General features: G+C 45.0%; 3 protein-coding genes and 1 long non-coding RNA gene across 6 annotated transcripts; 2 read left to right on the top strand and 2 right to left on the bottom strand.

The window, feature by feature from the left end:
• The first annotated feature begins 1,043 nt into the window (after positions 1-1,043).
• Positions 1,044-29,490, top strand: NUP54 (nucleoporin 54). Of its 3 annotated transcripts, XM_084855392.1 has the most exons (13): positions 1,044-1,173; positions 5,841-6,002; positions 9,292-9,375; positions 9,492-9,629; positions 10,988-11,214; positions 11,426-11,613; positions 13,938-14,134; positions 14,818-14,872; positions 19,176-19,269; positions 20,996-21,103; positions 23,137-23,256; positions 24,231-24,341; positions 28,652-29,483. In XM_084855392.1, exons 1-13 carry the CDS (start codon positions 1,119-1,121, stop codon positions 28,778-28,780), a joined length of 1,668 nt encoding a protein of 555 aa, XP_084711518.1. In that variant the 5' UTR covers positions 1,044-1,118; the 3' UTR covers positions 28,781-29,483. The 3 variants fall into 3 exon arrangements, with proteins under 3 accessions (XP_084711518.1, XP_084711515.1, XP_084711516.1); XM_084855389.1 differs by lacking the exon at positions 5,841-6,002 and having other exon boundaries at positions 28,652-29,490; XM_084855390.1 differs by lacking the exons at positions 5,841-6,002; positions 9,292-9,375 and having other exon boundaries at positions 28,652-29,490.
• Positions 29,491-41,908: 12,418 nt separating this feature from the next.
• PPEF2 (protein phosphatase with EF-hand domain 2) lies at positions 41,909-79,214 on the bottom strand. Its single transcript, XM_084859748.1, has 20 exons — positions 79,163-79,214; positions 79,054-79,058; positions 77,557-77,663; positions 75,926-76,025; positions 75,731-75,833; positions 72,750-72,877; positions 71,501-71,558; positions 69,697-69,860; positions 67,377-67,491; positions 65,935-65,981; positions 63,162-63,328; positions 62,480-62,516; positions 62,234-62,383; positions 57,965-58,243; positions 54,568-54,753; positions 53,344-53,486; positions 51,622-51,728; positions 46,168-46,337; positions 44,223-44,310; positions 41,909-42,467 (listed from the first exon to the last, which is right to left on the bottom strand). Exons 1-20 carry the CDS (start codon positions 79,212-79,214, stop codon positions 42,286-42,288), a joined length of 2,388 nt encoding a protein of 795 aa, XP_084715874.1. The 3' UTR covers positions 41,909-42,285.
• Positions 79,215-89,904: 10,690 nt separating this feature from the next.
• NAAA (N-acylethanolamine acid amidase) lies at positions 89,905-108,288 on the bottom strand. The gene is made up of 11 exons (XM_084855388.1): positions 107,963-108,288; positions 105,948-106,109; positions 101,450-101,576; positions 99,381-99,471; positions 97,367-97,443; positions 96,416-96,588; positions 95,524-95,586; positions 94,169-94,235; positions 93,684-93,712; positions 92,381-92,462; positions 89,905-90,994 (listed from the first exon to the last, which is right to left on the bottom strand). Exons 1-10 carry the CDS (start codon positions 108,175-108,177, stop codon positions 92,387-92,389), a joined length of 1,080 nt encoding a protein of 359 aa, XP_084711514.1. The 5' UTR covers positions 108,178-108,288; the 3' UTR covers positions 89,905-90,994; positions 92,381-92,386.
• LOC146343618 (uncharacterized) lies at positions 107,404-109,922 on the top strand. The gene is made up of 3 exons (XR_014791948.1): positions 107,404-107,611; positions 107,894-108,573; positions 108,955-109,922. It is a non-coding gene; the product is annotated as an uncharacterized LOC146343618 (long non-coding RNA).
• The last annotated feature ends 11,974 nt before the right edge of the window (positions 109,923-121,896 follow it).

Here is a 121,896-nt window from a genome sequence, read left to right as displayed (position 1 = left end):
GGTTCATCCCCGCCCATTCCTCCTCTGTTCCTGCTATAAGTAAACACCCTAGCTCAAGTGACTCATGTTGGGTATCAAACCCATGATGTTAGCCTTATGGTGCAGCCCTTTGCTTCTTTACTAAAACATTAGTAAGCTAGGGGCACAATCCTATGCATGTTTAGTCAGCAAAAGCCCTACGACTCCCAGCATTCCCCCGCCAGCACTGTGGAACACGATTGTGCCCTTGCAGGACACAGCCAGAAGTTCCCCTGACGGTGATGTTACAGGGAAAATTCCAGGAAATACATAAAACCCACAACGATACATTTTATTTATTTAGTTATGGAATTATTAATCAGTCGCCTTTCTCCCCGCAGGCAACATAGAAATCAAAACATATTAAACAATGGGGTTGTATCCAATGTTAGTCCTACCTAGAGTAGACCCATTGAAATGAATGGGACTTAAGACTAACGTTGGATACAACCCAATATAATAAATGGGCGCTTCCAGACGAGCTTTTAACGGGAGAAAACACGCATCAGCGCTCCGCGGGTCCTTGCAGGGGCGAGCACGGCCCGCCGGCCCGCCCCCATTGACAACATTTCAGGAGCGTAAGAAGCCAGTCTAGCCATTTGCAGAACTGTCTATGGCCCTCAGACGCGACTCCCTGGCAGTTGACGTCATCAACAAGCGCCACGACGATTAGCTCGCTCGTTCTGCCCAGTTGCCGAGGCAACCAGCGTGCTCGAGCGGCGCTACCCGTTTTAACGTCCGGGTGGGAGGAGGAGCCTTGCCTCGTAGAGATAGAAAACCGAAAGAGTCACACACCATTAAAATCCTATCAAGTACACAATATCAGGTATAAAGTTTAACTAGCGTTCCACTCTACCGTCCAGTGCATAGATGTCGGAGTTTTCACCACCGAGAGGCTGAGGAATAGAGCGACGCTGCTCGGCGTTCAAAGAGTCGTGACCAATTCCATTTTTAATCGGAAACGCAGAGCTGGGCGCTACTCTACCTGATCCTATCTCTACGGCCCAGCCCCAGCTTTTCCCTTCAGGGCTTCAGTTTCTACCCGGAAAGTCGAGCAGTGGCTGGACTTCCCTGGTCCGGGAGCCGCCGCTGGTCGCCTCATGGCTTTCAACTTCGGGGCAGCTGCCGGCGCTGCAGCCGCCCCAAACCCTGCGGGTGAGTGTGCGAGGCAGGCTGCGGAGTCGGGTGCCTTGGCCCGGGTGGGGTGGGGAGGGGAGGAGTTGCGCCTGGTCGCCCTAGCAACTGCGTGGTCGCCTGGTCGCCCTAGCAACTGCGTGGTCGCCTGGTCGCCCTAGCAACCGGTGGTCCCTTCCCAACCCCCAGCTCAGGACAGCAGGGGCTCTCCTGTAGTGATGGGGAGGACGCTGCACCCGTTGAACTTTTGCCCGCCACGCAGCTCTTGAAGGCGCAGCTCCACATTTCCGGCGAGGGTGAGGAGTGAGCCGGCCGATATAATTTATTTATTTCAACCCTAGATGCTCATGAGTAAAAATTAAGAAAAGAGGGTGCAAGCGCACGCATGATGGCGACATGAACAAACTGGGCATACGGTTTTTATAAAATGTTTTCGTGACCATTCGTGTAATTTTTTTCTTATTCCTAAAGGAGTCAGAAAAGTGGCACTCCCTGCTCTGGAGTGAGACAGCGGGCTTCGGGGGGGGGGGGCTTTTCCAACCCTCCTGGCAAATCCCCATTTCCAGTCTGTAGCTGAGCTGGGTCTGTGCTGCCTCCAGGAGGGAGTTTCAGAGCCCCACAGATTCATGTCTTTATCATTAGTCTCTGCCAAGGAGCTTTTTGAAATGTTTATTTCAAAATATATATTTACAACCAGATCGGGAGAAGAGCTGGGGATGGAGGTCATTTTGTCGTTGACCAAGTATTTTGACAAGCCTTAAATTGTACAAAGGCCCATTTCCGTATAACAGAATTTATCGCCATACGACATTTCACCCCTGGAATGTTGCTACTCGCAGAACTTTAAAACCTGGTAACTTCTAAAAAAGTTTGGAATCCAGTGGTCCCTGAGTGGAAGTATGCTTGCACAACTAGGCGTTTTTCCTATTCTTTGTAGCTCCCTATGCTTCCTGACAATCTGCTCTGGAGGATCTCTCAGTCCTCTGAAGCAGACTTTGAGGTGTGCAGTGGGCTACTGTGATGAGAGGGGATCACTTTCCCTCCCCTCCTGGTTCCACCAACAGAAACTGTTCTTCATTGGCAAAACTGTGTTAGATTTCACCCATATTCTATTAGAGAGTTACCATTCCAAAATATGTTTCCAGTATTAAGCTCAAATTTAGTAAGAATGATCAACTGGACACAACTGTGATAAGATTGGCATTGGCATGATCAGGGCCTAATAATACAACCTTCCTCTTGAATTGGTGTGGAAGAGAGTTCAGTTATGTAGTTGCTTTGCTACCACATCAGTATAAAACAGACAGTGGACTGAGCAATGGACACAAGGAGTTGTATATGAATTTTCTTTTGCCAGACAATATTTTAGGAACCTGGTCTTTCTTTCTGTATAATTTGGTAGTGCTTTTGTATTTTACTAGGGTAAGACCACTTAACCATCATTGAATTTCAGGTAAGAAGAGAAGTCACTACAGGAGAAGTCACCACAGATCATATTTTTAGCTCTGTCCATTAGCCAGCACTATCCATCCCTGACTTAGCAGCCAACTGGAACATAGCAATAGTTGTTCCAGCTCAGATTTTTCAATCTCAGTTCCTCATCTTTAAATTGAGACTAGCAATATACTGGTTTTTTTTTTTTCTGAGGATGTTAGATAAAACACTCCATTTTCCCATATTAAGGTAGTTTTTTTGTTTATGGTTCCTTGGTGGGAAGGGGGGCTGACAGTACTACTAAGAATTTGAGATAGTATTATGATGCATTTCCTCGTGACCAATGAATAGTATTTTGAATCTTGGCCTGGGTTCAAATACCAGAAAAGCCTTGGGCTGCCTTTACTGCACAGCAAACCTAGGATGTTTGTGGACCTTAGCATATAACAAAAAGCTCCATTAGAATATAGTGAGAAGTATTTCTGAGTAAACATGCATAGGATTGTACTGCACATTATTTTAGGCCAACAGAGCTTTGAAGTATTAAAGTATTTGCGTTCTAAGTGAAAGTAATATAACAAAGTAAGTTAGCAAAGACAATATCCCTGTACATTTTGAGACCTAGTGTAATACAGTCAGGGCCAGAAATATTGGAACAAGGATAACTGTTGTGGCAGTTGGCCTCTGTACACCACCACATTGAAGTTGAAAGGAAACACACCCAGATGGGAGCGAAGTCAGGACTTTCAGCTGTAATTCAAGGGGTTTGACAAAAGTGGGGCACTAACCATTCAGGAAGGACAGCCAGTGGCATACACCCCCCCTCATCATTGGGGGCTCATAAGTAATGGAACGAATTGCTGACAAGCAGCTGTGTGGCTAGGTGTGGCCTGTTTCCTGGGTGCCCCATGACCAATCAAGCAGATGAAAAGCCTGGAGGTGGTTCAGAGTGTTACATTTGCATTTGGTAGCTGTTCACTGGAACTCCCAACAGGAGGTCCAAAGAGGTGTCCATGAGAGTGAAGGAGGCCATCATTAGGCTGAGGGGGAAAAATAAACCCATCAGAGAGATAGCAAAAACATTGGGAGTGGCCAATACAACAGTTCGGAACATCCTGAAAAAGAAGGAATTAACTGGCAAGATCAGCAACAGCAAAAGGCCTGGCAGACCTCGGAAGACAACTAAAGTGGATGACTGCAGAATTCTGCTCATGGTGAAGAGGAACCCTTTCACAACATCTAGCCAGGTCAAGAACACTCTTGAGGAGGTAGGCATGTCATTGTCAACATCTACAGTCAAGAGACAGCTTTATGAATACAGAGGCTTCACAACAAGGTGCAAACCACTGGTAATGCTCACGAACAGACAGGCCAGATTAGCCTTTGCCAGCAAACACCTAAAAAAGCCTGCCCAGTTCTGGAATAAGATTCTTTGGACTGATGAAACCAAGATGAACTTGTACCAGAATGATGGGAAGAGAAAAGTATGGAGAAGGAAAGGAACAGCTCATGATCCAAAGCATGCCACATCATCTGTCAAACATGGTGGAGGCCGTGTTATGGCATGGGCATGCATGGCTGCCAATGGGACCAGGTCACTGGTGTTTATTGATGACCTGACTGCTGATAAAAGCAGCAGGATGAATTCTGAAGTGTATAGGGCTATACTTTCTGCTCAGATTCAGCCGAATGCTGCCAAACTGATAGGACGCTGCTTCATATTGCAGATGGATAATGACCCAAAACATACAGCAAAAGCTACCCCAGAGTTTCTCAAGGAAAAGTAGTGGGATGTTCTGCAATGGCCAAGTCAGTCACCTGATCTCAACCCAATAGAGCATGCTTTTCACTTACTGAGGACAAGACTGAAGGCAGAAAGACCCACAAACAAGCAGCAGCTGAAGGCAGCTGCAGTCAAGGCCTGGCAAAGCATCTCGAGGGAGGAAACTCCGCATTGGGTCATGTCCATGGGTTCCAGACTTCAGGCAGTCATTGACTGCAAAGGATTTTCATCCAGGTATTAAAGGCGATCTTTAAGTTTGAAATGATGTTGGTTTGTTCCATTACTTATGAGCCCCCAACGATGGGTGTGTGTGTATGCCACTGGCTGTCCTTCCTGAATGGTTAGTGCCCCACTTTTGTCACCCCTTGAATTACAGCTGAAAGTCCTGACTTCGCTCCCATCTGGGTGTGTTTCCTTTCAACTTCAATGTGGTGGTGTACAGAGGCCAACTGCCAAAACAGTTATCCTTGTTCCAGTATTTCTGGCCCTGACTGTGGGTAAGAGCAGCCTTCCCTGACCCAGCGGCTTCCAGATGTGTTGGACTACAACTCCTATCATCCCAAGCCAACATGCCCATTGGGTATGGTGGCTGTGTAAGATGGGAGTTATAGTTCAACACCTCTAGAAGGCACCAGTTTGGGGAAGGCTGGTTAAGAATGTGAGCTGTAAGCCAGGAAGTCCCCTGTTATCTTTTTGTCATGAAGGCCTTAGGCAAGCTACTGTCTCAGCCTCAGCCCCCAACTGCAATGTGGGTATAATACTGACATTCCTTGGAGGCTTGTTGTAAGGTAGATATGCACATTGTGTGATCCACCAAAGCTAACACATCCTGCCAGCAATGTGTTGTGCCCCGCTAGGGGTTTGACAAACCAGTTGTTGCTGTGTGCCTGGGACTGCAAAAGGTGAATGTGTGTTTAGCACTTGGCAGGCATGATACATGGCTTTATTTGGCTCAGGAGAGTACAAGTTGTGCAGATGTGTTGGTAAGGATTACTGCACTGATGTACGTGACACACTTTGAACACTCAAAAAGCCCTCTATAAATGCAAAGTGGAGGACAGAAAGATAGTATGTTGTGTGTTGGGAATATAATGTTTTTTTGAAGATCCTATTCTTGCTCATGGCTTCGTAGCTACAAAGTGGTAAATCCCAGAGTAGTTCAAAATGTGTCACTTCCCAAACTGTCTAAAATATTGACCATTCAAAACATCATACTGGGGAAGATTTTTTTACCTACTTGGTGCAGCATCAAAGCTAATATTTTGTAATAAAAGTTTCATTTGTCCTATAGAATTAGGAGCAGAAAAGCTCTCTTATACTTAACAACTCTTGCTTGATAATATAGACTGATGTGTTTCATCCCTGTGCTTCTGTATTTTCTCATTTCTACTGATCAAAGATGGTTTTACTGCTTAGATGTTTGATATCTCACTAACACTGCCTTGCTTTCTTTCTGCTTCCCGCTCATCAGGATTTGGTGGGCTTGAAACAGCAAACTCCACTGCCAGTGGGTTTAATCTTGGGGGTTTCGGATTAACTGCTAATCCTGCAGTGAATTTTAATATTGGGAATTTTGGTGTCTCTACTACCTCGGCGCCACCATTCAATTTTGGTAACAGTCTGGCCAGCGCAGGTAGAGAATGCACATAAGTGGTGTTTGTAATAATTACATTGTTGCTGAGAAGAGTCCAAGAATTCCCTTTAGGCTGCTGGGGTCTTTCATACATGACAGCAAGTTCTATTAAAATCCATGAGTCCTCCTTCAAAGCAGTGTGTTGAAGGATTGGCGCGGAGGCAGAATATTTCCTTTGCTTTTATTCTTGAGCTTTTTATTAAACACTTTCAGCAGACTCTGCAAATTTGTGTTTGAAATACTTAATTTGTCAACTCTGCTTTATGACTGTTTTGTCACTGAAATGGCTGTGAAGAAACTTGATTCAGTAGTTGCTTTAAGGCTGCAGGAGTGCTGATATGTACACAGAGCTTCCCTATTCATTTCAATGGGATGACACAATCCATGCATGCATAAAAGGAAGCCTGGATCAGGTCCCTCTTTTAAATGAATGGGGAAGACTACACAGCCAAGAAATCCATGTGCTCACTTGAGAGCTGATCTGTGCTTCACACAGCACTGCGAGAACTCAGTGCTTGGTTAGTTACTTGTTGCGATAAAGATGTCAAGTATGAAAGGGAGGCACCCATCTCCAAACATGCAGAATATACCCACAAAGGAGGCTCACACAGTCAATCATGTGTCCCAACATGTATCTATATTGTATGTGCCTTATGCATACCAGAGGATGTAGAATTCTTAACTCCTGTTCACAATTTACCTGCTCATTGTGTGCCTTTGAGGCCACATAAAAGTGTGAATCATCCTTGAATCCATGCGGATCTGGATTGGGTTATTAAACCAGTTTCTCCCCCAAACAAATGACCCCAAGCACCTTAGCATCCTAATAGTCCAGGCCAAATTCATCACACACATTCTACAAACAGGGATATAAAATTATGATTACTAGGTAATGGTTCTGAACAACTGCAAAGTTAACCTATAAAAAGGCGTTTTCTGTAACTTGAATTCTTGGACTCTACTGTATTTATGTTTTTTCCCTTTTCTACATCTCTTCATTGGATTTCAATCATCATGAACCCACCACACTTTAATCAAGGTTCTGTGGAGAAACAAATTTTATACGATCAGCAAAAAATAAATAATGTGTCCTTCTGGACTTTGAGAAATACGTTGGCTTTGACAAAAAAAATCCTGACCTCTAAACATTCTAAGTTACTTCTACTCCATTTATAGTGGATCAAGTTAATACTCTAATTTTAGTTGACTTTGGATGGTCAGGCACTGATACATCCTTTTACCTGAATGTGTCTGACCTGAATATCTAGTATTCAAATGTTCAATATTTCCGGTGTATTTATTATTCAGTTTTAGTTCTTGCAGCTGTTCGTATATGAAATTATATCCATTCCATAGTCCCATCATTTTTGTACTGTACTATGCAACAGTTACAATACTTTGTACAGTCTAACTCTCATCTTAGCTATTAAAGAAACCCCTTGTTCAGGTATTAACCATAATGACAGTGTTCGCTTTATGATTGGTCTGAATGGCTTCTACAATATTACTTCCTTTCCACTTTTTTTGTGCAAGGAAGAACATGAAAGGGATAGTTTACCATTGGATTACTATTGTCAGCATCCTTGCATTAGATGTTTTTAAAAAAATGGTAGTTGTAACTGAAGTCAAGGCTTGTCCTGTGCAAGCAAGTATTGTAAATTCTAATAGATGTGTAATATTGTATAGATTTAGAGCAGCCTTCCCCAACCTGGTGCCCTCCAGAGGTGTTAGCCTGCAACTCCCAGCATGCCCTAGCCAGCATGGCGGGCACAAGGTTGGAGAAGACTGATTTAGCGTGCTTTTAGACCGGCTGAATCAGTGCATCTGGCAGCCGCAGTTCATGCAGGAACTGTGGTGCTTGTTCAAAGAGGCTAACTAGATCAGTATAGTTCGCACAGCAGTTGTTGTGGCAAATTGGCCAATGGCAGGCTGAAGCCCTTGCTCTAATTAAAATGTCTTCTGCGTTCCTTCCTAGATCCACTGAAGCTGTTTAATCAATTATCTTTCACTTTCACTTGTTTAGGCATGTGAGGGGAGGGGGAAATTTACTACATAAGAGAATTCAGGAGACCACACCAAACTGTATAGACGGTTTCCTGTTAATACGTCAATGGGGTCTGCAGCCCACTTAATGAGCACTGATGCTCTAGAGCAGTTTTCAGACACAGGCATGGCATTTAACGTTTGACAGAATGCCCACTGTCACTCCTTCCCCTGTGTCCCCAACTACGAAGGATGGGGGAAAGCCAAAGTGTAGGTCAGCACACGTGCTGGCATGTTGGCCAGAGTGGGGTGCAGCACAGCCACAGAGGGCTTTGTTTCTCTTTGTCTCAAGAAGAACGGATCTGCCCCTGGGTCACGGCACAGAAATAGCTAGTCTTGGAAAGGCTGAGTAGGGACTTCTTGCCCGCCAACCAAAGTGGCCAAAAACTGTGGGGTTTTCCACCTACTATACACTGTATCTCAGAAAGATTAGTAATTTGTGTTGGGGAGATATCAGTAAGTATGAGAGGGAATTTGGTCACAACAGGCAGATCTGTCAGGGAAGTAAGTTACAGCGTCTGGAGATATCAAGATGGTGAGTAGGGATTCCCGAGGCCTACCACGCTGAGCTTTGAGATCAGAAGCAGGGAAAGGAGTCCACACTTGGTCCTGGCCTGCTTCACCTCCAGAATTGTGGGGCTTGGGTTTTGAACTGGGGTGAGGTCTTCTCCAGTACTGGAAGAGATGTGGCCAGATGAGATGGAAGTGGTTGGTGTACTGCTTTCAACTCAAAGCTTCATCATGCTTGCCATCAGTTTGGGCAGGGAGGTGACAAGACACCCGTTTTAGACAGGGTCCCTGCACAACTGAGTAACTGTTGCAGATCATCTTGTTATGTTAAGTATTGATAAACTTGTAGACCAAGTTAACTCAATTACAAGTGTCTCACCTCCTTCCCCCAGATGTGGGCGCCATGTGCTTTTCTACTAGTAACACTAAAGCTTTCCAGATAGATAGATAGATAGATAGATAGATAGATAGATAGATATATAACCAAGAATGAGAGAGAGAGAGAGAGCGAGTGTAGTATGTTATCTCTAAAGTTGAAGTAGTGCTAGCTACTTTTTCTCTGCAATTATTTCTTTAACTAAAGACAATGTCATCAAAGAAACATCTCATATTCACATATCCACAGCATTCATTTGTCACCATCTCCCTTCCTAAAAATCTACCAGCATGTGATCATGGAGCTATTTCCTTGCAAAAACTTGGTTCTCCCTTCTGATTTGCACATTTGGTTTATTAGGGGCCTTTGGAGGGTTTGGAACGACAACCACCACAGGCGGATCTACGTTTAGCTTCTCAGCTCCTACCAACACAGGTACCACTGGTAAGAGCCCATGATTCTGAGTGTATGTTTGTCTTCTTGATTAACAAGTCTGCCTGTTTTGGGAATGAAGTTCTGCAAATCTTCACACTATGTTGTATGCCTTTTCTTCTTCCAAGGGCTATTTGGTACCCAGAACAAAGGTTTCGGATTTGGTACTGGCTTCGGGACAGCAGCAGGCACTGGTACTGGCCTTGGAACGGGTTTGGGAACTGGTTTGGGATTTGGTGGCTTCAGCACCCAGCAGCAGCAACCAAGTAAGCATATTAAGGCTAAATATTTTCATAGATTCTGCCTGACCTCTGCGAGTTGAGTTGGAGTCTCCTTCCCTGAGAGGATAGCAGTCTTCTCTCCCTTCTGACTGAGCTGCATGTAGCCAGAGGGAAAGTGCTATCCTCCCACCCCTGATCAACTGGGCATCAGCCCCTCAGGCAAAAAAGTGGATTTGTGGACTTTATTCTGATTGGTTATTTTAAGTGAACTTCACAACTATTACTTGTGTCAGGCTTTTTTATACTCTGCATAAATTGTTGCTGAAAGCTGCATTGAAAATATAATAATTGTAAGACCAGATAGCATATAGACCCTTAGTCAGCAACTTATTTTACAGAAAGGCCACTTGGAAGACAGGGTAGTAGACTAACTCGCCTCCTCCATCATGAAAAATGCATTGCTACCAGGTCCTGTTGTCACAGCCACCATGGCATCCATCTCTCCTGTCTCTGGACTGGCAACTTGCCAAGAGCTGGTCAGCTGATGGTATTCTTCAGGAGATCAGATTTGGCTCTCGGGTCTCTAGTTACTGTTCCCTAATTCACAGGATAGAATGTGTTGTATTCCTGGCTTGCATCTTTTGGGATGTGAGTGGTTTTCATCTCTGTCTTATATTTCTACCTTGTTATCTTGGTTTATTGTCCGCCATACCTCTACCATTGCATCCACCCCCACATTACTTACTTCAAAAGGCTGAACCTCAGCGATTTAACATTTAAACAGTTTTTAAACTATCCCCCTTCCACCACACCCAAAAGTCCTGGGAAGTGTGTCAGCTCTGCATATACTCTGCACTATCTCAAAACTGCAATGTTCGGGGGGGTTTAAAAAAAGTTTAACTTTAATATGTAGTGGATATGTGGCCTATTTAATTTGAGATGAACCCATGCCTACTTTTGAACTGTTTGCTTGCTGTCTCAAAGGCTAATTGAAATGTATGTGTCCACCACTGCTTAGTTTCTAGAAAAAGATATGCAGCTGCTTGAGCCTGTCTAGAAAAGTCACCCTCTGACCTAGAAGTCCTTCCTCCATGCAACGACAGTTTTTCAGAGCCACTTTCACCTCTTCTTAGGTTTTGGGGATGAGCCATGGCAGTTAAAAGCCATTACAAGGATGAGTTGTAGAGATCCCTGGCACAATGTAAACCCTTCAGAAATTTATCTAAATCCAAATGTAGTGCTGTATTTGTTACCCCTCAAAATGTGTGTTGTTGGGGGCAGAGCGTCTTCTGTAGATGGTCAAGTAATTAGGAAAAGGAGCAACGGTGGCAGTTTGGATGGGTGCTGTATTGGTGGATGTCATTACTGCGTATATGACCGTCTGTCTTCTTGTCCAATTTTAGCATTAGGAAGCCTCTTCAGTCAGCCTGCTCAGGTCCCCACCCAATCCAATCAGCTAATAAACACAGCAAGTGCCCTTTCTGCACCCACACTTTTGGGAGATGAGCGAGATGCTATTTTGGCCAAGTGGAATCAGCTGCAAGCATTTTGGGGCACGGGCAAAGGATATTTCAACAATAATATTGCCCCAGTGGAGTTCACGCAGGAAAACCCATTCTGCAGGTTTAAGGTATGATCGATTTGCTATTTATCTGAAGGCCACCTAATTTGAAGCAGTTGGCCGGCTAGCTGGTTCTAATTACTGCTAAGCATTTTGAGGCCATCTCCTCAGCTGCATTGCATGGTACAATGTTAGCTGTAATGCCTCTCTAGTGCTGTGCTGATGCAAGAAAAAGCTTGGGCATCTTTTTTCAGCTGAAAAGGTTGTTGTCTTTGCACAGGCGGTGGGCTACAGCTGCATGTCCAGCAACAAGGATGAAGATGGCTTGGTAGCACTGATCTTCAGTAAAAAGGAAGCAGAGATCCGAAGTCAGCAGCAGCAGCTTGTGGAATCATTGCACAAAATCTTAGGTTCAAACCAGACTCTCGCTGTCAATGTTGAAGGTGTAAGGACAATGCCAGATGACCAGTAAGGAAATTATATAGTACATTCTTGTCCCTTCCTGGCTATAAACAGCCTGACTGTGTGTGTTGCCCTGGCCGTGGTCGTTGAACTCTTAGGTTAGAAGTGCCAAGATAGTGATAAATCAGACTCAAAGGTTTACTTACAAGGAGTACTTTATTGGGTAACTTACAGCACACAGGCGTACCCAGTGGTCGGATCAGACAGCTTCTCTGAACCCCAAGCCACGGGATACAATGGGTCTTATACTCTACAGGTTAGCAATAAGCAGCGTAACAGCAGCACGTGCCCCTAGCGCTCATTCTCAGCATAAACTAACAGCACTTGGTTCTCAAGTAAAGCCACCTGCAGCTTTAAGGTAAACAAACTCTGCTTCTCAGGCTCATCAGTGATAAGACATTCTCATTAGGGAGGAAATGAGAGTTTCATTTTGGAGCTGATGAGAGTTTGGAGCTGCTTCTCACCTTTTTGACTCATCTGGCTACATCAGGAGGCCGGCTAAGGGAAAACAGCTGCCCCCTGACCAAAGGCAGAGAGCATTATGGATCTAAGCCACTCCAAAACTACTTGGTTCAGGCCTGGGGCCTTACACTGTACCAAAGTAGATTAACTGGTTCTAGGGATGGCTAACTGGTGCAATCCCTTCCCCTCCACTTGGCCTCCTCCACCCCTGTCTGTGCCAGGTTGGGATGTGTCCAACCTTGCAGCTGGAACCTCTTGCAACAGGAAGTGAAGTCCCCTCAGAGGCCTCTCATTTGAAGGTTCACCTACCAACTGTCCCAGCCAAGCTGCTGGTGGATGGAGAATGATGCCCTGGCAAAGGGAAAGGTTCAGCCCACGCATACACCAAGCAGTCTGGCTAGGCAGATTATTGCTGCTCTGGTCATTGCTACTCTCATGATCAAATTGAATACAAATGTTTACTGCTATTTGAAGATCTTGTAGTTTCTTTTTGTCTTCTTAATCTGCGAATTGGTGGAGGGTAGGGGAAATATTTTGTAAGCTATGAGTCCTCTCTCAAATTGTTAAGCAGGAAAAGGGATTCCTAGGGAAAGGCAGTTCCTCCATTTTGCTAATAGTCTGATTTTTGCCGGCTTCATTTTCGTTTCCAGTAAGTGAGGCCCCTTTTCTTTTGAATGTGGCAAAACTTGTTGAAGTGTATGGCTGGATCAAAGAACCGCAGAACACCTTTCCCAAAGTAGCTTCCATGGTAGCCTGTTGTGTGGAGCTGCTCTTAGGAGCACCGAGCCCGATTGAAGGTTCCGTGACTTATTTGGCATCCCAGTTTCATAAGAAGTGCTTCTGAGCCTGAGAGGGCCTCAGAGCTTTACTGTGCATATGTATTTCCTTAAGTTAGCGTGGGAAGTTATCTCACAGCTGGAACATCTTTTCTCACTTGACTGATAACCTACTTTAACTATACAAGGCACATATTGCCTGTGTCCCTTTTTTCCTTTCGGACTTTTGAGTTTTTACAGTACTTGTTGACAATGGGTAAAATTGTCTAGAATTTAAGTTGTCCCACACATACTTCTGGCACAGTACTTGACTGGTTTTGACGTATAGAGCGCTTAATTGGTTAGGTCCATCACTTATGTCCCGCTGCAGTTTCTAAAGTGTAATGAATGTCCTATAGGCCTGAGCGGGCAGAAGGTAGATCTGGACCTACCAATAGATCTCTGGATGATTTATGGTAGACTGGGAAGGATTTCCGACACCCAATTGCATTAACAAACAAAATGACACCCACACAACACACTGCTCAATGATACTGCTGACATGCAGAAAGCTGGGGTAACCAGTTGTGCGGAAGGGCTGAGTTCTGTTCTGGTATCAAGACAAATTCCTGGGCTCAGAATTTTTTAGTTCTAAGTGTATGTCTTTTGCACCAGGCTCTGGTTGGTGGTTCTGCTAAAACGAGTAGATCTCGGAAGTCTGCCCTCCCCTCCTGTAGGCCATCTGAGCATTCTTGGTAGAATAAAGAATTGTGGGCTGGCTGGCCCATAATTCATCCGGCTGGGGACTCAGCAGAGTCTGATCCTGATCATCTTCCAGTAGGAACTGAAGGGCTTTTTCTTGGGCCTGGCTTTAAGTGGTTGGGATTTGAGTTGGGATTTGAGTGAGAGAACCTGCGAATGGAGAAGGAAGAAGTTTGGCCTTCTTTTAAAGAATTCAGTATTTTAAGGTATGTTTTAAAATATGTTTCTTTTTTGAGATGCAGCATACCATTAACCTTGAGTAACTACAGAGTAACTAATCAAGAAGACAAACTACAGCAAAAATAAATACATTCAGTATATCAAATATAAGCATTTTTACTGCTCTTTTAGGACTGAAGTAGTCATCTATGTTGTCGAGCGGTCACCAAATGGGATTTCCAGGCGAGTTCCAGCCACCACCCTGTATGCACACTTTGAACAAGCAAACATCAAAACCCAACTGCAGCAGCTTGGTGTTACCCTCACCATGACCAGAACGGAACTCTCTCCAGCACAGGTCAAGCAGCTGCTACAGCACCCTCCTGCAGGTAATGCATACCACAATGAAAGCTTTGGCTGGATGACAAACAAGACCTGTTGGAACAGAGGTTGAATGAACAGAGAGGGTTCTTCAAGAATGAACCCTCTCCGTTCAAAGGATGGTTTGGGAGGAGGCACTCCTTCAGATATTTGGGCCCCAAGCTATTTAGGGCTTTAAAAGTAAGCACATGCGCCTTGATTTGGGCCTGATAACAAATAGGGAGCCAATGTAATTCCATCAGAACTAGCATAATGTGGCTCAAACTAGATAAACCAATCAGAATTCTAGCAGCTAAATTCTGTAGCCGTCAAAGCTCCCAAACCATTTTTAAGGGCAACCCCTAATCCAACCTGGAGATTACCGGAGCATGGATCACTGTAGCTAGGCTAATTAAAGCATCTTACAGAAAATCTGCAGACCTAAGGTTCTAAAAGGAACAGATACTTCCTGTTAAAGAAGCATGTGACTATTAGTATGAATAGGCCTGTCAGAGAGCTTTTTTGTAGTGGTTTGTTGCATCTCAGTAACGGAAGGTGGAGAAGAGCTTATTAAGATAATTAGGACCTACTGCAGGTGCTGCTACCCTTATTAGTATCTGTTTGAGATAAAGAATCTGTTTACAAGTGTATATTGCTCAAAATTAACCACTGAGATAGTCCTTGTTGACATAACTTGATTTTGTCCTTGCAGGTGTTGATCCTATCATTTGGGAGCAGGCCAAAGTGGATAATCCAGATCCTGAAAAGTAAGTGATTTTGCAAGATGGCTTTTAAGGAGTGCATTGCTTGGGTAATTTGTTAAGGGAATATTACTGTCTTTCTGAGGCGGTTGCTCAAGTAACTTTCTTTTAACAAAATCAGCATACTGTGGCGATCACAATTCCCAGGAGGAGTAACTGAAAAATGGTCACAGAGTTGCACCAGAATATAAAAACCAGTTAGTTGTCCACTAAAGCTAATTGAAATACTTAGAGCATGCCGGACTGAATCATCGTAGAATGCACATGGAGGATTGCATGTTTGAATGTGGCCCCATGTTAAAATCTCCCACATTGGGCAGAAGCTATGCTAAATTTGCATGCTGAGGGAGATTTTTGATGTTGGAGTGTATTCAAATATGCTATTGCTCACCTGTGTCCTGCAATGGTACAGTTCCATGAGCTGCACCATCATGTGCCTTCTCTCATCTTTTGAATATGTTCTGAGTTCACTGAGCCAGGGCTCAACTGCAGAGAAAGCCCTCACTGAGACCGTTACTGGTAATGATTTCAGGATGATAACAAAGGTCTCTCTCATTGGAGCTTGTTAAGACCATTAGGACCTATTGCAAGTGCTGCTACTCTTATTTAGTATCTGTTTTGAGATACGGGACTAGTTCACACATGCATAGCTATGATGGCCAATTCACACATGCATGTTATCTGTGGTGTTACCTCATTGCATGACTTCAAACACTGTGATTTTCAGTGAGATCAGTTTACACTTTCAGCTGCATGACATCAAGCATGCAGCAAATAAGTTAAACAAATGAAGTGATTTACATGTGTGTATGAACGAGGGCAAGGTCTTTAGTATTTGTTGTTGTTGTTCAGTCGTTCAGTCGTGTCCAACTCTTCGTGACCCCATGGACCATAGCACGCCAGGCCTTCCTGTCCTGCGCTCTCTCCCGGAGCATGCTCAAGTTCATATTCATTGCATCCGTGATGCTATCTAGCCATCTCATCCTCTGCCATCCCCTTCTCCTTTTGCCTTCAGTCTTTCCCAGCATCAGGGTCTTTTCCAGGGAGTTTTCTCTTCGCATTAGGTGGCCAAAATATTGGAGCTTCAGCTTCATTATCTGTCCTTCCAATGAGTAGTCAGGGTTGATTTCCTTTAGGATGGACTGATTTGACCTCCTTGCAGTCCAGGGGACTCGTAAGAGTCTTCTCCAGCACCACAGTTCGAAAGCATCAATTCTTCGGCGCTCAGCCTTCCTTATAGTCCAGCTCTCACAGCCATACATTACTACTGGGAAAACCATAGCTTTGATTAGACGGACCTTTGTCGGCAAGGTGATGTCTCTGCTTCTGACTATGCTGTCTAGGTTTGCCATAGCTTTCCTCCCAAGGAGCAAGCAAGCGTCTTTTAATTTCATGGCTACAGTCACCGTCTGCGGTGATCTTGGAGCCCAAGAAAGTAAAATCTGTCACTGCTTCCATTTCTTCCCCTTCTATATGCCAGGAAGTGATAGGGCCAGATGACATGATCTTAGTTTTTTTAATGTTGAGTTTCAAACCAGCTTTTGCACTCTCCTCTTTCACCCTCAACAAGAGGCTCTTTAGATCCTCTTCGCTTTCTGCCATTAGGGTGGTATCGTCTGCATATCAGAGGTTGTTGATAATTCTCCCGGCAATCTTAATTCCGACCTGTGATTCATCCAACCCGGCATTTCTCATGATGTACTCTGCATATAAGTTAAATAAGCAGGGTGACAATATGCAGCCTTGTCGTACTCCTTTCCCAATTATGAACCAATCGGTTGTTCCATCTCTGGTTCTTACAGTTGCTTCTTGACCCTCGTACAGGTTTCTTAGGAGACAGGTAAGGTGGTCTGGTACTCCCATCACTTTAAGAATTTGCCACAGTTTGTTGTGATCCACACAATCAAAGGCTTTAGCGTAGTCAATGAAGCAGAAATAGACGTTTTTCTGGAATTCTCTTGCTTTCTCCATGATGCAGCGAATGTTGGCGATTTGATCTCTAGTTCCTCTGCCTCTTCTAAACCCAGCTTGTACTTCCGGTAGTTCTCAGTTCACATACTGCTGAAGCCTAGCTTGTAGGATTTTGAGCATCACCTTGCTGGCATGTGAAAGGAGCGCAATTGTGCGGTAGTTTGAACACTCTTTGGCGTTGCCCTTCTTTGGAATTGGAATGTAAACTGACCTTTTCCAGTCTTGTGGCCACTGTTGAGTGTTCCAGATTTGTTGGCATATTGAATGCAGCACTTTAACAGCATCATCTTTTAGGATTTTAAATAGCTCAGCTGGAATACTGTCATCTCCGCTAGCTTTGTTGTTACTAATGCTTCCTAAGGCCCACTTGACTTCACTCTCTAGGATGTCCGGCTCAAGTTCAGTGACCGCACTATCATGGCTATCAGGGACATTCAGATCTTTCCTGTATAGTTCTTCTGTGTATTCTTGCCACCTCTTCTTAATCTCATCTGCTTCTGTTAGGTCCCTGCCTTCTTTGTCCTTTATCATGCCCGTCTTTGCACAAAACGTTCCCTTGAGACTTCCAATTTTCTTGAAGAGATCTCTAGTCTTTCCCATTCTGTTGTTTTCCTCGATTTCTTTGCATTGTTCATTTAAGAAGGCCTTCTTGTCTCTCCTTGCTATTCTCTGGAACTCTGCATTCAGTTGGGTATATCTTCCCCTTTCTCCCTTGCTTTTCGCTTCCCTTCTTTCGTGAGCTACTTGTAAAGCCTCATCAGACAGCCACTTGGCTTTCTTGCATTTCTTTTTCTTTGGGACGGATTTCGTTGCTGCCTCCTGAACAATGTTACGGACCTCCGTCCATAGTTCCTCAGGCACTCTGTCTATCAGGTCTAATCCCTGAAATCTATTCCTCACCTCCACTGTATATTCATCAGGGATATGATTTAGGTCATACCTGAACGGTTTAGTGGTTTTCCCGACGTTCTTCAATTTAAGCCAAAATTTTGCAAGAAGCAGCTCATGATCTGAGCCACAGTCAGCTCCAGGTCTTGTTTTGACTGACTGTATGGAGCTTCTCCATCTTTGGCTGCAAAGGACATAATCAATCTGATTTCGATATTGACCATCTGGTGACGTCCATGTGTAGAGTCGCCTCTTGTGCTGTTGGAAAAGAGTGTTTGCTATGATCAGCATGTTCTCTTGGCAAAACTCTATTAGCTTTTGTCCTGCTTCATTTTGTACACCAAGGCCATGCCTGCCTGTTATCCCGGTGATTTCTTGACTTCCTACTTTAGCATTCCAATCCCCTGTGATGAAGAGGACATCTTTTTTTGGTGTTAGTTCTAGAAGGTGTTGTAGGTCTTCATAGAACCGATCAACCTCAGCTTCTTCGGCCTCAGTGGTTGGGGCATAGACTTGAATTACTGTGAAGTTGAATGGTTTGCCTTGGATTCGTACTGAGATCATTCTATCATTTTTCAGATTGTACCCCAGTACTGCTTTTCCCACCCTTTTGTTGACTATGAGTGCTACTCCATTTCTTCTAAGGGATTCTTGCCCACAATAGTAGATATGATGGTCACCTGAATTAAATTCGCCCATGCCTGTCCATTTTAGTTCGCTGATTCCCAAGATGTCGATGTTCAATCTTGCCATCTCATGTTTGACCACCTCCAGCTTACCTTGATTCATTGATCTGACATTCCAGGTTCCTAAACAATATTGTTCTTTACAGCATCGGATTTTCTTTTCACCGCCAGACACATCCACAGCTGAGTGTCCTTTCGGGTTTGGCCCAGCCGCTTCACTCTTTCTGGCGCTACTTGGAAATACCCTCTGCTCTTCCCCAGTAGCATATTGGACACCTTCCGACCTGAGGGGCTCATCTTCCGGCGTCATCTCTTTTAGCCTTGTGATACGTTCCATGGGGTTTTCTTGGCAAGAATACTGGAGTGGGTTGCCATTTCCTTCTCCAGTGGACCACATTTTGTCAGAACCCTCTGCCATGACCTGTCCGTCTTGGGTGGCCCTGCACGGCATAGCTTATGGCTTCACTGAGTTACGCAAGCCCCTTCGCCACAACAAGGCAGTGATCCATGAAGGGGAATTAGTATTTAATTTTTTAAAATACTTTAGTATTTACCAGAGGAAAATCCCAGTGTCAGTTCTTATAAAGGGAAGATGAGGGTTCCTGATTCCCTGTTTAGGGCACCTTGTTCTTTCCTTTATAGTGTTTCCTGTTCATGTTGATGAAGGACTAATCTTCCAGTTTTCAGTTCTGTAGCACTATTTCTAAAGAAAAAAGATAAGGTGCTACCTAATTTTTGCCACATCAATGCTCTTACTTCTGTAGGCTGATTCCAGTGCCAATGGTTGGCTTCAAAGAACTCTTGAGGAAGTTGAAGGTCCAAGACCAGATGACAAAGCAGCATCAAACCAGATTAGATGTGAGTATTGACCTCTTGACACCCCTTGTTGTGAAGATCTATGGCTGACCATGAAAGCTCTGGCTAAAAGACTGGTCTCTTTTTCCTTTTAAATCCCACATTGCAAATGCCAGAAACTAATACCATAATCACCGGATGCTTAGCAGTGGCTGATGATTTGGTGGTATGGACTCTGGGGTAGGGAGTGGCAACTTTCTCTGCTCTGAAATGTATTGTGGACTGGATGGCTATTGCCAGCTCCATTGTAATGAGCATGGAAAATGCCACGCTTGGGTTCTTGCATGTGTTCTCCAAAATTTCTGTTGGGCCTGTAGAGCTTATCTGTTCCAGAGGCTTTAGGACAGGGAAGGGGAACTTAAATTGGATGGAGGGCTGGGTGATCCTCCCCATCCAGCCCTTTGCAGGCTGAATGACATTGGGGGGGCATGACCCAACCCCACTGCTGTCATCCAGTCCCTAGCTGAAGCGCTGGCTGGAGCTCCTCCAGGCCGGTACTTTGATTGGGAACCCAGCTTCACCTGCCCTGCACCTTCCCTCTTTTGGAAGGATGTGGGGTGGGGGAAGCACTCCTCCACCGGGGACCTGGCTTCACTGCCCACGGGTTTTCCCTGTCCAGAGAAAGTCTGCACACAGTGAAGCTGCCCAGCCAAGGCACTGGGTAGAGGAATGCTTTTCCACCTGGCACTTCAGGTGGAACAGCTTCTCCTACCCTGCACCTTCCCCCTTTGGGGGAATCACTGAGCTGAGAGAATAGCAGGGATTGCTCTCCATGCTAGCCTTGAAGGGGAGGGGCTTGGGGAGGGGGAGGAGCCTCAGCTGAAGCCCTGTGGGCCAGCCTGGTAAGCCAGATTTGGCCTGCGGACTCGAGGTTCCCCATCCCTGCCTTAGGAGCTACCCTTGAGGAGCCATGTGCAACTGTGGAATGCAACAGGCATTAGGTCTCTGGAAATCAAAAGCTGCATTAGCCAGGTATACGGTGTTCTGGTATGGATGGGGAGGTTTTTTTAAAAAAGTAAAGGGGCCAGGGGAAGGGGCTACCAAAGCAGGCAGGGCTGAGGAAGGGGTTGACCTCCTCTCCTCTTATGGGAGCTCATAAGACATCAGTCGAGAGTGCTGTAGGCCAGATGTTTGTATTGAAGCTTTGACTGTTGGCTGAATCAGGACAGGCCTTAGAGTGTAAAGGAGAGGGCTGCTGCTTCCCCCTCCCTCCTCCCCAGGAAATTCCATTACTACATCTGTTCTCCAGTTGAAGCTTTAACCACCCTGACTTACTTTATCCCGTGGCTGCATCAGTAAGACCTCCTCCCTTGTAGAACTGATAATTGTAGAACTGACTCTGATGGTATCAAATTTGCTTACGTCCTAAGGTTCCAGGATGCTTATTAGAACCAGCCGGCCGGTCAGACAAGAAAGTTCCCTTCCCAAAAATACTGGTTGTGTGGTGCACCACATTTACTGTTGTTTTCTGTGCATGGCTTGTGGTCTGAGTTGTGTGAGTTATAGGAGATTAGTATACAAAGGACCCTTCCTTTTAGGGTAGGACAGTGACTGTAGATGCCTTGGAGTTGCTTCAGCCCCATAATTCTGTAACTAGTTTGTGGGTTGAACTCACAGAGGATTTAAAAGGCTAATGAATATGAAGGGATACTAGGAGGAGAAGGGGGTTGATCATTCAAAACATGCTCTTTATCTCTGTACAACTGAGGCAGTTTTTCTTTATCTCTAGATAATATCAGAAGACATAAGTGAGCTTCAGAAAAACCAGACTACAACGATGGCTAAAATAGCTCAGTACAAGAGGAAGCTAATGGACCTTTCTCACAGAACGTTACAGGTAGGCCTTTGTTTGCACCTAGTAGTTTCAACCGTGTGTTAAGGAGGATTAAGAGGACTGGCATAGTGTAGTGCAAGTGTGTTGAAACTCAGGCCCACGAGCCAAATTGAGCCCTTCCGGGGTCCCCAGATGGCCATGCCCCTTTCCCCTGACCACTGATCATTTGGTGGTTTCTCAGCTTTTGCATGGACTTTCCCCCGTTCTAAGAGGTTGAAATGCCTCTCCTAAGGCTTAGTCACTGGCAGTACAGCTGTAAGTGCCAATATGCTGCTATCTTTTGTATCTTCACCCTCCACCCTTTTGCCTTCAGGGTGGGGTGTCCCCCATTGGGATGCAGTCCCCGAGAGCTTCCCTGAAATTGAATCCAGCCTTTGTGCTGAAAGAGGCTTGACACCACGGGGTCATGGCTAAGAATATGACATGTCAGGAAGTCTTTGTTTCAAATCTCAGTTGAACCAGCAAGTCATTAGATAGCCTTAGGCAACACACTACTGTCTCAGTCCTCCCATCTGCAATATATAAGAACATAAGAAGAGGAACCCAAGTCCATCTAGTTCCACCTTCTGATTCCAACAGTGGCCAGCCAGATGCTTCTGGAAAGCCCACAAGCAGAGCGTAAAGGCCTTTTTGTGTTGGAGACCCATTGCCTCTGAAGATGGTGGTTCCATATAGCCATCTTGGCTAATAGCCGTTGGTAAACCTGTCCTCCGTGACCTTTTTGAACTGCCCTTTGGGAATTCCAAAAACGAATTATGCACCTTGTGAAGAAGTCCTTCCTTTTGTCTGTTCCATGTATCAATTTTACACAGGAAATGCTTGTTTCTTCAACATGGCTGAAGCAAAGAGATTATATAAACTTCCAGATAAGTTATAATGCCCCGACTGCCCATACATAGCCGACTTCCCATTCTTGTTCTCTAGAAGCTGTCCATAATATCAGAAGCCCCTTCTAGGTGAGCTGTGTGCCAAGAGCCACTCTGCTGCCCTTGCTGCCATGTCTTGGCCACTTCTTCTGCTGAGCAATCCTACTCTGTGTATTCCCAGCACCACCCATTACATCCTCCTCCAAAAGTTTGGCCTCAAGCATTTTCTCCCACTGCCTTTTATGCCTGCAACGTATGCATTCGTATCTCTCTCTTTCCCTCAAAACTTACCTTTTCCATCAAGCCTTTGTTTTAGCCCCTTAGGCTTCTTTTTGGTTTGGGATGAGGACTAAGTACATGTCACTGCAGTTGCCCACACATTCATGTCTTTCTCCCTTTGCCTGTCCCATTCCTTCCCTCCACTGCTTTGTTAACCTTGATTTTCCCCTCTCTATCTCTTCCCACTGCCAAAATTTCGATTTTAAGGCTAAAGAGGCTTCAACTGTAGAACACTGGCTGGAGGACCTGTTAAGAACTGGGAAGAAAAGAGGACTGCATGCATTGTATGTGAAACCCCAGTTAAGCATAACTAGGGCTGGAAGTCATTTTTAGAGCTCTCTTGAATAAGAGAGACTAGAGCAGCTAAGCTAGGCTTAGCCACATATTCCCCCTTCCCTTTCTAGGATTCCCCTCCTCTCTCCCCCCCTCCCCTCTTGTTAAAAATAGAGCATGGTTACGTAGGGTGGTTGATTTGTAGGAGGCAATTGGGTACACTGGAAGGTACATCGGATCTGTCTGTCTTAGGGTCTATAACTTTTTTTACTGCCACCTTGAAAATCAGTAAAAGATGCAAATAGGGGGGAAATGTATTTATAAGGCTCCTCTCTTTTTTTAAACATCTGTGCATAACTTGTAGCATTGTATAAATGAAGATCTGTGTCTCTTCATTTCTTTGAACTGCCTTAGAGACCTCAAATATGTGTGATGGTTATTGTAAAACAGAGGCTGGTGTGTCTTTTCTATTTGCAGCCAAGTATTCCTGACATCTCTAAGGCAGCAGGGAGAAAATGGACCAGGTGTTCCATGTTCAGCTGTACATGCCTCTAAAAGGATAGACTCTCTTTAGGTATAGCCAGCCTCCTGAAGCATGTGATTTATTTCTTTGTCCAGGTATTAATCAAGCAAGAGATCCAAAGGAAAAGTGGCTATGCCATCCAAGCAGATGAGGAACAGCTTCGCGTGCAGCTGGATACGATCCAGTGTGAACTCAATGCACCTACACAGTTCAAGGTTAGCAGTTCAGGGCTTTGGGCCATTCCTTGGGTGACAGAAAGCAAATCTGAGATTTCTCCAAAGCTGACTGATACCTTGCTATCCTGCAGGGCAAATGCTGCCCTCAAATTGTTCCCATGAACTTTCATTTTGTGTCAGTCTTCAGTCTCCAAGTTCTTTAATGCTAACATGAAAGGCAGCCTGTGTCATGTGTGTATGCCACTGCTGTTTCTCATGCTCTGCTGAGGTTCTCCTCTTTAGATGCATGTTATCATGACTCAGTTTCTCTTACAATAAGTGACTTTGAAAAGCTTGAGTTCCTTCAAAGTATACTGCTGGTTTGTAAGTGGTTATTTTTGAAGGCCGCCCAAGCCAATCGATGAGGCTTACTTCCAAGGTAACATGCTTAAGATTACTGCCTTAGGGAGAGAAGGTAAGGAGCCAGGCCGCTAGGTCACCTACCGCAGTGCTGTCTGCTGTTTGATAGCATCTCTCCAGGGCCTTGGGGAGCGGTCTTTCGCTGCCTTGCTACCTGTGGCCTGGTTTAGGCATGCAGCAGAGTGAGGTGGCAGAACAGACTGTGCAGCTTCAGACTGCAAGTGGTGGAGTCGCATCTTTCAGTGCTCCTCTGTTAAACAACATTTAAAAAATCAAACCCCACCTCCATTTAAGTAGAAAACTAGCCTCTCGGGGAAAGCAAAACCATTCTCCCTTATGTGCTAGTTTACTACAGAGAGGGAGATTATAGGTGTGTGTGGGGGGGGTGCAGTTCTCTAACTTGCAGCCTGAAGTGATACAGTTCACTGCACCCCCTTGTTCTGATTCATGTGTAGACTTAAGTCGAAGATATGTAACTTGGTGGTGCCGAGGTCTGAACCTGCTTATAAATCTCTGCCACATGTTATAGCCCTTCCCTAATCCCACAGATGAGGGAAAGGAAACTCCTTTTTTCCTCTCTATGAATTTAAACCTTCTCTCTTCCTTTTTTCCAGGGTCGGTTGAATGAACTGATGTCTCAGATCAGGATGCAGAATCACTTTGGAGCTGTGAGATCCGAGGAGAGGTATTACATTGATGCAGACCTCTTGCAGGAAATCAAGCAGGTGCGTATTTGCTATGAGCCCTTGTGGGTCGAGCTGACGGAATGGTGCTCTCATATCTCTGCTTTAATGACAGACCCAACTGGCTGATGGGCTTTCCTACCTTTGGTTTGGTTCATCAGTAATAAAGAAACGTTACTACACTGAGTCTCAGGCCTTACAGAACAGACTATACATTCTAATGAAGAGTTGTGGTACTACCTAAAAGACTGGTTTGGGAGCTGTTCTTTAAAAGGGTATGCTGTACCTCCTAAAAGCCTTAAGAATACAAGTATGGGATTTGGTGTTTAAAAGCATAACAGTAGAATTTCGCCCAAGGAAACTAAAATGTGGGATTTCCATCTGTATTTTGCTTCCCATGTTACCATTCTCAAAGAATTTGGCATTTCTGTTGCAAGGAATGAGGGGAGGGAGGGGAAGGCCATTGCAATTTGGATTAGTAAAATTGGAGAATAAAATTCTCCACTGGGAACCCTCATTTCTTAGATTTTGCCACCCGATATTACTCAACCACATGGTTGTCTTCAAAACCATGAGTGCCAAAAACTTTTCTTAATTTTTTTAAAGCACCCTGAGATTCCAGGGATGCCAACCCTTTGCCAGAGTTTTGTGCAAAAGGTTTGACACATCATAGTTTGCATGGAGTTTTTTGTTAGCTAATGATAGCAAATTCTTTGACTTAATATACTTTCAGTTTGAACGTGTTTGTGAAAACAATGGTAATGTGATAAATAGCTGTTTGAAAGATTTAAGTTTTATCATTGGAGCTAAAAGAGGCAGAGCTCACCATGACCTAATCCTGGAACCTGATTTCAGTGTTAACTGTATATGAAAGACAGCCTTTCAGCATGTGCCTTTCCCCTGAGTCTCTCCACAATCTATACACATCTGAGATGCAGGGGAAAGGATCGGAGGTTTATTTATTTATTTATTTTATTTATTTCATTTCTATACCGCCCAATAGCCGAAGCTCTCTGGGCGGTTCACAAAAATTAAAACCAAACAACACACAATAAAACAATTTAAAATATATAGAACATTAAAACCACAATATAACAATACAACCACAATAAAACCTAGCAGCAGTACAGGAGTTTAAAATACAGATTTAAAACAGCAAAGATAAAAATTTAGAAAGCTAAAATGCCTGGGAAAATAAAAAGGTCTTCATCTGGCGCCGAAAGGAGTACAATGTAGGCACCAGGCGAACCTCACTAGGGAGCTCATTCCAGAGCCGGGGTGCCACAACAGAAAAAGCCCTCCTCCTAGTAGCCACCCACCTCACTTCCTTTGGCAGGGGCTCACGGAGAAGGGCCGCTGATGATGATCTTAAGGTCCGGGCAGGCACATATGGGAGGAGGCGATCCTTCAGGTAACCTGGCCCCAAGCCGTTAAGGGCTTTGAATGTTAACACCAGCACTTTGAATCGGGCCCGGAAATGGACTGGCAGCCAGTGCAGCTGGAAAAGTACTGGTGTAATATGAGCTCGCAGGCCAGTCCCTGTTAACAATCTTGCTGCCCTATTTTGGACCAGCTGAAGTTTCCGGACCGTTTTCAAAGGCAGCCCCACGTATAACGCATTGCAGTAATCCAGACGAGAAGTTATCAGAGCATGGATAACTGTAGCTAGGCTATCTCTGTCCAGATAAGGGCGTAGTTGGTATACCAGCCTAAGCTGATAAAAAGTGCTCCGTGCCACTGAGTTCACCTGTGCCTCAAGTGACAGTTCTGGATCCAAGAGCACCCCCAAACTACGAACCTGATCCTTTAGGGGGAGTGCAACCCCCTCCAGAACAGGTTGAATATCACCTAGCCGGGCAGACGAACCACCCACTAACAGTACCTCCATCTTGTCTGGATTGAGTTTCAGTTTATTAGCCCTCATCCAGTCCATTACCGTGCCCAGGCACTGGTTCAGAACAGCCACTGCCACACCTGGTTTTGATGAGAAAGAGAGGTAGAGCTGGGTGTCATCCGCATATTGATGGCACCTCAGCCCACACCTCCGGATAACCTCCCCCAGCGGTTTCATGTAGATGTTAAACAGCATGGGGGATAAAATAGAGCCCTGTGGAACCCCATGGCACAATTGCCATGGCACAGAGCAATAATCCCCCAGCACCACCTTCTGGAATCGGCCATCCAAGTAGGAGCGGAACCACTGTAGTGCAGTGCCTCCTACTCCCAACCCAGACAACCTATCCAGAAGGATACCATGGTCGATGGTATCGAAAGCCGCTGAGAGGTCCAGGAGAATCAACAGGGTCGCACTCCCCCTGTCCCTCTCCCGGCAGAGGTCATCCCACAGGGCGACCAAGGCAGTTTCCGTTCCAAAACCAGGCCTGAAGCCCGATTGAAATGGATCTAGATAATCCGTTTCATTCAAGAGTGCCTGGAGCTGTCCTACAACCACCCGCTCAAGCACCTTGCCCAGGAAGGGGACGTTGGCCACTGGCCTATAACTGTTAACATCCTCTGGGTCCAGGTTAGGCTTTTTCAGGAGTGGTCTAATTACTGCCTCTTTTAAAGCAGCAGGCACCACTCCCTCTCTCAAGGAGGAATTTACAACCTCCTGGACCCAGCCGGACAACCCCTCCTTGTTTGATTTAATAAGCCATGAAGGGCAAGGGTCAAGCACACAAGTGGTCGATCGGACTTGGCCAAGCACCTTGTCCGCATCCTCAGGCCTCAGTAACTGAAACTCATCCAATAAAACTGGACCAGACGGTGCTCTGAACGCCTCTACCAATGGAACTGCATTAATGGTGGTGTCCAATTCATGACGAATCTGAGCGACTTTATCCTCAAAGTGCCGCGCAAACTTGTCACAGCGTGCTACCGAGGGTTCCACCGTCTCTCTCCCTGGCCCAGAATGTAACAGGCCGCGAACCACTCGGAAAAGCTCCGCTGGACGACACTGAGAAGATGCAATGCTGGTGGAAAAGAACTGCCTCTTTGCCACCCTCACCGCCACAGAGTAGGCTCGATAGTGGGCTCTTACCTGTGTTCGGTCAGACTCAGCACGAGTTTTCCTCCACCTGAGTTCTAGCCGTCTCCCCTCTTGCTTCATGGCCCTCAGCTCAGGTGTATACCAAGGAGCTGGCCGGGCTCTACTCAGAGGGAGAGGGCGCTTGGGCGCGATCGTGTCAACCGCCCGAGTCATCTCTGCATTCCACAGAGAGACCTGGGCTTCGACAGCAGGAAAATCCCCCAGAGCCATCTGGAATCCATCGGAATCCATTAATCTCCGGGGGCGGACCATTTTAATAGGTCCCCCACCCTTGCAGAGGGGAAAGGCTGCCAGAAGTCTAAACCTCAGCAGGAAGTGATCTGACCATGACAAAGGGACAGATGTTAATTCCTCCACTTTCAGATCACCATCCACCTGCCCAGTCGAGAAAACCAGATCAAGCGTGTGACCTTTTATATGCGTTGGGCAGATGACATGTTGGGACAGCCCCATGGTTGTCATGGCAGCCATGAAGTCCTGAGCCGCCCCGGATACAGCGGCCTCGGCATGGAAGTTGAGATCCCCCAGGACCATCATCCCGGGGGTCCTCAACACCAAGTCCGAGACCACCTCCGTCAGCTCAGGCAGGGAGTCTGATGGGGGCACAAGTACCTGTGGGCGGGGGCAGAAGCAGGCTCAGGATCCACCTGGTGCAGCTGCTGGCTGGTCCTCCTTCCCCAGGCTCCTTCCCCAGGCTCCTTCCCCAGGCTCCTTCCCCAGGCTCCTTCCCCAGGCTCCTTCCCCAGGCTCCTTCCCCAGGCTCCTTCCCCAGGCTCCTTCCCCAGGCTCCTTCCCGAGCAGCCTCTGGCAGCCCCGCCTCAAGTACCTGTGGGCGGGGGCAGAAGCAGGCTCAGGATCCACCTGGTGCAGCTGCTGGCTGGTCCTCCTTCCCCAGGCTCCTTCCCGAGCAGCCTCTGGCAGCCCCGCCTCAAGTACCTGTGGGCAGGGGCAGAAGCAGGCTCAGGCTCAGGATCCACCTGGTGCAGCTGCTGGCTGGTCATCCTTCCCCAGGCTCCTTCCCGAGCAGCCTCTGGCAGCCCCGCCTCAAGTACCTGTGGGCGGGGGCAGAAGCAGGCTCAGGCTCAGGATCCACCTGGTGCAGCTGCTGGCTGGTCCTCCTTCCCGAGCAGCCTCTGGCAGCCCCGCCTTAAGTACCTGTAAGGTTGTGACTTCTTGGTATGTTTGAGTGTCAACATCTGGCATTTGACAAACGTAAGTGCTGATTATTGCCACGAAATCTGCACATTTGCCTTGGAAATGCTGAAAAGAAACATTTACTTCAGTTCTCTCTCTTCCCTTTTAGCATTTGAAGCAACAACAAGAAGGTTTGAGTCATCTGATCAGTATCATAAAAGATGACCTGGAAGATATAAAGCTGATAGAACATGGATTAAATGAGAGCATCCCTATCAGAGGAGGGGTTTTCAGTTGATGGGTCCCTTCCCTTGTCCAGAGGTCTATGGAACAAGTTGCTTTCCTCTCCATGACCAAAACTCACTAGGTGTTTTATATCAATAAACCTTAGTGTAGGTTGTGTGAGAGCTCCAGTGCTGTTGGCATTCTTTCCCATTTTTCAACTTGACCTTCAAGAGGTTTAAGTTTGTGAAGCTGCACTTGGTTTCAAGAAGAAAGACATTTAGACTCCTTAGCAGCTACTCTGTGATTTAATCCTGATTTTCTACAATATCAACTTTGCTTTTTAAAAAACACTTTCAGTTATAATGTTGATAGGAAATACTTTTCCCCTACAGCAAACACAACACAAAATAACTGCTGTGTTTTGTGTTCAATTTCTTTTGTCCAGTCTGTCTAGACAAACGGCCTATAAATAAAGCTTTCAAACCTTGTGCTTTTTAGGGGCAACAACTGGGTGTCCAGTGCGCTTCTTTGGGGGAGGTTGTGCAAAAGAAGTATTTGTGAAAGGTGAACTTTGACTATCAGAACCAAAAGCCTATATTTTTTATATCCTTTTGCTTCATCTGAATCTGCAACATCGGTCTTCTAAGAGGTAATAAAATCAAATGTTTACTTCCAGTGTCCTGCTGGAGACTCTTTGTAATGACACACTTGTTTATAAATAATTGCAGAAGCTAACTGACTACTGTGGTAATCTGCACATGAATAAAATAGTGCTGAAGAAAATTTTTTCTTTGTTTTTTTAGATGATGCAGTGGCCATCATCTTAGATGTTTTGGGGAAGGCAGCTTCCCCCTGTGGAGTGTAAGTGCTTACAATATATATGTTCGCTTAAATTAAAAATCTGCTTGATTAATTGTAGGCACTTTTACTCAAAGTGTAAGCTGATAGGATCTGATCTAGCAGTAAGTGACCAAGAAAGAGATCTTGGGGTTGTGATGGACAGCTCAATGAAAATGTCAACCCACTGTGCAGCGGCTGTGAAAAAGGCAAACTTCATGTTAGGGAAGGGGCCATAGCTCAGCGTGACAGAGCACGTGCTTCGCATGCAGAAGGGCCCAGGTTCGATCCCTGGCTTCTGCAGGTGGGGCGAGGAAAGAACGTCACACTTGACGTTGCATAGGAGGCTATCTGCATCAAGAGACTTCTCCAACTCCAGTGGTCCCTACATTACATTGGAACATACTGTGGCCTGCCTCACGGGGCCCTCACCAAGACCCACAGCCACCCAGAGAGAGAACGAGGAGGCTACTGCTGTTGCTGCGCTGATTTTGGTTCCAGAAATACAAACTGTGTAGGAGACAAAGCTGGAAATCCAGGAAAAATCCTGCTGTGCTTTACGGAAAGCATGCTTCTCTGAAAACCCTTCCCTTGTGAACCTTGTGATTCAGCAGCTCCTCTGTGTGTGTGTGAGTTTTAAAATTCTCCTTCACTGGGGGAAAGGAGAGTGCAAACGGTTGGAGGTGGTGTCTCACAGCAATTGTTATTTGTTTACATTAGTTTTGGGTTTAACTTTGGAAATAGTTAAAGAAATGGTGCTTACCAGAAAGGCATACAGAACCTTGGGGATCATACCTGCTATAGAGAGTGTCCCTTGAAATGGCCGAAAAAATCAAACGAAGATTACCCAATTCTTTCCAGTAAGGGAGGAAGACAAGGGGATGGATGATGAAGCTTTACACATATCAAATTCCATCTTAGACTGCTCCGTATGTCTTAAAGGCAGCATTCAAGATCTAAAAGAGGACACACCATCTGTAAATCTTGCGTTAGAGTTGGGAGCTGCCGAGAATAGAGCATCACATGAGTTAATGCAGCCATCTGTAAACAATCAGGTGCACAAACTGATGCTGAGACAACTTTCAGAGTTTGCTCGCAGTGAAGAAAAAGCAAACAAGGAAGAGTCCTCCAATCAGAGTAACAGCCTACCAATTGAAGGCTGGCTCTTTTTATTGATGAAGGACATTGAACAGGTTAAACTCTTCCTGTCTGAATGCAATAAATTTGTGACCACACTTGTGGAAGGCTTTAAAAGGGCTGCCCCCAGGCTAAAAGGAGAGTCAAGGGAGGAAGCCTAGTGAATATAAATCACAGGCAAATAAGCCAATAGTGAGGAAGAGCAAGATATGCAAAAGTGCGGTTAGAAAGAAGGAGAGCAATAAATTAAAGAAGAGTAAAAATATTAAAAATATAAAGGGCTTGTTTTAGGAAAATAGATTTTCAGAAACTTTTTAAATTATTAGATAATAATCCCAAACAGACAATAGAACAGACAACTAAGATGGAAATTAAGATCAAAGAAAATACAAATGACGACGCCAGACCCCAGCTTCAAAATGTGTGTGTGGGGGGCTCGCTACAGCCCCAGCCATCCATACTTGCCCAGGACGAGGACTCTAACTTACAGGATCCATGGTCACCTATGCTGTCAGGAATAAAAATATGCCAGAAGTCTTTAAATAACAAGAACTAAAATTCAGTACTGAACTGTAATAAGCTAGTTTTATCCAATTACCCTAAACCTAAAGGGTTCTTAACACAGAAGGAATGTAAGTTACATCTTCTACAAATCTTAGATATGGTGTTCCCAGGCTTGTTTACCATCATTGACATAGTATATGTGGAATATCTGTACTTCAACTAGTTTTGCATTCGTGCAATGGTCACCTTTCAAGAGCAAGGTTTAGCCCAAACTGTGTATAATAGCAAGGGTATATTCTTGAAAAAGGGGATAACAGTCTTAAGATTGAGAACCAGGCACCCCCATTGGCTATAGTTGGCTACTCGTACACACGAATAAAAGGTAATGGAGCTGAGGAAGCTAGCAGCACTCAAGATCTAATTGATCTGGACACCTCTGAGGAAGTCCCCTCCAGCTATAAAAACCTCAAGACTCCAGGGCCAAACTGCATTGCAAATATTAGTACTGAAGAAGTTAACACCCAAGAAGAATGGCGATTACTGGGTGAGGGGAAGAAACTGTTAACCAGTGAGGAAAAGCTGCTCCTAGATGCCTTTGGTGCCCTGCCTCTAGAAGCACAAAATGAAATTGTGCGGAGCTTGGAGGCTCTGAGAATACTTCTAATAGATTTGCAGGCAGAACAAGAGGGATCTACTGATAAAAAAGGTGTATACTGGGTAGCAGAGGATCTTACCCGGCAAAACAAAACAATAGCCCAAAGAGAAGGAAGGGAATTGTGCAGGAGAACCCTGAGCTGGAGAGGAGTACCCAGAACTGTCTTATTGTAGCAGAAATTAATCCAATGGGAAATAAAAGCGAGCAAAATTGTACTAGGAGGGACTTAGCTTCTGCAACTGAGCTAACAAAAATTCTGTAGTTCCAAAGTTTCCTACCTGGTCTGAAGAAGATGAGGAATTGGCCGAGTCTGAGAGGATACCAATTCCTGTTTACCAGACAAATGCTGGCCATCCAGTGATCTCAAATGTCAGCAGGTTGAGCCCCACAACTGACGAAATTGAATATTTGGAAGAGGAGATGGGGGCTTTTGAGAGGAAAATGCAAAAAAATCAAAACCGAATGAGAAGCAAGGTCACCACCATGAATTTCAGATTGCCACCTACCCTGGACTGACAAACACAATGCCAACCTAAATCTCAGTTAAGACTTCTGTCCTGGATTATTGTGGGATGGTTGAGGAAAGTGTCAGACTCTTCTTCCATAGATTTCATTAATACATTTGATATTTTATTACTGCAAGAGACCTGGGCTAAGGAGGAGTTAGATCTGAATGGTTTTGCTGCATACTCTTTCCAAGCGGTATCTAGTCATGTGAGGAGGCTCTAAAGGGGGTCTGAGTTTTCTGGTTTCCACTAAATTCAGAACGTCCATTACTAAACTAGTCCATCTGTCTCACCTTGCCACCTCTTTAGTAATTAATCTTAGATCGATGGGGCTACTGATAATAAATGTCTATTTGCCCCCACAACAACAAAAACAATCAACTTAGGATAATTGGTCAAAATTGGAGGAGTATATTAATAAGATGTCCGTCTTGTATCCAGAAGCCTCCGCGATTGTGGCAGGGGACTTTAATGCCCAGATTGGGCAAAATGACAAGGACTTGTATTCTCATTTTCATGTATTACTGCCTGAAATAGAGGAGGCGCACCCATTACCTCTTAGTCAGTCCAAAGACACGAGATTCAGTTATTCTGGGCTTTGCCTTATAGAAATGGTAAACAGGTTGGATTGTCTTATAACTACATTGAAAGACTGTTTTAAGTTTTTAACTCCCGGACCATGTTTTTAAACCAGCTGGGAGGAGTCTGGGGAAGCTTCAAGAAATAACAAGGACCTAAAACAGATCGTAAACTGTTTACTCATGGGCAATAAAAAGTGACACAGGACAAGCCCCAGAACTCTATCCTCAAAGGCTCTGAAACAACAAAGGATTGACCATCTCCTCTCAGCTAGTGGGTCTGTGGATAATTTATTGCCCCCCACATCTAAAAATAGGTATGCTATCTTGGAGTCTGAGTTACTCTCTCCGCCAGTAGATTTGACTCCCCCTCCCCACGAACCAGCTGAAACTTCATTTCTGAGGTCTGAAAATATGCAAATTCCATCTCCTGGAAGTAGAACTCCAAATATTTTAAAGAACTTTTCTTTCAAATATGTTGCTCAACAGTGTCTCTTAACTGCCCAAACTGTTATTGCAATATTTGATAGTCTCCAGGCAGTTTGCATTAAAGTTGATGCCCTTGGGGAGGCGATGGGAAAACTTGAAAAGCACTGCTAAATGCTTTTTGAACTGCTAAATAAATGGTTTGTTTTTATTTTTTACTTTTTATCCTTCTCTTAAATTTCTTCTTTTCCTTTTTAAAATTATCATTAATATTAGTATTACTATCATTATTATGGGATTATGATTATTTCTTGTTGGTTAAACTTTTAATGTTTACTAATATGTGTCAATGGAATGGTAATATATGGTTAATGGAAATGGATTGTTTGCTCCCATTTATTTGCTATAAGACTGAGGTTATAACATTGAAAGACAAGGCTCACCGTTTATGGAGCAGCAGATTGAAGATTTAATAACACCTGCAATGTTTGGAAGAGTGCTGTATAGGTATAATTTGCAACTGGACTTATATTTGGATATTTGGTTTGCTTTCATTGAAGCTTAGATATAATCTCTTTTTTCTTTCTTTTTCTCCTTTTGCTTTCCTCCTTTTTTTTCCTTCTTCCTCAGAATACTGTAATGTTGGAATCTGAAGATGTTGACTATGTTGTTGGTATTGTTTATTTCACGTATAAAAATAAAAGAAATATAGATTCAGAAAAAGAAAAGAAAAGCACTGCTTCCAAGCTGGGAACATTTTACAGATCTCCAACACCAACTCCACAGACTCGGTTACTAAACCAGATCTGTCGGGACTGGGATTGAAAACCCCCTTGATGCAAAATGTAAATAAATCCGCGTCTACAAAAGTAGTAACAGTATCCCCAGTGGTTCTTCCTCTGCCCGAATTCTTCAAACTACACAGGTGCTCCTACAAATCACTCTAATCAGAGTTAATAGAGACAGATGGACCTCGTGCAGAGCAGTGATGTACTCCCTGAGCCAACTTTTACACTGCAACCTTCACTATATCGACATTCTTTCTATAGATTGGCTCCCAGCAAAACCAGGTCAGAAAAGACTGCTACTTACTTTTAGACAAGCTGTTATTCCTCTTATGCTTTTTAAAATGACAACTTCTTTGGCTGGATTCCACATTACTCCTGTGAGAGTTTTTCACAATACAGCCATCTAGCCTCTTCTACTACATCATGTTCCACATCTAAAGCATTCTGCTGGTAAGGAATCTACGGAAATGACCTTGGGCTATTCAACCCCTAATCTTGAGATCTCTGCTAACAGTTTTGTCAAGCTGCCAGTGTAATTTGCATTGCTCTGATCCATCTGGGGTTCAGAACAGCCCTGACAAGGATCTATTATGTTTCACTAACCTTAACGCTAAATGGAAGGAATTAAAGGCCAATGCAGCCTCTCTATGTACTATTGTGGAACTGCTACGAGAGCACTTTCTACAACAGGATTTAGTAAACCTAAGCACTTATGCTGACAAACAGTTTTTCAAACCAGGACTTCAAGTGGGGCAGCAACCTCACAGCCTCAGGCAGATTTTCAGCCAACAGATGTGGCCTTTTTCAACAATGTGACTCCCTTGGATTGCAAGTGTCCTGTAGCACGGAAAGCACCAAGGGCCTCAGACGCAGTGATACATCAAATGGAACAACCGTCACAATCACTATCATCCCCTGCAAGTGATGAAAGCCTAATTCCACATAACTTTTCGGCTGCCTCTCTGTTATCTATTTGCTTGGATGCCACCTTACTTCAACCAGCTAAACCATGCCTGCATAGTAGACCTCCTTCCAGAAGTGATTTACAAGGATCTAAGGATAGTCCTGGTCCTTCCCTTTCTACAACTGATGACGACTGAAGACAACATACAACTAAATCACGTGGAGGTGCTGTCTCCTATGATGCAGTCTCAGACTACAGCTCCCTTGTATGTCCTGCAGAGCACTGGTTCAAAAGATCATCTCTTGGCTGCACATGACATTACAGAAATCATTACAGAATTTTCAGGGAGGCTAATCCCCATGATGGAGTCTTCTCCCGAACGTTCAGATTGACTGCCGACCTCTCAACAAAATTTGTCTGTGCTTTCATAGAATATTGCAGGGTGGAAAAAACAAGAGCAGTGATGATTCCTTTATAAATTACATCTCTAAATATGACATTTTGATGTTACAAGAGACCTGGGCTCTGGATGATAGAGCACTAAATGGTTTCGTTGGCTACCAACTTCACGCCTCCCCTAGTGATAACAAGGGACAGCCTAGGGGTGGCCTAGGCATATTTTCTCTACACAGCTTCTCCCGTCATTGACTAATCTTCCCTCTTTTAATCAGTTTGCAATTGCAATAATTAAATTGAATCAGTGTAATATGTTACTCTTGAATGTATATCTTCCTCCTCAACGACTTCGTTCACAGATTAACATGCTAGTGCAAGATCTAGAATTATATATTGGAAATCTGATATTAACCACCCAGATTACATAAGTACTTGTTGGGGATGATTTCAATGCCAGATTGGGAGCAGATGACACTGTCTTCTATGCTCATCATCATCTCTGTCCTCCTGAAAGGCCAACTTTCTTTCCTACAAACTCCTGCCTTTCAAAAGATACTATCTGGAGTTATGCTGGACTATGCCTGGCCCCAAATGTCATACCGTTTGGATTTATCTGTCCTAAATGGAAGTGTTACTGGTGACATCCTGAGAGAATACACATTTTGGTCAGGTACTAGGATGAGTGCTATTGATTACCTGATTTCCTCACGTAACCTGTTAAAACTTGTGGATCATTTGGTGATAGACAATCGACTTGATAGCAATCATCTTCCCTTGACCTTAGCCCTAAAGCCCCTTGAGTGCCATATGCATGTAGTTGCTGCTTTTCAGCCTAACATTGAGGCTGATATCAGAACCACTAAGATCAAATGGACTGAGAAGGTGGAAAGGTCCATTACGAAGTTGCTAAATGCCAATCATTTCCACAAGATTCGTTCTTCCATTCTCACAACGGGCGCAAACTCTGGAATTTTAGATGTTTATGAGATTTTGATCTATGAATTAAAGGCTCATTTGACAGTTAAAACCCCAGGGAAGCATCAGACTACCCAGTTCAGGTCTAAGAGCTGGTTCAACCAGGACTGCATTTATGCTAAGAAAGGCCTGCTTGCTAAATTCAGGGCCTACAAGGAAAACCCCTTAGCAGTCTCATTGGCTGATTTAATATCACACGAAAAATGCTATAAAACCCTGCTTAAGACCAAAAAGGAGTGTGCTCAAAAAGCAGGGTGGGAACAACTCATTCATGCTGTGAGGTCCAAAGATACGGCCTCCTGGCGCTGGACTACAGTGCTTCCTACCTGTGGTCCAACACGTCTGGACTGTCATATCTCTTCTGAGATATGGGAGACACATTTTCGTGCATTATATGCAGAAGAGGAGGCACCTACTTTGCAGATGGAGCGTATCTCAGGACCCCTTATTGAATGGCCTCCTGTCTCAGTCTCTGAAATCATTGATCTGGTAAACTAACTAAAACCTGGCAAGGCGCCTGGCTGTGACTATATACCTCCAGAGCTAATCAAAAGAAATATTGATTGGTGGGCTCCTATTCTAGCTACTCTCTTCACATATATAGATCAAACTGCCCATATTCCTCCAGACTGGGGCTTGGCTATCATCATCCCCATCTTTAAAATGGGAAGGAAAGATGACAGGTCAATTACTGCCCAATCAGCTTATTTACCATTATTAGCAAGCTATATGCCAGGCACCTCTATTGGAAATTTCAAACTTGGATGGAACATGAAAACATTCTGGCTGATGAACAGGCTGGCTTTAGATCAGGCCGATCCACTATGGACCAAGCTAATCCTTCAACATCTTGTGGAGAAACACAACAATAAACTTAAAATTTCCCTGTTCACAGATTTGTACATCTTAAATCTGCCTTTGATTCCATCTCCAGAGATAAACTTTGCCATAAACTTGAGGCTACTTTGGTGGATTGCTGCTTACTACTTCCTATGTATAAGTTACATGAAAGCACCACTTTAAAAATCAGATGCAACCTGGCAGGTCTGTTGTCTAGCCCTGTTTCAACATTCAAAGGTGTAAAGTAAGGTTGCATACTTGCTCCTCTGTTTAACTTTTACAAAAACTCAGTTAAAGCTCTTGCTCGTTCTGACATCCACCCTCCCAAGCTATCTGACAGACAGCTATCGGTGCTACTTTATGCTGATGATGCGGTAATCCTGTCTCAGTCACCTATAGGCTTGAAGAGAGCCTTGCGGGCCATGGCCCAATATTGTCATGATGAACATCTGCAAATAAATTATCAGAAGACAAAGGTCATGGTCTTTGCCAAAAGACCGAGGAAATACAGCTGAATTGTTAATGGCCATAAGATTGAGCAGGCAAAGATCTTTAAATACCTGGGTGTTGTTTTCCAAGCCAATGGCAGCTGGAAGGCGCACGCAGAATATGCCACCCAGACAGCCCAAAGACGTGCCACTGCTATTTTAAATTTCTTCTGTACAAGAGGAGGTCACCATGTACCGGCAGCAGTAAAGCTGTTTGTGGCCAAATCATTAGCCCAACTCTTACATGGCACACAACTTGGCCCCTATCCCAGTTTTGCCCCCGTGGAAGCAGTACAGTCAACATTTCTGAGGGCTCTCCTCCAGGTGCCCCACTGTGTTTCCAGTGCTGCTTTGTTGGCCTCCAGAAGGTTGAAACTAGGGCCTGGCTTGCCATTTTTAACTTCTGGCTAAAGTTAATTTTTTCCTAGCAGGCCTAGCTCCATTAATCTTTCAGGATGTATCTCAATCTTTCTGAACTAAAGTTTTATCTCAAAAGCTTTTGTCTTATGGACTCTCCCCTAGTTATTTGATTTCTCTGGGGTATGAGAAGGCCAGAGCAAAGCTCAGGCAATGCCTAGCAGATACTGAATGTCGTTGACTTGAGTTTAACTTCAAATTCCACTTTAATTGATACTGCACTTCGACTTCACAAACCAGCAAATTACTTCTATTCACTCTCAGTCCAGAAGTACCGCAGAGCTTTTAATTGGCACGTCTCAATTCCCTCCCCTCAGCTGTCTTGGAGGGCAGATTCTGTAAAACGTCCTACTACGAACGGAAGTGTCCCTGTAACTCAGGAGAGATTGAAACAGCGACCCATGTTCTCCTGTACTGTCTTTTTTAGACATTCGTAAAACTTTTATCAATCCCATTTTATCTAAGCTGCCAAGACGCTCGGATGCATTTTATGTCCTTTTATTTCTCTCTGATAAAAAAGCATCCATTACTCTTATTGCTGTAATTTTTTTGCAGCAGCAAGCAAAATCCATCAAGAATTCACTCAACTCACTCAGTGTGTGTGTGTGTGTGTGTGTATATATATATATATATATATATATTCTTTGAAATGTCTAGAACCTTTATAATTTTTTAGTTTTATATATAGTCTTATTTCTTGTTATTGGTCAACATGTTTTATGTTGATTCTTGTGTTATTTTGGTCATTCGACTGTAATAAAGGGTGATTGAAACAGGTTGGATTTAGTTATCTTGAATGGTGGAGTAGAGGGTGATAGGAAAGGTGAATTTACTTTTTTATCTGCTTTGGGTGCATCTACAATCGATTATTTCTTAGTTTCCTATAGTTTGTTAAATTTGGTGTCCAGCTATGAGGTGGGAGAGCGCATCGAGAGTGACCACCTACCCTTGGTATTATCTTTAAATCTGAGTAACCAGATTGCTTTTGCAGAATAGGAGTCAATGTTAAATCTAGAGGCTGAAGTAAGAGCTTCAAGTATTGAGTGGTCTGCCAATCTTGAGACGGTCATAAGAGAGCTATTGTACCCCGACAGCAGTATCCAATTTCACAATGCCATTTTAGCAGCAGGCTCTTCAGTAACAGTTCTTGATACTTGATCAAGAACTGATCAAGACCTGATTCTCTCCCTGCAAAACTGCTTGAATTATAAAAATTCAACTCGAGAGCAATATGCCTTGACCAATAAGTCTAAACCCTGGTTTGACCAAGAATGCATTGCCATGAAAAAGAATTTAGCCAAAAAATACAGGGCCTACAGAGAATTGAATTTGACAACACTCCCAACAGCGTGGTTTGTGTTAAAAAGAAGTTATAAAACCTTAATCGAAGAAAAAAAGAAACAGGCCCAGATAAAGACATGGCAATGTTTGATAAAAGCATCAAGGACAAACAATACAACTATATTTTGGAGAATTGTCTCTAAGGACTGGCAGAATACAACAGTTTGTCTGGATTATCATATTCCAGTTAATGTCTGGGAATCTCACTTTAGAGATATTTATGCGAGAGGTGAATACTGACAACAGGTGACACAGCAGGGCTCTATATGCAGCCTTCATTGATTTTAAGTCAGCTTTTGACTTCATTTCAAGGGATAGATTATGGGAAAAATTTGAGGCCACAAATATTGATCGGCGGCTGCTAGCACTCATCCGCAGCCTTTATGAAAACACCCCATGTGAAGATAAGGTGCAGTCACGCAGGTAATTTATCTGGACCCATACCAACTTTTAATGGAGTTAAACAGGGGTGTATGCTAGCTCCTACCCTGTTTAACTTTTATATTAACTTCTTGGTGAAAGATTTAGCCGAAATAAAATCCCACCCTCCCAAGCTGGCAAGAGATCTTTATCAATACTTCTTTACACAGATGACACAGTACTCTTGTCACTAACAAGTGTTGGCTTGAGACACCTCCTAAGAGCACTTGATATCTATTGCAAAAAAGAACACCTAGGAATTAATTACACCAAGTCTAAGGTTGTAGTCTTCATCAAGAGAAGAGTCAAACACAGATGGCAGATAAATGAGCACCCTATTGAACAAATTGTAACATACAGATATCTAGGTGTAACTTTCCATTCATCTGGCTCTTGGAGAACTCAAATAAGCAGTGCTACAGATAATGCCCAGAGGAGTGTAAAGGCACTCCTCTGCTTTTTTTTACACCAAAGGGGGACAGCATATCCCATCAGTCATTCAGGTATTTACAGCCAAGGCCATAGCTCAGATGCTGTACGGTTCGCAGATATGTGCTTATGGCAATTATGCCCCATTTGAAATCATACAAACTAAATTTTTGAGAGCCAAGTTGTGTGCCCGGTGTAATTTTATTAATAGAAGCAGGGCAAATTTCTGTAGAAACTCGTGCATGGGTTTATAACATAAATCTTTGGTTGAAGATTATTTTCTTTCCTGTGGCCCCATTAACTTTAATTGATGCCTTTCAGACAAAATGGATAAGAACATTCAATGAGAAGTTACGAAATCTGGGATTCCCCCCTAATGCCCTTGTAGCTCTCGGATACGAAAAAGCCAAAGTTACTATCTGTTAGCGAATGTGGGATATTGAATTGCAAAAGCGTTTAGGTTTGGCCATACTATACCCTGATTTCAAGGAAAATGGGAGGGCACTCTTGCCTGCAAATTATTTGTCAAATCTGATTATTCCCAAATTCAGAAAGGCTTTTACATTGGCCAGATTAAATGTTTTGCCATCTGCACTCTTGGAAGGCAGATTTATGAGGGTCCCATATCAAGAACGCTTATACCCTTGTGACGCAGGGGAAGTGGAGACAGTTGGATGCGTTTTGTTTTATTGTTCTTTTTATCGTGATCTTGGATGCACTTTTATTACCCCGATTTTACAACAAATCCCTGGCAGATCTGTTTTATTTATCATATTTTTTATCAGAATCCCCATGTAACGGCAAAAGTGGCCAATTTTTGTGTAGCTGCTATCACTTGCCGGAGGGTGTTGACAAAATAATACTATTTCAACATTGTAATAATTTTTTTTTATATTGGGATTGTATGTTTTTAATCATGTTGTCTTGTGGTTATGTGGTCTGACAGCATGAGTTTTGTATTTTTGTTTATGTGCTGGTCTTGGACCAAAATAAAAAATTCATTAATTCATGCATGGTATGGAGAAAGTGGATGCGGAGATATTTTTCTCCCTCTCATAATAGTAGAATCTGCGGTCAGCCCATGAAGCTGATTGGTGGGAGATTCAGGACAGATAAAAGGAAGTACTTCTTTACACAACACATACTTAAACTATGGAATTCACTACACAAGATGTAGTGATGGCCACCACTTTGGTTGGCTTTAAAAGGGGATTGGACAAATTCCAGGAGGAGAAGGCTCTCAATGGCTACTAGTCCTGATGACTCTATGCTGCCTCCAGTATCAGAGGCAGTATGCCTATGTACACCAGTTGCTGGGGAACATGGGCAGGATGGCACTGTTGCACTCATATCCTTCTTGTGGGTTTCTGGTGGGCAGGTGGTTGGCCAGTGTGTGAACAGAATGCTGAACCCTTGGTCTGATCCAGCATGGCTATTCTTACCTAATGTATCCACCTATTTTCTGCTAGTCCCTGAAATCTGTTTTTAAATATGAACTTACCAGTTCAAGTTAAATTGTCTTCAGCTAGAGAGACTAGAAAAAGAAAAGTACAAAAATTGGACAGTTGATATTTGTTATTTATTTTTCAGCACATCTTAAAACTGCATAAATCTTTAAAAGGAAATACTCGCAGGCTGAGTCTGAAACCTCTGATTTCTCTCAAATGCTTAAAAAATAAGCTATGCTAACTCTCTAATATTAAAAGCCAATGTTGAGATGGAAGGAGATTTCCAGTTTCCTCTCCTAATCAATAGGAGAAATGTGAAATTGGCTGTATCAATGGTAAGCCAGTTATTTGGAAGACTGAACTGTGTGATACAGTAACTAGTTTGACCTTTTCGCTTGGAGGCACATTCTTGGACTGAAAGATTAGTCCAGTTTTAAAAGCAATTTCTTTAGGTGGGGTGGCATTCCCCGTCCCCAGCAGTCATCTTCATCAGGAGGGCGACTGTCTGACAAGACGGAAAGCTTCAATGAACTCATTGAAGTCTATGTTTCCGTCTTTGTTGAAATCGATGCTGCGGGCCAAGTCAGTGATGCTTTTGTCTGAGATATCAATATTCATATGAGAACTGAACAGCCTCCAGGTCTGGTGGAACTCTTCAAAAGAAATGAGCCCTATGGGGTGATAGAAAAACATTTTATTAATTCAAGTAGGTGGGAGGCAATAAATTGAATTTATTCAGAATTACACTGCTGCATCCCTGATGCAGCAGATAACGGAAGCACAACATCCCATTATTCATGTTTGAATCCTCTATCCCCCTTCGAAACTGTAAGAGGAGTTCTCCTGAAACAAACTCAGTATCCAACAAGTCTAGCATCCTGCTTGCCAAAGTGACCAACAGACATCATTGGGAAGACCACAAGTAGGGCGTGAAGGCAGCCGCTCTCCCCCACTACCCCCAGCAATGTGTATACAGAAGTACTCGAATTCTGCACACTGCCATCTTTGCTAACTGCCATGAATAAACCTCTAGGAATGCGCCTAATTCCTTTCAAAAGCCATCTAAGTCAGTCGCCAGCACAGGAACACAGGAAGCTGCCTCACACTTAGTCAGACCCTGGGTCCATCTAGCCCAGTATTGTTGACACTGATTGGCAGCAGCTCTCCAGGGTTTCATGCAGGAGTGTTTCCAGCCCTAGCTGGAGATGCCGGGGATTGAACCTTGAACCTTCTACCTGCAAAGCAGTGCTCTACCACTGAGCTATAGTTGTGCCAGATTAAGAACACAACCAGCCTGCCCCCTACTGCTCCCCTCCCCTCCTCCTAATTCTGTGCCTGTTTGCCTTCATCACCATCTGTGCAAAGAAATGCTGCACTTGTTGAATTCATCCTGACGCAGCTGTCCAAGGCGCAGTCTTTCTGTTACCAACCCTTTCCATAAATTGCTAAAGTAAAGGATAGTTCACCAGCTGTGCACATGTTATTAAGGGCATGTATGTAGTGGAGCATGGGCTCTTCTCTCACTGCAGATCACTCCTCTTTTTTTACTGTGTCCACCCTCCCTCTCTCTACACGTTCCTTATTGGTTTTCCACACTGCAGCACAGTTAGGTATGCCTTTCTGTTCCTTGAAATCAATGCACAATACTATTATTCACAAAGTTTGTAATGGTGGTGGGGGGCAGAGTTAATTTGGGGTAAACATGATGCCAAGAAGTTTAACAAATATGGTTAGGGAAGTTAAAATGTTTAAGATTCAGACACAATTCTTGCGGACTTCAAGAATTTATTTCAATCACAAAGAAGCTGTAGGCACTAGCCCTGTAGCTTCGTGCTAGAGCAAGACCTTAGACACAGACAGTCTCAGGTGCAATTCCTAGGCTGGCAGCTCTGGTTAAAAGGATCAGTTAGCAGGTGATGTGATAGAAATCTTGTCTTCGCCTTTGGGGAGTTATTGCCCATTGGAGCGGACAACACTGCGCTGGATGGATGAATACTCTGATCTCATATAGGACAGTTTCCTGTATTCCTAGTGGCCATTTTCAATGTAAAAAGCTTGGAAACACACTATGGGAGATGCTACAATTGTACTGGCCAGCCAGCAATAAAAACAAGGCTCTGGAACTATATGCTATGCATGCAGCTTGGCTGTGTGTAGTGTTTCTTCCCACTCTCTGCTTTTGTCATGCTGCTTTCTGGCTTTATATGACTTAAACCAAATGGTGCTGTGTTCTACATAAAATCAGCCCAAGAAGTGCTTGCTTCTTCCTCAGTTCAATTAAGGTCCTGAAAAGCAACTCATATTATCACTACAGGACAACTGTACATAATGCAATACCACCTGCAAAGCTAAGACATCGTTTTGCTCCTTAATTAATCACTTTGACCATTAAGCAGAAATTACCAGTAGAGAATTAATGCACTTGCCTGAATGATCACTGTCTATGATACTGAAGATAGTTTCCAGGTTGGGTAGGTTTCGGTAAATGTTTTCCAGCAAACTTGACTGTAAGCGCTGAAAGAACAAGACCACTCTTTAACAGTCTTGCAGATAAATCCACAAAAGTTGCTGGCCTGTTTTAATCACATGGCCTTAAAAAAAAAAAAAAAAGGTAGGAAGGAGAAGCAACTTCAAAAATGAAGGTATTTTATATGTTTATACACACACCACTGGTCTGCCTAGACCAGGGGAAGGAAAACTTTGTGGGCCTGTGGACGCATCTGGAATTTTGAGAAACTCCTTGGCATCACCCCAAAATGGCTGCCACGGGTGGCATGGCTAGTCACAAAGGCTAATCATGCTGTAGTCCAGCGGCATTCACAGCAAATGAAGACGGCAGCTGCTGGAGGCCCTTATTTTGCTTTGAAGTGATCCCAGCTGCCAGTAAGAGATTTTGTTATAATAATTATTATTTTATTTATGTGGAAGGGGTGGGGCATCTTGGTGTGTGCCAAGAAACACTGGATGATCTTGGGGCAGGGCTCTGTGCCGAAGCCCCTCCACTGATGTGCACCTGCCCATTTTCCTTTCTTCATGCTAAGAGAGGCACAGAGCTCTGTGCCTCTCAGAATGGAGAAAAGGACTTGGCTGGTGCCTGGAGGAGCAGCTTCTCTGGGTGCTGGCTGAGTCAGGCACCTCCTTTACACGCTGTTCACCATCCCCATGGGGGCAGCATTGAAAGCGGGGTCCCTGATGCCATGTCCGATAACTCTACTACAAACCGTAGGTTATGCGAGGGTTGTTTGACCATTGTATAACCCACGGTGGCTGGGTTCGAAAGACACAGTGCAACCGTATCAGGGTTGCATATTCATAACGGTGGCCACATGCAACCAGCACGTGCCATGGCTCATCATGGGTTAAACAACCCTTGGTGAGCCCAGCATGTTGTGCAGCCAGTGTAGTGTAGTGGTGAGAATAACGGACTGGGAGCCGGGAGATCCGGGTTCTAGTCCCCACTTGGCCATGGAAGCTCACTGGGTGACTTTGGGCCAGTCACAGACTCTCAGCCCAACCTACCTCACAGGGTTGTTGTTGTGAGGATACAACAGAGAGGAGGAGGAAAATGTATGCCGCCTTGGGTTCCTTGCAAGAGGAAAAAAGGCGGGATATACATGCAATAATAAATAAATAAACAAACAAACAAACAAACAAACTAGGTCAATGTCTCTCTCCCCAAAAATTGCAGCAGCCTTCCCTTTCACAGACATGCACACATAGATTATATGAATCTGAACTGGAAGGGGGAAAAGTATGGTTCCCTTTTAGAACCTTCCAGGTATTTCCTACCTATATAGAAAGCATCCACTGGCCATTTAGCCAGTAATTTCCCAACAAAACATGTGCCTGATAACTATGTCACTGACTATTAAAGAATATTTGTGGTCATTCTGGCCCAATTCACCCACTCTTTTCCAAATCCCACCATTACAGCAATATTATCCCCACAGAAGCTGGGATCCATTATCATCAAGTCTTCTCAGAGCATTTCTACATGAGGCTTTTATCCTGCACCCTTACAGAGGCTTCTGCTTCTGGATTCTTTGCGGGATTAAGATCAGCTCCTTTACATGTGCCTTTTTCTGGGATTTTTTTTCTCTGCCCTTCTATATGTTTAATTATACAACCACTAGATGGCAGTGTGGTATAGTGGGATTGCACTTCTACATGCAGCTTCTATGACATGATGAGGAAAGAATAAAGAGTTTCTTCGTTATGAAAAAAACTGCGATAATGGTTTCAAAGAGCAGGAGATGCCTTGGAGGATGATGAGATTGTACTGTGAGTAAGCAATCATGAGTGAGCAATAAAAGCCTCATGTAGAAATGCCCTTAGTTCATTTGCTGCCACAGCAGGTTCCCACTGAGTTACCTCTTGTGTTGATGACCACTGCTCCGTCACTATGTCTTTGAGCCACAACTTGTATTCCAGCTTCCCATTGGTAAGGGTTACCACCAGCTGTGGCCTTAGCATCCGCCAGGGAAGCCCTAGTTGAAGGACAGACTCTATAGCTTTTGCCCAGTTATTTAATGTGATCAGGCCTGTTAGGATGCAAAAACCAACAGGGCATTTTAAGAACAAAGGCCAGCTGAAATTGTGGTAAAGTCAAAAATGAAAAGAAACCTCATTTCAATAAAATAAATATAATGACCCGGTGTGCACTCAACAGTCCATGTGTTGTTTAAACATGGGTGGCTGTGTCAGGGCGAGAATGAGCATGCTGCCTCTGGTGTGCTCCTTTCAGTTAACAACCTCTAATCGCCCGGTACGTAGGTTGTTATTGTGACATCCAAACCTGTCCACTCTGGGTTGTTTGGGGGTTAAACAACCCAGCGTTGACTTACAATGTATGCTTTTTTGTATTTGTGTGCCCATTGACTAATGGCACAACCCTATCAATTGTGCCCTTGATGGTCAGAAGCCCCTGAATCTGGAGGCTTGTAATCATCCACTGCAGGGCGGGAAGAGCAGTGGAGGTGATCTTTGCCTCCCTGTCCTTCTGCCCTGCATTTTTTGCTAGACGGGCTTTTCTGCCCATCTAGCAATGGCACTTCAGAGGGGGAAGGAAGGAGGCTGGAGAGGGCTCAGGATAGCTCTCCAGTCTCTTTCCCTCTCCGCCCACTAAAACGCCCCCTTTTCCCCTTCTCTGAGGTTGCTTTTCCAACTTCAGAGGGCAGCTGGCACAGTTCTTTCAGAGCCAGGGGAGGGGGATTGGATCTCTGACCCGTCTTCCAAGGTCAGAGTGCTGTCTCTGGCCTCGGAGAGGGGAATTGCCAGCATCCCATGGCACTTCAGACAATGTCTAGGGGCCACAGGATTGTTTCCTTAATGTTTTAAAGTCTGTAGGAAATCTGTAGACTCCAGGCTAGAAATAAGACTGGTAGGTCTGAAGTGGTTCTTTCCATAGTGGGTTGTCAGAATACCAAAATGGCCAGCATGAAGATTCTGGAGAAAACCCATAATATTTTGCCCTTGTCAACAGATTCAGACTTTGCACTGAGTTGGGCTGTGTATTCCACCTCATAGAGTGGATTATGTAGGGTGTGAAATGCAACCTGCTGCTACAGTGGGTACATGGTGAGCAAAGAAGTCTTTGTTTCAAGTTTCAGAGAGCCGCTTACCAGGTGTGAGCAGGCGTGTATGTGCATATGGACCCCATATCTTGCAGTTATTCTGAATTTGGGGGAGGAAACAGTACTTTTTAGTTTTCAGATTGTGGATTGTGTTTGGAAACTAGCATGGCCTCTGTGCTTGCTTCTGCATCCACTAACCTGTACATTTGTGAATAGATGTATTTATAGTAATAGCATATGTTTTCCACAGTCTCTCATCCAAAAGAAAATCTTAAGTGTATAAAGGCTTCCCTCAGCTTAGGATGGGGAAATCTGAAACGCTGTAATATCAAGGTATACATAAGCGGCAGACGCGACTTATTTACAGTTTGCCACAGGTTAAGTCCAATGCACTAGGAAATATTACGCTAGTGCACGCTACAATATATATAACCTTATTCCCTCTGCACCATACACTGCTTGGATTTGATGTGGTTTGGTCTGTATAAGGTTTTCTGAAACTTGGGTGCTCCTTCTGACCTGCCTTTTATCCTGCGTCCACTCACCCACCCAATAACCAATAATTTTGTAAATGGATGGAGATTTTCATGTGCAGTTGTGTGCATCCTATGAAGATCTATGGATTAGGAAACTAATCCCATATTCACATTAGAAGAGGAATAGAAAAGAACATCTTTGAACCACACATGGGGAATCATAATTATAACTAAGCAACAACTCTTCCTGAACTTCCTTCTTCCCAAACCATGGGTTGGATCCAGATTTAGTGGTACTTAAAGTAGTCCCATTGAAATTGTGTCAGCCATAACTAAGTCCCAATGATTTCAATCGGTGTACTCTAGGTATAACTAAATTGGGATTCAAGGTCACCAGGGAAGGAGTCTCTTTCAGAAACCCAATGTGGATTAATAAACTTTTTACATCAGAGAGAGAGAGAAAAGGCAACACCAATTCAAAAACAAAAATGTGAATCCCAAAGGTTCAGAGGAGGGCAACAAAGATGATAAGGGGACCGGAAACAAAGCCCTATGAGGAGACACTGAAAGAACTGGGCATGTTTAGCCCTGAGAACACTGGGGGGAGATAGGATAGCGCTCTTCAAGTACTTGAAAGGTTGTCACAGAGAGGAAGGCCAGGATCTCTTCTCGATCATCTCAGAGTGCAGGACACGGAAGAATGGGCTCAAGTGACAGGAAGCCAGGCTCCGGCTGAACATCAGGAAATCCTCCTGACTGTTAGAGCAATATGACAGTGGAACCAAATACCTAGGGAGGTGGTGGGCTCTCCCACATTGGAGGCATTCAAGATGAGGCTGGACAGCCATCTGTCAGGGATGCTTTGACTTAGATTCCTGCACTGAGCAGGAGGTTGGACGTGATGGTCTCACAGACCCCTCCAGCCCTACTATTCTATTATTCTATGATGGTGCTGAGAATTATTTTTACTTTGTAAGAAACACTCCAAATCACACTGTTGTGCCCATCCAGGCTGCCGGGAGGATGAAGGATTCATTTCCCTCTGGGTTGCCCTCCCCCAGTTTAGAACCACTGCTCTAGGTGACTGAACTAGGAAGCAGCGCAGCATGAGAACAGCAAATGGATGTTCAAGCCTGATGTGGTGCCATAGCCAAGCATGAGAGCCCTTCCTATTGCTGTATTAGGGTGCCCATTGTGGCATCCATGCTGCCGTTTGGCCACCCACATTTTCCAGATTCATAAGCTGAAAAAATCACATTTGTGCTTCCAAAATGTCATGGAGCTTTTATCCTGCGATTGAGATTGCTCCTTCATGGAAGTTTGCAGGCTGTTTACACGATACCATGACCCTGTCGTAAACCTCCTGCACTAAATGCCCTTTCTTCCATTTTTAAATAGATCGCAGATAACGAGCTATCAAATAGCCCTGTTGTGCTCTGCTTCAGTTTCCTCCATGAAAGAGTTAAAGCAGCAAGGAGAGGTGTGTGATCAATGAAAGCTAATGGAGGACTCAGATATGGGGAGAAGGCGGGGGGGGGGGAAGCACAGTCAGTGGTGATCCTGCATTTAAAACGGAAGCAGAAAGCCGCGTTTTAAATGCAGGATTTTAGGCTGGTGTAGAAATGCCTCCAGACTGAAGCTACAACAGCTCACCGAGCCTGGGAACGCCAGGTCAGTTCTCTGACATTTCTGCTTGTGGGAGAAAATGCCTTTTCTGCAGGCCTGAACCAAAGCCCCCAAGATGGAAAAGCATTAAGAATGTCGTAGGAGAATTACTGTGAAAAATAAGACACAAACAACTGGGTGAGAGGGTGGAATACACATTCCTAAGCACAGATAAAGACTCTGACTGACTCTTTCTGAGTCTTGAGACTCCTCTCTCATGAAGACAATGGTTCCCTGTTGCTTCATGAGATAAGGAACTGCCTTGCAAGAAGCTGCAGGTATTTAAGTTCAAGCTGTGCTTAGGGGTGTATTCATGGTTCTCATAGGCCCCATCTATATGGCACCACTTTGACCCTGTTGCAACTGCACAGCAATGAGGCTTTGAGTCAGCATGCCCTGCAATACACTCACAATGTACCATGCGCTTCCTTAACAGACTTGACGTGCCCTTTTTTTTTTTTACCATTTTACTGAAATGGGCAGCTGTGCAGTCCCATGAGTGTGGGGGTGTGACACTTCAGTGGCTGTTTTGTATTTGAGGGGCTCTGCTGTGTCTTTCCATCCCTTTTTAGGTAAAAAGTGGGTGTTTTGTGCTCCTTCATTTCTGCACCATCAGTCTGACAGTTCCCCAGCCCGAGACTTCACAAGCGTGAGCGCTACGTGCCTAGCCATCGCTCCAAAATGGTGGCCAGAGCGATGCTGGTCATTCCCCAAGACACCCTGCTCCTCAGCCCTTGGGTACTGAGTCCACAAATGTTGCGAAGATACAAAGCTGGAAAACTGTGCAAAAGTGTGATTAAATAGATGAAAACACCCCTCTGTGCCTCTGTAACTGCGCAGCTGCGAAGGGATGGGGGGATTAAAGGGTTGTCACAGAGTGATGCAGGCACTATGCACACCTACAACACACCCACTGCAAAATGCAAAGTTGGTTCGGGGAAGGAACAGACAGCCTGCAATTGTAGTGGAACCTGCAGCAAACCCAAAAAATTGCGCAGTAAAACAACTCCTTTGGAACTCCGTGTTTTCCAGGTGAAAACCACGGATGGCTGCGAAGTCCCAACTGCATCATCTGTCATGAGGGACTTCGACTCGCCCCCGCCCTGGAGTAAAAGCCCAGTGTAGATGGGGCCATAGAAAGAAGCATCCTGTACATGAAAAGGCCTGATGTGTGCATGATCAGCTTAAACCCTATGTGATTGGATATAGGTAGCCTATGCTAACTTTTGATAGGCTAAGACCTTTGCTTAGTATTTTCTATGTACGTATTTTGTTTTCTTTACAAACCACGTAACCTGTTCCTCCAATCTGTAGTTCCTTGGCGAATTACCCATGTATACACGTTTTGAATAAAGTGTGATTTCAGATATGTGACCACCAGCCTCATCCTTCGGGCGGGGATGGTTCTCACTCTGTCTGTTTCCCCAACATATTATACAGCATCTATACAGGCCAGGGTGTAAAAAGTGTGGCATGCAGGCAGCCCCCCAAACCTTGTCTGGCAGCCCCCAGTCCCCCATCATCTGCCTCCACAGGGAAAGGCGGGGAGGAAACAAGCGCTCTACAGGCTCTATAGTTCCTGCCCCCCCCCCCAAAGTCTTATCCCTAGAGTAACTAGAGCATCACAGGAAGCAGTGCTTGAAGGTTCCAGCCAGATTCCTAGGATGCTGTTGGGATGCTCTAGGAATGAGGCTTCTATGGCAGGAACCATAGAACCTGTTCCTAGTGCATTTTCCCTCTTTTATTTTTTGGTGATCGGGTTGGGGTGGCTGGGGAGGGGATGGGGGCTTCAACCCCTTGATGCTGTGACAGAGAGCAGATGCTGTTGCTGCAAGTTGGAGATCTGTTGCTGCTGGGTTGAGTGGTTTGTGCAAATGTGTGTGCATGGGGTATGAGTGCAAATGTGTGTGCATGGGGTGTGAGTGCAAATGTGTGTCAGTGTGCGAATGTGCGTGTGGTGTGTGTGCATGTCCACACACCACCCCAGCAGACACCTGATGTGGCCCTCAGTGCCAAAAAGGTTGTGCACCCCTGATATAGGCCATCTCTTTTCTCACAAGCAGCAGGGAGCCCTGTGCTTTTGTCACAAATCTCTCCTGCTTTAGCCTTACCTGTGTTCTTCTTATCATAGCTCTTGAAAGCAGCCATGAGGTCTGACCTGTGAGCGAACAATTTCTCCCTTAAAACTTGGTATGCAGACTCTTCCACTCGGCTGATCCTGACAGGAAGAGGGAAGCATTTCTGTCATGTAAAATCATGTAAAATTGTGCCAGGGTGAAACACAAGCACACGCGCGCACACACACACACGCCTCTGCCTTCTCTGAAAAAGCTAGAGAGATCTTCTGGCCTCTGGAGAAAGGACCACAGGACAAAATTCAGCTGGATTTTGGAGGAAAAGAATCCTCTCCCAAACTTGAACCACTGATTCTCTTCCACTATACCGTCTGTAGCTCACTTGGGTGAGCTACACATCACACACAAAGAGTTAACTACCTGCCCCTGCTGCTCAAAATCAGCATCTCCCAAAAAGCACCTTTGAATTTTATTTTATTTTTAAAAACAGGGTTTTGTTAAATGCATCTGTGCATAACGCATACCCTTGCCCCTTGCCCTGAGCCAGACCACTGCCCAATCTAGCCCAACATGGTCCATTCTGAGAGGTGGTTTCTCTCTCCAAGGCCTCTGACATAGGATGACTTCCCTTATACTGCCAGCTGAGGTGTCTGAACTGGAGATGCAGGAAACTGAACTTGGGACTTTTCATGTGGGAAGTGTGTATTCTGCCATGAAACTCTGGCTCCTTCCCAGGGGCATCTCTACACCAGCGTAAAATCCTGCATTTAAAAGGGGGCTTTCTGCTTCTGTTTTAAATGCAGGATCATCACAATGACTCCCATTTTCACCCACTTCCTTTTCCCCCTCTTTCTCCCTGTATCTGAGTCTTCCATGTCTTTCATTGAATTTGCTTCTCAGGATCTCAAGAACTCAAGCGGAACACAACGGGGTAATTGATAGTTCATTAACTGTGATCTATTTAAAAACAGAACAAAGGGCATTTAGTGCAGGAGACACCCTGGAGGGTCACGGCGTCCTGTAAAGAGCCCACAAACTTCCGTGAGGGAGCAATCTCAATCGCAGGATAAAAGCTCCATGTGAAGAAAGCCTAGTAATAGGGCACAGTTATAGGGCACAGGCCCCTTATGCCTGAAACTCCCTCTGAAAATACCTACATAGTACCATCTCTCTCTCTCTCCCTTCAAAACCCTCCTGAAAAAAAAATTAACCTTTTCTGTAAAGCCTTTGGCCTAATCCCTCAGGGCCAAACTAGATGAGACATCGGAGAGGAGATCTTTGATCTCTTTAAAATTCTTTTAAAAGCAGCTGCAAGGCAGTGGGGTGGAGCGGGGTGGGGCAGGATTGCATCAGACTATGGTGCTCATGCCACTTTCCCAGTGTAAATCCCCCTACCCCCAAAATGGATATTTACCCCCCTGGGGGAAATTTACAGAAGTGTGTGTGTGTGTGTGGGGGGGGAGGAATTAGTCCCTCTTGCCCCAGTGCTGCAGTTCCAAATCCAGCTGCTTTTAGGAGACAGGAGTATGGAGACGGTGGTATGGAGACAGGAGATCTGGCCATCACAGAGTTCCAGCATCACATCTAGCTTAGCTCATCATCCTCTCACACAGGGGAACCTGGATTGTGAACTTCTTGGGGCAGAGAGACCCCCCGCCTTCTTTTTTGCAGGAGTTATTTGATTATGCCGTAAAGCAACACAGAAGCGAAGGCTTTGTATAAACCTGGGGGTTTCTACAGTAAGAAGAGGAAACTTGCCTTTGAGTCATCGTCAGCTTGTGCGCTCCCTTGCTCGCTTGGTACTGGATGATGTGAGGGACCAGGTCAGGTCCCAGTTTGAGGTAGGCACCCCTGTTACTGCCCACTGTATAATAGTTTGAAGCTGAAAATACAGTGATTACCTAATCAACCAAACAAAAACAAGTCAGTGAAGTTCAATGAACACAAAGCAGTCCACAACGGTAAGCATCAAGTTGCCAAGGCCCAAGCATAGGTCTTTGCTTTTCTTTAGTTTAGTTCCCCACTAGCCCACCCCAGTTGCACATTTCACAGTAAACATGTCACCAATATGTATCTGCAAAACCATTTCCATACACCTTATTCCATGTGAAAATTAAACCGAGTCAATACAAAATACACATTAGCTCGGCTTAAAACCTACTTGAAAAAAACCCTGAACGTTCTGGGATGCTTTTTTATGTCTAAGATTCTAGAAATTCATCCATTTAAACCAATTATCATTAAATGCCACACTCTCCTTTTGCCTATTAGCAATATTTCCCACTAACATAAATGTTTCTGCCTCCACTGTATACCAAATATTAATTATACACTTTCTATCACTTAGAATTATTGTTTTCCACAAGCAGCGTCCTGGTACTCAAGAGGTATACTGCCTCTGAACATGGAGGTCCCATTTAGCAATGACAGCCATTGAAAGGGCTTCATGAATCTGTCTAATCTGTTTTTTAAGGCGTAATCTAAGCTAGTGGCCATCACCATGACTCATGGCAACAAATTCCACAAGTTCCTTATGTGTTCCTGAAAAGGGGTATCTTTTCATCCACCCCAAGCCCCATCAGGTGGCCCCAAGTGCTTGTATTCTGAGAAAGGAGAGGAAAAAATCTGTCTCCCCTTTCCCCACAACACTGGTAATTCTATAAACCTCTATCTGATAGAGTGTATCACTTACCCTTTCCTTAGAAGTTTTTTCTTGCAAAACTAAAAAGCCCCAATACTTTACCCCCTCTTTTACTGAGACTTTTACCCCTTCTTTCATAATAAACAGCCTATCCTTTAATCTTAACAGTTGCCGCTAGAAAAACTAATTCTACTACCACCTACCCATATGAGTAACAATATTTTCTCCCATAGTGAATTTTTGCAGTCAGGAAATGTCAACACACACCCTCCTGTTCCCACCCCCCACAACCCCACCCCACCCTGGAGAAAAACCCCTTTACCGCTGCCCTACTGAGCTACCTTTCGGTTGTGGCAGAACTCGTAACCCTCCAGCTTACACTCATGGGAGCGGATGATGAACTGCAGGTTGTGCTTCCGCAGAAACCTCTCTGTCACATCAGGGCCAAAGTAACAGCCGCCGCCTCGCTCTTCATTCATTCTACAGCCATTTTGAGGGATGGGGTCACTCCATAATATATCTAAAACCTAAAGATGCAGACGAGACCTGACCTGTTAAATACCACACTGGCTTTGACCCAGATCAGCAGCAGTTGGGAAATCTAAAGAGTACCCTGTGAATACAGCCTCCTTCAGCACTGTATTCAAAGTGGACCACATCTAACCATTAGGAACAATCTGCTTTTAATCAACAATGTACAATCAACCTGGTCATAGGTTGTGAGCGTGATGTGTGAACCTGCAGCACTGGGTTGTACAATGGCTAAACAATCCAGCAATTAATCCATGGTTTGTTGTTGGGTTAACTGCTGGTTTGTTTAGCCCCCAAACAACCCAGCATTCCGGGTTCGCACATTGTGATCAATCACTACGATCCAGCCAATCATAGGTTGTTGATTAAAAGTGGATGTGAGGCATGCACCATGGTCCTTCATTGCTCTTCTGATCATCAAAATTTTGGAGAGTTATGTTGTGCCTCTGTTTGGGATGGAGGAGGACACAAAATGCCTCAGCCTGAGAGTGTTTGGGGAGAAGCCCAGCACATGGGCAGGTGGAAGACATCTGCAGCTTGACCCAGCTGGCCTCACTTATCAATCAGCCTCTGCACAAAACACAAGCCTCAAATGCAGTTCAGGTGGTGGATGCAATGGTTGATGCTTGTCCATAGAAGAAAACGTTTCTGCCAGTTCCTGGACCTGGCTCTGATATTCTCAAACTCAGGATGATTCTGACTATTCTTCAGCATGTCCCACTATCTGGTTTTGTTTTCCTTGGCTTTGGACTGATACTCTTGGCTTCTTGACCTTAGACTGTTCAGTGACTACCTCTAGTTGCTGCTTTTCACTCAACTCAAGTAATTTATGACAAATTACCAAATTCAACCAAAATGTGTGAGTTCCCTTAAACCAGGCTCAAAGTTTGTCATCTTCTCTGTCTCTGTGGTTGTCCCCACTCTGTGGAGCTCCCTCCCTAGGGAACTCCGCCATGCCCCCTCTTTAATGAGCTTCCGCCACGCATTAAAAACATGGATGTTCAGGCAGGCATTTGGGGTGGGTTAGGGTAATTTTAGAAATATGATGTTTTTAATGTAGAATTTTATTGTTTTAAACTGTTTTTATTATTGTACATTGCCCAGAGTGGCTGTGACCAGCCAGATGGGCGATTAATAAATTTAATAAAATAAAATAAAATCTTCAGACTGACCTGGCAGGGTTGTTATTGAAAGATAACTACCCTTCTTACAGGAGCAAGAAACTCCAGGGTACTTGGCCATGTGACCTTTCTGACTATCTTGTGAAATTCACAGGCAGTTATGATTCTCTTTGAAATCGGGAAAGTCCGCCCACCAGGGGTTACATATTCCCTTATCACTGAATGAGGGACAAGTTAAATGCCCCACATCTTAGACTTCTTTGAATCTTGTTCACCCCACTTTAATCTCTGATTCACTCCTCGAATGATGATAATATTTAGCACGTATATAAAGCTTTAAAGAATTTAGTATACATTACCTTGGCAATCCTTAACCTTCCCTGTAAGGGAGGTCAGTATTATTATCTCTGTATTACAGATGGAGGGTTAAGGCTCTGAAATAATTGTCAGAAGCAACCTACTGAGTTCATGGCTGAGGCAAGATTTGAACTGGAAACTTCTTTGTTCAGAGTTCTGTCTTCTAGTTACTATGCTACAGTAGATTGGAACATTTGAATAAATCTCAGTTTGTGGACTTTGTTACCTGAGGATAAATTATTGTGTTACCAGGTCCTAAACTGAGAGGGTAATACAGCAAAGCTGTAAAAAGCAAAGCTTATTACAACGTAGCACTGTGCACAATGCATTTTGATCCCAGCATTCAAGAGCTTTCCAGAGGGCTGAGCCAGAAAGGTTTTCGTAAAAACTTTGGCAGCTGCAAAAAGCACCCTTCCTTTTTAGTGATTTGAAAAAAAACAAAAAACCCTAAGACTACCAGCTATCTATATGAGTAACAATACTTTGTATGAATAACAATACAAAAGAGGACAAAAGTGCACACCCATTTAAAGTAAGAACAATTGGCTAGGAAAGCTCATGTAACTAGTCATGGGAACATAGGAAGCTGCTTTATACTGAGTCAGACCAATTGACCCATCTAGCCCAATATTGTCAACACTGGCTGGCAGCAGCTCTCTGGGATTTCAGGCAGGAATATTTCCTGCCGTACCTGGAGATTGAACCTGGGACCTTCTGCATGCAAAGCAGGGGCTCTACCTTTGAGCCACAGCCCTTCCCTAGTCCAAGAAGCATTGCCCTCCATCAGCTTTCGCTTGCCTTAGTGACATCTTTATAGAGCCGTAGCTAATTGGATGTGTAGCCCCATGACACCATCACATTCACTACATGAACCCTGATTGGCAAGGATCAAATAAAAAGGTAAAGGTGTCCCCAACCAGTCGTGTCCGACTCTAGGGTGTGGTGCTCATCTCCATTTCTAAGCCGAAGAGCCAGCGCTGTCCGAAGACGCTTCCGTGGCCATGTGGCCAGCATGACTGAACACCGAGGTGCACGGAACGCTGTTACCTTCCCCGCCGAAGCGGTGCCTATTTATCTACTTGCAATTTCTTGCTTTCGAACTGCTAGGTTGGCAGAAGCTGGGACTGAAGACGGGAGCTCACTCCGTCACGCAGCACTTGGGTCTCGAACTGCTGTCCTGCTGACCTTCCGGTCTGCAGTTCAGCGTCTTAACCACTAAGCCACCGCGGCCCAGTAAGGATCAAATAGTGAAGGGGAAAAAATCCCTGATGTGCACGTGCATAAAGTGGCCAAAGTAGCAATAGACTGGGGAAAAAGGCTGCAAACTTGCAAGGAAAACGTTTTCAGAGGGTGGGTGCAGTTTATGGAATATCCCCCCTCCACCCGTGTAAGCAAGAGTTTGTACCAAAAATCAAAACAGGAGAAGATTGGGCACAGTACAAATTTCCTTGAGGCCACACTTTCGGTGTAAAAACAGCCCTTGGCCTGGGAGTTGGGAGATCCAGGTTCTAGTCCCCACTCGGCCATGGAAGCTCACTGGGTGACTTTGGGCCAGTCACAGACTCTCAGCCCAACCCACCTCACAGGGTTGTTGTTGTGAGGATAAAATGGAGAGGAGGATGATAATGTATGCCACCTTGGGTTCCTTAAGGAGGAAAAAAGGCAGGATATAAATGCAATAAATAAATAAATAATTGATGTACCAACTGCAGGGTGAGATTCAACCTACCTGCATGATGTCATCATCTTCGAAGTGTGCAGATTCACAGGATCTCACATCCACCTCTGAAATGGCTGAAGTTTGGGCGAACGTCTCCGTCATTGTGGAATTGCTCATTCCAGCCATCCTGCGGCAAGCCTGCAGATCCCCCTGGACTGTCTGCTGCACCCATTGGGAGAGCTCAAACTTGTTTGCGGGATTAGAAGCCCTAACAGGTCTGGCACCTTCCAGTTCACTGGGGTCCAGACTTTTTGAATTTTTTCTCTTCTGCGTTAATACAGAGAGAATCTAAAAAAAAGTAGGGGGAGATATATTCTGAATATAGGACTGAGAATCAGGTATTGTCTAGATCCCAAAACAAAATTCTCAACTCATTTTGGAATTGCCCAGATCGAACCAAGGCCCTTTGAGCTCAAGGCCCTGCAATGGCATCAGGGCCAAAGGGTGGGCAGTTTACCTTACTTCCTCTTAGGGTGACCATGAGTTCTATTTTACAGAGGACAGTCCTTTGTTTGAAGGGCTGCCAAAGGACCCGCTTCTATTTCAAGGTGTCCTCTATTTGAGGGCTGGTCTGTCCAGTAAAGAACCCTAAGAACTGTTGCCCATCCACAGTGAGCTCCTGGACAGCAGACTTAACTAGCAGGCACACAGGTCACCTGGTCGCAGCCTTCGGCACTATGGTAAGGGTTACTGTATTTCTACGTACATTATAACAATCTCTAAATTTCCGTCGGTCCTCAGAGGTTTGTGGAAGGGGGTTGGGAAGGGACTGGGGGTTTGAATGAATGAATGAAAGTAGGATTTTCTTGAACGCTTTGGGGAAGGGGGGCAGAAACTCAGGCCTGGGGGGCAAATCTGCCCCTCCAGGATTCCCCTGGCCTCACCCCCTTCCCCTGACCACTGACTGTTTGGTGGTTTCACAGCGTTTGTGCTGTTTTTTCCCACCAATTCTAAAAGACTAAATTCCCACCAATTCTAAATGACTAAATTGCCTCTCCTAAGGCTTAGTTACTGGTGGTAAGCTAAAATATACTGGTATTTTTGGTGATTTTGGTCCCACCCCTTTTGCCCACCAACCACTGAAATGCAGCCCGCAAGAGCTTCTCTGAAATGGCATTCGGCCCTCGGGCTCAAAGAGATTCAACACCCCTGCCTTGGGGGCTCCCCCTCCCCTCAACTCTAGGTGCCTGCTCTGGCCCTCTCCCCTCTGCCACATGGGCGCCCGGCCTATGCACACATAGAGCTCCCACAGGGAGTGACACCCCTTGTCACCAAGCAACCACAGCTCCATCCCATGCAACTGGGACTGGGCACTATAGCCCCTCACCAGGTGTACAAAATTATGCATGGTGTGGAGAATGTGGATAGGGAGACTTTTTTCTCCCTCTTTCATAATCCTAGAACCCAGTGGGGTCATCCCATAAGCTGATGGGTGGGAGATTCAGGACAGGTAAAAGGAAATACTTCTTCACACAGCGCATAGTTAAATTATGGAGCTCGCTACCACAGGATGTAGTGATGGCCACCAACTTGGATGGCTTTAAAAGAGGGTTGGACAAATTCCTGGAGGAAAAGGCTATCAGTGGCTACTAGTCCTGATGGCCATGTGCCACCTCCAGTACCAGAGGCACTAAAAGGTAAAGGTGTCCCCAACCAGTCGTGTCCGACTCTAGGGTGCGGTACTCATCCCCGTTTCTAAGCCGAAGAGCCAGCGCTGTCCGAAGACGCTTCCGTGGTCATGTGGCCGGCATGACTGAACACCGAGGTGCACGGAATGCTGTTACCTTTCCCGCCGAGGCGGTACCTATTTATCTACTTGCAATTTCTTGCTTTCGAACTGCTAGGTTGGCAGGAGCTAGGACTGAAGACGGGAGCTCACTCCGTCACGCAGCACTCGGGTCTCGAACTGCTGTGCTGCCGACCTTCCGGTCTGCAGTTCAGCGTCTTAACCACTAAGCCACCGCGGCTAGCCCCGACCAGAGGCACTAGACCTATGTATACCAGTTGCTGGGGAACATGGGCAAGAGGTTGCTGTTTCATTCATGTCCTGCTTGTGGGTTCCTGGTTGACAGTTGGGTGGCCACTGTTTGAACAGAATGCTCGACTAGCTGTACCCTTGGTCTGATGCAGCAGGGCTGTTCTGATGTTCTTATATGGAATTGCCCCCACCCTCACACTTCCAACAGTTCTCTTTTAAGAATGCAAGAACTTCCTTGCTGGATAGGACTAAAATTAATCTAGTCCAACGTTCTGTTTCCAGCAGCACCAGCCAGCCAAATGCCTCTGGGAGCACATGAGCAGGGCATAAAAGTGATGTCCTTCCTTAGGTTTTTGCAGTACTGGGGACAAACACCAAAGAAGAGCTGAGCTGGAGCAGACCAAAGGCCTATCTAGTCCAGCATTCTGTTCATGCAATGGCCAACCAGACGCCCATCGGAAGCACACAAGCAGGATGTGACTGCAGTTGTAGCTCCCTCCTGGTCCTGTTTCCCCAACAACTGGCACTGAGGCATACTGCTTCTGATACTGGAGAAGACATATTACTGCAGAGTGCTCTACATGGGGCTGCCCTGAAGGATGCTCTGGAAGCTGGAGCTAGTGTAGGAGGCAGCAGCTCAGCTGTTGTCGGGAGCTGCCCCCTTTCAGCGTGCAACTCCTTTGCTGAGGGCACTGCACTGGCTGCCCATTCGCCACCTGGCCAGATTTAAGGTTTTGCTACTAGTGTACAAGGCCCTAAACAACTTGGGACCAGGAAACCTGAGAGAGCGCCTTCTCCCTTACCAACCTGCTGTCAGAGTGGACACTGAGCCCATAGAATCCCAGAGTAGTTCTGATTCTGAGGAAGAGGAGTCGCTCCTGGGAGAGGAGCGCGCTCCTCTTTCCCAGGACCAACAGCTGATGGAGATTCCTCCCACCAGCATTCCTAGTTTAGTTAGCAGTCCAGGGAGTAACAGAGCGCAGATAGCAGACTTGGTGGATACGCGATGCAGACGCAGAGAGCGGCGCCAGATGAAGGGCGCGGAAAGGAGGCGAAGTGCCAGGTTGGCGCGCAAACAACGGCTGCGCCCAGAGGCTCCAAGGGAAAAGGGGAGGGACTCTCCCTAGTCCTTAAGTTCAGGGGTCTGCCAGTAATTCCCTTTCAAACGGGGACCAACTGTTCCAACTTAGGGCATAGGTCCTGTGCTGCTCAGGTCTAGTTGCAAACAGTATAGTTGTTAAGTTGTAAAAGAAGAATAAAGCTTTGAAAGGAATCCCTTTGTCTGTGTCTGGACTTAGCTACTGGATTAGACTGAGAGAGCCCTCCAAGGAGCCCTTGACACCTGCCTGGTCACTGAGGTCAGCAGAGGGCATGCTGCTGGTGATTTCACATGGACCTACAGCCTTATTGGAATCCACCCAGAGAACAGCCTTCAGTGTGGTGGCTCCCTTTCTATGGAACTCCTTCCCTCTGGAGGTCAGGCAGGCATCAACACTGTATTGTTTCTAGTGCCTCCTGAAAAAAGCTCTATTCCAGGAAGCCTTCCTTGAATGATCAGCCACAGTTTTTACTGGCATTCTCTTTTTTTTAATTAATATGTCGTTATACTCTTTTTTATCTTTTTATTATTTTAGCCCGTATTTTTCACTGCTCTAGAATCTGTTTAGATGTGGAACGGTGTATAAATGTTGTGAATAAATAAATAAATAATATATAGCCATCATGACTAGTAGCCATTGACAGCATTATTCTTCATATCCATACTGCCTCTGAGCATGGATGTTTCCTGCAGCTCAGGGGTGGAAAACCATTCTTCTGTCGAGGGCCATATTTCCTTGGGGATAATCTATCAAGGGCAGCATGCTGGCAGTTGATGGGGCCAAAGATCCCTCCCCCCCACTCCCGTTGACACCCTCATCTATCATTCTCTTTCTCTCCCTCTTCCTTCTCATCCAGTTGGCTGCCCAAGGAGGGACAGAGGTCTAAACTGATTGCTTGCAGAGGGCTTTTGAAATTGAGCTGAAAGCCACACATTGCCCACTCCTCTTTAGCTAGTGTACCTAATAGCACTCCATAGACCTGGTCTTTACAACGTTGTCTTATCCTGATTTTGAAGCTATTGATGCTAGTCTCCATCAGTGCATCCTGCAGTAATGACCTCCAAAAGTTAATTATGTATGAAGTACTTTGACCTACTTCTAATCAATTACATATATTGGCTGACCACAAACGCTCATAAGAACATCCTCTGGTAATGTGTTTTTTGAGGAGTCCATGAAAAGATCTGAAGGCATCTGTACCTTGTGCCTGTCAATCTTGGCCAGCCGTTCCAAGTCAGTCTTGTCTGACACTCCTCCATGTACAATCAAGACCTTCTGATCAATCAAGGTCCCCAGTGGTAGGCTGCTAAAGACGTTCTGAATCATTTTCAGAATTTTCTTACCATGCTCCTAGATGGAAAAGGACAGCAAGGGTAAAGAAGGATGAGAAAATGCTCAGGGCCCTCCGACAACACACGAGATGCATCAGGTTTGAAGCTAGGTTACCTTGTACTTGCGTGTTATCTCCTTGGTGAGCCCATAGCTGGAGGTGGAAGATAAGAGATGGGTTTAATCTGACACTTGTTAACAATAACAAAAAATGGCAAAAACAACATTCAAAGTGCTGGTTTTAATCTATAAAGCTCTTCATGGCTTGGGACCTCAGTTCTTGATGGACTGCTTCCTCCCTTGGATGCCTGCCCATACCCAAAGATCATCACCAGAGGCTCTCCTCTGGATGCCCCCTCTTTCTGAAGTTCAGAGGGTGGTCACTAGAGAGACGGCCTTCTCGGTTATGGAATGCTCTCCCCAGAGAAGTTTGCATAGTGTCAACTTTCTATACTTTCAGGTCCCTGTTAAGACTTTTTTGTTCTCTGAAGCCTTTTAAACTTCTGTTTTAATCCCTATGACACCTTGGTTCAACTCCTATATTAAGTGGCTTTAGCTCTTCAGTATATTGTATTTTATTATGTTGACTTTTGTACCGCTGTTTATTGTGCTAGTTTTGCATTGTTTTTCTACTGGTTTTATATTGATATTTGACAATTTCTTTTAGGTTTTTGTTATTGCATTGTTTTATTTTTTTTAATTGCTCTGTGACTTACAGAATTCATTTGATAGAGGTAGTATAAATACAAACAAAAACCACACATTTCCGATTTCCTGGAATGTGTTTTGGATCCTATACCGTAAGTTGACCATGTAGTCCTCGTGGTTTCCTCGGTTCAGGTGGACCTCTTTTGGGTAAATCAAGAGGAAGACACAGAGAATGATCAGGACCTCCATGGAGTGTTTGCCTCGGTCCACAAAGTCACCGTTGAAGATGTAAGCCTTCTGCGGAGAGGGAAGGCCATTCTGTAAGGCACAAAAAATTCAAAAAACTGATCAATGTTAAGGAAATCAAACACCAATGGGAAGGCAGGATAAAGGATGCTCTAATGTTGCCTTCACAGGGGTGGACTGCTGTTTTTTATTTACTTACTTACTAAATGTGCAGTCCTATGCATGTTTAGACAGAAAAAAAAAAGCCTACAACTGCCAGCATGGCTGGGGCATGCTGGGAGTTGTAGGCTTTCTTTCTGTCTAAATATGCACAGGATTGCACCTGTACAGTATTTTTACCCCACTCTTCCCAGAGTGGGGTAAGGTTCCCAGAGTGGCTTACAGCCCCTGCCCTCAAGCTGACAATCTAACAGACATAACACAAAAGGAAAAGGGATTGGGTGGGAGGCGGAAAAAAATGCAAAACTCAGGCACCAGTTCTTAGTTTAAAGGTTCTTATAGGTGTTCTTTCTGGCAGGAAAGCTCTTTGCAGCTATTCCTTCTTTGACTGATGTATGGGGCCAGCTTGGTCTCCCCCTTGCCCTGATGTTCTCCTTGAAAGACAAGTCTCCCAGCAGCCCTTGGTTCTCTGGTCAGTGGCTTAGGCCACAGTGTGCAGTCCCAGGGAACTGTTGGTTGGAGCTGTGTGTTCCTTCTGGCAGAGAGGGGTGTTACTCTTCCATCTTTCTGAAAGGTGTGGGACATTTGCAGTGATGAATCAGGCAGGTGAATCTATCGTGGCTTGGCACACCTTCACAGTAAACTTTCTGATGGGTGCCGTTTTATCCCCCCCATGATTCTTTTAATCGATCTCTTAATGCTTCTCCAGATATATATAGACTCATAGATATATATAAAATAGTGCAATAGCATGTAAATGAAAGAGTATTGTAGAGCTAATTAAATAATTGTCTGGGTTGTTTTTTTAAGCCACTGCCTTTGTGTTTATGGCCATTGCAACAATTTGATGCCCTAAGAATCTCTTCTTTCTTTTCAAAGAAAAGCAATAGCTCTTATGCACGAGCAGAAAGGTTTGAAAAAGTATTGGCTGCCTCATTTTAAGACTGGAGACAGATACATATTTTTCTAGAGAGTCGACTTTTCAAAGAGAGATTGCTGCTCTTGATGTATAAACTCATCCCACTTTCACTTCTGGTAAACAGTGATTTTATATTGTTTAAAAAACCTGCAAAAGCTGTTTGACCAGAGGCTACAGTAATACTATATATAGCTAATTGGTGTCCTCCAGATGGTTTGGACTGCAATTCCCATCAGCCTTGGCTGGCATGGCCAATGGGAGTTAAGAACATAAGAGCCATGCTGGATCAGACCAAGGTCCATCTCGTCCAGCATTCTGTTCACACAGTGGCCAACCAGCTGCCCATGGGAAACCCACAAGCAGGACAGGAGTGCAACAGCACCCTCCTGCCCATGTTCCCCAGCAACTGGTGTACATAGGCCTACTGCCTCTGATGCTGGAGGGAGCATATAGCCATCAGGACTAGTAGGCATTGATATCCTTCTCCTCCTGGAATTTGTCCAGTCCCCTTTTAAAGCCATCCAAGGTGGTGGCCGTCACTACATCTTGTGGAAGGGAATTCCATAGTTTAACTAAGCAGTGTATAAAGGGTTGTGGACCAGAGCCTCTTAAGGGCACCAGGTTGGGGAAAGTGGATATATAATGTTGTAAGATGCACTGCAACACTTGTCACTACATCCAATACCTGTCCTTCCTTTCTTCTACCATCCCAACCTTTCCTTAAAAAAACCTATAGTCTTTTAAAATCTGAATTTTGCACAGGAGTTCTTACGTAGCTTTCTTTTTCCTTTAACAAGACAGCAAAGAGCAACAAGTAGGGTTGTTAGGTTGCAACCTGGAGATTTCTCCTGTGCCTTTACATTAACAGCTGAAGAAGACAAGACAGCTGTGGGTCCTTGCCCCAGCCTCCACCTGCACCATCTTGCAATCCTTGCAACCCTTTCAGTAGAACTCCAGCTGTGGCACACAACAGGCAAGGGAAATAGGTTTGACCAAAGGCCTGAGTGGGAGACGCCACCTCTGCCTTGTTTCTTGATTCAGCTATGAATACAGCAAGCTGGACCCTCCCCATCCCCCCTCTTGTCCACTCCCCAGGACTAGTCCACCAGGCTATATCCTCCCTCCGCCCCCTCCCCCCGGACTAGTATAGCAGCCCAGATCTTCCTGGCCCCCCAGGCCAGATCAGCCCCAATCTCCTGACAGTTCAGCAAGCCGGCTCCTCTCCAATCACCCCAACAGTCTGGCAGGGGGAGGGGGAGTGACACGCAGAGAAATCCCTGCCGTTATCTCCAGACATTGATTGGAGATAACAGAGGGGATTCTCTCCCTGCTAGTCTCTAGGGATGGGACTCAGGAAGGGGCTTGAAGGAGGGGGGCCTCTGTGGTCCAGATTAGGCCCACAGGTTGATGCTCCCCATCCCTGATATAAAGGTACAAGGACAGCATGATGACTCAACTCAGCAACACTACGGCCCACGACTAGACCATTTACCATTCTGTGAAACATTATAATTTGTTCTGGGCATAGAATTGGATATATTTATGTTATTTTTGTAGCATACAGCTGTACATGAAATGTTTATCAGTATACCATACATACCTTGTGAAATATCAAAAACAGGTCAGTCAGCTGGCCATGTAAGTCTCCTAATAAAAGAGGGGAGGAAAGAGTCAGCTTCATGAGAGTTTTTCCCCTCAGAAGTATTTAACATCAGGCAGAGTCTATTCAATGCAAACTACTGATTTATTCACTCATTATTGAAATTACTATTAATAATGTAATTAACTAATAATGCAATTTTATTACTTTAATTAATTAAATATAAAGCCTAGGCAGAGTATACTTCAGAGACCACATTCCTTCTCTTCCCAGGTCTCTCTGAATGATACCTTAGTTAATCATGCTCAGAAAGCGAAGGTATGAAGAAAGTCAGTACTGATATCTTCTCATCTCCACCCATTCCAGAATAGAACTCCCTTTCATTCAGATTACAGCAGTTAAGTTAGGCTGCCAGGATAACCTAGAGTGGATTTTTAAGAGAGGAAGTCTGTGTTCTCTAGTTCTGAATGGCATCAGCCAGAGTTTCTTCTTCCCTTTAAGGGTATCCCTCTCTCATAACACTAGGACTGGGGTCATCCAATGAAGCTAAGGGATGGGAGATTCAGGACATACATTAGGCAGTAGGTCTTCATACAGCACATGGTTAAACTATGGAATTTGCTACCACAAGATGTTGTGATGGCCACCAACTTGGATGGCTTTAAAGGGGATTGGGTAAATTCCTGGAGGAGAAGGCTATCAATGACTACTAATCATGATGGGTATATATTATCTCCAGGATCAGAGGCAGTACAACTCTCAGTACAAGTTGCTGGGGAACAGGACCAGGAGAGTGCTATTGCACTCATGCCCTGCTTCTGAGCTTCCCATCGACATCTGGTTGGCCACTGTGGGAACAGAATGCTGGACTAGATGGGCCTTTGGTCTGATCCAGCAGGGCTCTTCTTATGTTCTTAAGAATTCTGGCACAACTTGCTGTCCCTTCAAAATTGCAACTGGGACAAAAATTATCCACTAAAGCAAGCAGAGCACTCTTTGGCACTATAAATTGCAGGTGGTGGTGGCGGGGGTGGAGGGGTGGGAATCCAGATCAGGACTGTAGGTGAAAAAAGTGTTAAAGCCCCCAAGTCCCCATGCTAGGGTCCTGATCCAGATTGGGTGCTCTGCACTGACACTAGAGTAAAAAAAGGAACTAGAGCAATATCCATCATCTCAGGTGTGGCCCATATTGTATGGCTCACAGGATGCAGAAGGAAATTGGCTCTGCCCTCTGTGTCATCATTTTGGGTCTTGCTCTAGTTCATGTTTCTCTGGGTTCCCTTATTCTTGCAAAGTAGATCGTGCAAATCTGGGGTCTGCCTGTCCAAGAGCTTAAGCATCTGTAACTGTTATCATGAGTCTGAATTTGTTTATTTGTTTTGCTTATGCCATTCTATGAAATGCCATGTTCATAAATGGTGTCAAACAACAAGAGTGCTCACCACACACAGTGATCTCCTCGCTGTAGCATGTAGAGATGTTGGTGAGATTTGGCAGCTGGTTCAGATACTTTCGGGTCTCATGGAAGAGTCTTAGGACATAATGAGCATGAAGCTGCTACTGGGAAAAAATGAAGAAATTACAGAAGGCCATCAGAGAGACTTCCTGGACTTAAAACTACAATTTTCAGGATCCTTCAGGGAAAACTATAACTCAAGAAAGCTCACAACTTAAAAATTAAGCAACACAGGAATCTAACCTATACCAGGTGAGACCATTTCTTCATCTAGCTCATGGGTGTTGAACGCCGTGGAGGCTGGTGGCTCCAATTTTGGGTGATAGGATTCAGCACCTTGGATAGGTCCTTCAGAATTCAGTCTGGTTCTGACTGAAACCCAGAATGGAGCCCCACCAAAAATTGGAGCCACCAGCTTCCACTGGTTGAACCTCTTTCAGCCCGAGTGCTGAATTCAGTTTTAGAGAAGCTCTTGGGGGCTGCATTCCAGTGGTGGGTGGGGTTGAAGGCAAAAGGGGTGGGGCCAAAATGCCAAATATATTTTAGCTGAAAGGTCTTCCTGCCAGTAACTAGGCCTTAGGAGAGGCCTTTCAACCACAAATCAGGAAACAACCAAATGATCCATGGTTGGGAAAGAGGATGGGGCTTGGGGAAGTGGCATGGCCATCTGGGGTACCCTGGAGGGTCGGATTGGGACCCACAGGCCTGCGGTTCTGCACTCCTGATCTAGCCAGTATACTGTCACCAACAGCGGGTCTCTGGGTTCTGAGGCAGAAAGGTCATTCCCATCACTGCTACCTGGACATTTCAACTGCAGATGAGGCTTTTGATGCCAATCCTGTCTATCAGCCAGGGCTAGCGCTACCATCAAGCAGAGTGAGGCGGCTGCCTCTGGCGGAGGATGCCAGGACCACTGTTCCCTCTGAATCCCCTAATTTAGCCTGCTCTGTACCCACTAATCGACCCTGTCTCCCTCAGTGGAGGATGCTGTCCCCTCAGCAGTGCTGAAGTAAAATTCAGCTGTCAGGCTGCTCAGATTTTGTACATGGAATGTGGGGGAGGAACCATCTTGTCCTTCACCTCAGGCTGCAAGATGTCATGGGCCAGCCCTGCGATGACTAAGAAGCTGGTGGCTGCAATGTCAGTGAGGCAGTGAATCCGCCCCGGGTTTCAGTCAGAACGCTAAAGGAGTTCCGCACCTCCGATAGCGCCTGTAGAGTTCTGACCGGTTCTGACTGAAACCCGGAGCAGATTCACTGACATCGAAGCCACCTGCCTCCACTGAAGCAAAGGGGAAATATATATCTTGCCAATATACACCTCTTCTTCCCAGTTTCCTGCCTTGGTCCACATGAGGGCCCACATGAGGGTTACACCATACACCTTGTACCAGTTCCTGATTGGTGAAATTCCCTCAACCTTTCAACCTCCCTTATCCTGGCTACACAGAATAAAGGGCATCTGGTTGGTTGTATGTATGTATGTATTTACAATATTTATATACTGCTCCACATCAAAAGATTTCAGAGCGGTGAACAGCAAATATAAAAAATAAAACACCATGTTAAAACAATTCAAACACTTTTAAAAGAAACAAGTTCTGTTTTTAAAAAGAAACAAGTTCATGGTTTTACTACGTCTTCAAGATGACATCCATGGGAGACCTGTGTTGATCATGTAAGTGTTGCAACCTAACTTTATAGTTGCGCAGCACTGAATACATAGAAATGAGTTCATTTTTACCTTGACGGTGCTTATTTGTCTATGATCCCTTTTCCCTTTTTTTTAAATAAAATCTTCCTAAATTGGATACTGGTCTCACCCTAGAGTCGGACACGACTGGTTGGGGACACCTTCACCTTCACCTAGTTTTAAGAATCGAGTGAGTAATCACACACTTGCCCAAGCTTCTTGGTGTCAGATTTAAGAAAGAAGGAGTGTTGCATCCAGGCCTGCTTTGCAGGGTTGGTGTACATCTTACCTCATATGCTGGTCCTAGGATGTTTAGGGTATAATGTTAAAAGTGGTATAAAATCAATACACAACTTTGTAGTGTAGACGTATGTGACTTTGAGCTTGACCTTTCTACAGCCACAAGCATTTGGCTCAATTCCATAGTGAGAGATAAATTCCTAATATTTTTTTAAGAATTCAAAACTCCACATGGGTCCCAATTCTGAATCACACAACTTTAATCATAAACACCAAGATTTCAGCAGTTTTATTCCTTAATGGCAAGCCCCTCCCTTGTACTCCTTAAAATGAAAAATGAGAGGAAAGAGCAAAGTTGCTCTTAAGATACTTACTTGTTCTTGTCTGAATGCTTCCAGTAAGGCAGCGGCATCATCAGGCAAGAGTGGAAAGGAAAGACGGGGCCCGATATAGCTGTTTGGCACTATAACAGATTGGTAGTTACAGGATTTTTCTTTTGCAACTTCAGGTTCTGACAATATGCGGTTGATGAAATCTCCTAGGAGGGAAAGAAAACCAGAATACTTTTTATGTACATTGCATACCTCTGCACTAGTGCATGCTATTTCCTTCACATTTCTGCAACTTTAAAACTGTCGCTTTCCAGCCACTGAGATTGTGTGTGTGTGCACGTGTGTGCGTGTGTGAGACAGAGATTTAGACAAACCCATGCAAGCTGCTCAAAACTGGCCAGAACCTTTTGTCCCTGCAGTGTAACTGCTAAATTCCAGAGATTTGGTTCCTTTATTTTTCTTTTACATGCAGTGGTTCTATTGCAAATTGCCCCTCTGCCTGAAACCTGCACAGGTTTCCCTGCAGATTGCTTTCAAGTTACATCTTCTTGACCCAGTAGCATAATTATTTAAATGCTATGGGTCAGGTTGCCTCTCCCTCCTTGGCACCAAGATGTGCTGGTTCCAGTCTTGCATGTACACAATGTATGTCTTTGTGCCTTGATTTCTCAATCATGCTGTGCAAACACAGAAACTGTTAATGGTGGGTACAGAATTCAGCATCCTGAGAATACCAACATTATTTTTTTTAATGTTTTTTAAGGCAATGTTTCTAGACCTTAAGGCTCCAATTATAAACTTCAGCATTTCTGGAGAATGAAACCCCTGGGAAACCAGAGTTAGGAAGGGATGTGTGTGAAACAGTATTTCTTACCACCAGGGCAGGGAAAGGTTTTCAGTGCCCCTTGTGGCTTTCTGATTCTCTACACAGCCAGCAGACACAGAATAAATGATGCAATATTTACTTATTTATTTATGAAATGTCTATCTTGCCTTATCACATATAGCCTCAAGGCATAATACAAAGTAAAAATCAGAACAATAGAAGTGCTATTAGAAGTCCAAAGTGCCATAGAAGTCCAAAGCGCAGAATAAAAACCAGCCAGTAAAGCCAGTTAAAAACATCAGAATAGCTTAAAGGCAATCAAAAGGGGTCTTCAAACAAGGAAAGCAATTAAATGCCCCTGCTGACATAAAGAGATGAACACCCTATGCATTTCAATAAACGTTAGTTGTATTAGCTATAAAGCACTTAGTGATGATTCACCCAAGATTTATGAATACAAATATTTCCAAATGTTATCTATTTGCATGATTTCGAGTGCAACCCTATACGGATAGGCAGCCGCCTATCCAATGCAGGGCAGGAGAAGCATGGAGGGGATTGTTCCCTCTGCCCTTCTCCTCCCCCGCATTTGCAGCTAGACAGCTGATTTCGGCTCTCTAGCCACGGGATGGCAAAGTGGGGGAGGAGGCTGCCGGACGACACATAGGACGTGTCGTACTGGCATTTCCGCCTTCCCCGCCCTGGAACGCCCCCTGGAACACCCCATTTTGGCTGCTCCATGATCCTCTTCCAAGCACAGAGCGCGGGGCTGTTCCTCACTGCCTGCCAAGCAACGCAGAAGGGAGGGAAGGTTAGTTCTCTGGGAACTGACCTTGGAGCGTGGGCTCCAAGGTAAATTCCCGGAAAACCACAAATCCTATGGCTGACTAGCCGCTGAGTAGCAGCCATAGGATTGCTCCCTTATAGAGGTCACAATATTCAGTTACCTTGGTGCAAAAAAAAATAAAAACCTGTATGAGATTTAGCATAGACGTTATATAGCCCCATATATAAGCTTACTCTCTTTCCTGCTGCTTGGTGTGAAGTGGGCTATCAGGTAGTCAAAGAACTTGTTGAGCTGCAGAAGACAAGAAGGAAGATGTCATCACTCACGTTAAGGGCATGTTTGTACCTTCTTCCCCTGCTATAGCGTCTCTCTTCTGTACTGGCCCCGTGCTTCCCTATCTTGCAGAGCCTCAACATATTTTGAAGATGGGACAACGTGTGTGAAATAACAAAGGTACAAATGGGACTTGCAAGTGAAGAGTGCTCCTGTTTAGCCTGTCACAATGGTCTGTCCCATCCCTGCCTTTTCTGTTTTCTGCCTCAACAGGCACTCTGCATTCTGTGGTCACTGAGTATGGTCAGTCTTCACTGGGCAGTTTTTTGAGGAGGGAGGGGTTCCCCGCTTACGATCTTTTTCTAAAGATTTTGTGCAGTTCTACAAACTTTGGAGTCCCCCCAGACCTACTGATACCTCCCTTCGTGCCTGGAAAGTGATATTCTGGTTACCTGAGTAGTGCACTCACAGCCTGCACATCAGAAACAGAGAGCATGATTTAGCTTAGTAAAAAGGCAAGTAAGGAGGGACATGATTGATAAAATCATGCCTAGTGTGGAGAAAGTACATAGGGAGACATTTTTCTCCCTCCCTCATAATACTAGAACCTGGGGTCATCCCATGAAGCTGATTGGTGGGAAATTCAGGACAGATAAAAAGAAGTACTTCTTCACACAGCGCACAGATAAACTATGGAATTTAATACCACAACATGTAGTGATGGCCACCAATATAGATGCCTTTAAAGGGGAATTAGAGAAATTCATGGAGGCTAAAGCCATCAATAGCTACTAGCCCTGATGGCCATATGCTACCCCCAGTATCAGAGACAGTATGCTTCAGTTGCTGAAGAACGTGGGCGGGAGGGTGCTGTTGCACTCATGTCCTGCTTGTGGGCTTCCTATGGGCAGCTGGCTGGCCACTGTGTGAACAAAATGCTGGACTAGATGGACCCTTGGTCTGATCCAGCATGGATCTTCTTATGTTCTTATAATTATTAGATTAGAACATTATCTGACTAAAGTGATGCTTGCATAAAAGTACTTGGAAAGGTCTGGATCACATAGGGGCAGATGAGCTTAATTTTTTTTTCATTTTGAGCATCTGAGGTGAACTGTGAATGCAAAATCCCTTTCCTCACGACCAACAGCAAAATTAGAACAGCAGCAGCAAGAACTTCGCCTCTCCCTTCCTCTTTTGCCATCATACCTTGAGATGATCCTGCTCTCCTGCATACTCTATGGATTGGAAGATGCGCCATGTGCATCTTCGGCGCATTTCAAGCCGGGCCATGTAGCGTCGATACCATCTTTGGATCAGGACAGCTGCTTTAAACGCTGAGGTACAGAAGGAGAAAATAAGGGCATAATCTCTCGCTATGTTGACATGACGTTAGGCCTTGCTCTTTTGAGTATAGAAATATGAGGCCTATCAAACAGGGCTGAGACAAACTCCCATCATCCATGGCAGCTGCCAGGGACCAAACACCATGGCAGGACCTACTGGCACTGACTTTGGCCCTGCTATCCACCCATTTCCTCAGCCATGGGCTAACCTGGCCAGCAGTGGCCAGGTCTTGGAAGATGACCACCATTTTAAATCATCCACATTGCACTGGAGCCACAGTACATTGGAGCATTGTGGTGATCAAAATGGCAGGCAAATCTCAGCTTCCTTCTGCCTGCTCCCATTGGTCAGTCTGCCAAGCAGATGTCTTACAGCTTTAATTTGTTTGAGCTATCTGCTTATACTTCAGTATTCTGGGAGACTTTGAGTGCCTGTTTCCTCCTTATAGCAGATAAAAACACTTCTAAACAAAGTGTACACCTACGATTATTTGGTGGGTTGAAATCCAGGTTTAGTGTTAACGTTAATTATAGTACAGGAATCTTTGAATCCATTTCTTACTTTTAGTAATACAAATAGAAATTCCCAATTAAAATACAAGTACTAAAGCATTTAAAAGCAACTAACGTCGTATTTCCTAAGCATGTCTTGCTGTTACAAAGAGAGCATCGCTGAGCCCATTTTGCATACCAAGACTTCTCTATAGAGTTGTCTGGCGTTATCACAGGCCAGGGCCTTCAATATCAAAGAAACTATCTGACCCTCGAATCAGACCATATTTATGCAGTTTCTAAAATACTACCCCTGCCAATATGTCAGTTTCATGAATCTAAGTCCACAATCTTGACTTCTAAAATAATCCTTCATGATCAAAACACACATACAAAAACTTAAACATACCCTTTTCAAGTAAATTAATTTTGATATATGCCTTTGGCAAAGTAATGTCTTACTCAAAGTTTTCTAATTGAACCTAAGTAGATACATTTTTCTAGGTATCTATATATCAGACTTAATGTTTATACCTTACGCAATATTTTTTGCTCATTAACCAATAAGCAAAAACTTTAAGTACATTCTGACGTTGAATAATACAGTTTTACGTCTCTCCATTTCTCACATAATCCTTTTCAATTTTAGTGATGAGTCATAATTCAGCAATTTATCTTTGAATATTATCCAAACTGCTTTGCCAATTACATTTTGATAACGATTACCTAAAGTTCATTGTGAAGTCACTTTGTATCTTCCCTGTTGGTACCAGTTACTTTATTATTTATTTAATTATCTAGATTCCTGATTACCTTTTATGTAACATGCTTAATTGTTTGGGGCTTGCAGCTCTAAGACAAGACAGATTTTGCTGTGTGTATGTGTGTGTGCGCGCGTGCACGTGTGCGTGTGTATGTGTGGGGGGAATACCTTTCTGGAGTAATCATTTTTGAGCACATTGACGATTATGTCACCAGCCTTTTGTGGCAGATCCATGACAGCAGTGGTGTGGGGTGGAAATTTTTCCAGTGCTTTATTTTACCACAGAAATTTCTACATAATATAATATTTAAATCGCATGAAATGTGCTTTAATTCTTTTCCTCACATATTTCAGGTCAAATACTTGTGGTATATTGGGACATAAAAAGCAACATGAGATACTTTTAAAAGCTTTGTTTACTAAATACAAGTAAAACAAACATGCTCAATTAGATCTCTCTAGGGCATCAGAAATTTTTTCAATACAAACTGAATTTTTTCCTATGCAAATAGACTTAATTTGCACTGGTTCCAGTGCAAATGTTCCAGTGCAAAATTCTCTGGAAAACCTGCAATCACTGCCGAGGAGGCAGTCTCCAATTCCTGTCTCCCCCCTCAGGTGATTTCCTATTTCATGGTCGGCTCTGCGTTTTGAGAGCCCGTTAAAAAAAGGCCAAGGAACAGACCAAGCAGACCAAGTAGTGCCAGTCTTAAAGCAGTGGTGTTCAATGTTTCTCACCAGCAAACAGACCAAGGCTGGCTTTACACTAAAGAAAACCCCCGCAATCCTCCCATTCTGTAGCTTTTCCATCCTTATCACCACTCCCAGACAGGGACCACAGTGACTGCTGAGAGGGGACGCTTTTAATTTTCAAGGTTCCATTAAACTCAATGAAACTGCACCATCTAGTGGCTGTTTTAATCACATTACATTCTGAGTTTAAAAAATGGTTCAATAGTTCTGCATCTATTTGAGATGGAATAACCAGGAAATACCTTGGGATGTGCCCTGGAGGTTCACGACATCATCTAAAGGACCCACAAACGTCCGTGAGTGAGCAACCTCAATTGCAGGATAAAAGCTCCATGTGGAGGAGCCTTAAGTGGAGAGAGGCTCCCTCCCCAGGCCGTTCCCATCCTGGGACACGAGCCAGTCAAAAAGAGGGACTGTTTCCTTTTTGGCACCACTTCCCACCACTTTCCCCAAAACAGTGGGTTGTTTTGCTTTAGCATGCTCTGGGAAACCACCGCACAGTTGCCATCTCAGGAGGGCATCAGCAGACAGAGTGCTCAGCCCTGGCTTTTATTTATTTATTTATTTATTACATTTATATCCCGCCTTTTTTCCTCCAAGGAACTCAAGGTGGCGTACATAATCCTCCTCCTCCTCCATTTTATCCTCACAACAACAACCCTGTGAGGTAGGTTGGGCTGAGAGTATGTGACTGGCCCAAAGTCACCCAGTGAGCTTCCATGGCCGAGTGGGGACTAGAACCCGGATCTCCCGACTCCCAGTCCAGCACTCTAGCCACTACACCATGCTGGCTCTTTTCTCTGAGGAGAAAACAGCTTTTTCTCCTCAGCTGTTACTCCCCAGAGGATGGGTTGCACAGACCATGTCCAAGGCCATATGGCCACCCAAGAAGTGATTCTGGTGACTAAGAATGGGGCTGGGTGCTATGGTGAGCATGCCCTGAGACACAGGAAGGGAAACAACACAGCTCTTGAGCCTTCTGTCCACCCCTCCTGTGGCAGGCACCGCACCTGCAATAGGATGGATCTTACTGAGGTGTCTGCAATTCCAGCTGCTGGGTCCTCAAAAGTGACTGCCTCAGCACTCTGGCTAGGACTCCCAACAAACTCTGACAGGCCCCCGTTTGCGCAGCTGTTGGAGAAGGCAAGAAACAGCATCCTTCTCCACACTGCACAGTAAGTGGGAGAAATCCCTTCCTCTTCCTAAAGTCCTCTACATCTGCCCAAGGATTTGTTGGGGAGAATTGGTAGCAAAGATGAACAGAGGCTGGCTAGCAAACCAAGCCAATACTGGTGGACCCCAATCATATTCTGAATTAAGTACCACCACTAATTATTTCATAACATATGAAACTGCCTCTTAGGAAGCTGAATCATCAACAACCATTATGCTCAAGTCTCCTTTCTGATACCTCCATGCAGAAGCACTCACAGATGTAAGGGATGGTCTTAACATCCTTGGAAGTTCTTTTGTCTCCACCCACATCCTTGGAGAGTCGTTGTTTTTCCATACCTTCCCAATGTATTGATCTAGCCACTACACTCAAGCATTCTAGGGCTTTCTTCTGGCTTCTAAAACAAACCAAGCAACCCAATTTGTACTGAATTTTCCTATTGTCTGAAGTCACCCAATGGAGAAACAGGATGCAAAGCAGAAGAACAATCCTTGTTCTCATTGGCCAGAACCTTAGTTCAGAGCAAAGTTCCATTCTGGAAGCCCCTGTGCTATCAAAACTCTTTCTAGGGAAACCTGGGAAATGTAGTTTAATGAGGGCCTCTTGGTGTACCAGATCCCAGCCCCATCAGAGGAATATTGTTTCCAGGGTTCGTTGGGTATAGGGGAGTCTCCAGTTGTGAAGAGCTGTTGAGACTGTGAGTGAACGAGTAGGCCAGGTGGGATAGTTAGCATACACTCTGCAACATGATGAAAGAGATGGCTATTTTTATTTTGTTATTGTATTGTTTTAACTGTGTACACTAATGTTCGGGTATACCTAAGTTTAGAAAGTCCGAATGTAAATGTCAAAATAATTTATCTTGTCTTTGTCTTCCTTTTCCTTTGTCTGGATCTGGAACGAGTGTGTGTGTGTGCATTTGCGATCCATTTCCTCTCCTTGGAACCACAATCTGGGAGCTCCTGAGGCCACATCACAGTGTTTGTTTGTCTGTTTATTAAATTTCTTAATCACCCATCTGGCCAGTCACCCAGTCACTCTGGGCGATGCACAATAGTACAAACAATCTAAAACAGTAAAATTAAACATTAAAACATCATATTCTAAAAATACCCAAACCCACCCCAAATGCCTGCCTGAACAACCAAGTTTTCAATGTGTATGCGGAAGCTCATTAAAGCTCATTACTTGAACCAGACTTTCCCTCCCTGGGGCCCTCCCAGTGTTTTGGACTACAACACCCAGCTCTCCTGATCATTGGCCATGTTGGCTGGGGCTTATGGGAGTTGAAGGACAAAGCATCTGGAAGACACCAGGTTGGAAAAGTTGAGTTATGGGAGACCATAACTCAGATGAAAGGGCTATATCTCTCTAGTCTCATGTCACACACTCCGAGGGATCACAACAGGGAGCTCTAGTGATGGAAACCTGGAGAAAGGGCACTTTACACACAAAGGGAGCGCTTTACACAACACAGCCTGGCCTCACAACACACGTGGGAACTTCAGCATAATGCTAACACTTCTCTGCTTAGAACTCTTGCCTTGAGACTCCAGCCGCAAAGACCCGACACCAGACACTGCTCCAGCAACTGCCTGCGGGAGCCAACGCAGAGCATCCCACACAGGTAAGCAAGGAAAGGCCCAGTAGGGCAGCCATCTTTTATCCTTTTTTACCAATAATTTTCTAAATTATGCTACTTCCACTGGAGGATGGTGGCTCCTGGTGGGGCTGTGAATCTTGAATTCCGACCAGAAGAGTATTGGCAGCCAGTGCAATTCCTTTAAAATTGGGGTTATATGATTTTTATGAGGTGTTCCAGTCTGCAGTCTAGCTGCTGCATTTTGCACTAGCTGCTACTTCTGAGTCATCTTCAAGGGCAGCCCCACATAAAGTGCATTGCAGTAGTCTAATCGGGAAGTTACCAGTGCATGTACTACTGTGGCTAGGTTATTGCTGTCCAGGAAAGGCCATAGCTGGTGGATCAGCTGAAGCTGGCCCCAAGTACTCCGGGCCACGGAGTTCCCCTGGGGCTCCAGGGACAGGGATGGACCTAGGCGTACTCCCAAGTTATGCACCTGCTCCTTCAGGGGGAGCGCAACCCCGTCCAGAACAGGTTGCTTACGCAATTCCCAGACTCGGGAAACACCAATCCACAGAGCTTCTGTCTTGTCAGGATTTAGCTTCAGTTTATTGGCCCTCATCCAGCCCATTATAGCCTCCAGGCACTGGTCCAGCACCTTCATTGCCTCAGCCGACTCCAATGACAAGGAGAAATAGAGCTGAGTATCATCAGCCTGCTGGTGACACCCCACCCCAAAACTCTGTAGCAAATGCTACAGTAGGAGAGCAACGAGCAGCGAACTCCAGAGCGCCCACCCGTCCCGGAGCACTTGCCCACTCAGGAGCATCTGCAGGGGGCCCCCTTGGTGGTGGGGAGGGCACAATTTGCCACTCCTCCCACTCCGCCTCCTGAGGCAGGGGATTTACCCTGCCTATGGGAGGGCCAGCCTTGCCTATTTAAAGACAGGTGGAGTAGTGGTTAGACTGTTGGACTGGGAAGACTCGGGTTCAACTTGGCCATGAAGCTCACTGGGTGACTTTGGGCCAGCCACTGACTCTTAGCCTAACCTACTTCACAGGGTTGCTGTGAGGATAAAATGGAGAGGAGGAGGGGGGTCATGTGAGCTGCCTTGGGCAACTTAGAGGAAAAGGCAGGATGTTACAAATAAATACATAGATGAAAATGCAATCCTCATTGAAAGGGTTTTGGGGATGTTTGTAGATCATCCCTATGCATGTTTAGACAGACATGTTCTGTCTAAACATGCGTAGTAATACTTTTCTGCATGCCTGGAGTGTCTCCTGAATATGGAGAAACCTCTGTCTCGTCTATGGATGTCATATTTTAGTGCAACAAAGTAATATTAGAGAGGATAATTTATATCATGTTAACTTACCGGGATGAGCAGCATCTGGCAATACCTGGCCTAGTTGAGAGAGAAGGAAAATATTGGGATTTACCCAGGTTTTTCCAGAAGGTTAATCCAAAAACAAAGTTGTAGATGTTTAGGAAAGGAAATAAATAACTTACCCTTGTCTGGCTTGGCCAAGAGGGTGCTGTGTGTAGAAGTACCAGATCCCATAGTCTTCAAACAATGCACCTATGAGATCCCAAGTAACCACAATACCTTAAATGTGCAATAGGCTACAAACCAGCTGTTACGCTATCTGTGAACCATCACCCTCCTCCATAGCTACTGGCTGAATTGCTGTGATGTCAATTTCAAACTGCCAAGAGAAAAGAGTCAGTTGTAAAATGTTAAACAAAAAAGTGCATCTGCTTTGAGGAAAGGGAGAGAATGGTTTGGTGATTTGGCTATGTGGAAAATGTTACAGAGATCCCAGGAAGAGGCAGGGTTGTTGCTGCAGGGGTGAAAAAGATATTTTACTTGAGAGGCTGAGGAGGCAGAGTAATGAGAGTGGCAGAACCATAAGGGCAGAAAGCCCTAAGAGTCAGGAGATAGAGAGAGAGATGGGGAAATCTCTCACACAGGACCCAGTGACTGGAGGGGTTGTATATGGACTCAAAATTTGGCTGCAGGTATCCAGCAATAAATATATTTGTGAAGGGGGCATTGCAAAAAGCATTTGGCTGTTGTAGTGTGACTGAGATACGAGTCTCTGGTTCGAATCTTGCCCCTGCCATGAATTCACTGGGTGGCCTTAGGTAAGCTGCTCTCTCTCAGCCTCCCCCCCCCCCATCTGCAATATGGGGGAAAAATAATACTGACACTTTACAGCAGGGATGGAGTACCTGTGGCCTTCTAGATGTTGTTGAACTCTAACTCCCATCAGCCCCAGCCAGCATGACCCATGGTTGGGAGTGATGGGAGTTGTAGTCCAAGAACATCTGGAAAGCCACAGGGCCCCACCCACCTTACAGGGTTGTTGTAAGGACTACAACTAGATAATGTGTGCAAAGTGCTTTGAGCACTTGAAAGAGCTATAGAAACATTAAGTATTATTACTGGTTACTGACAGCCAGTTCTCACATGCATATTCAACAGGCCATTCCCCATCGCTTGAAACTGACCGTGTGAATTGCCTCCACTGAAAATCATTTGCTCCAATTCAGGTAGGGAGCATAGATGTGTCGAAGCCAGCTTATATATGCTTATTCCTAGCTGCTCAAGGAGCTGTGCATAAATAGTTGTGGCAGTCATGGTTAAGAAAATAAGAAGCTTCCTGCTGGATCAGACCACGGGTCCACCTAGTCCAGCATTCTGTTCACACAGTGGCCAACCAGCTGCCTGTGGGAAACCCAGAAGTAGTATGTGAGTGCAACAGCACCCTTCTGCTTATGTTCCCCAGCAGGAATACTGCCTCTGATACAAGAGGTAGCATATAGCCATCAGGACTAGTTCCCATCCCCAGGCATGTATCACCAAGTCAGATTATCAGTGATGCTACCAGATCCAGGCACAAGAGGGGAAAGTTAGGTGCTGGGTTCAGTTCCTCCTTCCACTGTCCTTCCAAACAAGCACATGCCCTTTGAAACAGGTTGCTTTCTTAGGTGGATTCAGAATATTGGGAGTCATGCCGTAACCATTTGAAAGCTTGCCAGACAAGTTTCTAACCGGGCTTTTCCTTAGATTTCATATGGCTGCAGAGGGGCGGTAAGCTAGACCAAGCTTAACAATATAGTTGGAGTCTACAGCCAACCACCTCCCCACATGGTTACAGGCACAGTGCAATAAACACTGAAGTGTCTGTCACTTGGTTTCTGGTCCTCGAAATTCATTTCTTGCCACCACAGCCAATCAAGGCAGAAATCATTGGGCAATTACGGCTGAGAAAGTCATATCACATTGTTTTGCCTTTACATACTTTTTGCAACGTCTGGACTGCTACTGTACATCATTTCCAGAGTATTAAATTAACCAAAGGTTTGCTTGCAGTCATTCCATTACATTTAGCTTCGTGTCTGCAGGTCTGTACACATGTGATAACATAGCTCAGAGGGCAGCATTAAAAAAGCAGCATTAAATCCTGGATGGTATTTATAATTCATCCAAGAAAGACTACTGCTGGAAAAGAGACAAGCCTAAACTAAGAGGTAGCTGTTATAATCAGCTTTGTTAAATGTATACTGTTTTTCCTTGCCTTCTAACTTTAGTTGGGGGTGTCTGCAGGTGTATCATGTCGAGCAGCCTAGAGCAAAGCTGAAGTCACATGACTAGGCTCATGTTGAATCTAAGCAGATCTGCCCTTTCAGCCTGCCTAGATGTATAAACCCTATATTAGTTGTACTGAGCATCTGGATGAAAAATTGGGCGCAAATGTATATAATGATGAAATCTGGCAGTTGAAATTTGCATTAGCATTGGCATTGCAGAGGATTGCGTTGGCATCTAAACTTTATTCTAAGGTCACCAGCTTTTTATTGGCTGCTGCTCTTGAGGCTTTAACAGCAGCCTGACACATAGAAATGTAGGAAGTGGAGCTGTTTCCTGGCATTACGATCAACAGGTAGGGAAAAGGTGAACCCTGCCTAATTAACTCATTTCACACATTCATGGCGCAATCCTATGCATAGCTGGGGAATGCTAGGAATTGTAGGGCTTTTTTCTGTCTAAACATGCATAGGAGGCACACTCAGTGAATGTGCTGGAGGATGGATCATAGAATCATAGAGCTGGAAGGGACCTTGGAAATGATCTAGTCCCGGGGTGGGAAGAAGTCCCAGATGTTTGGGACTTCAACTCCCAGAAGGTTCATTATCAAAGAGGAGGAAGAGGAAAAATGGGGGGGGGGGCTGTTTCTCGGAGAAGCCAGCCACACAATATCAATATCTAGTTCTGCCTTGATATTTCCCAAACTTATGATAGCTGAGGCATGCTTTTCTAGACTTCAGAAGCGGTGACAGAAAAAAGGAGGCAAGGCCTGAACATGGTCTTGAGAGAGTATATTCTTGTACCCCTGAAGGTCTTCACAGACAGAATCATGTCGGGTATATTATTTTATTAAATTTTATTTTTTAGTTTGATTCTGGATCTCTTCCCCCACTTTTTTTTTTTTTTTTTTTTGCTGTTTTGTGTTCAATGCTGCCCTTTCCCCCCTCTTAAAAATTGTTGGCCTAGTTCATTACCACAGCTCCAAAATTTTACTTTTTCAGTAAGAGCAAGAGTTATTTGCCTCCAGAGTGATCCAGTTCCTGATTTTCTGTAAGAGTTACTGAAGCAAGCAAGCCCTGAACTTCACGCAGGCACATGTCTGTGTAAAGTGGTGACCAAATGCTTCAGTCACAGCAATTAGAAAGAGCAGGCAGAATTACCTAGCCACTACCCCCAGCAGAGGGTGATGGTGAGAATCAAGGGCCAGAGCAGTAAATCATAGAGAGATGCATTGGGCAGCCTCCTCTTTCCACATGGTGAGTTTAGAGTACTGAAAACATACTTCTTACTCAAGCTTTCCTGGTTTGTAACTGACTATGTCACGGCTCCATTTTATTTAATTAGTTATTTTTGTATTTGTTGCTGTAAGTTGTATCTATTTATTGTTATATTGTATTACATGTATTTTAACAGTGCTTTTTGTATTTTTGTATGTAAAACTGCTTAACAGTTTATTATATTAAGTGGTATATAAATTAAATAAATAAATAAATAAATAAATAAATGTTTCCTATGGCACAATGCAGCAGTTCTCCTGTGACACGTTGGTCACTGCCCCAGCAGACAGTTTAGGGATTAGTGCCGCAGGGGAGGAGGGACCACATCTCAGTGTTAGAAGACATGCTTTGCTTACAGGTTCAGCCCCTGGAATCCCCAGTGGAAAGGAACTCAGCAGGTGATGTGAAAGACCTCTCTCTGCTTACGATCCTGGAGAACCGTACTCAGAGCAGACCAGGGATGTTGAACCTCTTTCAGCCCATGGGCCAAATTTTATTTCAGAGAAGCTCTCAGGGGCAGGGGGGGGGGCATTCCAGTGGTGAGTGGGACTGAAGGCAAAAGGAGTGAGGCAAAAAATACCATTATAGTTTTGCTTAAAGCACTTTAGGAGAGATATTTCAACCTTTTAGAACTCGCGTTCTAAAGGGGAAGGAGGCATGACCATCTGGAGAAGCTCAGAGGGCCGGATTGGGATCCCAGGAGGGCCAGATATGGTTCCCAGGCTGGAGGTTCTGCACCCCTGGAATAGACCATACTGGACTAAATAAACAAATAGGGTTACTCAGTGTACAACAAGATCTGATGTTCCTAATCTCCTGTAGCCATATTATTCATAATTTTCCCCAATGGCAGGAGGGGTTAAAGTTTGTAGCAGTTCTGTATCTACTTTTCTTGCTTGCTTGACTTGATTTTTGAATGCCTTGTTTTAAAATTAAAAGACTGAATTCTGATCTGCTGTGTGTGAGTGAGAGAGAGAGAGAGAGAGAGAGAGAGAGAGAGAGAGAGAGCGCTTTGTACAAGAAAATACGTAGTCAGCACCATCTCTTTATCAAAAACAAAAAGCTTTGTGGCACCTTAAAGACGAACAAATTCATTATGGCGTAAGCTTCCGTGGACTGGAGTCCATTTCATCTGATGCATGGAATATTATCCTGAGCGCAGGTTTATATAAATACACATGGGTGTTAATGTGTGGTGGAAGGGAAATGCTAGCAGTGAGGTCAGAGGGAAATGAAATGCAAGACATACAGACTGTGATAATTTCATTAAAGCTTAGATGTACACGAAATAATTACAGTAACCATACACAAAGAGGTGCTCATGATAACACACAGATCCTCGCATTGGTCATAAGCTAATTAACACCTGTAGTAGGATCAAAATCTATTATTTCGACTCAGGCCACAGGTCTTTGCTGTGATAATTGCTTGTGATAATTTCTAAAGATTTAAATTGTGGGTAGAATTTCCAGAAGGGTAAGGAGTAGTTTTATACAGCCAGCACAATATGTTCAGATAACTTTGGAGAAGTCAGAGTATCCAGATTAGAATAGAGAAATTAGATAGAGAACTACATAAACTGGCATCTCATTAGGCAAAAAGAAGATCTGATAAACAGGAGTTACAATGATCAAGATCCCACCTTTAAGCCGACTGGAGCCCACTGTGTAGTTGGCTATTAAACGCAGTCCATTAATGATTTACCTCTGAGTAGGTGGCCAGCTATGAAGAGGTTGAGCCTCCTGCAGTTGCATTATAGAAGAGGGATTTTGAGTAGGAGTAGCTTGCATGACAAGCCTACACCTCCTCAAAATCCTTCTTTCACACAAGGGACTGGCGAACTTCAGCCTTATGGGACTACTTTGTTTTTTTTAGAAGAATCCCAAGGTCAACTGGACCCACTGTGGGAGTGGAGTCCATTATGTATTACACCCCACAAACCATTCACTGGCATGACTTGCATACACAATTCTACATCTATGTTACCACAGATCAGTGATTCTAATAGTCTAAACAATTAATTAATTGTTAACAATTGGAGCTTCGGAAACTCTTGCTGATCTACTGCAAATCCCTCAGAGATTTACCTATAGCTCCGGATCCATCTTCTGGCTACCTCTGTTTCACACAGCTATTCAAAGGTGCAGGAGCCCTGTCCTTTTTTTTTTTTTTTGCACCTGGCCACCCTACATCTAAGCGAAGCTGGGGAAGATCAGGCTCTAAGGGAGATATTCTGCTAATTATAGCTGTACACAAAACAAATGGATAAATGAGAATTACAACAGAATTTACCGTATTATTCCTGACGCCTGCTTTAGGGAAAGCTATCAGGCTTTTAACTTGATGTTGATTCAACTCCAAAGCATGGGTTTTCCCATTGTCCTTTTGCATTTATAATATTTGTTCAGATGTGAGGCTTCGGATGTAATAACCTCTCCTCAGAGGCTGAACTGCATGAGTCTTCTGCTCCGCCTGGATACAGCTACTTGGAGGAAGGTCCCACTTTCCTTTTTCTGCCCTCTAGATGTGAATGTTACAGCTCTTTCGTTTTATTTACTGTAGGTTCCTCTGAGAAGCCTAAAGAGACTTCCCATGTGACAAGAGAAGCAAAAGAACTGAAACGGATTAGGATTACTGGCAGGAGGATTATGGATGAAGAATATCGTCCTTTGGCCTTTCTTATCTGATCATACACACTGTTGGGCATGCATTTGATATGAAGAAATGTGTTTGAAGGTTCTTCTGTACTTTCTGGAGGAGTCTTGTTCCAATATAGTAAAAAAAGAAAAGAACAAAGAATCCTCTTGCAAGTAATCCAGTCCATTTCAGTGCTCTTGCTTTTCTTGTCACATGGGAAGGCTAAACGTCACTTGCAATTGTGTGAGTTTAAAAATTTACTTAATAGCATGCATGGGGTGTATGTGATTATATATATATACACATATGAAAGATAGTCATAGGTGTAAAGTGGCACAACAGCAAAGCAGCAAGAGGCTCTGGAACCACTATGGATGCACTCAGTCTTACATTAGAATAAGATTGATAGATTGATAGACAGACCACAGAGAGAGAGAAAGACCTTTTCTACATGAGGCATTTATTGTGTGCTCGTGATTCCTTATTCAAGATTTTTTCTGAGTTCTTTAGATGACGATGTGATCCTCCAGTTTTGCTTCTGTTTTTTCAGAGCGTCTTTTTTTTTTTAGAACGGGGAAAATGGGGTGTTACTTCTGAAAGTGCTGTTTGTACTTGCGTATTTGCGTTAGTCTGCTACAGCACAGCTCCATCTAGAGGTTATGTAGTGGAAAAGCAGGAAATGAAAAGTTCCTTTTACAAAACTGAAAGTAGATACAGCGATTAACAGTCTCGTATAGAAATGCCTACACACACGCACAAAATGACTCCTGTTTTCCCTGAGCTTTCTTGCCTAATTTAGGAGGGAGGAAAGCCTTTTCGTTGCTATTTTTTAAACCACTGGGAGTAAGAAAGCCTTGCTGATAGCCTGCATATTACCCAGAGATCTGCTCGCCCTTCCTTTAACGAACCTGATTTCACAGCAAACAGCAGTCAGACAATTCTTAAGGGTTAGGTTAGGTATAGGAATGAGCTCACACCATCCACCTTGTGCACTGCTTACATTTTCTGTAATAAGTATATTCTAAAAGGGAGAAGCATGGGGAAACTTTTCATGTTGGCGATACCATAATTTCAAAGTAAGGCTTTTTTTTAAGGTTCAGGTGTGTCCTCACATGAAAACAGCCTTCCCCAGTCTGCTGCCCTCCGGATGTGTTGGACTGCAACTGCCAGCATTCCCAGTCAGCATGGCCAGTTGCAGTCTAACACATCTAGAATGCACGAGATTAGGGAAGGCTACAGTAAAAGAACTCCATGCAAATTTTCAATATGGTAACAGATCTCAACATGGAAACAACACTCTCCGAGCTTAACGAGGCTGTTAATCGCTGTATCTACTTTCAGTTTAGTCACAGAATTGAGCTCTGAGCTCTACATAGAGCTTTTCCTTTCCTGCTTTTCCACTACATAACCTCTAGGTGGAGCTGTACTATAGTAGAATAGCGCAAATACACAAGTACAAACAGTGCTTTCAGAAATAATACCCATTTTTTCCCTTCTAAAACAAAAACAGGAAAAACCAGAAACAAAACTGGAGGATCGTGATGTCATCTAAAGAAACTGTAAACAGTGGTTCTGGCCTCCTTCCAAGTGCTCCTGACTATCTCTAGGTATTACATAGAGAACTGCATTGGAGGAACTGGTGCTCTACAGATGAATTCTCACTACAGTTTCATTGATCACAAGGGCACACTTTTTGGAGCTGTGATCCTGAAGTCACAGAATGAAGGAATCTGGGCAACTCACTTCTCAAGAAGATCAGGTTATCCAGAGATGGTTAGGGATTGTGTATTTGCCATGTGTAATGCAGAAAATGGATAGAAGGAAGTGAGAATAGAATTCAACACATTATTGTTTTAGAGAAACCTTCCCCAACCTGGTGCCCTCCAGATGTGCTAGTGAAACATCTGGAGGGCACCAAGTTGGGAAAAGCTGTTTTAGAGTCTGAAAATTCACCATATACCATTCTGGCAGGAGTGCTCATATAGCTGTTTAGCATTTGAAAAGGGAAGGGAAAAAAACAAAGAATACAAGAATTGCCTAGTTGGGTCAGACCCAAAGCTCATGTAGTCCAGCACTTTTGTCTCTTAACTGTTGTCAGCAACACATGATGGAGACAGCCACCTTCTTTTGTTTGCTTCAAAGGTACACTGCCTCTCAGTGTAGAGGTTCCACTGTTAGCTGCCAAAGCTAGTAGATATAGAGCAACCTTCCCCAACCTAATGCACTCCAGATGTTTTTGACTACAAAACTCATCAGCCCCAGCCAGCATGACCAATAATTGGGAATCATGGGAGCTATAGTCAAAAGGGTGCTAGGTTGGGGAAGGCTCCCATAGAGAGTTGTCTTCCAGTAATGTATCTAATCATTTTTGAAAGGCCTTCTAGGAGCCATTGCCACCTCTTGTGGTCATAAATACCACACCTGAAACATGTATTGCATCCTAAATACTTGATGCTTCCGACCAATTGCATTGAATGACCCTGACACCTCCCATTTCTGCACCAATTACCTAATTAGGAAGTGCAATTGTTTAACAGGACTGTGTATATAAAATGGGTCAATGCAAAGCTCACTTAACCACGGATAAAGCAGTGGGTGTAGGTAAGGATACTTCGGGTGAGATGTTGAGCTTATTAAAGCCCATGGCAACATGCTTGTTTCTGACATCAAAACACAGGTTCACCTTTTTGAAAGAGAGGAGAAATAGGCCCACGTTCGTGAGGTGCTAGCTTGAGAACACTGCATTCACATCACATTTTTAAGATGAGCTATGGCTACGGGTTGACTGATGCTTGCAAAACTCTCTCCCTTAAAATATGATTGTAGTTTAGGTGTGTGCATGGACAGAGGATGGGTAATGACGCCAGACATAGTAATTAATTCTGTTTCCATAATTAATTCCATTTTTATACTGCCAATAACCAAAGCTCTTTGGGCTGTTTACAAAGATTAAAAACTTTAAAAAATACAGCATATGCATAATACAAAAACAGTTTAGTGACAAACATATAAACAGAGCAGAGACACATACCCAAACAACATTTTATTTTATTTAATTACATTTATATCCCACCTTTTTTCCTCCTTAAGGAACCCAAGGCAGAATACATAATCCTTCTCCTCCATTTTATCCTCCCAACAACAACCCTATGAGGTAGGTTGGGCTGAGAGTCTGTGACTGGCCCAAAGTCACCCAGTGAGCTTCCATGGCTGAGAGGGGACTAGAACCCGGATCTCCCGACTCCCAGTCCAACATTCTTGCCACTACACCACACTGCCTCAACATCCCATGATATGCTGCCAAATGCCTGAGGGAGTGCCTCTCCCAGGGTAAATTTAGGTAGAAGTGCTTTACTGCTGCAAATGGCATAAAATATGCCAATGTCGGCTGTAATTTTCCTATGATAAGCTAACAGTGGCTGCCATTAGGGTATCACGCCTTTTGGAAAGATGGAGAACTGCCCTGTGAGCCCTGGCAGACGCAGCCCAGATTTCCCCGTGGTGGACCCCCCCAGACCAGATGGGGGGGTTACCCACCCCTAGCGCCAGGCAGGCCTCACTGGGGAGTTCATTCCATACTTGGGGGACACCATCTTTCCCTTGTTGCCGCCCTCTGAGCCTCCCTGGGGAGGGGCACCCAGGGGAGAGCCTTTGTCATGCCCCTGCTGGAGGAATCCTCCTCTGAGAAGTAGCTAGAGCTCCCAGAGCCAGATAACGCCAAGGACCCATCTGTGTCAGAAGAACTGGGGGAGCCTGGGCTCTCAGAGAAGATCATGGCTAGTCCATTCCTGCAGGAGGGGAGTTCTACCTCTGAGGCAGAAGCTGGATAGCCACCAACCCTTGAGAATGTTGCCCCCTCAAGAGGCAGGCCAATAGGGCTCCTCTGAGAAGGAGTGCTTGATTACAAAGGAGGACTCTTCAGGAGCAAGGCCCTCTTCCTGAGTAGGACTTTTGCCATTGGCCTGCAATGCACTACAGCTGAGCCCTGGGTGGGGCTCAGAACGCTCTGGCTATATAAGCCTTCAGTTTGAGCCTAGTAAGAGTTGGAGCAACACTGTTCATTAGCTCCTGTGCCTTGTTTTCTGGACCCAGCCTTGTGACTGACCTTCTGTGCCAGTGATGCTCGGCCCCCCGTTCGACTCTGCTTCCGGACTGTGTAAGGTAACTTATTACTTCACTGCTTTGACCGTTGCTTGTGTCTGGAATCATCCTGACTTTGCCTGATCCCATACTGGACCGGAACTTTTATTCATAACTGGTTGCCTTGCCTTTTGGATTGCCCCATAATTTGCTCTAATGCCAAGTCTGATTCAGCCATGGCAGGACAGCCTTAGACAATGAGCATGAAGTACAGGTAGGCTCATTCTGGGAGAGATGGTCCCCTGGGTATTGTGGTCCTGAGCCGTGTAGGGTAAATGACATCCTTTTGTTAGCTAAACTGCAGGCGATGTCATGTGGAAACTAAATGGTTTAACCAGCTTCCTCAACCTGGTGCCTTCTAGGCGGACTGTAATTCCAGTCACTTGCAGCCAGCATAGTCCTCTGGAGGGCATCAGGTTGGGAAAGGCTGGGACAGACAATCGCTTCTTGATGTACGACCCTTCTGGAATGTCCTGAAAAAGAAAAACAGATCAGAGAAGGGAGAAGACCTCCTTGCCCCCAGCTAAAGATGAGGCATTCTAGGTGTCTCTGAAGCTACAATTTTGGAAAGACAGTAAGGCAGACGCAAAGAAAAGCAAACCGTTATCCTTTTGTGAGTCAGTTTATTTTCAGGCCTGTCATCAGATACCCACAGCAAGACTTTCATTTTATAGCAAGAACAATACAAATAGTTTTTATTTACAATCCTGCCTGAGGATTAAAATTTCAGTCATTAAAAAAATTCAACTTATGGTTACCAACCCTTTTGCAGTACCAAAAATAAGGTGCTAGTCATTGGAGAACAAATGCAGCGTATGTATGAAGGCAGCCTTGTATGCTGGCTGGGGGATTCTGGGAACTGTAGTCCAACACAACTGGAACGCACCTGATTGGGGAGGGCTGTATTAAGGGCTGTGTACAGTGCTGACATTTGGGGGGCTGCTGGGGCTTCCTTGGTGTGTCGTCCCTCCCAAGATGTGTCAAAATGAGACTTCTCTCATGCTATCTCCCACTTTCCGAAGTGCCCTGTGCAAATGTAGAATGGGAGTGCTGCTGGGGGAGTGGGCCCTTTGCCCATTTTGGGTCCCAGCAAGTGCTCAATCTCATCCCCCTCTGCCATAGCTGTGTGTGCTCTGCCATCAAAATTATTTCATTCATATCCTGCCGTTCTGCTGTGGAATACAAGGCAACGTACGTAGGGTTCCCAGGCAGCCTCCCATCCACTGACCAGACCCAAACGTGCTAAGCTTCAAGCGAGGTGGCTGCAACATGTACCTTTAGAACATGATCTCCTAGAAAGCTATGAAATATGCCATGCACATGCCATGGTAACCCAAATTTAGCACCAGGAAAAGCTGGATTCTGAAACCTGTATGAATGAGGGAAATTTGCATATCTGTTCTTATGTGCATAATCCTTTTTACCAATCACAGGGGAAGGGGCAGAGGGTTACACAATGTCTCAGAGCCTCTTAACACTGGAAATCCTGCTCTGGCCCGTCTTTCCCTATTTCTGATATTTCACCAGGCATTGCCCGTACACTATCTTCATATCATTAGGAACTAGTAACTTGCTTTTTTTTTTTTTAAGATGGCGAATTCCAAGCACAATACCCATATCTATGCTTGTATTTCGCAGCTGCGTTTCACACGTAACCCAGCCTTTGTGTTTTCAAAGGATTTCATTCCTTCTTTTCTGTGAAAAGGAGAGAGAGAGAGAGACACACACAGCCAATTAAACAGAACATATCCTTCCTAAGGTTAATTGTAAAAACACTGTAGTCTCACTCACTGCCAATATCCCACTTCTAAACCAATTGACAGTGAAGGCCTTTCAAATTCTATCAATACAACAATAGAGTGCAGCAATATGTCAAACACTCACTGAATATCAATCAATAAAGAACAGTCACCTACAGTCTATTAGCTTGTTTACAATTTGTGATTGAATCTTGACTTCACCTGCAGCAAGTAAAGCTACTTTAAACAATAAATTGAAGAAACACAGCCATTGGACTGATTAAATGATTAGCCACTTCCATCAGCTGCACCTCCAACAGAGCTTCTCATGAGGCATCACACAAGGGACAAGAACGAACAAAACAGCAAGAACGTCTACTTCTTCCAGCCCCAAGCACACAGCTGCTCATCCACTGCAAAGTAACAGCACCCAAACTACACAGCTGTGTTCTTAGTTAGGCAATTGAGATTTCTAAAAATGTCACTCCCCTTTCACGCTGGAAACGCGATCGGATCTTACTTACATATGTGGTGGTTGTGTGCCAAAGTATATACGTTTTGGTTGGAGGTGTTTAAAGAGGCTGAATTGGTAATAGGTCAGACAATTACTGCATTCCCACTACTGGGGCTGCTAAATTCGTATATTGGCAGGGACAAAAATCTTCAGTGCAAAATACTGTCAACTATTTTTGGGTGGCTGCTAAATTGGAAATTGCAGCCTATTGGAAATTGGAGGCAAAAATAAATTTGGTACAATGGCAAGCTCGAGTTTGGACATTAGTGCTAATGGAAAAACTGATTACGGGCGCAATCCTATGGGTTGTGCCTGGGTACTTGTAAGCCTGGGAACTGGGAGGCTTACGTGTATCCGGTGCAGAGTGGGGGACGCCTCGCGTTCTGCATTTAAGCTAGATGGGCAATTTCTAGGGAAGGAGGGTGGGGAGGCCATAGGTAACCTTATACGGCCACCACCCCAGTCTCCTCCCCTCGCCCAGGAATGCCCCCTTCTCCCTGTTCCGTTCTCCAAGCGCAGAGAGAGAGCTGGTGCATTTCTCTCTGCACCAGTTATGAGGGGTAGGGGGTAGGGAGTGCAGTTTCCTGGCTCCAAGCTCGGAGCCCTGTCTCTGAGCCAGGAAACTGGAAAAGACGGCCAAGAAATGTTTTAAATAAATAACTAATTAAATAAGGTAAGGGCAGGACAGGGAAGGCTTAAAATACTAAGCTTCCCAAGCAGCACAAAGCCGTTAGAAGGCGTGTGTTGCAGCCAGCGTCGCTGAGTATTTGCATGGAACTACTAAGGGCTTGAGTTGCCCATTCAAATGTGCATTAATGCAGGACTTACGTATTTTCACTCTAGGGTCCTGATCCGTGTCGTGTAATTGTCCGGGGCTGCGGCACTCATTACAGTGGTATAAATTGTATACCTGGTAAAGAATATCAGCAAAATGAGGCCAGGTGTGCATAAGATCATCATTTCAAGCCAAATATTAAATTAAATAGAGCAGATTTAGAGGACCCGTTTATCGCACTGAATGCTCACCATGTGTTGGGGTCCAGGTAAAACAGAATTGACAGAAGGCATCAGCTACATGTCAGGCTCAACTCAGGGCATTGTAACCTCATCAGTTCAATCATGGACCAGACCCCAGATACCTCCCTTCCACCCAAATGGAAGATTTCAGTGAGCTCAGTCTCAGTTTTTTCTGGTTGTTTATCTTCTCCTAGTCCTCAGAGTTGGGAGTGGTGGATTTTACAGCCATTAACATCTAATCCTGTTGGCTGGTAAACCTGTGCATGGGCTCTGCCAGTATCCCCACACAGTATAGGCAAGGGACACCAGTGTAGTGTCCATCTGGCCTGGCTACCATCTGTATTCCTGCCTCTTCAGGTTCCTGCCTTCTCTGTAAGCTTTCCCAGGATCCCTCGTAAAACTATTCATGCAGCAGTATCCAACTACATCATGCCATTGGCGCAAATGATATTGCACTAATGGGAACTAGGTTCCCAACTATGAGCAAGAGAAGAATCCAACTAAAGTTACCGTTGTGCAAGTATAATTGCGCAACTGCTTGTGCATTATGCTTGTGCAACCAGGTGTGCATAACTGTTGTGCAACCAGTTGCACAACAAGTTGTGCAAGCATAATGGGCAACCAGTTGCACAACTGGTTGTGCAAGCATAATGGGCAACTGGTTGCACAACAGAAAGAGTCAGTGGAGCTCTGTTAGTGCTGTTTGAGTTTGCAGAATGGTACCGTTGAATACTGCCCATACATATTAACTCCACGTGGAGAGATCCCACTAGTGGAAAGGCTGAGATTGGTAGTTTCATGCATTCAGAAGTAAATGGAAGAGTAGTCCTGCTGGATCAGGCCAGAGGTCCATCTAGTTCGGCAGCCTGATTCCCACAATGGCCAACCAGGTGCCTCTGGGAAGCCTATAAGCAGGCCATGAAGGCACCTGTCATCTTCTGTTGTTCCCCAGCAAATGATGTTCTGTGGCATCCTGCCTCTGGTTTTAGAGATGCCATATAGCCATTTGATAGGCGATCTATTTTAAAGTGTGTGTGTGTGTGTGTGTGTGTGTGCGCGCGCGCATGTGTGCAAGAGAACTTAAGCACTAGTGGGCATTAAACAATAAACTTACTTGTTTAAGACTGGCTGTACCGATAGTATCTGAAATGAAAATAACAAAATGGAAGGCAGTCATATCATTAAGCTTAGCAGAGCTTCAGACAGGGTAACCACAAACAGGGTAGGTGGAACAGAGCTAGAAATCACCAGAGTTTAGCCCCAGAATCTATGTCTTGTGCTGGCCATGCTGGCTGGAGATGATGGGAGTTGTGGTTCAACACATCTAGAGGGCACTGGCTTGGGGCTGTATGCTGTGTCCACAGTGGGGGTTCTACCATTCTCCTTCACCCTTTTCAACCCTCCCTCCACTGTTAACGATGCTGTTCCCCTGGGATATGTACCTGCTACATCATTTTCCTCTTTTGACATACATTCCATTTTTGTGCTGCTAGAGAAATTACACCAGAAAACTACTATAGCAGAAAGCTCTCAGAAGGAACAGAGTTTTGGCTTTTTAAATATTTTTATAGGAGCATGATGTGAAATGATGTGACTTACCTTGTAGAGGGACTCAAGATTAATCTTTTCCTGTCCAGTGGCATTCAGTGCTTTGATGGCTTGAGTTCTGTCGCATAAAAATAAAACGTTGTGAGAAATATAGACGGTATCATAGAAATCAAGAATACAGAATTCCAAATGCTTCCAAGGACGAAAGTAGAAGCGGCACTAAATGCATCACTGGGAAGCAAGAGTTTGCTTGGTTTTGTTTTTAATAACAAGCACAGGGCCCCCAATTTCCATCAGGGATGGGTAGCCAGAATTAACCCTTCCCTCCCCAGCTGCAATCGCAGTAAAAATCCCCCTTCCCCATACTGCCACTAGCCTTGAAAAAGCATTCCCATTGGCACCAAAATATGGCCTGGAGGATGGGGTTATGTCTGGAACGGTGCGTATTCTGTGCTATTAAAAATGAATTTGCAAACAAAAGTATTTACATATAGAATCACAGACGAGTAGGGTTGGAAGGGGCCTATAAGACCATCGAGTCCAACCCCCTGCTCAATGCAGGAATCCAAGTCAGAGCATCCCTGACAGATGGCTGTCCAGCCTCGTCCTGAATGCCTCCAGTGAGGGAGAGCCCACCACCTCCCTAGGTCACTGGTTCCATTGTCGTATTGCTCTAACAGTCAGGAAGGTTTTCCTGATGCTCAGCCGGAATCTGGCTTCCTGTAACATGAGCCCATTATTCCGTGTCTTGCACTCTGGGATGATGGAGAAGAGATCCTGGCCTTCCTCTCTGTGACAACCTTTCAAGTGCTTGAAGAACGCTATCCTATCTCCCCTCAGTTTATATTTGTTTATTTTCTATAAAGGTAAAGGTGTCCCCAACCAGTCGTGTCCGACTCTAGGGTGCGGTGCTCATCCCCGTTTCTAAGCCGAAGAACCAGCGCTGTCCGAAGACGCTTCCGTGGTCATGTGGCCGGCATGACTGAACACCGAGGTGCACAGAACGCTGTTACCTTTCCTGCCAAAGTGGTACCTATTTATCTACTTGCAATGTCTTGCTTTCGAACTGCTAGGTTGGCAGGAGCTGGGACTGAAGACGGGAGCTCACTCCGTCACGCAGCACTCAGGTCTCGAACTGCTGACCTGCCGACCTTCCAGTCTGCAGTTCAGTGTCTTAACCACTAAGCCACCGCAGCCCCCTAAGCCACAGCGGTTATCTTCTATACTTTACTCTAATTCTACTAGTCATGGGAAGAAGTGAGGTGTGGAGCTGAAAGGAAACAGCATACATTCATATTCACCATACCTCAGTGGCTCTTCTATATAACCAGGCATATATATTGTACAACTTCTTTTAATTTAAACACATAAAGCAATCTTAACACAGCCACCTCCCAGCAAGATACCTTCGGTCATCAAGAGGAGGAGGGGTGGTCCAGTGGTCATAGTTTGTCTCCACTCGGTACCAACTGCAAACAAAAAACAGAGACCAGGTTCAGACGATCAGCAGGGGAAACAACCCAGCATCGGTTGTTTCCCCTACCTCTGCATGTGATTGGGATTACCCTAATTACCTGTACTGCATCGCAGGTTGCCATATCGTCTGAATCCAGCATGCGGCATGGGAGTAGTGCATTCTTAGCCATCCTACAACCCAGTCTGCAGTATGGGTTGCAGGGTGGCTGAAAATGCACTACACCCATGCCACATTCAGGTGACACAGTGACCTGCGATGCGGTGTGAGTAGTTAGGGTAATACAGGTCATGCAGTCGGTGGGGGAAACAACTGATACTGGGTTGCTTTCCCTGCTGATGGTCTGAACAAGCTCACAGGTAAAGATTATCACAATATAATGTAGCGTAGCACATGGACACAAGGTGGACGTTTTTGTATAAAGGGGGTGAAAACTGGCTCCCTCCAAAGTTTTTGCAGCCTTCCTCAACCCAGTGCTCTCCAGCTATGCTGGACTGCAAATCCCATGATTCCCATGACCACTGACCATGAGTACTAATAGAAATAAGTAATAAACATGAAAATTCTCTCAACCACATGGGCTGATACAAGGGACCGACTTCCTTTGGGAGGAAGTTCCACAGCCTGGGAGCAGCCACCAAAAAGGCCCTCTCTCACATCACCACCAAAAGCACCTCTGATGGTGGTGGTCTCAAAAGATAGGCCTCTCCGGAAGATCTTAAGGACCAGGCAGGCTCATATGTGTGAAGGTGGTCTTCCAGGTAGCCTGGTCCCAGGTTTTGAACTTGTCCACCAGTAGCACCCATGATCACCAGAATGCTTACCCGCCAGCCAAAGGGTCCAGGGGCCAAATATCTACTGGGCCGCTTCTCCTCCTGGTAATGACTGCCCCCTCCCTGGGTGTTGTGCCTCCAATGATGTAATAAACATCTGCTATAATTGGGGTCTTGGACAGCATAAGAGCCGCCGCCTCGAAGTCTTCTGCTTCACTCAAAGCCTACAGCAAATCAGAAAACAGAGCAGAATGTTCTATGCAACTTTCTCAGACTTGCATAAAGCAGGAGTGAGTATCCTAAATTGGCAGGTCCAGACCATGAAAGGGTTCCTGTGCCTTTAAGAGTTGTATAGAAGGCAAAATCACATCTGCTTTTCCCACCATAGCACTGCAGTTTTGTTTGTTTTCCAGTCACAGGATACACTTGATACATGCAATCAACATCAATCCAAATTAGAGGACACAGTAGACTGATTGTGTGTATGTGTGCGTGTGTGCATGAGAGAGAGAGAGAGTGTGTGTGTAAATAAATAAAGCTTGAGGAAAATATTTCCAAACATTTTTTCCAAAGTCTTTTCCTAGCAAGTCTCTCCAGTGTGTTCCACGAGTTGATGGAGGTGCAGTAATGTCTTTATTGCTATTAGCATAGTTAACAAGTGTCTCCCAGATTCCATAAAAGTTATCAATATATGACTTGGATCTCTACTGCTTGACCTGCTTTGTTAGCTCTTCACCGGTGTGCTAACTAAATAAATTAGGCTTAACATTTCCATACCTATACCATATCTAGAACTGCTTCACGTAACAAAATGGTGTTAATCATAAGAAAAATAAAGAATAATTAAAAAACAGTGTGCTTGGGATAGTGAGCAGTGAGTCTAAGACTGCAACCCTATACACACCTACCTGGGCATAAGTGCTACTGAACTCAGTGAGACTTACTCCTGAATAGACATGCATAGGGTTGCACTGTAAAAATGACAACATTGTGCCTACGTACAGTCCTGACAAGCCAGCTGACCGGAGTACTTCGTTTTAGGAAAGCGGCTACCGCATTCTCCCACCAGCTACCACAGCCTGTAAAAATGAGAGGGTAAAAGCCATGAGAATCAGCAAACTTGGATTCCTGCATTGAGCAGGGGGTTGGACTCGATGGTCTTATAGGCCCCTTCCAACCCTACTCGTCTGTGATTCTATATGTAAATACTTTTGTTTGCAAATTCATTTTTAATAGCACAGAATACGCACCGTTCCAGACATAACCCCACCCTCCAGGCCATATTTTGGTGCCAATGGGAATGCTTTTTCAAGGCTAGTGGCAGTATGGGGAAGGGGGATTTTTTAAGTATTTCAGTGCATAATCTCTCCCACCCCAAAGGGTCAGAATGAATAACCGCACTTTAAACAAAACAAAACAAAGTCACAGAACGTACCCACTAACATTTTGCATTACATCATCATATCAGATCCTAAAGTGACCCAACAGTGGATTGACCCCAGTCCATATAAAAGCCGCTCAGACAAGGAAGTCTCATGAAAATGGAACTGTGTGAAATGTGCAGAGGTCAGAAGGAACTGGCATTTAGAGACCTACTTCTTTCAGTTTCAAATGCCCATGGATGCGGAGAACGTTTTGTAAAGTTGCATAGCTAGCATCTGCTTCAAGAAAACACCGGTGGTTATACTGACTACTCAGAGGGAGAAGAGGGAGTCAGGGGAAGGGCATTAGCGCAGTGGGAGAGCACATGCTGCTTGTGGGTCCCTGGTCGTCAACTGGTTGGCCACTGGGTGAACAGAATAGTGGACTAGATGGACCCTTGGTCTGATCCTGCAGGGCTCTTCTTAGGCAGAAAGTCCCAGGTTCAATCCCTGGTATGGTCTGACTTGGTATAGGGCAGGGGTGGGCAACCTTTTTCTGTCAAGGGCCGTGGCCCCTCACAGGTAATCTGTCATGGGCCATGTGTCAGCAGTGGGTGAGGCCAGAGCAAAAAATGATTAGGTCACCCCCTTTTATCTTCCTGCAACCCCCTTTGCCCTCCCTCTTCCTTCCTGCCCAGCAGGCTGCCAGAGAAGGGACAGATTGCTCTTGCCAGAAGTATGAATTGATTGTATGCAGAGGGTTTTTTAAACCAGGCCAAGGGCCACAAGTTGCCCACCCCTGGTGTAAGGCATAAGAAGAGATGCCACCAAGAAGGCCTCCCTATGACTTTTTGCTTTACAGACTTGGTGCATAGATAGCAGTCACAAAGGCCTCACTTGGGTGCTTCTGCCAGCAAAGTGAAGCATTCATTATTGTCCCTCCTGCATTTTTCTAAGCCTGTGAAAACGATGCTGTACACAGGGCACAAAACTACTTAATTTAAATGGTGAGGGGTGGCATGACTCTGAAGTGCAAAAACATTAACACTTGGAACATGCAAAGTGTGCCATCCTTGTGCAGAATGGTAGGAAACTCAAGATATGATTAGGGCATAACTTTTGAGTGCACTTGTGCAAATGATTGGGGGGGGGGGTGCCAGAGAGAGAAAAGATGCAATGAAAAATGGAACTGCATGGACAGAAGTGTCTCAATGTATTAGTAAAGAGGGGATTGTTCAACATTCAGTTCTTCATTAAGCATTCTCCTAGTCCTCAAGATGTGGAGAAAAAGTTTGTAACATGTGCAGCCATTCTTTGCTTAAAAACTTGGAAATGAAACCAGGTCCTGGGGAAGGTTTTCTAATTCTCAGGGGTAGAGACTTCACAAAGTACTTGTGTCCTCTCCTGCTTCTAGCTCGCAACTTCAAAGCTGGCCATTAAGACTACATTCCCTAGCTCAATTAGTTCCCCAGCCAAAGACATATCCACACACAACTTTCCTTCATGTGTCTTTACGATCCAAATCATTGCAAAAAACCAAGAGAATTGTAATTAAAATACTTGATACAAACTGGGAAACTGCATAATTTTTTTCTCACTCATTCTGAGCAGTAGTTTATACCCCACCCAGTTCTGCAAGAAAAAGATTGGCTCACCTCGTTGGTCCCCAGAGATTGTAAACTTGTGTGGACTTTGTCCTGTCCATAACCCGACATAACCAAAAAATGTAGTGCCCCTGAACTTTACCTGAAAATTAGAGGACAAAGAATAAGAGCTTATAGCCATAGTTGTTTTTAATGCAAAGTAGATTCCAGAGCACCACCAGGCCAGAGATGTTTTGAGTAACGTAACTTTATGAAACACACCATTACGTAAATGTAATATGAATAGCTAAAACTGAAAATGCTTGAGGGATTTAGAGAGAAGAAATTAAAGTTTAAATTCACCGAGTTTCATTTAATAAAGCAAAAATGCATGAATGAATGAGGAACAAATCTAACAAGCAAAACATACATATAGTTATAAGATTTGGGGTTGCTCAAGATGACGTTTCAGGATCCCTTCTAACTCTGTCAATCTTAACTCTAAGATTTCTGTGGGCAGATCTGAGTGTGGGTTGCCTCAAGTCAATGCCTCTTAAGGTCTATCACAAGATTGTGGATAGCTGGTAATATTCAGGAGATGCATCTCACTGGGAGCTAAGATGATCCAAGAAGGCATAAGTGATGAGCGGAGAGGCTGTGGACAGACACTGTTACATAAACCTGGATAGATTCTGAAAAGCAAACGTTCATTACACAATTATTTACTGGCACTCTACCATGTTCTGCCCACTAAATGCAGCTAGATTCATAGAGTTGGCAGGGGCCATTTAGGGCACTGAGTCCAACGCCATGCTCGGTGCAGGAATCAAGTTTAAAGCAGACTCTGCTTGAATATCTCCAGCAACAGACAGCCCAATACCTCCCTAGGAAGATGGTTCCATTGTCGGACTGTTCTGACCATTAGGAGGTTTTCCTGATGTTCAACTGAAATCTGCCTTCCTGTAACTTAAATCCATTATTTCATGTCCTACAGTCTTGGATAACAGAGAACAAGTTGCGGCCCTCTTCTGTGTGATAACACTTCAGGTACTTGAAAAGTACTATCATATCTTCCCTTGGTTTTCTCTGCTCAAGGCTAAACAAACCCAGTTCCTTCAATCTTTCCTCACAGGACTTTGTTTCTAGTCCCCTGATCATCTTTGTTGCCCTTCTTAGAACTTGTTTCAATTTATCTGAATCCTTCTTAAAGTGTGGTGTCCAGAAACGGACACAATATTCGAGGTGAGGTCTGACCAGTGGAGAGTGGAGTGAAACTATTACTTCCCGTGATGTTGAAACTGTATTTCTACTGATGTAGCCTAAAATTGCATTTGCCTTTTTTGCAGCCACATCACATTGCTTACCCGACTCCAAGAACTTCTTCACATGTACTACTGCCAAGCCAGGTATGCCCCATCTTATACTTGTGCATTTGATTTCTCTTCCCTGAATGAAGAACCTTACACTTGTCTCTGTTAAATTTCATTGTTATTTTCTGCCCAGTTTTCTAAACTATCGAGATCATTTTGATTGTTTTTTTTCCCTGTCTTCTAAGGTATTACCTATTCCACCCAATTCTGTGTCATCTGCATATCTGATAAGCATTCCCCCCACCTCCTCCTCCAGGTGATAAATAAAAATGTTGAAGAGTACAAGGCTCTGGACTGAACCCTGTGGCACCCCACTGGATACCTCCCTCCAATCTGTTGAGGAACCACTGATGAGCAATCTTTGAGTGCGGTTCTCCAGCCAGCTGTGGATCCAACTAGTAGTAGTGCCATTCAGCCCACACTTAACTAGCTTGCTATTCAGAATATCATGAGCCACTTTGTCAAATGCCTTGCTGAAGTTAAGATATATTATGTCCGCAGCATTTCCACAATCTACTAAGGAAGTTACCTGCTCGAAAAATGAAATAAGATTAGTCTGGCAGGACGTGTTCTTGACATTGGCTGGCTTCCAATGATCACTGCATTAGTGTCAAGGTGCGTACAGAACAAGGACTTTATAATGTGCTCTAGAAACTTCCCAGGTATTGATATCTGCTCTAGAATCTTTCCAGCTAGAGAAATGCACACTTGCCTTAAGCTTTCCTACACTTCTCTCAATATTTCTTCATCACTGCCAAGCCCTGTTTGTACCTGCCCATTCTTTAAGAAGTCCACATCAATGGTAATCTTGCGTAAAATATCTCCATAAACATAATCCATATTGCGGCCATGGTATATATTTCCATTATTATCCTGAGCAATGATACTGGTGCAGAACCTGCAGGACAAGAACACAAGGGACTGGAGAAAAAAATGCACACAAAGACGTGGTCTTCCCCCCCCCCCCCCATCTTATTCCTGGAAACAGACACTATTGAGCAGGTAGACAGCCTTCCCCATTTTGGAACACAAATTGCCCCAATGGCAGTTCCTTACAGACATGAGTTCTGATGAGTGCATGGACCTCCACCTGCAAAATCTTCCCCATTCACTTCAAAGGAGGGAGTGGCTTAATGTGCACTAATGGGATGCAAGTGCAGAGCTTCCTGCCCACTCAGCTGAATGGGGAATCCTGCCTACGTAGGAACTACGTACACACATCAGAGCACACATGTCTCTACCTCAGAGCACTTCACAAAAAGCACTTTGGCAAATGATACAACCCAACTAAATCATTAGCATTTTGTCCCAGATAAAGAAACAAAAGGCTAATGATTTAGTTGGGTTATATCACTGGCCTCATCATGAAGAAGCGATTGCATTACTTTGGAATGGGTGGGTGTCAATTTTGGATTGGCATTGCAAGTTTCTGTTACGGAGGACAGGTCTGCCAATGGCTATTAGCCATCACACCTAAGCTGGGCCTCTGTGTTAAAAGAAGAAGCATCTCTCCAAATACCAGCACCTGGGGACAAGCTAAGGAGATAGCTATGCTCCGTCTAAGACAGGAATGTTGCATTCCATTTCAGAGAAGCTCTCAGGAAGTAATAGTTCCACTCTACTCTGCACTGGTCAGACCTCAGCAGGTGCTGCGGAAAACCTCTCTGCCTGCAGTCCTGGAGAACCATAATCGGAGTAGACCAGGAATGCTGAACCTCTTTCAGCCCATGGGCTGAATCTATTTCAGAGAAGCTCTTGGGGGCCACATTCCAGTGGTGGGTGGGGCTGAAGGCAAAAGGGGGTGGGGCCCATACCAGCATTATTTTAGCTTAAAGTTCTCATTGCCAGTAACTACACCTCAGGAGAGGCATTTCAATCTTTTACACTGGGAGGAAAAGCTGCACAAAAGCTGGGAAATCAACAAACTATCAGTGGTCAGCGAAAGGGGGTAAGGCCAAAGAAAGGAGGCATGGCCATCCAAGGAACTCTGGAGGGCTGGACTGGAACCTTATGCAGGCCAAGTTTGGCCCCCAGGCCAAATCTTTTTTTCCTGAGAATATTTAGTTCAAATTATAGTACCGTATATTGTTATAGTACTGTCTACTAGGGCTAGTTTGTTTTCTTTGGTTGTGACCTGCCTTGAGCCATTAGGATAGGATGAAATAAAACACCAACAAAAGCAGTATACTGATCTATACTGTACCCACCTATATTGTTTTCTGCCTGTGGCAGCAAAGTTTCCAACACTAACTCACTGAACTGGTGTGATGGAATGGAATGTCCATGAACATTCCAACTGCTCAGGGAAACAAAGCTGTCAGAATGTTTGCAATACAGCTTCTGGAAAAGGAAGGAAACTTGAGGAAGATGGTGGAGGTGATGAGGAAATGAAGCAAGAAAGGACCAAGATGAGAGGAGGGGAAGCTCAGTTTCACATATTGACTTAATCTTAGCTAGCCAATTATTTAGCTACAGGCCGCTAGCAATCTCCCCCTCTAACAGGGTACTCGGGTGGTGAGTGCTGACAGATATTGAGCCAGAGCAGGGCCATTGAAAAATGAGGTATCAGTATCCTCAGTGGAACTCCAAGGTTTGCAGAGGTATACAAAAATTTAAAAAATCCAAAAAGCAGGGGACAGACACACACATGCACACCTCCACCCCCAAAACAACCCAACAAGAACTGAACATGCTCAGGAGCCATAGAATGTTGAGTGCCAGGTGGAAAACGTGTGTGTGTGTGTGTGTTCACAGAATATAATGTCCTGCTTTAGTCCCCTTTTATTTTGGGCAAGGCCCTAGCTATCTGGAACTGTAAACAGGAGGCATCATTTTGTTCTACGTCACTCCCACTTGTAAAATATTAGTACCATAGCATGAAGAAAGGAAATGAATCTCAGCTTTTTGCCTTTGCTTCTATATATAAGACAAATCGCCCTCAAAGTTACTGGCTCTGAGCAAAGGTTGCAGCAATAATTTGTCATGAGGGAGCTTCCGTTTGAGGGACTCTGCATCCTGATCCAACTGGAGCTGAAAAACAGCAGCTGTGCATGCAGTTCGGAAGGCTGCAGTCCCAGTCATGCAGTCTTGAATACTGCTGATCATTTGTTCTGAAAACGGGGGGGGGGGGGGGAATCCAAAGTCCACAGGATTGCCAATGGCTGGGAAAGTGGAAGCGTCACTGCCCAGCCCGACGCGCACAGCTCTTTGTCCCCTATCATGGGTTTGCAGGTCAAGCAAATAATTTGCAGGTCAAACAAATAATTTGCAGGTCAAGCAAATTATGCCAAACAAACAAACCTTCTGGAATAAGGTAGGTGCTGACCAGAGATAGTGCCATGTTAGTTGTGCTACTCCGCCTTTGGAATTCCATCCCCAGGAAGGTTTATTTGGCGCCAACTTCCTTTTTCTTTTTGGCCCCAGGTGCAAACCCTTTTTGGCTTCAGGTGGAAACCTTTTTTTTTTTAATTGGCCCAAGCCTTTTAAGTCTTTAGGTGCCAATTTTATGGTGGTAATTTATTTTAATCTGCTGTAATCGTCTTTTATGTATTGTGCATTAATTTTAATTTTTTTACTGCTCGATTTGATAGCCACTCCTGAGAGCTTTGGCTGAAGAGCTTCTAGAAAGTTTTTTAAAAATAAAGTAATACATAAATAAATCTGAACAAATGTGTTTTAAGTTGCACAAACAGCAATGTTGTACTTTTCTTGATATGGTCATTGGATTAACCTGGTGCAGAATTTTGATTTTGCCTTTAAAAAACAAATAGAAAGCCCCTGGTTTTATTTTTCTGTCTGTCTGTCTGTCTGTCTGTCTAATCTAACTAACTAACTAAGTAACTAGCTTACTAACCTCCCCAAAGTAAGGCTTGGCAAAACTGCATTCCTAGGAACTCTGGGATTCCCTCAGAAACTTCTCAGGGGTTCTTCAAAGAGAAAATCAGTAACGGCAGACAAAGTTCTCTGAATACCTTGCCCACCGCTACTGATCTTTCCCTGCAGCACATGGCCGACACTGCACATTCAATGATGCTTTCTTGTAATGGCCCCAGGCCTGTAACCAAGTCACCAGTAGTTTTAGAGGGGCCTAGAGATCCACAGTGCTCTCTGCTTTGGTTCATTATTAGCGCAATTCTCTTGCAAGGTGGGCCTCTTGGCTGGTAAGATGAGTCAAAGGTCAATATCGCTGCCTCAGCACATTCCATGCTAACAAGTTCTGGTATCTTATCAGTCTCCGATGTGCCTGGGAAGTGAAGCTCTGTTTGTCTTAAAGCTACAGGTGTCTGTGCTGGCTGGGAAAGTTCTGATTGTTTTCCTTCTGACCAAGCACTGTTAGTCTATGCTGGGAAAGTTGCAGATGAATGTTGATTAACGCTTTCTCCTGTCATTCTGCCTCACTGCTAACATGTATGGCATAAAACCTATTTTACCCCTTGGCTCTGGGTTCAGAGAAGCTGTCTGATCCAGCCATTGGGTACACCTGTGCGCTGTAAGTACTCAATAAAGTCGCCTTGTAAGCAAACCTGGATCTGGCTTATCATTATCTCAGCACCTCTAAATTCTGGAAGCCCATGGCCGGGGCACACATCCCTGTACTTGCACAGGGAACTGCAAAGGTCAACAGACTTCACCAGCAGCCAGAAGAGTTAATGGCAGCACACAGCATGGCTGAGCAGCTACTGAGGACCTAGCATTCTGGGAGGGCCCACCAGGACCTTCCAGCCCAGCCCTGTTCTTTGGTTCAGATGTACTGTGCACCAGTGCTGGGCGGGGAGGAAGCTGCCATTTTGATGTTCTTACAATGCCCCAGAGCAACGTCAAAATGGTGGGTGGCTTGCAGGCACTTGCTGCACACCACAGCAGTGCTGCTGCTGCCTACCACTAACCTGATTCCAGTAGAAGAAAGAAACAGTCTACGGTTGGGCATATAGGCCACGTCAGGCGTCATAATGAATGCACGGCTGGGCACCAGCAGGAGTAGCGCGTTGTGTTTAGGATTATGTCCAGAGTTTCCTTCCTCTACTTCACTTTACCTGCTGCTTGCAGTTAAATCTGAGCATGACAACAACATGCCACGAATCTTCTTTTTACTAGATTTTACCAAGGAGACACATGGCGAAGACAAAGAGTTGTCATTCTTGGCACCAGCCACGGCATGTTCCTCACCACATCTAGATTGGCTTTTATGTCAGTTTGACTTAACGATTCCTTGCCCCAACGGACTTTTCCTTGCCACCTCCAAAACACTCAGTTGTAACCAAACACTTACGCAGTGGCCTCATAGGCCAAATTGAGTAGGAGCCCGTCTCCCACATTCAGACCCAGAGCTTTGCAGAGTCCCTGAATCTCTCCGGCAAACGGCTGGGGGACAAAGGATTCTATTTCTTCAGCTATGGGCCGGATAACAGCGTGAACCCACTTGGGAATGTCACTGGAAGACAAGAAAACACGCTCATAAGCTTGACGATTGGCCTTCGAATGGCTGCAACTGGGTAATAGAACACACGATCTGGATGTAGAACTGGTGTGTGCGGACTTCAGGCTTGCAAGAAACGAAATCTACTGAGTTGTGCACACAGAATCCGTTTTCAGCGCTCAAGATTGTGTAATATAAGAGTAAGCGCTTGCAAAATGCTCTCAAAACTCGGCTTCAGCTCAGCAACTAGACAGGGTATTTTGCACGCAGACAGTCCCATGTTAAACGGCAGGTATCTAGGGGTGTGGTGGTACATTTTGACGTGCAGGTGCTTATCACGATGTTGCCCATAGCCACACCCAAGGAGAGTCCAAAGTGTTGATCCATATCAATAAACCACTTCTAGTGGTTTTCATCTCTACCAAGAGCAGGTCTTTCATAAAGCTAATGGGTCTTAACTGCCCATTCAAGACCAAACCTCCCCCAAACACTAGGCAGTACAACAGAGAACAATATACCCTTGTCACTGTCCATGCAACTCACTACAGCACAACAGGCATCCCTAGTTAAAAGGGTTTCAAGTCCCAAGAGATGGGGAGGATCCCAGAGCAGCCTTCCCTAACCTGGTGCTCTCCAGATATGCAGGACTACAACTCCCATCATTCCCAGCCAGCAGGTCATTGCTATGCTGCAAGGATGGGAGTTGCAGTCCACACATCTGCCCTAGAGAGCCCTTGCAGTCAAAATAAGCAATCCATCTGTATAAAGCAGGAAATCTTAGGCCTAACATCAGCCCGAAAACACGTACACACCCCTCAAAACCCTTCTCTCTAATCTTCTGTAAACCTGTTGTAAGCACTTTGGCTATTGGGAGGTACAGAAATCTAATAAATAATAATAATCCCCCAAAGCATGGGAGTTCTCTGAAGTCACCCAGCAGCGAGGGAAATGCACTCTGCAACTCCTCAGGAGTACTTTTGTCTGTTGTTCTATACTTTTCAAGAGTCCAGCCCTGGCTTCTAGACATTAGGGATGAGCTTCGGTTTGCCCATTTTTAAACCAGCTGCCGTAGCTACCCCTTTGAACGGCAGCAACTGTTAGGGGAGGATACAGTTTCTCGCCATGCCACTGAGCAATAAATACGGAAAAGCTTCCGTTGCAGATTCCTGCATATTCAAACCTCTGTTCCAGGCACAAGAGCAGGCTAGAAAGAGAGCTTTGTTTTCTGGCAAGCTGGCAACCCCAGCCAAGCCTCAAGAACAAATTAAAGGTCAGCTTCCCACCCTGTTTTCCTTTAGAAATTATTAACAGTTAAAAGGAAATTGCAACAGAGAGAGGGCTTGGAGCTAAGAACTAGTGCCTACGTTTTGCTGTTTTCCTTTCCCCTCCAAATGCCTTTTCCTTTTTTGTCCTGTCTTTGAGATTGCAAGCCTGAGGGCAGTGAATATCTAGTTATTAATCTTTGCCGGCTGCTCTGGGAGCCTTCGGGGGCGGTTGAAGACCAGGGTACAAGGACTGTAAGTAAATAAATAAATACATCTATTAGGACCAGTCTTTCAGGGCGCCCTGCAGATGTGCTGGGCTACAACTCCCAGTACCCCCCCAGCCAGCTGGCTGGGGGCGATGGGAGTTGTAGTCCAACACATCTGTTGTAGTCAAACGCATTTTTGTGAGCCGCCCAGCCAGCTCCGGCTATTGGGCGGTATAGAAACGAAATAAATAAAATAAATCCGCAGGGCGCCGAGTTGGGGAAGGTCTACGCAAATGCACCAGCAATAACCACCAATTCCTTCTCCCAGTAGGGGGGAGAAAACGAATCCCCAGAAGACGGACGAGCTAAGCAGCCCCCGGCCCGCCCCGGCACTCACCCGATGACCCGGAAAAAGGCGGCTCGCAGGAACGCGGGGTCGAAGCGGCGCAGAACCGGGTCCCAGCGGCGCGCGGGCGCGCTGTCCAGGCTGACGTTGCAGCGCAAGGGCCCGGCAGCGGCGGCCGCCCCGCCGCGCGGCGCCTGCAGCAGCGCCAGGAGCAGCAGCAGCGCCCAGGCGCCCCCGGCAGGTCCTCGCACCCGCCGCCGCCCCATGGATGCAGCGGAAAGCGGCGGGGGAGGCGAAAGCGAGGAAGGAGCCGAAGCCGGAGGAAGAGGAGAAAATAAAACCCAGCCCGGATCACGCGCCTTCCTGTTTGCCGGGTCAAATTAAAACGCCTCGCACGCTCAAGATAAAGAGAGGGCAGCACGGATGGGCCAGCCCTTTTTTTAACCTCCCCTTTTTTCTCCCCTGCCCCCGGGGTGCGTGGGTGGGCGGCCGGCCAAGGACCTTGTGCCATTAACAGCTGCATGGCAGGTAGGAATCCAACAGGCGGAGCCTTTTCTGGCATAAAGACGCTCCGACAGGGGAAAAATTGCTGTCTTGGGTTTCTGCTTGCCACACAGCATTTAAAAGGCCTGGAATCTTGCCTAGAAGTGGGGCAGGCGAAGGTGAGTAGTAAAAAGCGGCAACCCCATAATTGGGGTGCTCGATAGTAGGGTGAAAGCAGGGTTGCCAACTATTTTCCCAGCTCCTGTGCTCTTTTCAGCCTGATTTGACAAAAGCTGGTTTGAAACTCAACATTAAAAGAACTAAGATCATGGCATCTGGCCCTATCACTTCCTGGCATATAGAAGGGGAAGAAATGGAAGCAGTGACAGATTTTACTTTCTTGGGCTCCAAGATCACCGCAGACGGTGACTGTAGCCATGAAATCAAAAGACGCTTGCTCCTTGGGAGGAAAGCTATGGCCAACCTAGACAGCATAGTAAGAAGCAGAGACATCATCTTGCCAACAAAGGTCCGTCTAATCCAAGCTATGGTTTTCCCAGTAGTAATGTATGGCTGTGAGAGCTGGACTATAAGGAAGGCTGAACGCCGAAGAATTGATGCTTTCGAACTGTGGTGCTGGAGAAGACTCTTACGAGTCCCCTGGACTGCAAGGAGGTCACATCAGTCCATCCTAAAGGAAATCAACCCTGAGTGCTCATTGGAAGGACAGATCCTGAAGATGAAGCTGAAATATTTTGGCCACCTAATGCGAAGAGAAACTCTCTGGAAAAGACCCTGATGCTGGGAAAGACTGAAGGCAAAAGGAGAAGGGGACGGCAGAGGATGAGATGGCCAGATAGCATCACCGATACAATGAATATGAACTTGGGCACACTCCGGGAGAGAGCACAGGACAGGAAGGCCTGGCGTGCTATGGTCCATGGGGTCACGAAGAGTCGGACACGACTGAACAACAACAATTAACAGGGGAGAATGCCCCTTTCCCTTCTGGGAAAAGCTTCACCTGCTGATTGCTACAAATCAAGCTGTTAAAAGAAGAGGAGCAGGTCAGGCCCTTTTCTTCTGTTAAGCTGGCAACCCTAGATAAAAAGGGAATTTACTTCACTTATAATTGCATCCACCATTCTTTTTTGCAAGCCGCCAGCGCTGAGAAAGACATATGGAACTCTTCAGAACCTGCTTTGGATTTTAGTGCCCTGAAATTTGGCACAACCCTTGTGATGATATGATTCTAATATTGTTTTACTCTTTTAATTCTCTTTTCCATCTATCATTTTATATTATAAATAAAGGATAATTCTTTTACTAATTTTCTATCCTTCACCATATATATCCCATATACTGAGTTAATCGATATAGTTAGGGCTTTCTTTGGCAGCAAATGAAAATGTTTAACCTTGTAGATTGAAGGACACCTCTGTAAACTTTCAGTGATCCCTACTGCCTGTGTCAAAGCATCATGAATTATAACAGAAACAAGCCTGATCGCTCTGTGCACCCTGAATGCAAAAAAAGAAAGAAAATAAAAGCTTTATAAACAATCACATGTTCTAATCTTGTCACTCCCTTGTTTTTATTACTGCTGTAATCTCTGGTGATGAGACAGATACAGTGAGGTGTATCAGCCAGTGTGTATATTGCACTGGCTGTACTTCCTGAATGGTTAGTGCCCCACTTTTGTCAGACCCCTTGAATTACAGCTGAAAGTCCTGACTTCACTCCCATCTGGGTGTGTTTCCTTTCAACTTCAATGTGGTGGTGTACAGAGGCCAACTGGCAAAACAGTTATCCTTATTCCAATATTTCTGGCCCTGACTGTACCTTCAACAGTGAGAAATTCAACCAGAAAGTAGGGGAGAAATTGCAGAGGTTTATGCACTTTATTTATGGAGACAGAACCAAACTGGTATCTGCAAAGATTCAAAGCCAAAAGCAAAAGTCCTGCCTGGACTGTTCACTTTGAAAAAAAGACAGGGAGCCAATTGTCCTTCCACCATTTCTATACCTTCCCCAACCTGGTGCCCTTCGGATCTGAAAGTGGAGGAATTAACATCTGTCCCTTTGTCATGGTCAGATCACTTCCTGCTGAGGTTTAGACTCCTGGCAGCCTTCCCCCTCTGTAAGGGTGGGGGAACCTATTAAAATGGTCCACCTCTGGAGGCTAATGGATTCCGATGGATTCCAGAGGGCTCTGGGGGATTTTCCTGCTGGTATGGCTGGTGCTCCTGTCGAAGCTCAGGCTGCTCTGTGGAATGCAGAGATGACTTGGGCGGTTGACACGGTCGTGCCCAAGCGCCTTCTCCCTCTGAGCAGAGCCCGGCCAGCTCCTTGGTATACATAGAATAGTAGGGTTGGAAGGGGCCTACAAGGCCATACACCTGAGCTGAGGGCAATGAAGCAAGAGGGGAGACGGCTAGAACGCAGGTGGAGGAAAACTCGTGCTGAGTCTGACCGAACACAGGTAAGAGCTCGCCATCAAACCTACTCTGTGGTGGTGAGGGTGGCAAAGAGATAGTTCTTTTCCACCAGCATTGCATCTTCTGAGTGTTGTCCATCGGAGCTTTTCGAAGAGGTTCGCAGCTTGTTACATTCTGGGCCAGGGAGAGAGACTGTGGAAACTTCGGTTGCACGCGGTGACGAGTTTGCGTGGCACTTTGAAGATAAAGTCGCTCAGATTCGCCATGAATTGGACACCACGATTAACGCAGTTCCATTGGTACAGGCGTACAGAGCACCATCTGGTCCAGTTCTATTGGATGAGTTTCAGTTATTGAGGCCTGAGGATGCGGACAAGGTGCTTGGCCAAGTCCGATCGACCACTTGTGTGCTTGACTCTTGCCCTTCATGGCTTATTAAATCAAATAAGGAGGGGATGTTCAGCTGGGTCCAGGAGGTTGTAAATTCCTCCTTGAGAGAGGGAGTAGTGCTGGCCTCTTTAAAAGAGGCAGTAATCAGACCACTCCTGAAAAAGCCTAACCTGGACCCGGAGGATGTTAACAATTATAGGCCAGTGGCCAACATCCCCTTCCTGGGCAAGGTGCTTGAGTGGGTGGTTGCAGGACAGCTCCAGGCACTCTTGAATGAAACGGATTATCTAGATCCATTTCAGTCAAGCTTCAGGCCTGGTTTTGGAATGGAAACTGCCTTGGTCGCCCTGTGGGATGACCTCTGCCGGGAGAGGGACAGGGGGAGTGCGACCCTGTTGATTCTCCTGGACCTCTCAGCGGCTTTCGATACCATCGACCATGGTATCCTTCTGGATAGGTTGTCTGGGCTGGGAGTTGGAGGCACTGCACTGCAGTGGTTCCGCCCCTACTTGGATGGCCGACTCCAGAAGGTGGTGCTGGGGGATTATTGCTCTGTGCCATGGCAATTATGCCATGGGGTTCCACAGGGCTCTATTTTATCCCCCATGCTGTTTAACATCTACATGAAACCGGAGGTGTGGGCTGAGGTGCCATCAATATGCAGATGACACCCAGCTCTACCTCTTTTTCATCAAGCCCAGGTGGGGCAGTGGCTGTTCTGAATCACTGCCTGGGCACAGTCATGGACTGGATGAGGGCCAATAAACTGAAACTCAATCCAGACAAGACGGAGGTACTGTTAGCAGGTGGTTCGTCTGCCCGGCTAGGTGATATTCAACCTGTTCTGGAGGGGGTTGCACTCCCCCTAAAGGATCAGGTTCGTAGTTTGGGGGTGCTCTTGGATCCAGAACTGTCACTTGAGGCACAGGTGAACTCAGTGACACGGAGCACTTTTTATCAGCTTAGGTTGGTATACCAACTACACCCTTATCTGGACAGAGATAGCCTAGCTACAGTTATCCATGCTCTGATAACTTCTCGTCTGGATTACTGCAATGCCAGTGTACTGTAGTGGTGAGTGTGACGGACTGGGAGCCGGGAGAGCTGGGTTCTAGTCCCCACTTGGCCATGAAAGCTCACTGGGTGACTTCGGGCCAGTCACAGACTCTCAGCCCAACCTACCTCACAGGGTTGTTGTTGTGAGGATAAAACAGAGAGGAGGAGGATAATGGAAGCCGCCTTGGGTTCCTTGCAAGAGGAAAAAAGGCAGGATATAAATACAGATTGTTGTTGTTGTTCAGTCGTTCAGTCGTGTCCAACTCTTCGTGACCCCATGGACCATAGCACGCCAGGCCTTCCTGTCCTGCGCTCTCTCCCGGAGCGTGCTCAAGTTCATATTCATTGCATCCGTGATGCTATCTAGCCATCTCATCCTCTGCCGTCCCCTTCTCCTTTGGCCTTCAGTCTTTCCCAGCATCAGGGTCTTTTCCAGGGAGTTTTCTCTTCGCATTAGGTGGCCAAAATATTGGAGCTTCAGCTTCATTATCTGTCCTTCCAAGGAGCACTCAGGGTTGATTTCCTTTAGGATGGACTGATGTGACCTCCTTGCAGTCCAGGGGACTCGTAAGAGTCTTCTCCAGCACCACAGTTCGAAAGCATCAATTCTTCGGCGCTCAGCCTTCCTTATAGTCCAGCTCTCACAGCCATACATTACTACTGGGAAAACCATAGCTTGGATTAGACGGACCTTTGTCGGCAAGGTGATGTCTCTGCTTCTTACTATGCTGTCTAGGTTTGCCATAGCTTTCCTCCCAAGGAGCAAGCGTCTTTTAATTTCATGGCTACAGTCACCGTCTGCGGTGATCTTGGAGCCCAAGAAAGTAAAATCTGTCACTGCTTCCATTTCTTCCCCTTCTATATGCCAGGAAGGGATGGGGCCAGATGCCATGATCTTCGTTTTTTTAATGTTTAGTTTCAAACCAGCTTTTGCACTCTCCTCTTTCACCCTCAGCAAGAGGCTCTTGAGATCCTCTTCGTTTTCTGCCATTAGGGTGGTATCGTCTGCATATCGGAGGTTGTTGATAATTCTCCCAGCAATCTTAATTCCGACCTCTGATTCATCCAACCCGGCATTTCTCATGATGTACTCTGCATATAAGTTAAATAAGCAGGGTGACAATACGCATCCTTGTCGTAGTCCTTTCCCAATTTTGAACCAGTCGGTTGTTGCATGTCTGGTTCTTACTGTTGCTTCTTGACCCTCGTAGAGGTTTCTCAGGAGACAGGTAAGGTGGTCTGGTACTCCCATCACTTTAAGAATTTGCCACAGTTTGTTGTGATCCACACAATCAAAGGCTTTAGCGTAGTCAATGAAGCAGAAATAGACGTTTTTCTGGAATTCTCTTGCTTTCTCCATGATGCAGCGAATGTTGGCGATTTGATCTCTAGTTCCTCTGCCTCTTCGAAACCCAGCTTGTACTTCCGGTAGTTCTCGGTTCGCATACTGCTGAAGCCTAGCTTGTAGGATTTTGAGCATCACCTTGCTGGCATGTGAAATGAGCGCAATTGTGCGGTAGTTTGAACACTCTTTGGCGTTGCCCTTCTTTGGAATTGGAATGTAAACTGACCTTTTCCAGTCTTGTGGCCACTGCTGAGTGTTCCAGATTTGTTGGCATATTGAATGCAGCACTTTAACAGCATCATCTTTTAGGATTTTAAATAGCTCGGCTGGAATACTGTCATCTCCGCTAGCTTTGTTGTTACTAATGCTTCCTAAGGCCCACTTGACTTCACTCTCTAGGATGTCCGGCTCAAGTTCAGTGACCGCACTATCATGGCTATCAGGGACATTCAGATCTTTCCTGTATAGTTCTTCTGTGTATTCTTGCCACCTCTTCTTAATCTCATCTGCTTCTGTTAGGTCCCTGCCTTCTTTGTCCTTTATCATGCCCGTCTTTGCACAAAACGTTCCCTTGAGATCTCCAATTTTCTTGAAGAGATCTCTAGTCTTCCCCATTCTGTTGTTTTCCTCGATTTCTTTGCATTGTTCATTTAAGAAGGCCTTCTTGTCTCTCCTTGCTATTCTCTGGAACTCTGCATTCAGTTGGGTATATCTTCCCCTTTCTCCCTTGCTTTTCGCTTCCCTTCTTTCGTGAGCTACTTGTAAAGCCTCATCAGACAGCCACTTTGCTTTCTTGCATTTCTTTTTCTTTGGGATGGATTTCATTGCTGCCTCCTGAACAATGTTACGGACCTCCGTCCATAGTTCCTCAGGCACTCTGTCTATCAGGTCTAATCCCTGAAATCTATTCCTCACCTCCACTGTATATTCAGAAGGGATATGATTTAGGTCATACCTGAACGGTTTAGTGGTTTTCCCGACGTTCTTCAATTTAAGCTGAAATTTTGCAAGAAGCAGCTCATGATCTGAGCCACAGTCAGCTCCAGGTCTTGTTTTGACTGACTGTATGGAGCTTCTCCATCTTTGGCTGCAAAGGACATAATCAATCTGATTTCGATATTGACCATCTGGTGACGTCCATGTGTAGAGTCGCCTCTTGTGCTGTTGGAAAAGAGTGTTTGCTATGATCAGCATGTTCTCTTGGCAAAACTCTATTAGCTTTTGTCCTGCTTCATTTTGTACACCAAGGCCATGCCTGCCTGTTATCCCGGTGATTTCTTGACTTCCTACTTTAGCATTCCAATCCCCTATGATGAAGAGGACATCTTTTTTGGGTGTTAGTTCTAGAAGGTGTTGTAGGTCTTCATAGAACCGATCAACCTCAGCTTCTTCGGCCTCAGTGGTTGGGGCATAGACTTGAATTACTGTGATGTTGAATGGTTTGCCTTGGATTCGTACTGAGATCATTCTATCATTTTTCAGATTGTACCCCAGTACTGCTTTTCCCACCCTTTTGTTGACTATGAGTGCTACTCCATTTCTTCTAAGGGATTCTTGCCCACAATAGTAGATATGATGGTCACCTGAATTAAATTCGCCCATGCCTGTCCATTTTAGTTCGCTGATTCCCAAGATGTCGATGTTCAATCTTGCCATCTCATGTTTGACCACCTCCAGCTTACCTTGATTCATTGATCTGACATTCCAGGTTCCTAAACAATATTGTTCTTTACAGCATCGGATTTTCTTTTCACCACCAGACACATCCACAGCTGAGTGTCCTTTCGGGTTTGGCCCAGCCGCTTCACTCTTTCTGGCGCTACTTGGAAATACCCTCTGCTCTTCCCCAGTAGCATATGGGACACCTTCCGACCTGAGGGGCTCATCTTCCGGCGTCATCTCTTTTAGCCTTGTGATACGTTCCATGGGGTTTTCTTGGCAAGAATACTGGAGTGGGTTGCCATTTCCTTCTCCAGTGGACCACATTTTGTCAGAACTCTCTGCCATGACCTGTCCGTCTTGGGTGGCCCTGCACGGCATAGCTTATGGCTTCACTGAGTTACGCAAGCCCCTTCGCCACAACAAGGCAGTGATCCATGAAGGGGATACAAATACAGATACAATGCATTATATATGGGGCTGCCTTTGAAAATGGTCTGGAAACTTCAGCTGGTCCAAAATAGGGCAGCAAGACTGTTAACAAGGACTGGCCAACAAGCTCATATTATGCCAGTACTTTTCCAGCTGCACTGGCTGCCAGTCCATTTCCAGGTCCGATTCAAAGTGCTGGTATTAACATTCAACACTCAGCTGTGGATGTGTCTGGCGGTGAAAAGAAAATCCGATGCTGTAAAGAACAATATTGTTTAGGAACCTGGAATGTCAGATCAATGAATCAAGGTAAGCTGGAGGTGGTCAAACATGAGATGGCAAGATTGAACATCGACATCTTGGGAATCAGCGAACTAAAATGGACAGGCATGGGCGAATTTAATTCAGGTGACCATCATATCTACTATTGTGGGCAAGAATCCCTTAGAAGAAATGGAGTAGCACTCATAGTCAACAAAAGGGTGGGAAAAGCAGTACTGGGGTACAATCTGAAAAATGATAGAATGATCTCAGTACGAATCCAAGGCAAACCATTCAACATCACAGTAATTCAAGTCTATGCCCCAACCACTGAGGCCGAAGAAGCTGAGGTTGATCGGTTCTATGAAGACCTACAACACCTTCTAGAACTAACACCCAAAAAAGATGTCCTCTTCATCATAGGGGATTGGAATGCTAAAGTAGGAAGTCAAGAAATCACCGGGATAACAGGCAGGCATGGCCTTGGTGTACAAAATGAAGCAGGACAAAAGCTAATAGAGTTTTGCCAAGAGAACATGCTGATCATAGCAAACACTCTTTTCCAACAGCACAAGAGGCGACTCTACACATGGACGTCACCAGATGGTCAATATCGAAATCAGATTGATTATGTCCTTTGCAGCCAAAGATGGAGAAGCTCCATACAGTCAGTCAAAACAAGACCTGGAGCTGACTGTGGCTCAGATCATGAGCTGCTTCTTGCAAAATTTCAGCTTAAATTGAAGAACGTCGGGAAAACCACTAAACCGTTCAGGTATGACCTCAGTCATATCCCTTCTGAATATACAGTGGAGGTGAGGAATAGATTTCAGGGATTAGACCTGATAGACAGAGTGCCTGAGGAACTATGGACGGAGGTCCGTAACATTGTTCAGGAGGCAGCAACAAAATCCGTCCCAAAGAAAAAGAAATGCAAGAAAGCCAAGTGGCTGTCTGATGAGGCTTTACAAGTAGCTCACGAAAGAAGGGAAGCGAAAAGCAAGGGAGAAAGGGGAAGATATACCCAACTGAATGCAGAGTTCCAGAGAATAGCAAGGAGAGACAAGAAGGCCTTCTTAAATGAACAATGCAAAGAAATCGAGGAAAACAACAGAATGGGGAAGACTAGAGATCTCTTCAAGAAAATTGGAGATCTCAAGGGAACGTTTTGTGCAAAGACGGGCATGATAAAGGACAAAGAAGGCAGGGACCTAACAGAAGCAGATGAGATTAAGAAGAGGTGGCAAGAATACACAGAAGAACTATACAGGAAAGATCTGAATGTCCCTGATAGCCATGATAGTGCGGTCACTGAACTTGAGCCGGACATCCTAGAGAGTGAAGTCAAGTGGGCCTTAGGAAGCATTAGTAACAACAAAGCTAGTGGAGATGACAGTATTCCAGCCGAGCTATTTAAAATCCTAAAAGATGATGCTGTTAAAGTGCTGCATTCAATATGCCAACAAATCTGGAACACTCAGCAGTGGCCACAAGACTGGAAAAGGTCAGTTTACATTCCAATTCCAAAGAAGGGCAACGCCAAAGAGTGTTCAAACTACCGCACAATTGCGCTCATTTCACATGCCAGCAAGGTGATGCTCAAAATCCTACAAGCTAGGCTTCAGCAGTATGCGAACCGAGAACTACCGGAAGTACAAGCTGGGTTTAGAAGAGGCAGAGGAACTAGAGATCAAATCGCCAACATTCGCTGCATCATGGAGAAAGCAAGAGAATTCCAGAAAAACATCTATTTCTGCTTCATTGACTACGCTAAAGCCTTTGATTGTGTGGATCACAACAAACTGTGGCAAATTCTTAAAGTGATGGGAATACCAGACCACCTTACCCGTCTCCTGAGAAACCTGTACGAGGGTCAAGAAGCAACAGTAAGAACCAGACATGCAACAACCGACTGGTTCAAAATTGGGAAAGGAGTACGACAAGGCTGCATATTGTCACCCTGCTTATTTAACTTATATGCAGAGTACATCATGAGAAATGCCGGGTTGGATGAATCAGAGGTCGGAATTAAGATTGCCGGGAGAATTATCAACAACCTCCGATATGCAGACGATACCACCCTAATGGCAGAAAGCGAAGAGGATCTCAAGAGCCTCTTGTTGAGGGTGAAAGAGGAGAGTGCAAAAGCTGGTTTGAAACTCAACATTAAAAAAACGAAGATCATGGCATCTGGCCCTATCACTTCCTGGCATATAGAAGGGGAAGAAATGGAAGCAGTGACAGATTTTACTTTCTTGGGTTCCAAGATCACCGCAGACGGTGACTGTAGCCATGAAATTAAAAGACGCTTGCTCCTTGGGAGGAAAGCTATGGCAAACCTAGACAGCATAGTAAGAAGCAGAGACATCACCTTGCCGACAAAGGTCCGTCTAATCCAAGCTATGGTTTTCCCAGTAGTAATGTATGGCTGTGAGAGCTGGACTATAAGGAAGGCTGAGCGCCGAAGAATTGATGCTTTCGAACTGTGGTGCTGGAGAAGACTCTTACGAGTCCCCTGGACTGCAAGGAGGTCACATCAGTCCATCCTAAAGGAAATCAACCCTGAGTGCTCATTGGAAGGACAGATAATGAAGCTGAAGCTCCAATATTTTGGCCACCTAATGCGAAGAGAAAACTCCCTGGAAAAGACCCTGATGCTGGGAAAGACTGAAGGCAAAAGGAGAAGGGGACGGCAGAGGATGAGATGGCTAGATAGCATCACGGATGCAATGAATATGAACTTGAGCACGCTCCGGGAGAGAGCGCAGGACAGGAAGGCCTGGCGTGCTATGGTCCATGGGGTCACGAAGAGTCGGACACGACTGAACAACAACAAATTAACATTCAAAGCTCTTAACGGCTTGGGGCCAGGTTATCTGAAGGATCACCTCCTCTCATATGTGCCTGCCCGGACCTTAAGATCATCCTCAGCGGCCCTTCTCCGTGAGCCCCTGCCAAAGGAAGTGAGGTGGGTGGCTACTAGGAGGAGGGCTTTTTCTGCTGTGGCACCCTGGCTGTGGAATGAGCTCCCTAGTGAGGTTCTCCTGGCGCCTACATTGTATTCTTTCCAGCGCCAGGTGAAGACCTTTTTATTTTCCCAGGCATTTTAGCATTTTAGCTTTCTAGACTTTTAGCTTTGCTGTTTTAAATCTGTATTTTAAATTACTGCGCTGCTATGTTTTATTCTGGTTTTGGTCTGGTTGTATTGTTATACTGTGGTTTTAATGTTTTATATATTTTATATTGTTTTATTGTGTGCTCCTTGGTTTTAATTTTTGTGAACTGCCCAGAGAGCTTTGGCTATTGGGTGGTATAGAAATGAAATGAAATGGACTGGACTGACTGACTGACTGACTAAATAAATATGGAAGGTGATGAGGCCTTTTCTGATTGAGATGGCAGACTCTCTGAGATTCTACAAGCAGACTTGATGACAACAAGGAAAATAACTTTTTGTGACAGAATTCATAGTGGGATAGATCTAGTTGGCTCAGAGGGAGGTTTAGTCAATGCAGGAAGTACAACTTGTAGGCTCCAGGAAGGCAACCTATGGACTGTGGGAGGACTCTTGAGAGCTGCTCCACGGAGGAATCTTTTCGTGTGAGGGTGTGAACTTAGTGGCTGCCTAGCCAGCTATTTTGGCCACCTAATGCGAAGAGAAAACTCCTTGGAAAAGACCCTGATGCTGGGAAAGACTGAAGGCAAAAGGAGAAGGGGACGGCAGAGGATGAGATGGCTAGATAGCATCACGGATGCAATGAATATGAACTTGAGCACGCTCCGGGAGAGAGCGCAGGACAGGAAGGCCTGGCGTGCTATGGTCCATGGGGTCACGAAGAGTCGGACACGACTGAACGACTGAACAACAACAACAGCCAGCTTGGAAAGGACTGATGACAGGCCTGATATTTGTCTGCGCAGGGTGTCTGGTTTCAAGCCCATCTGGAGGCCTTTCTGGAGAAAGGCTAGGAGTGCCTTTCCGCCTGCCGCTTGCAGATCACGTTTTTCCCTTTCACTCCATCTGCAGAAGGCCTTCCAGGTTCTTTCGTAGATTCTGGAGGGGGAGTCCTTGCAGGATGCCAGGAGGGTGCGTATGACATCCTCAGAATAGCGCAGGGTTAAGCAGGTGGACCTTTTAGTAGCCAGGCGGCTATTTTTAGCCAATTTGGGTCTGGGTGGAGTATTGGTCCCTGAGACAAGAGGTCTGACTTCTGGGGCAGGAACCATGGTCCTTGTACTGCGAGGGCTAAGATCTTGGAGAACCGGGGTCGTCACAGCCAGAAGAGGGGCTACCAGGACTATGGCCATTTGTTCCTTTCTGATTTTCTGCAGAACTCTGGCTAGAAGAGGGATTAGAGGGAATGCGTAGAGCCTTTCTTTCAGAGAGCTGATGTACAATGCATCTATTCCTTCAGCTTGGTAAGACTGGAATCTGGAGAGAAATCTCAGCAACTTGTGATTGTGTCTGGATGCAAACAGGTCCAGCATAAGTGGGCCAAAGTGGTGTATAGTTTCCTGGAAGACTGCTGGATATAGGCTCCATTCCCACGGTTCTATTTATTGTCAACTTATCTGCTGTATTGTCCAGAGTCCCTTTGATGTGTTGGGCTGATATGGAGGCTAAGTTCTGCTCAGCACAGGAGTGGGATTTGGTACCCCTTTGAAATGTTATGTGTGCTTATGCCATTGTGCTGTTCGTTCTGACTACGATGTGAGAATGCAACAACTGGCATGAGAAGGATTTCAGACCCATCTGGACTGCCCTGAGTTCCAGCCAGTTGATGCTGTGGGATTTTTCCTCCGTGTTCCTTTTCCTTGGGCCAGGAGGGAGTTGCAGTGGGTTTCCCATCCCTTGAGGCATCTGTTGTCAGTGTGATCCTGTCTGGCTCCTGGAAGGGGCTGCCCGCCTGTAGATTTTGGAGGTGTTGCCACCATCTGAGGGAATCTCTGACATGTTGAGGGAGATGTACAGGGCAGTGATTTCTCCTTGCTGTTTGAACTTGGAAGGACAGTAGGAACCATTGACGAGGTGAGAGTGCCGTCTGGCCCATGGGAGGATGCTGAGACATGAGAACATCAAAACCAGAAGATGTGCTGCGTCTATTAGGCTGGTTATTCTTTGATGATGAACAGCTCTCAAACAGTCCTGAGGGTTGACTGTTCTCTCTGGGGAGAGGAATATGAAGCAGCCTTTAGTGGTGTCAATGAGTGCTCCTAGATGAGGGAGGACCTGGGTGGGTACTAGGTAGCTCTTCTTTCTATTTATGAAAAAGTTGTGTCTGTCTAGGCATTCAACAGTTGTCTGCAGATCCTGTGAGGCTTTGTGACTGGAAATGGACTGGATAAGAAGGTTGTCCAATATGGGTAAATATGCCTGCCTTTTAGCCAGAGGTGAACTATTTGAGACACCATGATCTTGGTGAAGGTGTGGGGCGCTAAGGATAGGCCAAATGGCCTTGCTCTGTACTGTCAATGACAATTCAGGTAGGTGAAGTGTAGGAATTTTCTGTGAAGCGGCATGATAGGAAAATGCAGATATTCCCCTATGAGATCTACTGATGTCAAAAATTCCATCTTGTGAAGGGTTTCCTTGATGGTTTGGAGTGTCTCCATACGGAATTGACAGTATCTGACAAATTTGTTTAGGTGTTTGAGGTCCAGCCTATGTCTCCAGCCTTTGCCCTTTTTGGTGACCAGAAAGAAGATGGAATAAATACCTTCGTATTGCGATAGATATGATGTGATACTTGGTGGTGGACTGCGATGTTGGAGATGGATAACCCGAGGAGGGGGTTGTTCCCCAAAACTCTATGAGATAACCTCAGGAGATGGTGTCCAGGACCCAGCAATTATCTGTGGATTGCTCCCTTGCTGGGAGGAAATGCTGGAGTCTCCCTCCTACAACGGGTTCCCTGGCATCA

This window comes from Heloderma suspectum, chromosome 5 (assembly GCF_057233095.1).
Source record: "Heloderma suspectum isolate Gila_16-S chromosome 5, 16-S_ref, whole genome shotgun sequence".
Classification (NCBI taxonomy): domain Eukaryota; kingdom Metazoa; phylum Chordata; class Lepidosauria; order Squamata; family Helodermatidae; genus Heloderma; species Heloderma suspectum.
The sequence above is the reverse complement of the archived record's forward strand: the minus strand, read 5'-3'. Positions and strand labels throughout refer to the sequence as shown.

Coding starts and splice junctions, on each gene's coding strand:
- NUP54 (XM_084855392.1), top strand. CDS start 1,119: ATGGCTTTCAACTTCGGGGCAGCTGCCGGCGCTGCAGCCGCCCCAAAC. Junction 19,270..20,995: donor AGCATCAAACCAGATTAGAT/GTGAGTATTGAC, acceptor CTTTATCTCTAG/ATAATATCAGAAGACATAAG. Junction 21,104..23,136: donor TTTCTCACAGAACGTTACAG/GTAGGCCTTTGT, acceptor TTCTTTGTCCAG/GTATTAATCAAGCAAGAGAT.
- PPEF2 (XM_084859748.1), bottom strand. CDS start 79,214: ATGGGATCTGGTACTTCTACACACAGCACCCTCTTGGCCAAGCCAGAC. Junction 62,517..63,161: donor GACTACATGGTCAACTTACG/GTATAGGATCCA, acceptor TTCCACCTCCAG/CTATGGGCTCACCAAGGAGA. Junction 46,338..51,621: donor CTATGATAAGAAGAACACAG/GTAAGGCTAAAG, acceptor GCATCCTAACAG/GCCTGATCACATTAAATAAC.
- NAAA (XM_084855388.1), bottom strand. CDS start 108,177: ATGGGGCGGCGGCGGGTGCGAGGACCTGCCGGGGGCGCCTGGGCGCTG. Junction 99,472..101,449: donor ACTTCTTAAAGAATGGGCAG/GTACAAACAGGG, acceptor TCTAATTTTCAG/GTAAAGTTCAGGGGCACTAC. Junction 95,587..96,415: donor CTGGACCCTTTGGCTGGCGG/GTAAGCATTCTG, acceptor TTTTGTTTGCAG/TTGGTACCGAGTGGAGACAA.